This window comes from Scatophagus argus, chromosome 5 (assembly GCF_020382885.2).
Source record: "Scatophagus argus isolate fScaArg1 chromosome 5, fScaArg1.pri, whole genome shotgun sequence".
Classification (NCBI taxonomy): Eukaryota; Metazoa; Chordata; class Actinopteri; family Scatophagidae; genus Scatophagus; species Scatophagus argus.
The window spans coordinates 17,080,236-17,224,414 of NC_058497.1; the positions used below are offsets into that span (position 1 = coordinate 17,080,236).

General features: G+C 41.3%; 4 protein-coding genes, 1 long non-coding RNA gene and 1 pseudogene across 15 annotated transcripts; 5 read left to right on the forward strand and 1 right to left on the reverse strand.

Moving 5' to 3' along the window:
• Window positions 1-481: 481 nt before the first annotated feature.
• On the reverse strand, window positions 482-4,314 carry LOC124059362 (succinate receptor 1-like). The gene is made up of 3 exons (XM_046389289.1): window positions 3,823-4,314; window positions 3,072-3,146; window positions 482-2,829 (listed from the first exon to the last, which is right to left on the reverse strand). The coding sequence occupies exons 2-3, from the start codon at window positions 3,072-3,074 to the stop codon at window positions 1,879-1,881; spliced, it is 954 nt and encodes a 317-aa protein (XP_046245245.1). The 5' UTR covers window positions 3,075-3,146; window positions 3,823-4,314; the 3' UTR covers window positions 482-1,878.
• Window positions 4,315-22,806: 18,492 nt separating this feature from the next.
• On the forward strand, window positions 22,807-22,952 carry LOC124059991 (annotated as a pseudogene).
• Window positions 22,953-25,364: 2,412 nt separating this feature from the next.
• On the forward strand, window positions 25,365-90,606 carry LOC124059364 (muscleblind-like protein 1). 11 transcript variants are annotated; one of them, XM_046389294.1, is made up of 12 exons: window positions 25,481-25,516; window positions 27,607-27,692; window positions 44,801-45,839; window positions 72,451-72,621; window positions 76,939-77,163; window positions 80,172-80,411; window positions 81,885-81,938; window positions 82,771-82,921; window positions 84,291-84,326; window positions 85,165-85,256; window positions 85,624-85,697; window positions 86,823-90,606. In XM_046389294.1, the coding sequence occupies exons 3-11, from the start codon at window positions 45,666-45,668 to the stop codon at window positions 85,678-85,680; spliced, it is 1,200 nt and encodes a 399-aa protein (XP_046245250.1). In that variant the 5' UTR covers window positions 25,481-25,516; window positions 27,607-27,692; window positions 44,801-45,665; the 3' UTR covers window positions 85,681-85,697; window positions 86,823-90,606. The 11 variants fall into 11 exon arrangements, with proteins under 11 accessions (XP_046245253.1, XP_046245255.1, XP_046245248.1 ...); XM_046389292.1 differs by lacking the exon at window positions 27,607-27,692 and having other exon boundaries at window positions 25,366-25,516; XM_046389296.1 differs by lacking the exon at window positions 27,607-27,692 and having other exon boundaries at window positions 25,366-25,516; window positions 82,804-82,921.
• Window positions 90,607-105,952: 15,346 nt separating this feature from the next.
• LOC124059318 lies at window positions 105,953-107,164 on the forward strand. The gene is made up of 2 exons (XR_006843386.1): window positions 105,953-106,269; window positions 107,061-107,164. It is a non-coding gene; the product is annotated as an uncharacterized LOC124059318 (long non-coding RNA).
• A 2,025-nt stretch (window positions 107,165-109,189) lies between these two features.
• Window positions 109,190-112,364, forward strand: p2ry1 (purinergic receptor P2Y1). The gene is made up of 2 exons (XM_046390188.1): window positions 109,190-109,617; window positions 109,927-112,364. Exon 2 carries the CDS (start codon window positions 109,970-109,972, stop codon window positions 111,029-111,031), a length of 1,062 nt encoding a protein of 353 aa, XP_046246144.1. The 5' UTR covers window positions 109,190-109,617; window positions 109,927-109,969; the 3' UTR covers window positions 111,032-112,364.
• A 14,473-nt stretch (window positions 112,365-126,837) lies between these two features.
• Window positions 126,838-129,485, forward strand: LOC124059366 (ras-related protein Rap-2b). The gene is made up of 2 exons (XM_046389305.1): window positions 126,838-127,739; window positions 128,332-129,485. The coding sequence occupies exon 1, from the start codon at window positions 127,135-127,137 to the stop codon at window positions 127,684-127,686; it is 552 nt and encodes a 183-aa protein (XP_046245261.1). The 5' UTR covers window positions 126,838-127,134; the 3' UTR covers window positions 127,687-127,739; window positions 128,332-129,485.
• The last annotated feature ends 14,694 nt before the right edge of the window (window positions 129,486-144,179 follow it).

The window sequence follows — 144,179 nt, forward strand, 5'->3', positions numbered from 1 at the left end:
CCTCATATGTACTTTTGTGCTGCCTTTTTGAACAGACTCCTTCTCAGCACCACCCCACTGGCTTTTTATTATGAAACTTGAAACACACACACACACAGAACACATTTTTCATCATTGCTTCTTTTCTTTGCTCATTCCAGGAGAGATGCCAATATAAACGAAATAACGGATCAAGCAAGGTGTGATTAATCATGAGTGAAAGAAAGCACCTGATCCTTTCTGTTGTATTAAAGCCTTCTGAAGTTAAGTGTTTTTATGGGGATTTAAGGCCTAAATAAGCTCCAAAGGCTGCTGACAGGCAAATGTGAAGGAGGTGTTCATTACAGCTGAGAACTTCAGATGATTCCAACTTCAGAAATATGTACTATAATGTTTTTAGAACATATTAGGAGGGTTCAGAAAACACAGAAAACAACACTAAAAACAGGATTCGTGAAAGAAAAGAAAATAATTAATGCGTAAAATGTCTATTGAGATTATTTTGTAGTGTCAGTGTTTCAAACTTAAGTAAAAAAAAGAGGAAATTGCTGCTTTGGAGATAAGTTTGTGTTTTATTACGAACTCAAAGTAAATGTTTCTAGGCTGACACAACACGTGCATACTTTGCAAAGTAATGATCTGTATGCTACAGTGCCAGTACATACTTAGACAACAGCCAAATCCAAAACCTTCATCCTACTGATGACTTGGTTGAAAAGGTCACACTGTAAGGTGCTACATAACTCAGCAAGTTGGGAACGCTTGAATCCATGAAAAACTAAAACAACAGAGAATATCAAAACATGAAACTGTTTCCCTTGACTGATTTTCAGAAAGATCACAGAAATCTCTTTTAGTATGTGTAAATGATAGCAAATACTCCTTTTTAGTACAATATCCCCTTTCAAGAAATGCAGAGAGGAAAGATATACATGTAGAGTGCTGACGAAGAGAAAGGGAACAAAGGTTCTCAGAAATACTTAGAAAATCAGTTACAGGGAAAATTCAGAAGCCAAAGCATCGGTCAGCAGGGTTGAGTATAATTGCACTTGCACTGGAGATCAGTCAGTTACATGTAAATGAACTACAACCTGCATTTCCTTAAATAGTGACCCAGGCCTTTATTTACATTAACCGCAGGAACCCAGTCTTTATATGAGGCAGTCTTCATTATTATTATTTTTTATATGAAACTTCTGCTTGGCAAGCACCTAACAACTGGTCATCAAACAAAGACCCATTTTGTTCCTCTCCCATGTGCCCTGTTAAACTTTATGATCTTAATGCAAACTCCACTGCGGGCCTAATAAGAGGTTATCATATCCTATCTCTAACAGGGCTTTTACTGTAACAACAGCTGATCATGTTTGAACAGCAACCAAGCAAAATGGATCTGAATGAATAAAACAAAATTTCCAGCCATGCTGGGTACATTTATTTAGGAGATTGTAGTCTGACACAAAAAACAGAGGTTCCGGTAGTCTGGATATAAACGTCAAAAGCCACTGCTCTGGTATTTACAGCCAAAAATAGTCATAACTATGAAATAAACAACATTCTTCTTTAGTTGCATAGGGCATTCTGTCACTTCAACAACGATCTGTACATAAGTATCATTACAGTGAAAATAAATGGAAATAACCATTAATTCTGCAGTAAAATTTATTTTACATTATTTTACTTTGTGAGCATGAAATGTAACTTTGCATCACTTTCACTCACTGACATGTTTTTATCACTTACAATCATGTAATTTGTATGCATATGGGCACTACAGCAACCTGGCCACATCATTAATTGACAGTTCAACAGCATTCTAATGGGTGACCCTTACATCAATGAAAATATCAGACAATTTATTTCCTTTTGTGGGATGCAGGGATCGTGTATTGAATTATGTCAGGCTGGTTCTCTTTGCCGTTCTGTCTTTCTGGCCAGCTTGCTGAGCTTAGCAAATAGGAGTTCTCTGAACTTGTCACCCATGAAGAAATAGAAGACTGGGTTGATGACACTGTGGAAGAAGGCTAGTGGTCGGGTCAAGATGTATATGCCCTCTATGTACATTGATGTACATGAGTGCAGGTCTGACCAGACCTGCCAAGATGCTATTCTGATGTTTCTCAGCACATGGTAGGGAGTGTAGAAAACCAGAAACATGACTGCCGCTGACGCAACAACTCTGAGAGGTCGTTTGAATGAAGGAGTTCTGCGTTGTAGAGACCTTTCCTGGACACAGAGCAGATGTGCAATTTGGTGGGAGAACCCACAAAGTGCAAGCAGAGGGAGGATGTAACCAGTCACAGTTAGGCCCAGGCTGTAGCCTAATGTATTGATGTCTCCTCTTAGACTAGCAAAATCCTCACAGCGTGTCTGGTTCTGACTTTGCAGATCCTGGGCCATCAGTGCTATCATTGGACAAACTTCCACGTTGACAGCTAGCCAGCTCAGAATTGTTATGGTCAGGGCTGTTCGTTGCCTCAGCAGGTAGTGGTTTCGTGTTGGATGTCTTATGAGCAGAAAGCGATCCATGCTAAGCCAAACCATGAAGAGGATGGAAGAGTAAAGGTTGACATGCAGGATATAGCGGTTGACAATGCAAGCATAATGATTGGTCTCTTCTTGGTCATTTGCGTAGAGGTAGGCGAGACGTGGCAGTGTACAGAGGAAAATAAGATCAGAAACTGCCAGGCTGAAGAGGTAAATATTGCAACTTTGCCACTGTGGCAGACAAAATATGTAACCAAATACAACAAATAGGTTGCCAGGGAAACCAATGGCGAACTCTATGCCATAACATGTTGACAGGAAGTACTTCTTCAGCATGGAAGTGTTATCTGTACAGTTAAACACCTGAGAAGAGGGGAGGAGAGAAGACAGCAGAAGGTGAGGAAATAGAGGAAAAGGGAAGGGAGGGGGATAGGGGTGGGGGTGAGGAGGCAAGAAGGAACAATCTGTTGAGTAACGATCAAAACAAAATCTTGGAACTGTGAACTCCAACTTTCAATAACAGATTCAATAAAAACAAATTTAGGATTCACAGTTTAACACATTCTGCAGACTATAAATATAGTATGTGTTGGTACAAGACTTACCATGATGTGCTTGCTGTCTAGTAGCTGTTGGTAGCGTGAATAGGGAGTGCAATCAAGAGCAGGTGCAGCCACTATCTGTACAGTGGAAACAGTAAACAGTTCTGAGGGTGCTGACGCCTCCAATATGACATGACTGGAAAGCCCCTAGCAGACATAATAGGTTACTTTATAACTGTATGTCTATGTCATGTCTTGTCATCTGGCACACCCTTTTAGAAGCTCAGAGAAGCCCTCGTGTGGTATTAAATTTGATGTGACCAGCTTGTGAGTGTTTAAAAACATGTTAAGTTTTGAATCAATAACCTGTTATTGGCTGCTTTAACAGTTATCGCAAACTTTTGCATTAATCTCAGAAAAACGTTTATAACACAGTTTTCCTGACCACCAGGAAGAGTGTTTCAATTTCATGTTTAAGATTATGTGTTTTATTTGATTACAGTTCAAAAAATCCTGCATCATTGTGGGTTTGTAGGATTAAAATGCAGATCTTCATAAAAACTCCTCCACGTCCTCCTCGGCAGCGCTGGCTTTTCCAACAGCGCCTTCTTAAATGTTGATCAAAAAGAGGTCTTATGTTGCTGAAAAGCAACATTAGACTCTTAAAGCAACCAGTGGATCCTTCATCTATGCACTTGGCCTAGACACATCCTATTGTTTTTCCATCAGTAAGGACAGATATGTTGATACAAACCTTTGAATTGCTATAGAGAATACTAATAGGAATAGTTTGGCATTCTTGTGGTGTACTTACAGTCTCCTAAAAGCTGAAGAATATCGCTGGTCTCAAGCAAAAATCATAAGACGTACCCAGAACATTTTCAGGTAGAATTATTTTTTCCCAAAGTTAGCTGTCCAAACAACCATTTCAGGCTGCATTCCTCCTTTTCTTTTTTTGTTTTTTAAAAAAATATTTATTTTCTTTCCCCACTTAATAGAGAAGATCTTTTTCCCCAAAACATAAGGAAATGTGGAAAACTGTAAAACGTAAAAATGTTTTAGTCTCAGTCTTAGTGATTCGATGTCCCCAACAACAGCAGTTCATCCAAGTTTGACTACTTCTCTAAAATTGCGGGATTATATACTTCTACATGCTGTGATGGTTACAGTGACGAACAGCTTTTTCAATTGATTTCTTGTGAGCTAGCGATTTATTTCCCCTTTACTGGAACTTTGCACAATCACTTGAAAGTTTCCTTTTTATTTCAGTCAACTCACCTATGAAAATGCAAGTCTTTGCTGTTTCGATCTCATGGTTAACATGTCAAAGTGATAATGAATAATAGTTCCGATTATTTTTCTTTTTTTCAGTGTTGACCACTTCCTGTCCTGTCTTGCCTTGAAAATCTTTGTGTGAAAAAAAATGTATGTGCCATGTTAATTAGTTTATTATGCATTTGCATTATGCATTTTTGTGACTAACACACAAAAATGTGTAAAACCTTCTTGCTCCAACTGCTAATAATAATGTTTAATTTTAATTTTTTTATATAATTGCTCTATCCAAACCCCTTTTGTTGATGTTCATTATTCCACTTTATACCACTATTTGAATCCCTTCAAACTCAAAACCTATGGGTTCTATGGTTTTTAATTTTATTTTGAAACTCCTAAAAAAACTGTAGAATACGACTGGTCTCAGGCAACAATACAAAACTGAAAAAATTTAGAAGTAGTATATTTGGTCATTGCAGGTAAAATTGACTAAAACCAAGAGTCATTTCACGTTGCACCCTTTCTCTTTTCCTGCTTTCATGAGAATACCTTTCTTTCCCCAAAATAGGGAAGTTTCCCCTACAGTACCTCAAATTTTTAGGTTTATAGTTTCTTCTTCCTTATTTGGACATTCTCTGTCTGTTTCCTTGTTTGTCCATCTTAATACTTTTAACAGGTGCTTTGAAGTTCCCTTTTTTTCTACTGTGTTTACAGCTAACCCACATCCACCTCTCTTACTCTCAAACCCGATCTCTTACAGAAATGGTAGTTCTACAAATGTCACTTTCTGAATTAGTATGATGCACTCTATTGAATTTCACTGTCAGAAAAAAAACAAACAAAAAAACATTTACAATTGGATGGTGATAACTATGTAAAAACACATTAAGGCAGACCTCTTCTGTAGACTTTTTCTCAGTGATAGCTGAGGAGCCTACAATCACACACTTGGGTATTTATGGCTAGAGACTGATATTTGGCCAGACCACTTGAGCAGGTCAGGAGGATTTATTGAGCACTTATAATGCTGTCTTTCTGCAATAAATGTTGCAAAGGCAAGAAATGTCTGAATGTTTTACGACCGCTCAGCAAGGGTATTTTTTGAGCAGAATTTGCTTGTATTATGAAAGAGCTACTTTAGGCTTAAATAAATACATCTAACTTGAACTTGTTATTGTTAAGGCTATAAAGTACAGTATTGTGTCATCTGCATAAAATAATTTTTTAATGGCATTCACTTTCAGGTACACGCAACCAGTCTTAGAAGAGACTCTAGAGGTGAGTCAACAAGTCCAAGTCACAGCAGTGTGTAAGTATTATGTAGTATACTGTATCATATCAACAGAATGATATTCAGTTGAGTCCATCGTGTTCCAGGACAATGCTTGTATGCTTGTGATTTCACCAGATGTGCTGCAGTGCATTTCAGAAGTGTCCCAGAAGCAGCTCCCCACTCAAAGCACAGCTAATCTATTTTTGACAGAAGCCACATCATGTTGACAGAGCAGATCGAGCCGGGCAGGAAGTCAGACAGAAATGGTATCAAGATTATGGCCAATTTTCAAAATAAAACACCCTGTGCAGACTCTGGAATGTGTATCATGGCAGAACAAACAAAAAGGAAACTGGAAAACTCCATACTGGGGCATAATTCATCCCCTACTCACAAGTTTTTGAACTGTAGTTATAATCTGTTTTGATAAAAGTGATTTTAGACAAAGAGCTGACATACAGGAAGAGGTATTTGACAACTACACAACCTTTTATTTCTGTAAAAATGTGTCATTGTTTTCCTGGCTCATTAGAAGATTCTGTTATGTGTTGATGGCCATTGAGACTGTAGCTTTCTCAAAGCTGGAGTTGGCAAGATTGTTGAAACCAGCGAGAATAAACAAGATTTTGAAAGTATCCAACTGAAAAAGTCAGACCCACTCCCATCAGGCCTCCCTCCAAAACACAGTAACTCGCTCTCCCTGACTACACTGACTGCCTCGTAACTCCAGCTTGAAGATATGTGTGAGAGGCAAGATTGTCACATTTAACAAGCTCTCTTAGCTTTTTTAACCTAATACACACTTCATTCTGAAAAGGCTGCCTGCACTTGCTGTTCACTGCTGTGGGTGTGAGCTTTGTATTACTCTGTTAGGTGCTGTAGTGAGGCTCATTCTTTGTTCCAGGCCTGTTCGAGTACCATAGTGAAGCAGTAGGTTGAATATGTCCAAGTCATATGTATGAAAACAACCCTATCAAACAGGGCCAATGTTAGTACTCACAGCTGTCGAGCTTGCATGTTAGCAACGGGAAAGTTTGGCTGGAAGTTCTGTGACATTCTTGTATGACCACTTTGCTAATAACTCTTGCAATATGTACAACTAAATTTGTGGAACACTCACTGAATACACAGACGGAGTAGGTAGACAAGCAGAAAGGCTGTCTAATTGGTGTTTCAATTTGATGGTGTTATGTAACAGTAATGAATAATTTTTTTTTTTTTTTTTTAATGAAAAATGCATCTAAACTAACTTACCAACCATAACTTGAACTATTCTTCTGCAAATTTTAACCTATTCAATTCGCTTGTTATATATTTGTGGACATACAGAAGGAATGTTTGAGTTTAATACTTTGATATTGCACATGGTGGTTTGACATGCCGATTTAACACATCCGTGAAATGTAAGAGTGATCTCTCCACCACAGAAAACAAACATAATGGCTAGAAGGAAATATGCGTTACAATGTTCCTGTTTGGAATATGCTGAGCTTTAATGTGAAATTAATCTGAACTCCAACTGCTATTCATTCACTTTGCTTTGGATCACATGCTGATAACAAAACAATACCAGAGTGTTGACTTTAATTTTCAATCTATGGTGTCAAGCTGCTTTCCTGTGGTTGTGTAACACACCCTGATCTTGATAACACTGATAGGGAGCCTGCCTTATATTTTGTCAACAATGCTTACAATGTTTGTCAGCCTTTAGAGAGCACATGACCTACTGCTGAGAGACATGTGAGGCAAAGTCAGGGTACTACTTTATCCTGCAGAGAAAGAAATCTAGGTATATTAGAGTGGACATGTCCTGAAGAAACCCAGCCTGGGACTGACGCCGGTTTGTTTGGTTATATTACTATGGGATCAGAAATAATCTTCAGCATTCCTGTGCTTTAGTAGTGTTAGTATTTGATCTCGTGGAGGCCAACAGTGGGGCAACGATATGAGTACACGACTTGGGTCAGCTTCTGTCAGGGGATCTTTTGGTTTTATATTATAATCAAAACAAATAAACTATTCATATGTCTGATAATCCCATCCTGTTTTTTAAATACAGTATTGAGAAAGTTTTTTATTTGCCATTTTATGTAATGAGAGTGCCCTCTGGTGGCAGTTGCAAGTGTCTGCTAAAATTTTGGTGTCATTTCACACATTCCAGTTCTTTGTTGGCAATTGTTGTCTTTCTGTTGCTAACCTGTGCTCATGGAGTGCATGCATCTTTCAGGTTTGAACAATACAATGTGACTGTGGACAGTTTGTTTCACCATGAAAGTACTGATCTTCTTTGGGGTTTTAGGTCAAATTATATTACGTACTAATGCACGTTTACAGCATCAGGACTGAAAAGACAACAGTTCACCAAACAGTATTTTTCATTATTTATTTTTTAGCCATTTCCTACATTATGACCTTCATAACTTGCAGCCCTGTGGGGGTGGATGATACAGACCAACAGATCATCCCCTCTAACGCCCACTGGTGTATATATTTCTTTATATCTCAATTCAGACAAATCAGGCATGACTTCAGCAGGTGGATTAACTGGAAATAGGCTTCAAGTTGTGTGTGAGTGTGTTTGAGCCATTCTTGAGAGCATTCAGAGTTTAAAGTGGCCTTAAAGTTACACTGCCACTGTTGTGTTTTCATCCTTTCAGCTTTTTAATGTATATAATGTGATCATTTTTGGACAAAATGAACCCACAGTGCAAGACATGCACGACACTGAAGCAGATGGATAAAAGGAGTCACAGTCACAGGTCATTCCAAAATTAATCTCTTTGAGTGTATTTGATTCCATAGTTGGCAGAGAGTCCTTTCAGAGTGTACTGAAGGTTACTGAGACAGGAGTGGCCAGGAAATCCTCTTTGGTGGTGTAGCAGGTGAGTGACGGTACTCAAAGCAGGGATTCAGGGTGACCACTAACTCCAAGTCAACAGAAGTGCTGAGGAACAAACTTTAATCAAGTTGGGCACAGTAGCAGAATCAGAGGGATTGGACCTGGGACACAAGGTAGCAAAAATTAAAAATTAGCAAGGAATCAAAATTAGTGCAACGTTTACAGCCTTGAAGCATAGCATCACAATAAGCAACTGAACAATCTGGCAGAGTGTAAAGGAATGAACTGGTGCCTAAATACTGCAGTCTTCAGGTGGCATTGATTGATGAGATGAGAAACAGCTGTGCAGGTGAATTGGCGGGAGGAGAAAATAGGCCGCTGCACCGAGCTTCAAAGACATGCTCACATGCCCACGAAGATGACAAGCGGGGACAAAAACAAAAACACCAGAAAAAGGAAAAGCAGGAAGGAGCTAGCTGTCCAACCCGAACAGACTGCAGTACGTATGTGTTTTTAAATTGTCAGACAAATTCAAATATCCATTCATTTAACTACAAGCTATGACTACAGTACAGTCAATAAACCAGTTTATGGTAATTGTGCATAAGTCATACATTTATTCGTGAAGGGCATTTCCTGTAACAGCCCTGACAGACATCATGTGATATTGATTTTGCCCAGCAGAGGGCAGTATTTCCCAAAGCTTAAATAGTGGGCTAAAACTCCACAAGTTTCCAGCATTGTATTTGTAGAAAATTACATCGAGAGATTATAGCACAATCACAAATCAGACCATGAGTGCCTGTCATAATTATTATCTGTTACATGGTAGTTGGAATGGTTAGCTGGAACAAAAAGACACAATGAGACATAAAGAGGAACAGAGAGACTAAAAGGAAAAAAATAAAAGATAACTGAACTTGTGGTGAAGTAGTTAGATGTGGGTGGTGCTGTGCCAACCAGTATGTCACAGTGCCCTCATAAGTTGTGATTGTGACTGTGAGTGTGTGTGCGTGTGTGCACGCGTGTTAGCGTGTCTGTGTGAAAGCAAGAAATGAAAAGGTGATGGACTGTATCTGCTGGTTTCACTTCTGCTCATTCCTTCCTGCCCCTCTTAGATGAGCAATTTGTCCCAAATGTACCCTGACACACACACACACACACACACACACACAGGAAGATAGCAAGAAAAATGTCTGAGAGAGCTGAAAGAAACAGCAAAAAATCAAAATCTGCTGATTAAAATCTAAATAAATTGCTTGACCTGGCTGGATGTGTAAATGTCATCACGATACCATATTATGTTTATTATTTAGAAAATAACACCACAATGCATTTTTGATTTAATTCAATTCAGGGGCCTGCAATCAGTATGAGACAATATCATATGCTCATTTAACATAATCAGTTAGAAAGCTGCCATCTTTCTTTTCAGGATTTTTGCAATAGAAGAGAAAAGAAAGCACATAAATAATGAAAAATGAAATAAGGATTATTTTACACTAACCCAGCAAAGTGTAAAATATGTCTCATGAATAACTGCCAAGGTTTTTTAGTAATCTCTACCGTTAGCTTAAGCTGACAACATTTACATTGCATAAATTAGCCTAGCGGCTAGCTGGCACTTCCTCTGCTCATAGCATAACAAATAACATGTATTATTTACACTTTTTCTCATAGTGTTGATTTAAGTCTCTCAGTATTTCCCGACAGAAGGCCATGGTCGAATTTCTTTGTGCCTGTATGTTTTTTCAGCCTAACATTGTTAAAACAGAGCGGCTGATATTGCCTTAGTGAGAGCAACAAATCAGCGGACTGCTGATTTATTCCCGAGAGACGATTAAATATCCTCCTCATCTTTTCTCTTGGCTTCTTGTGGTTGCTTGCTTGGCATTATTTGAATATTTAGGAAGGATGTGCGCTTGGACCAAAGCCATAACCAAGACATGCTAAAAGGTTTGCATGTAAAACGGCTTGTGATTGGAGGGTCACCGGTTCCATTCCCGCACCAGACGGGCAGGAAAAATTTGGGTGTGGTGGAGTGATTAATGCGAAAAATGCTCCCCTCCCTCCGTTAGCCAGCTGATGTGCCCTTGAGCAAGGCACTTAACCCCCCAATATGCTCCCTGGGCGCTTGATGCTGCCCACTGCTCCTGTGTGTGTTTCACTGCATGTAATTTGCTGGGTGTTGCATGTGTGTGTTCAACTAAGGATGGGTCAAATGCAGAAGACGAATTCAGTGTGTGTATGTAAAAATACTGTCAATAAAGCTGATTCTTCTTCTTCTTCTTCTTGCTACTGGATGCAGTACAAATGAGCTGTTTTTTTCTTATTTTATTTTTTTACTTGGTGGCAATATGGTAGCAATATTTTGGTCCTAATTTAAGTAAATTGTCATGTTATCATGTTAGTGAGGTGTGACTGAGAGTGTGTCTCATGCTCTTCCATTGTCAGTGTGTTCCCATTAGCCCCTGTAGCTTAAACTGTCCCAGTTCTGGAAGGTGACACACTTAGAGCTTTATTACCACAACTCTGCGCTAATTATCAACATAGTTCACATCTGACGGTGACTTAATTGGATCAAAACTGGATGTAGCTAGGCTGAGGAGTGTTGCAGTGCGTATCACATGGCATGGAGGCAGGGAAAGTGAGAGATTTCATTTAGACATTGCATCTCTTTACTGCATAATGATAAGGACGCTGAGGCTGAGTCACATCCAGAAGTTTTAAGTGCAGCATAAAGCCTTATAGCTCTCTGCACTCTGTGCTCTTCACATGACCTATCTAACTCCTCTGCTCTGTTCAGCTCCCAGTTCTCTCCCATAGTCTCTCTCGCTCTTTATTCAGTCCTATCTCCCTTATTTTCATCCAAACTTCAGATTCCAATATGTTCTCATGGGCTTGAGTCAAAGGGTGTTTGAATAATTCATCCAGTGTTTGTTTGAGCAGCAGTCAAACTGACACACACAGGCAGGGGTGAGATTGAGGGGGTTCACCTGGCCTCATCCCTTTGTTAGGGTCACAGCCTGGGCAGGTTGTGCAGATTGATTTAAACGTGTCCTTAAAACTCCCTCAAACAGTCCTTGTTTTCCGATTTCATATGTGTGTATTCACTGTGTCCCAGTGGAACATGATCATTAGCTGTGAAAATGCACAGCTATATATTGGCTTTTTGGCCAATTTGCAGTTTCATCTCAGTGAGAGAACCAGTTAAGCTCATGCTGTTATATCTGTGTCAGAGACACTGTCAAATTAAGTTTCCTCTCCTCTTCCTCATGACTGCAGCGCAAAGTAAAAGAACTCAGCGTTAACAAGGGAATTCACTGTCAAACTCAGGCATCCAGTAACAATTTTTGGATATTTCTTTATTTGAAATATCTGAAAGACACAAATCCTCATTCAAAAGCTTCTTAAATGACAGGATTTTAGATTATTTCTACCAAAGTCGTGATGAAAGAGAATAACTAGAATTAATTATTCTATGAAATGTTCTACATATATTCACAACTTTTAAGAGAAAACAAAAAATCTACTTTGCTTGATGAATACTGACAAGATAACAAGTCAGCTGACAAGGTGATGAAACTAAGTCATGTCAAGGCATTCATTTTGACAGAAATGCACTCAAACAACTGAGACCCACATGTTCTACTATGTTAAGTCTTAAAGGTGGTCTGGGACCTGCAACCCTCATCAGTCTTTTTCGTATTCTTAGCCCTACTGTGGATTTGTTTCATTTTCAGTCACGGCCACTTCAGAGGCTTGTTTTACACACGCTGGTGGTGTATGCTGTGTCAGGCTTTCTCAGCGTTACTGATATGATTGCCTGTGGTGTCTGTTGGGACGTATAAATTCAAAACCACCGTAAGGTCAGCTAACTGTCAGCTAATCGCTACGCTAGTCACTGGACACTTTTGCAGAGCTAAGACTTCCTGGCCTCAGCAGGGGCTAATATCTAACCCTGCCATGTTTTCACTTCAGTCTCTGATAGCCAGCTCTCAGGGACAGTCAAGCAGAACTAACATCAAGTCTTGGCCTTATCCAGATGCTTTACATCTGTGTGTGAAGAAAATATCTGCTTTAATGCTAGCCTGCTGTTGCATTCTTGGCCCAAAGCAGATTTTAAGATAATGCATTAGTGTTTTTCATAAAGTCAGAAATGCAGTAAGTGGCTGACTGCTTTTAATTTTCCTAAACGGTAGCTCGAGTGAGCCTTTGTGTATTTTTCACAAGCTATGAAACTCGCTTCCCGCATTAAACTGGCAGCTGTGTGACACGCGGGGGTGTGTGCCGAACAGCAACATATGCGTGTGATTTGCCTGTTGCGTCCTTGTCTTACTCAGTGGGTGTGAATCGCTATCATTCATTTGGGCAGGTGGCAGTTGTATGGTTTCTTTTATAGGAGTTGTTTTCCAAGCGACACACACACACACACACACACACACACACATTCCCACACTACACACACCTCAGGGCCTTTTTCAAAGTCTCTTGTTTCATTACCAGCATCACCAGCTTTTACAGATGTGAACATTAGCACAGTGCACGGAAAATAATGGCCTTCCTGTTCTGTGTCTTGACTTGATGACATCATAGTCCTGCTGCGAGGGAACCTGGGAGCTGTGAAACAGGTTATATTATGTAAAACACATTGTAATGGTTTAGCAAGGTTAGTAGAGACAATGAGCGTCTTGTAAGCCTGCGTAGTGATTGTAAAACACTGTACATAGCTCCGAACAGCGAGGGGGGGGGGGAACACCCTTTATATCCCGCATTTCCAAGTGCTATAAGAACACAGCAGCTCTCTTGTCACTCCCTTTCTGTGAGACCTGAATAGGCAGCTCTGTCATCTGACAGTCAAGTGTGGGCTGTTGAAGGAAAGCTTCCTTTTGCAACACTGACATCAGCTGTTATGTAGTTTCTTTCAGCTTCAGCTCAGCTCCCTTCCTCCCCCTTTTTTTTCCCCTTCTTTTTTGTCTCCCCCTTTTTTACCTTCCTCTGTCCACCCTATTCCTCATCGTCGTAATTCTCTTGACTTGTCTCCGTTTTGCTCTCTCAGTTCTCACTGAAATGTCAGACACAACGAAGCACAGCTAAGGAGTTTTTTTTTTTTGTCAGTTACAGCATTTGGACCAGTGGCCTGTCATATCCACAGCCTCTTAATTGGTGTCACACAAAGTCAGGGGGACTGGGAAATCTCACAGCACCATGGAGGACATTGCAGAAATCTGTCTCTACACTCGAGAGCTTGCAATAAACGTGTGGCAGACAACAATGCCCTGAACAGTGACATAATTTGGATGTTTTTTACTATAAATTTGGTGAGATTTAGCACAAATGTAGGGCTAGATGAGTTGATAAAAAGGTCATCTAAATAAGCCCTTACAGCTCAAATTTTAAATATCTCTCTGGATCAGCTGTTGAATGATGAGTTTTCTCTGTCAGGTCTGTCAGGACACCAAAGAACAGGACTCATTTTGACAGCCTTTGCCAAAGTGGTCAACAGTGAATAACACACCCACAGGAATCTGTCTCAGTCTGCTTGGTTTTAAGAAAATTAAGAAAGGAAATAAGGAGAGATCATTTTTTGAGGCACTCACAGGACTACAAACAGAGCCACTCCTATGTTTCCCCATCCACGATTCCCTATCTCTGCTTTCTCTCTTTTTCTTCATTTCCTCAGTTGCTCTGCCCTCTTCTCCCCTCAGTCCTCCCCAGGTGGCGATTATGAGTGGCATGATACTAATGTCTCGACTTCAGGCTCTGCTGCGCACAGACAAGGAAAAAGAAAAACGTCAGTGTGAGGATGAGGGGAGCCGCCTCTCCCTTCTTCCATCTGCCTTTTCCACTCCCGCTTCTTCTGTCATTGCCTCTCCCGGCAGGTAGATGGGGTGGAGGTCTCGCCCTGTGACATCACGACTCTTGGCTTGCATCACGTTGGCTCAGGTTTCAGTACCATGGATTAGATTAGGCTCATATTGACTGGCTGGCTCAATGTCCTTGAGCTTTGTTACTCCACGATGGGGAGCTTCTATAGGTATGTGGCCAAGAAGAGGTGGATCTAAATTGGATTTTTGCTCAGATGGAGATAAATCTAAAATGAATCTGCACAGATTCCCAACTTTATCTCACTTTGTAATTCAAAGTGCTACCTTGTCTTTTCATAACAGTCCCACCAGCTTAAATTCTGGTGTATCCACATTTTTAATCCACCGTATCGTCCAGACTGAAATATCTTAACAACTACTGGATGGATTGTAACTATTTAATGAAGATACAGATACAGATATTACAGATATTCAGATATTTGGAGGATGAATCCTACTGATTTTTGGTGATGCCAAGACTTGTCCTCTACCACCACCAGAGGGTTTATATATTTGGATCCAGTGAAATATCTCTACAACTATTGAATGGATTGATATGAAATTTGGTTCAGATATTCATGGCCCTCTTAGGATGAACGGTAATAAGTTTGATGAATCCTTAACTTTTTTATCAGGTCAAAATAAGAAAAATAAGGGTGATATACAGTGTAAGAATTTTCTAATCAGTCACTGTCAACCCAGCAACTTGGTTGCCAATACATTTGATTGATTGCCGTCTGTTTTTTCTCTGGAGCCCCCCCCCCCACTTGTCTCTAAGAAAACCTAAGCCTCAGCTACTAGTCCCACTCACTTTGACCTTACCATACCAATAGTCTTCTGGGGTTTTTCTACTTGCTGTTGTTTCATTGTGCTTTTTGCCCCTAATGATACATTCTGGCCATGCTGTCCCGTCTTTGCTGAAACCAAAGATATTAAGATAACTTTGATACTAATGAGTTTATTTTATATTATTCAGATATATTATTTCATTCATAAAATACTGATGGTCTGACTGCAGAAAAATGGGGATGGGTGAGGTAAGCAACAAAACTGACTAAGAGCACAGGTCATAGATGCTGAGGTGTGGCTAAGTAGCCTACTATTTCATTTGTCAATTACTCTTGTGGTCTTTGGCGTCCCTTTAAGGGGGATATGGACCCCAGGTTGGGAACCTCTGGTATAGTCAGTGTTGCCTCCACAAGCATACAGTAGTCCACATTTACCTTTAGATTTCAGAGTCACTATTATTTCCCGATGACACGCAAACTAAGAAATTATTGTTCTATTAATGTGTATGATGATGATGTGGTATTGTATCAGAGTGTGTCTGGATCTGAATTATTAATATCACTCCCTCTGTAATGCATTCGTTCTTTCACTTTGCCATTAAAGAGGGACACACACGCAGACTGTAAACACACCTGGCTTGGATAGATGGGTACACAAAATGTGCTCAGTAACCATAGTTATGCATGAAACAGATGTGCTGATGGGAGGATGAATCCATTCTGCAGTGGGAATGGAAATGATGGAAACGGTGCAGTAGGGCAGAAAGGGCTTCGATACAATTCTAAAGAAAACCTCCCCAGATTTCATTAACCTGAGCCTGCATTCTTATGGAGAGTATAAAACTCCCCTCAGTGGACTACACTTCTGAGATTTCTCTTTATGGATGCCTTTCTTTTATTCCCATTCCCCTGTTTTCTTTCTTTTCTTCGTCTTTCCCATCGCTCTTTGGCAGAACTCCAGCACCTAAGCTTTTTCATTGGCCTGCTGACTCTACAAATAGCTTAACAGCATTCCCGAGCAAGAATCATGCCTCCTCCCCACCTCTGTGTACACACTACACCTTGCCCCTCAAAACTCTCTGATCCCCTTCACAAAGACCTCCCAGGAACATCCTTGCCCTTGTGTTCCTTCACTCCTGTTCTGTATTTGACCACAACGCCGCAGACTGCAGCCTTGCCTCCTGCCCTGGTCATATTTCTTTATCTGTTCTGTGTAAACACTGCACACACATACAAGTGAGCACATGGTCCGCTACGTTCTGTGTTTATATGAGCAGGGGATGGAGGCATGCTGGTGGTTTAAGGACTGTAAACACGTCTTAAACGGATGTCTGCCTGTGATGTCAGCCCATGTGCAGCTTGAGCCAAGTTCAACATTCTACACATGCAAGCGGCAAAGAGGGTCACTGTGTACAGGAAAACATATGACCAAAAAAAGGCAATCCAGCAGTGGCTGTGGCATCAGTAGTCTGGAGCAAACATCATTACGCTAAGAACTGTGACTAGCAGAGCAAAGAATTGAGTTAGCTCAGACAGTCAACTTTCATCTAGACTCATTAGTTTACAGCTCATTCTTAGGCCTGACACACAACTGCTTCTGTTTTTTTTGTCCTTTCCCCTTCATTCCTTTGTCACTTTTTCCTTTCTTCCTTCCTATTCTCTTTCTCTCTCTCTCTCACACACACACACACACACACACACACACAGAACAATGAAAAAAAAAACACACACACACAAAAAATAAGCAATACTGACTGTGCATAACAGAATGATTACTTTTAAGCTGATGCGGTGGCAGACTGCAGCCTGTTTTCAAGTCAATGACTCGCTGTGAGCGATGGGTAACTGCCAAGAGATGTAGATGGAGTCAAGAAGTGTTGTGGTTGGTAGTTCTGGCTAACAGGGGCTGGGAGGAAGGAAGACAAGTCCTCTGCTGGTTGGCTCGCATTGCTCTGCCTTAGAAGGCTGTGTTTGGGAAAAAGGTTTGCTTGAACTGTGAGACTAATGGAGCGTTCAAAGCTGCACATACATGTTCTTGTCCCGACCTTCCCTGTCTGTCCATCTGTTTTCTTTCTCTTTAGTTTAGTAATATACAACATGCGTGCATGCATAAACAAACACATTTGCATACAAATGTTGCTCTGCGTGTAAATAATTCAGAAACAGTTCAGCAGATTCCAGGATGCTGTTGTGAATATTATGTTGACATTGTTTCATGTTGTTTACTCATCGGAAACACATAAACATGTTTTGCATGTTTGTGAATATGTTTTCATAATTTTTCATAATCACTCCACCGTGAATACATATGCACAGGCGAATGACTGGCAGAAAAAATGGCTATATGGACATCACGGTTGATTCTGTTACTTTATTTACACATAAGAAAACAGGAAATAGTGTCAGTGAGGAAAAGAAGATAGTTTTAGCGAGTATTGCCAATTTGTTTTTCCGCAATTGTTTTTTGTTAGATGAACACCCAGTCAGCTTTCAGTAGTAGCTACAGCACGCTCATCTTTTAAGTTATAAATAAGTAAAACATATCAAAATAATATAAATAAATAAAACAGAAATAAATAGCTGAGTGTTACATTTCTAATACTAACATTTCACACTAAATGAGCCATTATGCAGCATTAATTAGCTAAAGTATGTAGTAATGCTGTAGGCCTATCAAAAAGAAATCAATGCAATGATCACTTTATTCCCACCAGCACATCTGACATGCGCTGGTGCTGACTGTGTATGTAGTATTAATCCCACTGAGCTTTCACTCAACTTTTCCTTACTAGTTTTTGTAATCTTTCATTTTCTCTGCAAATCTCTTCCTGTTTCACACCTGCACAGCTACCTGATAAAACATATAAAAAAACGAAAAAAAAAAAATGTTTGGCGGTTAACCTCATTTTCTGGATAAACCTCTTCATCCTGATTTTTTTCTGTCTTTTCTAACTCCAGACCAGAAACCCACCAAAAAACACACTGCTGTCACTGTGTCTTCGTGCCTCTGTGATAATATTGATGACATGCTGCATGCCTTTCTGCTTTTTATTTAGTCTTTGTTTCAGTTTGTTTTAATCAATAATGAACCGAGTGCTATGCACGGAATTTCCTAAGGCAGCATGGGTAGTGTAGTCCCCCCCCGCAGAGTGTCTGTCTCAGCTGGGCTCTGTGCTCCCTGTCAGGGTACTAAGGGGATTGGATATGCTCTGCTAATGCTATTAGTGCTGCAACTGGGGATTACTGTCTCAAAAGGAAAGGGGAAAAGGGCGTGAAAAGTGAAAAATCATTGCGTTGGGAGTATGTGCGTGACAGAGATTTGCATTTGCGTGTATGTGTTTGAGTGAAAAAAGAAAAAGATTAAAAATGGGATATTCATTCAGGCTATTGCGCACCAACAAAAATACTAAGTCCCTGGCTCTAATGCAAAGTGTTGTGTGAGCTGTTTTTTAATTCCATTTGGCTGTTACAGTCCTCCTGGGATTCGAGTTAATTAGTCTATTAAGCTGGCCGGCACCTCGTAGAAAAAGACTTATTTTTAGCTAAAGGAGAGATAGATGCCGTGATTATTATTTTTTCGAGAAGGCCAAAGTTGAAATTGGATACAAAAGCAGAGTGCTGATTTGCTCAGACTGTCCCATGTCAGAAAATACTGTTAAACTATTGTGTGACGTGTTGACAAAGGAAAATTGAGCGAAAACAGTACAGTTACAGTAAAGTCTGATTTTAAATACCAAGTGCTGCTGAGAACGTTACTTTTGGAACACATACAACATGCTCCATTTTTTTACCAGCTTAGTCTTTCTCTGGCCAGTGTAAGTAATATCACTGAGCTCAGAGGAGCTGTTTTGGGTATTGGGTGGCAGGAATGCTGTACACCGCATTGCTTGAGATCAATGCGAAAGGAAAATGAGAATCGTCCCCTCTTGAAATAAGGTACACTATCTAACAAACAGAATATCCAAGACCTGACAGCTGGATGAAGTTTCAGAAAGTTGCCATCTTGCTGTCTGACAGAAACAGTATAGCAGTGTCTTTCTCGGAAGGCTGGGATGAAGGTAGCTTTGTATATATCACCCCTGTAAAAGAACACATGAGAGACAAGCAGAGGTTTACAGTCTATGCGGTGCACAGAGTGGACATGATCTCCTCTACCGCCGGGATTTCCCCACAGCTTGCCTTCTGGGTTGATCTGCTCTGTGATTTGTACGTCTATAACCGACTGCTGAAGACAAGTCTGTGCCTTCAGGGAAAGACATTCTGACTTTGAATTAAGAAATAAGAAATGTAGAAATGTTCTAAATCATTAAATACCATGCACCTCATGTGGCCAAAAAAAACCCCCAACTCGCTTCATGAATATGTACGGTGTGTGTTGAGGACTCCCATTCACCACAGGCAGTATTATTTCACGAAGCATTTGTGTGTCCAATCAAACAGAAAATCTCAATTTTATATTGCCTGGGGGCTGCTCCAGGTGATTTTCTGAGTTTTTCCCCACTGCAATAGGAGTTGTAGTTTGATATTCTCAGTCACATTTCTGAAGAAGTACAAACTGTAGGCACTAGGAATCTGTTTCAATATGTTACTGTTGCCTGCACTTCAGATTCAGCCATATTAGCTCAGAAAGTCAGTGATTCAGTTGTGCGGCATAATGTTTCTTTAATAGTTTCATTTATGCATCTCTAATCAACTAATAATCTCCATATTAACATAATGCAGTTTAGTTTTGGTCATGCAATAAGAAGCTACCATAATTGCAAAATAGTTTCAAAAAATAATTGCATCTCTTACACCAAAGGATTTCAGTTCTGACTGTCTAACCTAATGAAACCAATAGTTATTCAACAGTAAAACCGATGTTGCGGTTGTTTTCCACTGTTATCCTTCTGCCTCCTCTGTTCTCTTCCTCCAACACTCTCTCCAAAAATCATTATCTCCTTGTGTTTTTTTTCCCCTTTTTCTCACACATTTACACGTCTTACTGCTAGCTGTGATGAGCATAGAGATTGTCCTTATGAATATTTACCAACGGTAAGTTACCAAGGGCAATCTGCTGAGATTTGATCACTCCCACCCTGCTCCATGTGTATGCATGCATACGTCTATGGGCTTCAAACTGTGCTTGTGCATGTGTCCATTCTTTTTCAGTATCCTGACTCTTCTCTAGGCAAGGTCATGCGTTTGAATCAAGCCCAAGAGCAACCCATGTTATTAGAAATGTCAACATCTCTCCCACGCACAGAGCCTGTACTAGATTCATATGCAAAGTGTTTCAACATCCAACACTCAAAACACACTTTTCTTGTGTTTTTAAAAGAAAAACTGAGTTCTTTCTATGCACAGTAGCCTGTTTCTCTGCATTGTTAGGTAACTGACTATACCTGAAAAACTCAAACAGCCGGTGCTCACTCTGTGCATTGCACTGTGTTGTAGCTGTCGGCAAAGAGTATATGTTGCATTCTGCACCACAGTAAAACACTGCGAAAAAATACAAGGTTGCAGCTATACTGCACCATTCTCTTTTGACTGACATTAACAAGGGATTTTTTTCTTTTCAACAATTCCATTATTGTCCCAACAATGGGAATGGGATTCTGATTGTATTGTTAACCTGTTATTTTACTTGCAGTCTGTTACTGTTGTTTGTTTGTCCCTCAGTCAGACTGACCTCCAGGTTGAAAGCCCACCATTTTGGAGTACACCTGGAAACACTGTGCAGACACTTACTTTTGTTTCATTTCTGAAAGAAGAAAAACACTCTAAGCATTTGTATTGTAGCACTGAAGATTGTTAGTCAATATCCAACATTCATTCATCTGGTTTCCAAGGACTTCATGCACCAGCTAGAAGAATGTAACATAATTGTCAGTTTTTAAGGCTTTTTTGTTTTGTATGATATTTTTGTTTGATATTTTTGTTATTTTCTTGTTTACAGTTTGATTAACAACTTACGAGCATGAAGTTGAAGCTGAGAAGTGACATCGATTTGACCGGATTTGCTTTCTGCCTCTTTTGCTCTCTACACAGACTGTTTACCTGCATGCAACCCCTGGACAATATAAGAAGTGGATGAAGCTTTCTGGTCTGAAAAAGCAAAGCCAATGACGCTGGTAGGAAGTCTGAAAAATATGGTTGCATTTAGAATAAAATTGACTGTAAAGCAGGGTTTGTTTTAGGGCATGACTACCCTGTTCTCTTATTCTCAGGTAGATGGTGGCGGCCACAGCGCCAGACTCAAGGCTTCAGTACTGTAGTCCACCATGATGGAAGACATCATGGTGACTCCGTCCACTTTTTATTGATGCAACTAAAACCATGTTCAAATGTAATTGGTCAGAACTGCTCTGCCTACTAAGAGACTACAAATGGACTCTTGAAGGTATGTACAGATATTTCTTAATATAGATTCATTACTTGTTGAGCAGTATGTTCTGCCTCTTGCCAAACTCTTGAGAGTTGTTTCTTGCTGATCACATGACTTACAGAATATGCATTTTTCATTTCATTCATGTTGTGGAAATCTCTCCGGCTCAGACACCAAACATTTTTAATTTAAAGATGACAACAGATTACAAGATCCTGTTTGTTCAGGTCTGTCTTTAAAAGGTTATGGCAGTCTTTTGCTTGCTGCAGATAGCAAGACAGAATTACATATTTTTTAAAATATTTTTCAATTCACCATGAGCAAAGAGGTGATGTAACGTCGTTCAGGGGAAAGCATGGCGCATTACTGGTGTTATTCTACAAAGGCCTGCTGCGATGATGCTAAGGGGACTGTCGATAATCTACATGTGAAGGAATATTAAAAAGAATCCAACACTGTCATGCTTGCCCATTCTGTTTGGTGTGAGTCTCTCTGTCAGTGGGAACAGACTGCTTATAACAGAGACAGACATGGACACCCCTCACCCATCCTCTCGCTGTCTCTCTGATAGAGATGAGGAGAAGATGTGTTTAAAAATAAATGGGTAAATATTATTTTGCTGTCAGATGCATCATTTGAAAAGCCTGTTCAAACTTCCCCCAGCAACTCTCAACTAAAGCCTTCGGTACTGTAGTTCTTCTGTTTACAGATTAAATGTCGGATCCCAGGTTTGGGATGCGTTGCTGTTTAAATGCTCATTGTAAAATATTTGTAATGTGCTCCTGTGCTCCAAATAACAAATGGAGCTTTTGGAAATATTTGTCCACAAGCCAAACAAGAAATATGCATTGCCTCAACTGAACTCTGACTTTTTAGAATAGGTATCTGCATGTGTCTACTCTATCTACTGCAACAGGACGTCCCCTCTGTTTTGACTTTCCATTAACATTTTCTAATTGTATCTGTTATTGCAGAGGATGGCTCAGATATGCCAACTGCTACTTGCTCCTACAGTCCACATCCTCTAATAGTTGAAAAAGGATCCAAAACAAAGAAAATAAAGACTGTAAACACATTTTCTAAAGAAGTGTTCAGTTTAAGCTATAAAACTTTTGTGTGGGCCTCCTTCATGGTTGTTAATGTAGTAGGTTTGTTATTGTTTTTTTCTGTGATAAGCATGCGGTAGTTTAGATGGAGTGTTAAAATTTGTTGACCTTTGACCTCAAGCTGCTCTGACCCTTGAAAGTGCAGGCAGATGCTGAAGGCTACTAGCTGTGCTGTGAATGAAGAAGCAGGATAAAGTATTAAAGAGCAGTTCTGGAATTACATATATGGTCATATTGAGACCAAACAAACAAAATAAGTTTAATGGTGGGTAATGCACGCTGCATACTTACCTGGCAGGGGAGATACCATGATCAAGAAGGTGGTTCACCCAGGGCGAGGCTCAGCCATTGCACTCCGGTTGTGCTGAGGTACCCTTGAGCAAGGTACCTAACCCCCACTGCTCCCCGGGCGCTGCATGCGGTCGCCCACTGCCCCGGGTTTGCTGTGTGTGTGTGCAGAGAACAAATTTCGTTGGAGTGAGTTCCCTCCAATGACAAAATATGTCACTTTAAAACTTCTAAAATCTAGAAGACTAAAGACTAAAATCTTAATGCCTTTGTACTGATAGCCTGGTTCATATGGTAGCATAGTGGTTATTTGAAAATCACACCTGATAGTCAGAAATTGTGATATGCTAAAAGATTTACAAAAAGCTAAGAACAAATGCCAAGAATTTGCACCGTGAGTTAGTTAGCTAGTTGCAAGTTAGTTCTTTAGTTTTTCTGCTATAGTGTGAATATGGCTTAAGGTTTTTATTCTTGTAAAATACAGTATGTAGAACTACTACTTATATACATTGTCAGATACAGGCAGAATTCCTACAGTAAAGGCGTTATATAAAAGAAATAAACTCAAGTGATCTAAACTCTGAGGGTACTAACACAAGCAGTTCAACAGCCATCATCATGCATACACCTAATCAATGGTCATTGCGCTTAAGGGGAGCTGCAGTGTTGTTAATGAATAGGTTCAATGAGCAGTGAGCTCTGTGTGTGTGTGCGCGCGCGATTGGTTAGTCTTAATGTCTCAAATGAATAGATGTGGCACACGAAGCCTGTGGACACCTGCTGTTGCCATTAGTCCCAGAGAGCGGGCTAATCACCCCAGCTTTCAAATCTGAGCTGGTTATTCAGCGTCCCTCAAGTTCGAGGACTCTTCATTACACGGAGCACAAGTGTTCAGTAATAATGCCGCCTTATCCAGATTCGTGCTTCTTGGAGAGGCAATGATACGTTCTACGGAGACCTATAGAATAAAGTAGAGCAGCGAGTACGAATTGGCAACCTTCAAGGGCAAACAGACACGTGTGTCTCGTGCATTCACACTTGCTACCATCTGTTGCCTCCCACCTTGTCTATACCTTGCTCTGCTCCCTTTCCCCTCCTTTGCCAAGCTCGCTGATTAAATTATCCTTGCAAGAATTTCAACAATCGATGCTCAGTGAATCCCACTTCCTACCTGTTCCCATGGCTACTGGAAAGACAGAACCCTGGGAGATGTAGTGAGTGTTTTTTTCTTAACTGGTCTGACTACTTTGGTTCTTTCCAGCTTCAGAGGCATGCTGGCATCACTCATCTTGACGTAAATATCAACGTGTCATGTACACGGTTTAGCGAAAGGGAATGTTCTGTTAGGGTGGGGCTGGGAGCAGAATGGGGCGGTGCAAGCTTGAGGAACAGACGGGGAAAGATGACTGTTAGATGTTGAAAGATTGAGCGTCAGGGGTCACCAGTTGCACTGCAAGACTCAGCTGTGGGCTGGTGATTTACAGGACCTGAAGGACAGCCACCCACTCTGTCACCATGGGAGAGGCTGGAGATGAGGTGTCGTCTCCTTCGCTCTCCTTTACAGCGCTTATCCCTCTGCTGTCCATCCCTCTCTCTGTCTCTCTGCTCTTTTGCTGCCTCCCTCTCTTGACCAGCCACTGAGCTCCTATTCCTGTTTTTGTTAAATCAACCCACTAAATAACAGCTAAAACCAACCTCCAGGAAGGTGAATAATGACGAGAACTGAAATATTTACACCAGTGGGAATGACCATTCTTTTATGCGTGTATATCTGCTCGCATGCACATGACCCATTCATTTCACTGGTTAGTCCGGCTGTACTTCCCTTGTTGGTAATGTGACTGAGATGTGTGTTATCAAAAGGCTGCAGGCCTCAGTGCACTGGCAGGAGCAATGGAGAAAAGGAAAGAAACCACGAACACGAACTATAGCCTGCTTCCAGGAATCACCACATCAACCCACACACACACACACACACACACACACTCTCAAACACCCACACAAACACACTCAGACACATGCGCAGACATGCATATGCATACACACACACACACAGACACTCTCTATCTGTGCGTGTCTCTATTCCCTCTTACTACACACCACCCTCTCTTTATCTCAGAAGGCAGAAGCAACAGTTAGCAATCACATGACCACAAGAGTCTTTCCTCCTAGCTCAGTTCTTAGCTGGTTAGTCCAGGCTCAAAATGAACGTTAAACAAAGGAAGCAGAGGCAAGTAGAATGAGTGTAGTTTGTGAAACATTCTTTTCCCCCACACTCTATTTCATTATTTACAGAGAATACACTGACGGAGAGCCAGAAGAGCTACAGGACTGAGAATGAGAGGGAGTTGGGGGGCAGGAGATGATGTTGCCAGGGCAACCAGAGCCGCGGCGGTTGTCATCATGAGGCTTCTTCTGCATTTTATGTGTGTGTGTGTGTGTGTGTGTGTGTGGACATAGCGCGTGTGAGTTCACCCTCCTCTCTCCAGACAGGAGGCGAGGACATCCCCCTCTAACACTGTGCCAGCAGAGAGAGGAATAGAGAGAGAGAGAGAGAGAGAGAGACTCTGAAACCCCATAATGCACTGCACGCTGCAGGGCTGAAGTCGTGCAGATTCATCAGTTCCTGTTCGGCGCGATTGTGTGTGAGCGCACACACACTCATACACCCAGACCGAGTGCAAGAGAAACCGACAACCAGGCAGGTAAGACAGCTTTTCTCTGACCGTGTGGACGGCTACCAGACTGACAAGATGATGTGTTTATCTGTCTGTCGCTGCCTCTTGAGAGCAGCTGAGGGGAGAGATGCTCCGTAGAGACAACAGGGTGTCATCAATATTTGACATGTTATGATTCCGACAACTTCCCTGCCTGTTGCTAGTGTTTGCTGCCGCTGTATGTTTTTCTTACTTGGAAAGATCTGAGTTTGGGAATTTTTCGAAAGATGATATATCTTGGAGTGAGCTGAAATAGCTCATACGCTTCTGTTAGTTTTGGTCTGCCAGTGTTTTCTTTTTCTTTTCTTTTCTTTTTTTTTTTTTCTTTACCAGCTGCTTCCACCTTGCAGATTCTGTTTAACTGTAGCTGATTTGAATATGCTGGAAATGTTTTGCAAGTGAGATGCTGGTCAAACCAGTGTAACTTTTAGGAATGGAGTGCACACAGTATCCACTTTGTCTTTAGACTGGAGACTGTTGGTAGACTGTTTACCTTTTTTGTACATTGGCTACAGTGCAGCATGTGCATGCGTTATAGAGTAGTTGTTGATTCATCTTTGCTAGTAATGTAGAAAGTTTAGTCTTAAAGATTTAATTGCTAAACATCCAGTTAATGTTGCATGATTTTGTCTGACATGCTTCATATGACACATTAGTAAGATAAATTGTGTTATTTAAAATGCAAGTCTAATGTGCCAAGTCAAAAACAACTCATGACTCAGTGATGCATAATTAAGTCGCAGTTTCATGATGACAATCATTAATGAGGCAAGTTTCCAAAGCTCTTTGGAATGAAAATTAAATGTACATATACAGAATATTGGTCCCATGATACTACGAATACTTAATTAAATTAAGCCTGTTTTTGTAATGACACTAACTCACGCTGACTGGCGGGTAAAACTGTGGCTTCTCCATTATGGGTCATTTTGTGGTTTAACGGCCACTGAGGCTTGTGATCGTATCTGTTGCGCCAGAGACACAGACAGCCTGGAGAGGACGATTGCAGCAGCTTAGGGCAGGGACGCTTAAACTTTAGGAGGACTTCTGTCCTCCACCCTGGGACCCCATTGTGAAATCATGTTTCAGTGCCATCATGACAGATTGCCAAAATGAGTGCAGAGAAAGAGCTTTTAAATTAAACTTTTTAAGTTCAACAGTTATTCCAAGAGGATATAATTTAAATTTCGGGTGCATGTAGAGAGAAGGTTATGCTGTCTCAAAATTCAGCTTCCAAATAAAACACATCTTAAGGTGATTATGTTCATATTTATAGCACACAAGTCCCGCAGGAGAGTGTTTGGCTTATCCTGCACCTTTTGGCATGGTTTATTATGTGGATGTGGCAAGATGGTAGAACAGTGTAACGTACAATGCAAAGAGCCTTTGCAGCTTGGGAAATAAAATGCAAAAAAGCTATAATGCAGATCAGCAAAAAAAAAAAAAAAAGAATATTCAGTTTATCTCTGACAGGGCACCACTTCTACTTCACCTGCAGTAATCCACCCGTCAAACCTCAAAATGGAGAAGCTCCTCGTTTTCATTATGGTTCCTTTCATTAGGAGTCGCCCACCTTCGCTGTCGCCGTTGTCGCCTGACAGAATTATCCACTTACGTGACGGTAGCATCTATATCTCTGCCTCCACTCTGTAATAATTCAGCGTTGGTGTTCAGAAGACTCGAAACTGCCTGATACACACATGAGTCTGTTTGTATGTTGTAGTCCCCTGGGTATGTAAGGTGTTCCTGAGAGTGTGTGTTTTAGATGAAGTGGAAAGACACTGTAAGCAAGAAAGTTTAGTGTTGAGTTGAACAATAACCGAGGTCTCATTGCAGCTGTTTTTGTGGAAAGTTTTGGTGTTAAAAGGTTTTTGAACAATTCTTATGCATATATATACAAATACTGGTCTGTTATACTATTGACATTTTCCTCTGAGGTCGCATCTCGGGGCCCCAAAATACTTTCAGCTGTTCAGACTAAGAAGGAAGATGCAGGAGTTCTGCAAGGTCATGCAGTTTTAACAGACTGAAATAGCTACTGTTGTTTGAAGATCATCTGTTTAATGATTTGACCTTAGATACTCAACAATAGAGCAGAGGTCTGTTCTGAATGCTGAAAACCTCTCAGACTCACCCTGGGCTGCCCTGCTGGATTTTCCATTCGGTAAGATCCTTAAGGTTCTTCAGCAGATATTCTTTTGCTCTCTGTCCAGCTCTAGCTCTGCATAGCAACATGGATCAAACATGATATATGGATCAAGCCCCCCCCCGTCCAACTTCAACTCCACCGCTCTTTGTTCTTTTTCTCTTTTTTTTTTTTCCTCTCACTCCTGTCTTTAATGATCTGGAACACAAGGGACACATGTTTCATGGATCCATGGCCTTAGTTTTGATGAGCAGAATGAGCGAAGATGTGAGGGACGCTGGCTTGTGTTAGAAAGCAGCACCTCAAAAGTCCTTTTCATTCTCTCCTGCATACACGGACATCAGCAGAACGTTGAGCAGGAACCTTAGTGTGCATTAAATTATCTGCAATTGCAGCAATTATCTGCAAGTCCAAAACCTTTCACTGTGCCTTGTCTCTCCATCTCAGGGTGTCTCCCTTTAGATTGGAAGCCTGTGGAGGGAAAGTACATATGCTCGTGCACTGTACTCACATATGATTCTGAAGTACTTGTTATTGCGTTTCGTTGTACTCTGCACTTCTACTTTACCGTGTCTCGAGGGGAACAAGTGCTTTGCACAGTTAGAGTTTCAACCCTTACAATGGGCACTGAAACTATAAGAGACTGTTATCAGTAAATTAAAACTGTATATAATCGTTTCTAAATCAGCTCAGTTTTGAGCAGCTGCAGCACTGCAATGCAACTTGCATGTTAATTTACAAAAATACACAAATCCAGACTCATAACTCAGTGTCCTTGAGTTTTGAGAAAGCCGCTTATAAATAAAATATATCATTATTATTATTATTAAAAATAAAATATAAAATAATAAACTGGAACGCTGGACACTTTTCACTTCAAGGTGCACTAAACAATATTTTTATATCAACAGTAGGTCAGATGGTTTTGTCTAATGTAAAAAATGTCTCTTGCAGGGACAAGCCCACAGAGAAGTATCACCTGACTGCAGTTCCCCCTCTATGTGTTTTAGCAACTTTTAGTTCCTTGTTTTCTGCCTGGCAACTTTAAGGTTTTGGTTCACTTCTACCACTTACATCAGTGTAATTTTCACATGCATGTGGCAGCTCGTCTTGTTAAAAAGCTGTAAAAATGAACTGTACACTCACCATCCAACACCAAATGTCAGACAGACAAAGTTAGCAACTGGTCATTGGTCTCAGTACAGTCTTTAGCAGCAAAAGAACAAGATATTTTACTCAGGAGACAAAACTGGACTTCGGTTTGGTGAGTCGCCAGAGTGAACAGTAATGTTGATCCACTGTATGTGTAAACAACTTTATAATTTGATAGTACACAATATGGACAAAATCACCATTACACCAACAGAGACTTCAATGACGTTCTAAATACATAGACATTTATATGGAGTTGGTCCCCCCTTTGCAGCTATAACAGCTTCCACCCTTCTGGGAAGGCTTTCCACAAGATTTTGGAGGTGTTCCATGGGGTTGAGGTCAGGGCTCTGTGCGGGCCAGTCAAGTTCTTCCACACCAAACTCATCTAGCTGTGTCTTTGAGGACTTTGCTTTATGCACTGGGGCACAGTCATGCTGGAATAGAAAAGGGACTTCCCTAAACTGTTGCCACAAAGTTGGAAGCATAGCATTGCTCAAAATGTCTTGGAATGCTGAAGCATTAAGATTTCCCTTCACTGGAAGTTAAGAGGTCGAGCCCCACCCCATAAATAGATGTGTCTAGATACTTTTGTCTATAAAGTGTAGTTGTAATGGAGTATTTTTATACTGTGGGACTGGATCTTCTGCTGCTACATTTCACAGTGGTAAAAGATGTCCTGTAATGTAAGTTTGAAATCAGATGATCTACTGATGTGTCCAGCCAGTCTATAACTGACATTTGTGTTATGACTGAGGCAAATAAAAATAAATATTTCCTTACAGAGCATCACTCAGACCAAACTTTCTCCAGGGAAAAGGTGACATTGTGTCTTGTGGATCACAACAGAACATGTACACACTTGGAGACACTGCATCCCATTCCCAAGTAGTTGGAAAACACCCTCACAGCCTTTTTTGGGCACAAGTCATTGACTCGCCAATACTAAAATTAAAATTCCATATCACCGGCATCTGTAGTTCGTTGCTTTGACTCTATGAACGAATTGATAAATATTTAAAGAAGCTGGAGCTAAACATTAACACTTAGAGCAGCACAGATCCATCATAGGTGCTTTTTAGGGCAGACTGCAGGCTTCTGTTCAATCAACACCTTTCCCTTACAGTCTTACATACACACACATGCATGCACGCACACACACACACACACACACACACACACACACACACACAAGCCAATACAGTGATACATTCCAAACACCCTGATATATTGCAGCCACAAGTCAGTGATGTGGCTCTGAGTCACTTGGTAACACCCACCTGACACATACACACACACCTCCGCAAACACACCCCCTAAAACACACACACACACACACACAAACAACCAGACACTCACATAGACACACAAGCACCTGACGTAGTGTTTGATGGAGTTAGACACCATGGCAACAGAGCTGTGACTCTTGCTGTCCTGTGAGTGGACTGGAGCTGTGGAGGAGGGAGGAGAAAGCTACCAGCTAGCACTGCTACTCAAGTGCAGCTATTATTATTCCCAATCTCTCTGTCTCTCTGTTCTCTCCCCTTTCGTTTTTTTCTTTGTCTTTCACCACCACTGCTATTCACAGGCTGCGTTTCTTTCTTTCTTTTTTTTCATTTTTGTGCAACATAAAGGCTCTAAGTTAAAAAAGAACTCGAGGAGGCAGAGGAGAGGTCATCAGGTATTTTTAAAGTCATCGATTGTGCAAAACCTGACACATCATCACGGGGAATTGCTCAGATTCTCTCGGGCGCAACTAGACAGCCCCTCGGCTGGCGTTTTATTTGTTGACATATTGTTTTTCATCTCGCTTTCCTTCCACTCTCACTTGCTGCATCACCCTGTTTCACTCGCACAACAAGCTGATTTAACTCCTCTTCTCTTTTCTACCTTCATTTAACCCTTTTTTAAATTCTTGCACTCTCTTTCTCTGTTTCTGTCAGTCATGTTTTATTAAGGTAGCAGCACATATAAGGGGAGCATTGAAGGTAGAGAAGGGAGAACGGGGTGCGTGCAGGTGGACGGGTCTCACAAACAGCATCTGAATGAGATTTACTGCCTGCAGATACAGATTGTAGACAGACTGCAAGAAAGGGGGAACACGAAAGAGGGAATGGCATGATTTGGACCGGTGCAGGTGAACTGCAATAGCATATTCATGTTCTGATTGTCAGCTTTTGTTAACACACACGCATGCAGACATGCACATGCTCTCTCTCACGCAGCATGAAAACCGGGAACGTGGCTGTTGACAGAAGTTTGTCTGAGTTAAGTTCCCCTGCGTCGTTCTCCTCTCCTCCCTCTTTCACATTCGATCCAAGCGCGAGCTGTGAAAGGTGAACTTGCAGCCTGCTGTGGATAAATTATGTGTGACATGTTTAGCTGTGCTGCCTTATATGGAGCCTGGTGTATCTGAATACAGTAGTCCTCTGCCAAGAGGGAAGGAGGGAGAGACAGAGAGACTGAGAGAGAGAGAGAGAGAGAGAGAGGAAGAGAGGGAGTGAAGGACAAGGAGGAAAGGAGGAAGAAAAGGAGGAGGAGGAGGAAGGAAAAGAGGCAGGGGAGGGAGGAAAGCGAAGGAAAAAGGAGAGAGGAGGGGCAGTGACGGAAGGAGTGAAAGAGAGGAGTGCCGTGAAGCAAGCATGAGGTTTTCACTTTCCATTCTCCCCTCAGCAGCAGTCAGATGAGTCCTTGCAGAGCTACAGTAAGTCTTTGCTGTTTACTTTGTGTGTGTGTGTGTGTGTGAGGTGTGTGTGAGGTGTGTGTTCATTTGCGTTTGTTTGCAAAAGACTAAGTTGTCCGTGCTTATATTTTCTTCTTTGTTCTGCCATTTTCGCTTTCGGATTTGTTTTTTTTTCTTTTATTCACCATCTGGATATTGTGTGTGATGTGTGTTAGAGTTGACTTACGTCTGTTTGCAAGCGCGCATGTGCGTATATGTGTGTGTGTGTGTGTGTGTACATATGCAGATGGCCAGCATGCTTCACTGATAATGTGTAGTAGTTTGAGGTGGGACAGCGTTTTTAACGTGGAAAAGAGCTGAGCAGACAAAAGAATTGGTAACGTTAGTGTTTAATGTTCCGCAGAGTAGCATGCACACACATGCACACACATGCACACACACACAGACAGACACACACTGACACACATTCCTGTTTCTGGCAGACTATACTCTCTCTGTCTCTCTGTTTCTCCTTTTCTGGTCTAAAGTTAAACATGCACTCACGCTTATGGATGAATGAATGAAGTCACACACACATGCACACGTACACAAACACACACTCACTCATTCACTCGGAAACACACACACATGAACAGCCCTGCACTCCTCCTGTATAATGACTGGACTACTGGTGTTTACACTAAGGCTGCCCTCAGGAAATGATTTACACTCGCGCGTTGCCCAGGTCGTCTGTACCAGCCTGATGCACAAATGCATTAACACACAGAGCACACTCAAAGTTATCACTCAAATTGGCATGTTGTAAAGAAAAAAAAAATGAACGCAGTTTGGATCCGAACCATAAGGACAAGTGGTAAATGAGTTGTAACATGTTCAAGTTGATGGATTTCAGACACTTTCAATCTATTCTAGTAAATAAGCCTTAATGCAAAAACAAACAAAAGTGCTATAAAATCCTGCTTATTGTCAATATTTAAATTGAGTCATGTGTTGTGCCCTGTTTATTCTGTTATTTTCCCCACGATGATACAAATCCATCATCCAATTACAGTGAAATTCACTCAGATTCAGAATTTTTTTTTGGGGGGGGGGGGGGGGGAATACAACATTAGTTATAAACACATCTTTATTAATTAATCTGTTTACTTTCTCAATGGATACACACATTTTACTAAAGAATATTAAGTCATTACAAGCCTGCACTTTGCTGTATTGTGATCAGAGCTGATGATGCCAGTTTTCCATACCACATGCAGGAAGTTATGATAAAATGCTTCACCTGCTTTGATGCTGGAGGCTCAACCAAACTGTAATGAAGGTCTGCAGTTTCATCTACCGAACTTCATTTTCTCTTACTATTTCCACCAACGAAGAAGAAAAAAATTACATGCTTAAAGCATAATTTAAAAAAAAAAGAAATACTTGAGTTGGCACAGTTGCTACGTCATGACTTGCCTTTCTGTGGCTACGTACTTTGCAAAAAGAAAAAGAAAGCCTTGCAGTGGTTTGTGGGTGAACGACTTTAAAAGGACCTTAAGTTGTAAACTTACATTGTAAAATGTCATGGCAAAAGCTCTGAGAACTGAAAGCAGTGAAATTAAAGCAGGAATTTAAAATTGGGAATATGATAACAACAATCTGTTGGTGGTCCAGCTACTATTATGAATAGCAGATTAAATATTATTTACATTTTCATTCATCTGTGTGGAAAAATGACTCCCCATAGTTTGAAATCTCATGTGTGATTTTATTATTTACCAAACTGATTCTGCTCTAGACACTGTGTCTGTCTGTATTTTCCTTGTTGTACATACCCACTTCTCACACTCTAATCCCCACACCTCTGTCTCTCTTTCACAATATCACCCCCCCGCCACCACTCTCTGTCTGTCTCTCTTTGCAGCTGTCTGTCTATTTATCTGTCTTTCCACTTTTTCTTTTGCACGGCTCACTTTGTGTCTTTCTCCTACGGCGTCTGACTCCCATTGGGTTGAAAAAAAAAAAAGCTCCTCCGCAGATCAGAGCAGGCAGATCTACAAGGTCATTAGAGTATAGAACAGCGAGAACGCAGAAGCACTCAGAGACATACAGAATTTCACAGTACACACGACTCTCACTCAACAACCCCGTGCGAGAGAAGAAAGAGACTGACAGAGAAAGAGCGAGAGGGAGGGTATGCATGGTTACCTGCATTTGACTGCGTTGATTAAAAAAAGAAAAAGACACAAGACATCAGGTATTTCTGTGATTTTGTCCTCTTTTTTTCTCTTCCTCCCCCACCTTCTCATTTCATCCCTCAACTAATCTGTCCTTTAGCAGTGATGTCATCTCCCCGCTGTCCTCAGCAGGCACAGGGCAGACTGTCGAATGTAGATGAGCAGTGTGTGCAAGAGAAAATGTGTGTGTGCGTGTGCATAATGACACGAGCACCCTGATGCCCGAATTAACATTATTCACTTATCAAGAAAAATGGAAAAACAGGGCGGATGCTCTGATCAAGGTGACACCAGAGGGACGTGAGTGGAGATGACTTCAAGTCACAAGCTTCAGAAACTGAACACGGAGCATCTAACTGGCAGATAGACAGTCAGTCACTCAGGCGAACGGTTGGGGGGAGTCCTGCGAGGCCATTTGGCAAGTGGCAAAATCACAGTGAGTCAGTCAATGGTGTATGATTGCTGTTTTCCCTGCAGTCTGCAAAGCTGTCACTGGACTAATGCACACTAGTGGAAGATGTAATCTATAGTAAATACAGTTGGCTCCACAGAGGAGCCCTCTGTGATTTCCACAGATTAAGGTGTCAAACTGAATCACTGGTCATAGACAGCTGAAGAGTACAGATTATCCTGCGTTTGGCCAAATGACAAGTCAGGGATTCGGCAGTTTTGATTTGGAAAACTGAATCGTAGTTATCTTCTTTTGGGGAGCATCCTCTCCTTTGGCATTTCCTGATCTGGTTTTTTTTAAAAAAAAGAGAGACCAGACTGCAGAATGTGAAAAATTCACAGAAGGGAGAATCATTAGCGTTAATCATCTTCATCAATTGAGCTCCCTAATCTTTACAACAATTCTGCTATTAAGCTTTTCAGCTCCTAATCAGCGATCATCTTCCTGTTACCTAACCGTCTCCTGTCAGGGATTTTCCACTGTCATGAATTATTCTTATCTTGCTGTACTGCTTGTATCCCTCTCCGTCTGAATCCCCTCTCTCACTCCTGCTCCCATCTCATTACACGCTGAATATCTCCACTCTGTCTTCCTCGGGCCATGCCACCTGTACGTCACCTCTGTCTACCCGTGTCCATCTGTATGTCTTCCTCGTTTTGTTTTTACCATCCTCTTATTCACTTGCCTTCCTGCATGTGGTAGTGAAAAAAAAAAAATGAAAGCCTGTGTGTGTGTTAGCCTTTTTTTTAATGTCTCATAAAGGCCCCTGTGCTTGAAGTGCCACAAACAGAGGTGGTAAATTTACACAGGGGAGCTTTTTCAAAGTTGGCAGGCTACTTTTTCACTGGCATCTGTCTGCCTCCCCTCCACCTATTACGTCTATATCTCTCAAACGTCTCCTTTCTATCACTCACTGTCTGTTTCTTGCCCGGTCCGTCTGTCTTATTTGTCTTCCTGTCTCTGTGACTTTTCCTCTCATTCTCGCCGTTTTCCAATCTTTCTTCATCTACTCTCCCACCCACACTCACTCACACACACACACACACACACACACACACACACACATATTCTCATACCCGCACCTCCTCCATTGCTATTCCTGAGAGGAGCAGACTGGTCTGGCAGTGGGTTGGTTTATGTCCATGAACTCAATGACACCCTTGCTACCGCTGCATCACACCACCCTGGCACCACCAAAGTCAGGTAGCCAACGCTGCAGTGAACATTAAAGAAACAAAGAACAAAATGTATGTGTACATTTACGCGTGACTGCCCCCTTACCTAACACGCACAGCCGCATACATCCCAATGTGTATTGTCTCACATCCATATTCATGTGGGTGTCTACTATGACTGCCACACTCCCTGTCTCTCTGTGCACGTCGGGCTGTTTAAACACTTGCACTTATATCACAGTGCAGACGACAGCTTGCACACGTGCCACTTGACTGCCCTCGTCCCCTCCCCTCCCCTCTGTTTGTCTTACAGCTGAAGGAGGGAGTCATAGATTGTGTGTGTGTGTGTGTGTGTGTGTGTGTGAGAGAGAGAGAGAGAGAGAGAGAGAGAGAGCCCACAAGAGATGGTTGATGTTGTGCATATGCATACATATTACTCAAATGGTTGTGTCCGGAATATCAATGCACTGGCTAACCTTCTGTTCATCTCTGTCATTGCTTATCCTCCGTAGATGATCCAGATCTGCTGTCTCATGGTTTGTGGTCAATATTAATGTGTGTGTGTGTATGTGTGTCTCATGCTAGGTAATGGAATGGAGTCAGATTTCCCTGACGGTACAATCTGTAGAAACATCATATAGCAAAGTTTCATTTCAGAATGACCAACACTCAATCTAAGATTGTTTAATCAGATCTCAAGCTTGCATGGGTGGCACTGAGTATTTGTTTGATGGGGTTCATGTACGTGTGAGTATTATTCATGCAGCTGTACCCTTGGCAAGGTATTTGAGCTCATTAATGTCGCCAAGATGTCCATCACTCAGTGTTCTTCGAGGAGTTTAAGCAGGAGGAATATTATTATTATTATCATTGTTTTGTACTGTGACAGGAGATACTTGGAGACTTAATGCAGTATTGTATCATGATACTAGCCTAGGATGACAGTGTAAAACCACCTGTTAAAAAGTACCAGAATATAGGAAATGACATGTCAGAAATGCTCCATTACCCCACCCACTTTTTGATGCGTCCTCCTCCCACGCTGCAAACAACACAGCAGCCTGTAGTCGTAACCAAATCCAGTGCTATGTTTTATAAAGCACTCAGTAGTCAGATGTTTCGTCTTCCTGTTGGCAAACTGTGTCACCTGGTTCACTTTGACAAAAATGGCACTAAAACCCCCTGAGGGTCCAGCTCAACTCCTGGGCTGAGTCAAGTGATCAGCCACCTGATGGTCGGCAACTTTTCGTCGATCATGCTGGTTCAAAAATAAACTCAGGGCAAATAAAAAAACAATGTCCACCAACAACTACACAGAAAGCTTACAACGTGTTTTCATATACGCAGCACATAGGCAACTGTCATGTGCTGTGTTAACAGAGAATCGAAGTCCTGCCACCTCTGCTGGCTGGACATGGTCCCCTTCACTTCTGTAACCCCGTTCATACTTTGGGTTGCAGCAAACGTGTATGTGCATGACAGCACAATTTTAACACCATGTCACTTAAAGTAAGACAAAGGTAAGACTCAGAAAGATGTGGGACTTTGGTGAACTGAGAATTCTTGTCTTTTTGTGACATTTCTTTGCATGACTCTGGTATTTCCATTTTATTTTTGCTTATTTCCATATTAATCATGCACTCACTCCTGCTGCTAGCTTAAAAAGATGAAATACACCAGACTAAAAGAGATGTTAATGCTACAGTCTCATCCACATCCCTTGATAATCCTTCATCATCAGCAGCTTTTCTTTTTATATTTGCCAGCCTGCTGGTCTGCCTTTTTGTGGTTTGTCCCAACTGTTGTGTTGCTGTCTAATTTTGTAGATTGAAGATGAATTGAGTTCATAAATTTGTTTCCTTTTTACTTCCAAATTGCTACAACTTTTGCTGAAATTATTGGCATAACTTTAAGAACAAAATTCTGCTTCTGAGCGCTACAGGTCAAATAGCTGAAACGAAAAAGTCAGGAGCAAAGCTGTTTTCCTAATTAAATTTTGGTCTTTTTCCCAGAGGAAAATTTTTGTGAATTTATCAGTGTTTTTATAGTTTCTGTTGACAAAATGAACAATATTCTGGGTTGATGGCAGGCTCAAGACACAAGTGATTTATGAAAATATGGCTCAGGAGCAAAGATGGAAAATATGGGTCAAGGAGAAAATGTTTAAGGGCCAGTAAAAATGACAGGGCCAAGTTCTATTGACAAAAGACAAGGATCTTTTTTTTTTCTAAATGTTTGGTTCTCTCAGCCTCGTTAGTGCAATAGGATACAGGTTTCATTATTGTTCAGTGCGCCTGACCTTGTCATGTTATGGTGAGAAAAAATGTTACTTTGGTTTGATTAAGGTCTCATTTACTACCAATTTTAGAATAAGTGGTAAAACCCAGTCAGTGGCATATTGTGAAACATTTGCTTGATGAGCTTTGTTTTTGAATATGTAGCCGAAGTGTTTGCTTAGCGTCTGCCTGGCTTACTGCTTTAATAGCCTCATTAGCAGACAGTATAGCTGTTCAAGTGTCATAGAGGTCATTTGAAAACTTGCCGTCTTTTATATGATTCCCACCATACTGCTATGACACCGGGCTGTACCTGACACCATTAACAACTTTGTCCTTGCTTTAAACGCGTTGACCTTGCAGCACATTACCATGGTACTGCAGCATAAGGTGCTGTGTGAACAAGGAACGGGAAGGAGAGATAGAGGGGGCTGAGACAGTGGGCGAATAAAATGAGGACAGCTACTATTAAAAGATGAGCCACGTTGACAAAGTTGTTTATATCACATGATACTGGGAGTGCAACTTAGCAGAAGGCGAGCAGATTTCTAGGAAGACGGACGGATTTGGTGAGAGAAAAAGTGGAAAACACTGCAGGGTACGCATGAAGAGTAATAGAAAAGGAGAACAGGTGGGGATCAGGGAGAGATAAATGAAGAGCGATGAGAAATGTCAAGATGGTACCACAGCAGAGTGCCAACAGTGCTTTGAAACAGAATATAATTCTGCTTTTCTTTCTTCTTCCCAGTGATTCCTCCTCCTCCTTTTGTACCTGCCAGTCCTCACCTTGTATCTCCCCCTCTCGCTACCAGACACTAACCTCTGTCTCCCACCAACGTGCACTAATTGCTCCTGTTTGCCTCCCTTCACTCTTCCTGTAGGCTCGATCCTTCACCCGCCACCACCTGTGGTCTCCTTTACTCTGTTTGTCTATCACAGCCTGTCCCCCTCCTTTCTTACTGATACTCCTATCAGTATAAAGGGCAGCTCGGGTCATTTAAAGATGATATCCTGGTCAGCCAGTGATGCAGTGTAATACGAGGCGTCCAGCATCTGCTTTTTGCTGCTGTAGTCAGCACCCTTTAACCTCTCACATTACTGAATTTCCCCTCCTTCCCTCCATCTTTGCCTCTCTCTGTTTTCTAACTCTTTTTCTTTTCAGAAGGTGCAACGAGCAACCGCATTTCTCCACATCCTCAGGGAGCAGGCATAAATTTTTTCAGATGAGCCCTTTACTGATTCTGTAACAGTTAAGGAATGTCTGAGCTGTCAAACTGCTGCCTAAACAAACAGGACCTTTTGATTACCAGACTGCAACTCCAAGGGCTCTTTAACAGATCAGAGTTTACACTGTGACTCTCTTGAGGAACGAGAGCCAATTGTTTCCTCTTACTTTGCAGCAAGTTTTGATCGTGGCTCTTTTTGTTTCTCTGTCTATTGTGTTTCAAAGGTCAGTCACAGGAAGTCAAACATGGAGGAACCTGCTTTCTGGCTTTCTTTTCTTTCTTTCCTTTTTTTTTTCCTGGAAGTCATTCAAGGTGAATAAATGGCTCCCATCTCTGGCCCCTGTTCACTTCTCATTCTTTCTCTTCCTCTATTGCTCTCAGATGCCGGGCTGAATGTGGCATGTGTTTACAGTGCGAAAGGCTTTGCAATAAAACAGTGGTCATCAACTGGCAGTCCGTGAGCCACGTCCCAATAAAGCCTCCAGTTCAGCCCACAGAATATTTATGAATTTAGAGATGCAGTCCAACAATTAGCTTGCCAATTCCTGGCACCAAGCCAAAAATGTCCATAATTCATAGGATCAGATTACCATAGGTCGGCCATCCCCTGGAGCTGACAGCAGCACACAGGCTGAAGTACAGGAGGTGACTATTGTGGGAAAATCACTGAGCTTGTCTCCTAGATGTAAGTGATGTCACTTAGGTTTATTTTTGTGGGCCAGCTGTTGTATTGGATCTCCAACACAACTTTTTGTTTGCTTCCTGAGATCCTTAAGTGCAGTCTTTTTGAAATTGAGTTAAAGATTTATGCATTATTTGAAATGGGCATTTTATACTGCCTCCTTGTAGGAGGTCTGAGGGCGTTTTCTGCTTAAGTATCTAGTTATCATCATGGATTTGTCACGGTTTTCAGGAGTCTGTTCATACTGACTTAGGCTAATAAAAACAACATTAAGCTTAATTTGAAAGAAAGTTAAAATATGAAACAGTAATGGTATAATTAGGCCTAAATAAATAAAAACTTTTAATAGGAGAGTCTGGCACATCCACATTATATGCAACACACACAAGTCTAGCCCTTGGACAAATGTAGTTGATGACCCCTGCTATAAAAGAAAGCGCAACTGTGGCTCACGCTATGAGCGTCGCATTAATATTGAGATGAGCAGCTCAGTGTTAATTTCATCAACAGTAATGAAAAACAAAATGTACGACAAAAGCAAGATACAATAAAAAGCAGGCTTTGAGAATGAGACCTGTAATATGACGATATTGTTCAGGAAGAAAAGGTACCTAATAATGTGAAAGAGTCTTATTCAAACAACCTGCGAGCATCGGTTTTTGTTGAGTAAAACTTGCTTGCTTTGCACTGTATAGAAATCCATCCACACGGACTATTTCTATTGAGAATAATGAAGGAAATCCAGTTGGTGAACACTCCTATTCATGTGGCCTAATATTAAAACACATAAACCCTGTAGTGGTGTAATTGGAGCCTCAGTTGGTGTGTTTTTCCTGGAGAGTTGTCATAGCCCTGAAATAATCCACAGTTCGGCCGAACAAGCGGCACCAATGGATTAGCAGAGGATCAGACGGCTTTCTTTAAATGAGGAGATTCGCAGACCCCGCTGACTCTCTCGACATTACACTCTGCTTTGTGCCGACCACATATTTGAATTTCAACATGAGCGAGACAAAATGTTTAGCTAAGATTTTACTGGCTATACTTTGTGTGTGTGTGTGTGTGTGTGTGTGTGTGTCTTTTGGGGAAATTGGGGCATTAGGGGGTGCGTAATATCCCCAGCCTCCTCTACCTCCCTCTTTTCTCCAATTTATTACCTTGGCTAGTTGATCTGATGGTGTAATAATATCTCCTGCCTCTGGCTACGGGAAATGGCCACATACATTATTCACACATGCTAAGATGCTTATTGATGACTCCTTTATTTATATATTTCCTCAATGCCAGAGCCATTCCTCATATTTTTAACCCCTCCGTTATAATCCCCTGTTTTGACATGAGCCTCACACACTCGAATAGGTCGTACTTGTTGATGGGAATATAGTTCAGCCTGGCTCAAGGAACATCGATGTGGAACCGCGGCTAATAATACGTGTAGGTGGAGCCTCGTTTATTAAATCTACTCTATCTGATGTGAAGGCTCATGGCAGCCCATTTTGTCACAGCTGTTTTCACTTGAGCAACATCACACAAGTGCTCCACAGAAAATCCACAGAAAACAACTTCTGTGAGAAACTAGTGTGGCACTGGCTGCGGACTCTTGGGAAGTTTGTCTAATCCAGTATGTGTGAATGGGACATCTTCTCTTTTATGCTCCTGGATGCCAGAGTTTGGTGCTGCTGGGTATTCAGTGGGTTTTCTCTCTGAGCACAAACTTACTCTGCTTAGACCTATGGCTTCTGAAACAACAATGGGACAACAACGGTGAGATACACTATACACACAAGAAGTATTTGTACTCCTGACCATTACACCAACAGGGACTTTAATGACATCACATTGTAAATACACAGACAGCTTTGCAGCTATGTCAGCTTCCACTGATCTGGGAGGGCTTTCTACAATTTTGGTTTTGAAGTGTTTCTGTGAGAATTTTTTGCTCATTCGTGCAGTAGAGCATTTGTGAGGTCAGACACTGATGTTGGACGTAAAGGCCTGGCTCACAATCTCCGTTCCAGTTCATCCCAAAGATGTTGGATGGAGTTGAGGTCAGGGCTCCGTGTGGGACAGTCAAGTTCTTCCACACCAAATGCACCCAACCATGTCTTTATGGACTTTGCTTTGTGCACTGGGGCACAGTCATGCTGAAATAGAAAAGGGCCTTCCCCAAACTGTTGCCACAAAGTTGGAGGCATAGCATTGTCCAAACTGTCTTGCTATGCTGAGGCATTAGGATTTCCCTGTTTTTGCTGTTTGACTTTTTTTTATATATATAACAAAGGTAATTTTTTGCCTCTTTGCCATATTTCTGTGTCTTTCTTTCTCAAATAGACGCACATTCAAACTACCGGCCCTGTTATACTGTGGACTTATTACATGTAGCATGCAGGTCCCATTTCTAAAATTCATTCATGATCTGCAGAAGAAAACTGTGCACCAATCCAGCTTGGTTTATGTTGCAAGTTTCATCAAAGGTAAATCCTCACACATTTAGCTACAAAAACAGTTGTTTCTGTTTACTTATGGATGGACTCAGGGAGAAGCATTTAAAAATGGATTCTGTAAAACTGAGGTTATTTGTGAAATTTTATAGGGATTTTTATACTGGATGTGAAGAGAATTTCCTGTTAAAATAAATAATCTTAATATTCTTGAGGTCATTTGCACTTCATATGTAGGTCCTTCTGCTTTTATTTGCACGTAAGAATTGCCACCTCACATCTGGGATTTAGCAGGGCAGCACACAGGGTAATTTATAGGAGAGGTCAGGAAGTGAGTAAGAATAGGCGATACTGAAAACTAATTTTTGCCACTCGATATTTAATTCACTGGTCTGTATTTTCTCTCCTTACCACAGTCTTCCTGCCAGATACAGTGGGCTGCCCTGGCCTCCAGCTCTTGTCCTCGCACACACACACACACTGCCCAAAATATCAGCTTTGGGCTGAAAAAGTAGTTCACCACAGATGTGACCGGCCCAAATAGAAGAAGAGAGCATGACACATAAGCAATCAGTGTTTTACCGAGGAAGTATTTTTACTTTAGCCTTTTTCTTCCTTCCTCTCTCACATTTCTCCTGTTTTGTGCTTTAAAAAAAATAGATTAATGGTTTTGAGAAGAATGTACCTGAATTTGTAGCAACCACTACATGTATTTAGCAAAGCCTAACTAGTATTCTGAGTCAATATGGGACTTGAGGTCTTTTCACAGCCAGAAAAACATGTTTTTTGTTCATATGCTGATGGGAAACTGGCATTCAGTGGCATCTTTTATCACTGTTGCTTTTTGTCTTCAAACAAAACCTGTTTATGAAAATGACTGGAAGCTGTCTGTACGGTCGTGTTGATCAGTAGCATTATTTTAGATCAGGTGCAGCATATGAACGTGAAAAACATTGAGCCCAGCAGACACAGAGCAGGGCGTTCAGTGTTTGACTCACATCAAAATCATGACCACTTGGCTTCTGTATACATCTGACCCTAACTATTACATACAATAGTCAGCTCTGAAGTAAACTTTTCTTATTCCTTATCCTAGATATTTATGGACAGGACTGCTGCATGAATAACAAGGCTAGTTGAGGAACAGAGGGGTTATTCTAAATAAAGTTCAGTTTAAGAGTTTGTCCACCAATTTCTGTCTGCTTTTTATGGAAATCCTGTCAGTGTTTCATGTCAGCATATTCATCAAAATGTTACATCTGAGTGTGGGGGACCACAAAGTGATGTAACCACATGTGGGATGTAGGTTTGAGGGCACTTACTGTAAGTGTAGAAACTGTGGGTGTTTTGGGGGCAGCCTGTTCTTTCAACATCCGGATGTGAACAACAAGGTCAAAAAGTGTTTGGATGAGCGGATTTTTAGAAGCACGCAGGTATGTGTGTAGTGAAAGAAAAGTGTGGAACTATGTCGCCTTCGTTCGTTCCTCTTTTCTCTTTTTCTGTCTCTAAAAGCAACCTTCTCTCGTCCATTCTAGTTTAGTCTTACTTAACCTTTGCTAGCAGTGATGCCAGAGCCATCCAGGGATGGGCGGATTGATGAATACCTCACTAATCAATACTTTGAAGAACTTGTTCATTTGTTATTGTTGCCTATAAAAAGGTTACATTGTTCCCTTTCACAACTGGGACTCACTTACTTTTAAAGATAGGATCAATTGAATTTGTTCTGTGAAATATATTTTATATTTCATACTGTGCTTATGAGAGTAAAAAGTCGGCAGTAGGCTTGTCAATACTTTTTCAAAAGCATGTGTTTAAAGCAATAATGATCCATCCATTTTTTGATAGCATAAAAAGTACCAAGTTCTAAAAATAGATAAACAAATATTAACATTATTATAAATGTGTATGCATTCAGTCACCCTTTTCTATGGCAGCACCGTGTGATTGTGTGCAGTGTTTTTTGCTGGTTGTGGTATTTAAAGAGGTAACCAGTTTGTTGAATTGTATTATTGTATTTTTTTTTCATTGTATATTCTTTAAGTATTTTTTTTTTTATTTAAGGTCATTTCGTATTTTTAAAGGCTGAGATTCTCATAAGCAACAGGCAGACTCAACATAATTAACGCTGTTGAAAACCACTTTTGAAAATTTCTAGTATCACCCATCCCTGTGGGTCACTTTTTTTTGGAGACAAACACTGATGTAGACACAGAAATCTTTTTTTTTCTCTGTCTCTTGATCTCTCTCTTCTGTCTTCCATTGAAATAAATTGTCTGCGCCTGAGTGCGTGAGCTTTACTGTTAGCTGTATGGTGTTTGATTTGATTTTCCAGCTGAGAGCCTGGCAGTCTCTGTGAGGGCTACCGCGAGAGAGGATGCGCTAGAGAATGACTGGGAAACATGTTTGAATGAAGCTGTGTGTATGAATGCAAATGTGTTCCTGAGTGTATTAAGTTTGTTTGTGTGTGTGTGTGTTTGTGTATTCCTGTGGTTGTGGGGGACAAAAGTCTGCTCACAATCACATTGTGAGGAGCTGCATTACTCCTGCCTTACCTATGGGGACAAAATGCCTAAAGTCCCCACAACACAAATCATTAAATATTAGAGTGAAGACTTGCTTTAAGGTCAGGTTGAGGTTAGGATTGGGCATGTAATGTTCATTGTTATGGTTAGGCGGTGGTTAAGCCTCCAGGAAATGAATGTAAGTCAATGTAATGTACCCAAAAGTGATGGAAACACGACTGTGTGTGTGTGTGTGTGTGTGTGTGCATGTGTGTGTGAGAAGCCCTGCTCCACTGACACTCTTCCCTCCTTCTCCACAGAGAGAAGTGCCTTCTTTTGCTGACCCCTTTGGCTGTTTGGCTCCACTGAAGCCGCCTCTGCCTCCGTGCCTGTCCATGTCTGCTGAAGTTTCCAGCCACACCAGGAGCCCCAGGAACGCCAGTACTGCCAGCCCCGTCCACTGAGCCAGTCTCCCCATCACTGACACCTCCCTCCATCTCCTGGTCTGTCTGCCAGCCAGACCTCTCTCCATCCATGCCACTCAGCCCCTCCTCTGTGGAAGTCATCCACTCCTCCCTCCACTGCAGACAGAGCTTGATACTGGAGACAGACAGCTTTTATCAGCTGCTGTGAGAGGAAGGAGATTGTCTCTTTTGCTGTCCCCTCCACTACAGCTTTCTCTTCCTCATCCTCCTCGTTCTGTTCCTCTTACTTCTCCTTCCTCCTCTCCTCCAGCCCCGCGCCTTTTCATCATGGGCCAACTCGATCGATAATGTGTTTTGCCATTCGTCTCATCTGACAGTTCAGCCAAGGAGCGAGGCGATAGAGAGGACTGGTGTGCGTGTTTGAGAGAGAGAGAACCAGAGAGGGAGATTACAAAGCAAACCTCTGTGGCCGTCACCAGCCCAGGCCCTGGGTGACAGGCGGTAAAGGATTCTTATTACAGCCACAAGCAGACTCTTAGGATGGGCTGCAGGTGGTAGTTGAGTCCCAGGCCTCACGGGCTTCACCTCAGAATCAGATCCTGGGGGAAAAAATAACCTCTTAAGACCGTCTTTTTCCCATGTCCTTTACCTCTTCTTTCTCATCGTTTGTCCCAGTGTTGTTAAAAACACACAGACACATACATAATTGCATTTGCTGGATACCTACCCCTCTCAATCGACCCCTCCTGCCTGGTTCAAAATGGCGGTGAACGTGACGCCGATCCGGGACACAAAGTGGCTGACGCTGGAGGTTTGTCGGGAATTCCAGAGAGGAACGTGTTCACGACCGGACAGTGAGTGCAAGTTCGCCCACCCTGCCAAGAGCTGCCAAGTGGAAAATGGCAGAGTCATTGCTTGTTTTGACTCACTCAAGGTGAGTATGTCAAACACCTGTGATATTCATTCATCACTGCTGTGTCCTCCCTTCCCTTTTCTATCTCACAGTGTTGATGACTTCAGGATTATTATTTTTTTGTTTTAAGTTTTACTTTGGGATGTTTCAGGGATGTCAGAACATGTTAGACCTACAGAGAAGGTGTAGTTTGTGTAGAGATCAGTGGCTTTGTTTTGAAGATCAGTTTGTTGTAGGTTGCAAGGAAACAGCAGTGATTTTTTCCGTGCTACTGTTGACGTGATGCCATGGCAAGGCCATAAATACATATCTGTATAAATCTCTTTTAGTGTTCGTGTGTAATGTGTGCATGCATGTATGTGTGTCTTGGTAAGCTCGGATGAAGCAGTAATCGCATGAACATCTGTGAATCAGACTCAGAGTTTCCTTCACTGGCACACAACTTTAGTGCAGGGCTGTTGGTTGGCAAATTGTAAAAGTTTCTGTGGGTTCATCACATCAACAGACTGAATGGGAAATATAAAAGTAGGACAGCACACTGTGTATTTCATGTTTGTATATTAGACTGTGAGTGTATGTCTGTGTGTGTTATTTTGAGGTCATGCAGCACAGTGGGGTGTTCTCAGAAGGATCTGAAATTTACTGTCTATTTTTGCCCTGGCACTGGGACAACACACTCCCACTATGCAGCTCCCCTCTCTCTCTCTCTCTCTCTCTCTCTCTCTCTCTCTCAGCAATGAGAGGAAGAAAAATCAAAGAGGAGAGAAGATGGAAAGAGGAAAATGGAATGGACTGGCTCGAGAAGTTGTGAAAGAATGGGAAAATATATATGTTAAGGGATCCACTGCAATATTCACTGTGGCAAGAAATGTTTACCTGATGCTCAATCGCACACTTCCTGGACTGCACAGCACATTGTCAGTGAACACAATCTGGGCAGTAATTAGGTTTCCTTCTAAATGCACAGAGCGAAGGTAGTCGGGGTAGATGATTAGGGCCAGCAGAGCAGGAACTTGATGCCTGGGTTTGAGTCCTGAGTCCCACATGTTCCTTGTTATAAGAAACAAAAAAACTTAGGGTTTTTTTCACACCCATGATTTAGTTCATTTGGTCCATACCAAGGGAAAAAATACTACATTTTACATGTACATCTTTGCATTTTAGTTCTTCTTTTGTGGTTTGTGTTCACACATAAATATTAAGTTGTACAGACTGACAGCTAACTAGCTGTTTGAACAGTTTCATCCTGCATCATCAGCACATCATCAGGACCCACGTGGGGAAATCAAGCTCTGTTGACTGACAGCAATTTTTACAGCACTTTTATGCTCCTTTATATATTATGTTCTGTGGTGTCATGAAAAGCTCACTAAAAATAAGTGACAATGAACATTATTAGTATTGTCAGACTGAAAATCAACCTAGACAGGAAGAAAACAAGACGTCTGTATTTAGCTCTGAACAAAAGCCATAAGTGTCATCTTTGTGGTGATGCCTGAGGGAAAAGTCAGAGGATCACCAAATCAGTAGACTTCATGCTCTGGGGCAATCCATCCAATAGCTGAGATATTTCTTCTGGACCAGTTTGGTCTGGACTTACTGACTAACAGACTGGTCAACATGCTGCTAACGTGGCTAAAACGTAAACATCCTGTCTCATGCTTCAAGTGTTTTTCAATACAAACTGTAGCCAAGCCCTTACCTTAATGTTAACTAACAAAACAAAGTAAGTAAAGTAAGCTGCCAAGAACTAATGTTGTGGATAAAACAAACGTCAATGAATATTTAGCAGATATGTTCAGTATAAACCTTTGGATAACATAATTTCTGGGGGACAAAGTCAGGTGTCAACTGAAGTTCAACTAAAACTCTGTCAGAAGAAGAGAAATGAAGACATTATAAAAAAATAAAAAAAACATTTTCATAAACAACACATTATCCCTTAAGTCAGAAACCTAACCGTATTCAGGCCTCAGTTGTGGGTGCCCGCACATCTGGTCACACTTCTAATTTGCCAGCATGAGTGAGAGTTTGTAAAGGGTCAGCTCTGTCAGCATGTGCCATGGCTGAGAGCCAAGCATTAACACTGGCCTTCTGTGATATAGTATGTTGTATATCAAGTATATGTACACGTGCATGTACATATGCACCATTCTCATACACTGCATATGGAACACAAACCTCACACTGTGGCATTTCAGCCTGCTGTGTTGTTATTCCAGATGCTGGAAACGTGTTGCAATATCAGTCAAGTCAATCTGAGTATTTTGGCCCAAATGAGCACAGTGGTTCTGGATCCTAGTGTTATATCTACCGTGTTGTGCACATGTCCTGTAATTTGTCTCCTAACTGATTGGCAAGCAGGGTGTTATTCAGTGTAACAGGAGACCAGAGCTGGAAGTCAGTCAAGCCAGTCGAGGCCACAGCTTACTGCGGTTTATAACTGGGAGGAGGGGGGGTGGGGTTCTTGTTATGCCAGGCACTGTGTTATTGCAGTTCTGGGCTGCTTGGTTAGAGCTTCGATGGCTTGGGTGGGCGGGTTGGGTCGGTACAGGTAAGACAGGAACTGGTGGAGGGTGGGGGGCATTGCCCGGGGCATTGCATGGATCATGAAAACACAGAGGGAGACTGAGGTGGAGAGAGGGCGAGAACGGGCTCAGCAGGGAATGTGTGTATGTGAGGAAGCGTAGCACTGTGCTCAGAGCCCTTCCCTGCTCTCGGTGCCAGGGCATTCCACAGTCTACCTCCCTTCCCTGCCTCCGTGACAGAATGATAGATCTGCTTTATCTACAGATGAATTCATAACACACAGCTAGGCTTGGGGTGGGGGGATAGGGAAGGACATGCAGGGGGATGTAGAGAGGAATAAAAGGGAGAATGGATGGGATGGTTCGTACATGTGGCTTCGCACTCCGGGACAATTTGGCACACAACCCAGCCTTCATTCCTTTGGAAGGAGGGCAGAACCTGTAGCTGGTAGTAATAGAAAGGCATTTGAGTGGGTTTCGCTCTTTCCATCTTTCTGTTTAAATCACAATCTCTTTCCAGTTGCCAGGCTGTCCAGTTGGTCAGTAGATGTCGATGTCTTTTCCTGTCACGAACTTCATGTGGTCATTCAGTGTTAGCTTACAGAAAAGGTGTTTGTCAGCTGTGAATGTAGTGGAAAGTTCCATTTGATGGGTGGTGTTAACAGAGGATGGAGTGATAGAGGCGAACAGGAAATGAGTCAGAGAGAGAGGATTGGCTGATATTACAGAGAGACTGACGAGATCAGTCTGGAATCACAGCAGCAGCACAGGAAAGTAACCTGAAAAAGAAGTGTGGAAGAAAGAAGTGTTATTTTACATTGTATATTTGCTTATTTAGTATTGGAAGTAGAATTGGAATTAAGAAGTGTTTTGGCTGAAATTGCTGCAGTGCTACATCAAGCCAGCCTTAAAACTGTCCTCACCAGAAAAATTACAGCATTGATCATTTATTCAAATGTTAAACATTCTCTATGGTTGCAATACATGCATATAGAGCAGGACAGAGTGCTTTAGATGATCATTTCATCTGCTGTTTAACAGCAGTGGAGACCACAGACTGACAACATCATCACCAGACTGTCAGACACCTCCCCCATTGCCCCTTTCTCTGTATACTGCGCTGTTATTGCACTATATACACCTTAGGACAGCACTACACTTGCACACACACTGTTTGTGTATGTTCTGGTTTTTTTTTTTCAGTATTTAATACATCACAGCCTACTCTATGTATGTGTGAATATTTTGTTGCTATTGTTTATTTGGCCTTCAGCACTTATTACTATACTTATTCTGTTCTGAGATGCTGCAACACTTGAATTTCCCCTTTGGAGATCAATGAAGGATTATCTCATCTTATCTTATCTTATCACGGGGGCAGCCGTGGCCTAGAGGTTTGAGAAGCAGCTTGTGACCGGAGGGTCGCTGGTTTGATCCCACCTCGGATTGGCAGGAAAAATGTGGGTGTGGTGGAATGATTGATCAGTGCTATCCCCCCTATTAGTCGGCTGATGTGCACTTGAGCAAGGCACTTAACCCCCCCCCCCAATTGCTCCCCGGGCGCCTGACATGGCAGCCCATTGCTCCTGTGTGTTTCACTGCATGTCGCATGTGTGCGTGTTTCAATCTGTGATGGGTTAAATGCAGAGAAAAAATTCCAGTGTATGTAAAAATATACTGATAAAATACTTAAAAACACTTTTAAACACCTGAAAGTGCATTGAGACAAAGCTCAAAGGCACACACAAACAACCAATTTCAGACTTGTTGGGAAACTGTCTATAATTAGAGACAAAAAAGAAATGGGGTATTTACTTGTCCTTTTGGCTCCTGTTACAAGAATTCAGCAGCTTGTTGCTATTAGCAGCTGGAGACAAAGCCGGTCACTGTAAGAGAACAAAAAGCAAATCTGGGGGTATTTAGACTGACGAAATGCAACAAACTCACCATAGGGCCGTGATGGGAAACAGGTGAGAGTGAAGATTCAGTATGATGGTCTAACTGCTGATGGTCATGCAAAAATTGTCTCAGTGGACTGAAGGTCCAAGTAATTTCTTCTCATTAAGGTTTTCATTCCCCTTTATTGGCATTTGAATACGTTTTCTCCGATGGAAAATCTTGTCATTATTGGAATCCACTGTAACGGCTGCCATTCTCAATGAGAAGAATAAATAAGAGTAACAAAATGGTCGATTGCTGAACTTTGAAGAAAGGAACTCATTTGTTAAATCATTTGCACTGCGGGGAATATATTAGGAAAAGAGAGGAAGACATTTGATTTCACTTTTAGTGAGTGGTTACTGTAATTGTGCGTTTCTTGTCTACAAATATTTTTTTATTTTTGTGCTGAATATTTTAGATAGATATTGTTACTCGCTGTAAACGTGCAGTCTAATAAGCCCGCTCAGGATTTACCACTTTGCTTATTTATTCATTTCAAAGTAAACATCATTACATGAAAAACTTCAAAGTGGCTACGGAAATAAATTTGTAGTGATTGCTTTATGCTCTTAAGGGAATTGCTTTGTGGCTATATATACTGTGGATGCAGTTTCTTCCCCTCTTTTAGTCTGTTATAGTTGGGAGGTTCGAAAAGAAAATATGTTGAGCGTGGTTTTTACTATTTGTATTTGTAACATGAAAGAATGCAAAGGTAAATATTTGAAGTTTACCACTATTCAAACTGCAGTGTCCTTCAGTCCATAAGCAAGAACCCATAATGTTCTGCTAACAATGTGATTCATCCATCCATCCATTTTCTATACCGCTTATCCGTCAGGGTCACGGGGGGAGCTGGAGCCTATCCCAGCTGACTACGGGCAAGAGGCGGGGTACACTCTGGACTGGTCGCCAGTAAATTGCAGGGCCAACACACAAAGACACACACTCTCACACTCACACCTAGAGGCAATGTAGAGTAGCCAATTAACCTAATGTGCATGTTTTTGGTATTGTGGGAGGAAGCCGGAGTACCCGGAGAAAACCGATGCAGGCACAGGGAGAACATGCAAACTCCACATAGACGGGCCCAGACCGGGATTCGAACCTGGAACCCTCTTGCTATGAGGCGACAGTGCTAACCACTGCACCACCATGCCCCCCTAAAATGTGATTATATAAGCATAATGTTTTGAAATCCAAATGCAAGTGATAACAAAGTTCCCACAACAAAATTACTCCTAGGAAACCCTGCCACAAGCAGGTACAAGAGATGTTTGACATTCAAAATCTTATAGAAATGATTTCTTAACTATTTACCAAAACCTTAACTCTAATTAATTTTAGTAGTTCTTTTGCCTACAACCGTAATGTTGAGATAACCTATCCCACAGGTCATTATACTGTAATTTAATTTGTGGTTCACAGTGTGTTCACAGTGGAAGAATGTAATCCTCCCACAGTCTCACTCCCACAGCTTATTGTGTGTTTTCACTGAATTTATGAGCTGGAGACACCACCTGATCATGTGATGTACCACACTACGAAGTCTCGTGTCACTTTCATGTTAGAATTCACAGTCACAGAAAAATATTCACACGTGTCTGAAGCGAGAGAAATGAGAAAGAGATAAACACGGCCGCAAATACATATTAAACTGCTCTAATTGATCTTTTTACCAAAGGAAGTTTACCTTCTTTAATCTGTAACCTCCTCATGCCATGTGTGACAGGCTTGTGCCTTCATGCTGAACGTTTTGGTGTAAAAGTGATTCCTTAGCATGTGACTTGAAAAGTTTAATCAGGGAGCAGGTTTATGCAGCTGTCAAGACTTGCATGTTTTTTCTGTTTGTTTCTGTCTGACTAATCTCACACTCTTTATGGTACAATGGCAGCCTGTGGCAGTCCATAAATTATTTTTGTAAAAGTAGCACATTAGTAGAGGGCTTTTTAGTAAATTAGTTTTAATACAGAAATCTGTTGAACACAAAGAGGTTCAAACTGAGTGAAGTATGCTGACTTGAAGCATCTAGTGTGGTGTTTAGAAGTTAGCAACTGCAGGAAGAGAATTGTGATGTATTGTTGACTAGTGTCTGTTTTGTGCTAATCAGAAAATCAGAGAGCAGAACAAGTTTAGATTTTATGTCTTTGTATAGAGCCAGTGAATCAAGCAGCTGCAGTAATAAAGAATGTGTTTGATAGAGAGCTATTGGTTTGATTTCATTTGATTGGCTTATTGTCAGAGTGTTTGCAGTGAATGGAACAAAAAAGTTGAACAAAGCCCAAACTCTTTATAGCTCAAGTGCTGAGATATTTTGGCCCCAGGAGTTTTCCGGCCAGTGTGGTGCTGATACAAAGGTACAGCATATAGACAAAAGTATGGGGACAGAGCTCCTTATTATTGAATTCAGGTGTGGTGTGGGGCTGTTTTTCAGGGTTTGGGATTGTCTCCTTACTTCCAGTGAAGGGAAATCTCAATTCTTCAGCATACAAGGACGTTTTTGAACAATGCTATGCTTCCATGTTTGTGGCAACAGCTTGGGGAAGGTCCTTTTCTATTTCGGCATGACTGTGCCCTCGAGCACAAAGCAAAGTCCATAAAGACATGGTTGGATGAGTTTGGTGAGGAAGAACCTGACTGGCCCACACAGAGTCCTGACCCCAATCCCATCCAACACCTTGTTTAAAATGAAGTGTCATTACAGTCCATGTTGGTGTAATGGCCAGGTGTCCAAATACTTTAGTCTGTACAGTGTATTTGATGCTCCAGGGGTCCACATTCACATTGTTTTGGTTTTTGACCATTTAGCGAAACACTCACTCACTTAGTCTTTGAAGACGGTGATCAGCTGCAGGTTGTCTGTTAGACACAACACAGCCATGTCATCATCTGAAATGCCTATAAAGGTGCTGCTTTGGTTTCATTGTGCATAACATTACCTGAAGGTTAAGATTGCATTAGTAATGGCCACATGTCCTTGAGAATCTACAGACATATTATTGCAATAAGACACTGCATGCCTTATTGTCAATATGGCGGTGCTGCTGCGTACTATGTCCTTATAATCCCTTTAAGCAGCCATTTCAAGTATATAATGACTCTTATGAGAAACTTGAGCCAGTGCCAGTATGTTTTTGAATGCTTTCATAAAGCTGAATTCTTAAGAAGCATCATCTCCCTAGGTAGCAAAAAAAAAAGCAAAGAAACTTTTTATCAGTCTGACTGGAGTGTGGCTGTGGTCCACACCAACGTCTGGTCTCCACTGAGTCCTCTTTGTGCAATGATTTGTGAAACGCACACACTCACACAGACATGTACACACAATATTTATAAAAAATACTTACACACCTGCCCATGGTGAAATTATTAACGAAGCACAGTTTAATTAAAAAAAGATAAGGTCTTTTAACATTTGTTCAGAATTCACCAAAGTACCTAAATAATTCATGTAAGATTCAAATTATTAAAATGATAGGAAAAAAAAAAATAACTCCCTGAAGCAACAGCACTGAAGCACTTTAATGTACAGTATGTGTCAAAATGTCAAGTATTTGAATCAATGCAGTATGTTCAGAATTATGAATATACATGAACGTACACATGGGTCACTGCGTGTGAGTAATGAGTCGCACTCATAGCAGCGATCAGTGCTTATAAGCGATATTTTAGGGGACACAACATACTGTAAATAATTTGGAGCAGGCTCATCTTTAAGAATTAAGTTCCCTGTTGCCTCGTACAGCACAGGATTTGTTGGTTGCTGTTTTTAAACACACTATTCAAATGTGCGGAAAGCGAGAAAGAGAACTGATTCTTGACTCTCAACAAGCACTTCTCTTTCTCCAGTGTCAGTCGCCCTTGCACACAAAGCAAAATGATAAGAAATAAGAAGGTAGAGACAGAGTGCAGGGTCTTTGTAGATACAGACACGGCCAAAAAGCGACGATTGAGAGATTTTTTTTTTTTTTTGCGTGTCTTTTTAGGAAAATTTTGCATTGCATGCCTTCAACTCTGCATGCTTTGAAGTCTGCTAATATGCTGATCATGTGTTGTAAGAAATATAAAGTGGAAACTGAACTTTCTCAGTGGCATTATTCTTGCCGCTGCTGTCACGCAGACAGTCAGATTACTTTCCGGCTTCCTAAGAGGAGCAACTATCAACAACACAGGACAAAAGTGAGTTTAGTCATTCATTTAGTGAATAATGGACACTTGAAAGCAGATAGAAATGGCGCCAGGCTTCCAGCCTCACTGGATCGGCAGGCGGTTGTGTGCAGCCTTTACTTTTCCAGAACTGAATTTTACAGTGCGATGATATGTCAAAGCAAAAGACTTTTCTATTTGACTCTCTAATGAGTTGATTGAAGTTTGTGCAGTGTTAATCCAACTCCTCATTTCAAGCCAAAGGTTGGAACTAGAACTCTGACATGGTCTGAAAATAAAAACTTGATTATTACCTAGTTTAATTTACTTATGTAAATAAATGAGTTAGTGAGAGAAGATTAATTGATTCTACCAAAGTCCCAGATGATTACATGCATCCACAACCACAATATGTTTTCGTATTGCCACTCAGACACAAACTAAGCAACACTGGGAACGTATGGTGACCTACATGTATGATATATGACATCAGAGTCCTTGAAAAGAAATACAGAGGGAGAGTGCAGCCAGGAAGAGAGAGAGGAGAGCAAAGAGAACAGATAACACAAGAATAGGTAAGGCAATATGTATTGAGATGAGAGCCCAGTAAAACACAGAGGTTGTGTGTGTGTGTGCCGTGCACAGAGGGATGCAGTATATTGAATACGAACTCTTTGAAAGGGAAAACGTACTCCAACAGTGTTAATCTGCTCTGTATCTGTATTCTGCTGCCATGCTCTTCGCTCTCATCCTCTCCTCTCATTATCTTCTGTTAATCTGTCTCTAGTCAAACCATCCTGCACCCCTCCTCCTTTCCAGGCATCCCAGACACTTTCATTTCCATTTCACACACAGTGATTTTTATCTTTGTTCTTTATCGCTTTTCACCACATTTTGAGTAGACATTTGTCTGTCTCGGTCTGCTTTTTTTTTTTTTTTTTTTGACTGTGGAGGACCATCACAAAGAAATGAATCACGCTGCCACGATGCTTACTTCTCTTCCTTGTGCGTCATCATACTTTGGTGTGTGCAGGTGGTCATAAAGATCCGTGTTTAGACTGTTTCTGCACTAAGCTGAAGCTAACTCTGAAAATAACGTTTTACACATGTGTCCACTCTAGGGGTTTCGGTTGTTGTGTCTGAGCGCTCTCAGCTTCATTGTTCTCCAAAACCACAGCTTTCTCTGTCAACACAGCAATGTGAGGTCAGTGTTTTTGAGTTCATCCACTTCAGGGACTTTTGTTGTCGGGCGTGAACAATGTGCTGACTCAGGGTTGACAGAAGGTCATGACAGTAAAAAATCTTCAAGTTCTCTCTCCTCTTAATCAATGTATCTGAAATTCTTCTCATTTTTGTCGGAAAAAAAATTTAAAAAATGCTTTTTCCAAGTTTTAAAACCATTTGTTGACCCACCTCTGGGTTTGCATTTCCCATTATGGCATTATTTTTAAGGGTGCAGGACTTTTGGTTGTGTTTATTATCATCTTTATTTTGATATCATTTACAGTTGTTGGTTTTTAGTGTCACAACAAAAACACCACTGAAATATTGAGAAAATAAATAATTGTATTTTGCCAGCTGATATTTCTTTGTTATTATCTACTTATCTAAAATCTACTATCGTTCGACCTCTAGTTTTTGTAAAGTGGTGTTATTGGTGTAAGAGATGCTCAAAAACATTAGCCTTAGCAAGTGGGTGTACTCCTTCTAGCTGTTATCACTTAGCACTCTGCAGATCCATTTATAGAATATATTTTTGGGCCAAACTAAGCAGGATATACCATATCTGATTTCTCACATAGCTCAACCTACACAGGACATTATGAAAGGAGGCTTTTATTAGCACGCTGCCATGAAGTAAGCAGGGAGCACACGACCAACAGCTATTAACTTTGTCAGGCTCTATTCATGAGCAAGTGCTCCCTTGAAACGTCTCCTCTAAATGTCTCTCTGTCCTCAGAGAGGCCACCATTTTTACATCCATCTGTGGATACGCTGCCTCAGCATAGACACACATACACGCATCCATCTTTAAACATGCTGCATCAGCATGGAGACATGACACAACAACATCAGAGCCAAAATACATACAAGGGCATTCAGGAATAGCCTCCTACCACATGCAGCCGTCTCTCTTTCACCCTTTTGGCAACCTTCATCCTTTTACTTTGATTCTTGCACTTATCAAACCGCTCATGTTGCCTGAAACTAAAACTCTGCGCATGAAAATTTCTCCCATCATACTGTATAACACCGTTCTCTCATATTATGTATGTTCACCTCTGCATGTGTTTTTTTTTTTTTTTTTTTTACAAGGCTGGAGGGCCCTGAACGTTTATGCAGTCTGAAGGTAATATCAGCATCTCTGTGTGCTGAGTCGTGATGTCCCATTGCTATTGCTGTTCCTGCTGCTACTGCTGTTGCGAACAGAATATCTAATCAGTTATGGCCTGATCCATTCCTGTTAGTCTGCCCCCACCACCCCTCCAAATCTACCCTCCTGTCTCTCTCCAAATACAGCAGTCACCTCAACTCCTCCTCCTCCTCCTCCCCACTTTTTTTTCACCTTCCCATCATCCGACTGCTTTTAAGGAACACCATGCGTAACTCTTTGAGAGTGATGCGGTAAAACAAACATTTAAATTAGGCTGCAGACAAGTACGGTGCACAGGGGTGGAGGGAGAAGTAGATGGAGAGTGGGAGCAACGGAACATTTATTCACTCCAGGACAGTGAGTCGTCTGCCAACTTGTTCTCCCACTTTTGTCGTTTGGCAGCGCCATAAGTCTGTCTAGCTTTTGCTCCATCTCCACTTCCCTCTATCTGTCACTGACCCTCTGCTCATTCTGATCTGAGGAGTTTGGGAGCTATCCGGTTGCACATCTGAAGCATAATCCGTCACTTTCAACCCTGAACACAAAAACACACACATCAACACAAACAGCAAACAAGCACTTACTCTCCTCTGCAGTCAGACACACACACACACACACAGAGTGAAACATGCAAACAGTGATCACTATAACGCAGAGAGAGCCCTGTAAAATCATGAGCATTCACCTCAGGCAGGTAATCTCGTTAGAGTGGCGTTAGTGTCTGGTTAATGATATTGTCGGCTGGAACAGGCAGGAAGTTGGAGGCTGGTCAAGTTTCTCACTGCTGCGTTACTGGGCATTTTGAATTGATTATGTATGCGTGCGCTGTCACTGATGCCATTGCACGATAGCGCTCAAATCATGGTGTGATGGAATAAAGAAATTAAAATGGGACAGGAGAGAGATTGAGTGAACTAAGTGGAAACAAAAGGCACATGCGTTATCAGAATCTCATTGTGTGTTTGGGCTGAGATGGTGGTGCAGTGGTTTGTTTACTTTACAGTGTTTGAATACAGAACTCTGTGCCTATACGTGCGTTTCCTCCCACAGTCCAAAGACATGCAGATTTGCTTAATTAGCTGTTCAAAATTACTTATGTCTTAACTGTCAGCGGTCTACATATGTTGACCCCGTAGGAAACCGATGACCAAATAGGTGTGAAACCTGACTGACCCTGTTCTGATAGGTTCCCATCCTTGCAAAGCAGGTACGGTAACAGATGGTGATATGTATGTCTATGAGCAACTCCATTTCCTAATGCTTATACTTAAGGAGACTGGGTTTGTATGTAAAGGAAAAGCCCCATTGATAATGTTCAATTAATGGACTTTAATTGCTGATAATGGACACTTCAAAGGACACTATCCTGCTTATACAATGGTCACTTCTCAATAATAATAATAATAATAATAATAATAATAATAATCTAACCAATAATTTATATTTTCATCTTTTTTGCAATCAAAATTTATTGTTCACAGGCCTTAACTCAGTTTCTCTCATAATGCCTTAGGGTTTGATTAATACCTCAGTCTTTTCCCTCAGTTATTGGCCACAAAGCTAGTGTTATGTTAGCAAGATTTAACATTTACCCAAGGCTCAAAGATTTTCACTAACAAATGATAGGCCGTGATAGGTGTTCTATCAGCAGAAGCCTAAAGTAGGGAGTTGAATTACAAATGGTGGTGAGATGATCGATTATGTGACAGCCTGCAAAGTATCACTTAGTTCAGAGGGGCAGTGTGTAAAGTTGTGATCCAGTGATAAAGATGAGACACTGTACGACTACACTTAGTGATGATATTCAGTATTTTTGTTTTCATTAACTTTTAATGTTGAGGTGTCTGCAGCCAGGACATTAATTTGCAGCAGTGAACAATCAGAGTTACCAATCAAAATAAACTTTTCACCCAGATCATGATATAAGTTTATATTGTCAGACATTGCAACCGAAACATACTACCGACATTTGTAGGTATGTTAGCAATAAAAAGGATCAGGACATTTTGTAACACACATTGGACAAATTGCTGTGATGCTGTGGTGATGCATTTCCTTCTTAGGTAACTTCAAAGCGAACGGCCTGCTCATCAAGCTCAGCTGTACTTTGTCCTACCGTGCTAACACGTTAAACCAAGATGTTGAACATTATACCTGCTTAGCAATTAGCATGTCAGAATTGTGTGCATATTAGCAAACTTAGGTCAGCATTTAGCTCAAAGCACTGCTGTGCTAAGTACAGCCTTACAGAACCTTTTGCATGGCTGTAGACTCTTAGTCTTCTTAATGTTTATGTCACTGCAGTTGGTAAGGATTTGGTAATTATCCAGGTCTTAGCTACCAATTAAAAAAGTCAAATGTTACTTGAAGAACAGTGCATGACATGTTTACTTTATTGTCACGTTAAAAACTCATAAAAACTCATCAGAAAACTCATCCTAACCATATGTGAAACGAGTATCAAAGTCCAGCACATTGCACGCTTAACAGCCATGCTGACCGCCCCTCTCTATTTGCTAAAACAAATGAAATGTGTACAAGTCGAATTATCGATGGAGCTTCATCCATTTGGTAGAACATACCAGCATCCTGCTCTGGGAAGAATAATGAAAAATATATATGCTTACAGATGCACAGTTTGTTAGCATGAAAGTCCAACTAGTAATACAAATAAAAACATTGTAATATTTTTACCAGATGTGTGCATTTCTTTTTACATTCTAATGAGAATTTGATCTTATATTTGTAATTTAAGTCCCACAAACATTTCTGTCTGTCAGACGACCCCCAGTCTCATGGGAGAGCAGTAAACAAGGCTTGACTGAGTATGATTTCTGTCTCCACGTCTGTCATTAGCATGTTTGTTGTTTTATTTCTCCCCCTGCAGTTATAAACATGCATTCATGAATTTACTCATTGCCCCCATCACTCATTCCTTTAATTAGAAAATAATCAGAGTTGGATGAGAGGTTCATTAAATCTCATCCTTGAGAGCCATCAGCCACAAACACAGGAGTGGGATATTTATCACGCTTATGAAAAGAACTCAGATACCTCCTCTCGCTTTATTTCCAGTGCTGAGAGAGAGAACATTGGTTAGGAGGACAGCATCAACAGACAGAGGAGAGAGCAAGTGATGAAGAAAGAGAGAGTTTTAATGGAAGGGAGCAATAAAGTGCGAGAGTGGGAGGGGAAGTACAGAAAGCGAGGGAGCGGAGAAAGGAGGAGGAGAAAAGAGAGAGAGAGAGAGATCATTAGAGAAGTGCTAATTAACAGAAACCACACTGTTTAGCAGCACTTTGTCTCCATGCAATATTGATCGTTCACGACCATTATGGAGCAGATGTTTTTTGCTGCTTCCTGCGTGGGTTTTCTTTATTCCCCTCTTTCTGTCTGCAAAAGTTAATACATCAAACCTGAATTGCCTTCTCACAGCGAAGTATAAAACCTACTTGATCTTCCTCTCCTCCACCCCTGAAACATGCAAGTCATGCAAATCCACAGCAAAAAATAAATATAGCTGTGAAATGACCCAAGAAGTCGATTTGGTTGCAGAAATGCCAGCTTCTGTAATTGCATCATCATGACATTAAATGTGAGGCAAAGAATGTGATCCCTGCAGAGACAGAAAGACAGACAGACGGACGGACAGAAAGACACACAGGAGGGTGGTTTCAACAAGCAGAATAAAGACGGAGAGGAAAAGAGACTGTGCAGCAATGAAATGGAGTGAAAGAGAGTGAAAGGATGATGGATGGGTACATAGACATCAAATGGTGTAACATGGACAGTGATGGACAGATGGAGAGGAAAGAACAGCAGAGATATGGTGTGTGGATGGAGAGAAAGTAATAACAGAGGAGGAGAGCGTGGATTGGTGTCACTCGCCTGTTCAGCCTGTGTGCCGAGATTGAAGGATGTCTGTAATATCCCTTTATAGTTATAGTGCATGTTGCAGGGCTTGCTGTTGGACATTGTGATTCTTCAAAAGGCTTTAACGGGATTACAGCGGTATCAGGCTCAGCCATCAGAGAGAGATACAGCAGCTGTGTTGTGTTGGGTCTGCCGACAGCATGCTGTCTGTCACGGTGCTGTCTCTCGCTGCAGCTTTCCTGCTGATTTCGGAAGTCTAAACTGGGCAACATAATGCAAAATATGTGACCTAAATGATATAGAGACTGCAGTCAGATCCTTTGTGTTCACGCAAAACAAATAATTTGAGCTTTAGTGTAAAATCTGCCTCTTCATTCAATTTTGTTTCCACCGATATTCTTTGTATGGCAGCAGCATCTTTGACAATGCGTGAGTCTATTGTGAGAGAGGCTTAGGGAAGGTGATCATCCTGCCCACTGTTACCCCGCTCTTTGCTGAAATGGTACGAGCCGACTTTGATCAATGTGGATCGATGTGGATGAGTGTGCAGCCGGAAGCCGCTACGTGGAGACGGAAGGGGTGATGGCCCTCTGCTCTGTCACACAGCGTGTGTGTATGTGTGTGTGTGTGTAGGAGGGAATTAAAACAAACGATAACATGCTTTTCTACATGATGCATAACACTACCAAAATATATCCTTAACCTGCAAATAACTCAGTCTCTGTCTCTGTTCCTCCTGTCTGTCTCTCACTTTGGCTCTCTTGTGTGTCTTTATGGGAACAGGGCACAATGGCTGCTGAATAGTCCTCAGGGAGGAAAAAAAAAAGTTATTTAAGTGTTAATTATTAATGCTGAGTATTTTTGGATGAAAAAAACTTCAGCATCAATAAATTCCATCACATTCTGAAATGTAAACCTCTTTTCATCTCCTGTTTTCTTTTGTTTCCTCTTGTCTTTGCTTTTTCCCCAACAAGAATATCTGATCATAAGGCTTCAGCATGAGGATTTCCCAGCTCTGCAGTTGTTTGGGATACAAAGGATTACATGCTGTTACTCTGTATTACTCTTATTTCACTTTGTACTTAGCTTCGACGAGTCTTTAGTCTTTAAAAAAAAAGAAGCTGTAGCTATGGAGAAAAATTCTGGCTTGCGTGCGTGTGCCTTGTGCATTGCTTTGTGTATGTGTGTGTGTGTGTGTGTGTGTGTGTGTGCTTGCGGGGGGTATCATCACTTTATGGAGTAATGAGTGCTAATCCTCTCTTATCTGCTTTAACCTCGAGGCAATGACACTAGCTGCTGATGCCAGTACAACAGCACCCTTCACTGGAGGAGAATAGCGATGTGTGTGTGTGTGTGTGTGTGTGTGCGTGTGTGTGTGCAGACAGGTATCAGATTTGCCTGTAAGTAAAGATGTCTCTACTTGACAATTTGCTCAGCTTTCTCCCCCTTTTCTCATTCTGTTAGTTGGCTTCAGGGTGTGGTCTCGTGATTATCTGCCTCATCCTCCGTGACTCATCACAAGTAGAATATAATAGAACATTCCAGGCCTCTGACTCTACTCCATCTGACCCCAGACTTGATTTGAAACTAAACCCATCCTTAAATCAACAACAGAGCACATTAACGATGTCAGAGTGCTTCTTCAGCCCGTGTTTGTTGTTTGGGTCGAGTCACGCACTTTTCACAAGCACCCTGCCTGTTGCCAGCCGTTCTTTTTGTTGTCACTTTTGGTGCCACTTTGCATAGCTGCTAAAGATCACAGCACAAACTAAAGGCAGCTGCCAGTCTTTGTCAATGAGCACCTTTTGTTTGTTCACAAGGACAACGTCATTTTTCCGTTTTTTTTTTCTTTTCACTCATCTGTTTTTTTTCTCTCTGTCTCCATTGTCAGGAGAGAAACAAGCAACCAGTTTTTCAGAAATCTCTTTTTTGCCAAACTCTTGATGAGCACCTGATGACAATGGCTGTTGAAGCAGTCGAAGCGGTGGAAACAGGGGAAGATCGAGATATGAAAAAAATGAGCGAATTTTGAAAAATGTAAAAAAAAAAAAAAGAAAGAAAAAGGTCTATTCCCAGCAGCCTGTGAGGCCCATCTATCTGCAGAATGAGCATTACGAAGATGGACAGAAAATAATTAGGCCTAAAAGCTGCTGAATCCTGTGTGTCTGTTCACCAGTCTTCCATTAAGGCTGTTTTAATGGGTCTGCTCTCTGCCTGCCTCCTCAGCACAGTGAATGGGAGATAAAACTGAATTAGACTAAACTTTAGAGATTGTGAATAGAGAAGTACGGGAGTGAAGGAGAGATGAAGGCAGAAAGAGAAAAGATGAACAGATAGAGGATGGAGGAAGAGGATTAATTGAAAGAGAAATAAAGAAGAAGGGCCAGATCTCAGGGGCTGCGGGGTGGCCTTTCCCCCCTCTCTTCATCACTTTCTTCATATGTGCATGTGTGCGTGTGTGTGCATGCATGCTGGTGAATGTGTGTTTGTCTGAGGGGAGGTAGTGTTGTAGACCTAATAAGAACAAAGCTAATTTCTAGACTTTTCCTTGCACAATTGTACAATGACGTTCCCACCGGAGCCAGGACAACACTTGCCACCTATACCTCAGCCTTCAGAGAGAGAGAGAAAGAGAGAGCAAGAGCTGTATACACTTTTTCACTTTTGACTATTTTAATCCTTCTTACAAGTGTGGGCCATACGACTGCAGCTGGGTCAGTGAAAGGAGTGTAGTGAGACAAGAAGAAAAGGAGGTTCTGCTGCTGACTCGGTGAATTTGACATCACATTTAATCCCTTTACTTACGTCCAACTCCGTCGCTCCGAAGCTATTAGTAATGCTGACACTTGGACACGTCCACTTTCAAAGCAATCAGCAGCGAGGGTTCAGAACTCAAAGGTTCAGGGTTGCCCTGCTGTGAGCAAATGCTGGAGACTGTTTGAGTCTCTTATGCAAACTTTTTGCAAACCTGAAAATCTGCAGACCTTTCTCAGGGGATTAACCCATATTTCATAGTGTGGTGATATTAAATCAGCAATGACAGTGGAAGCATAAACAAAGGATAAAGGTAGAAGGAGCTGCCTGAAATTATTTTTCTGGAAGTATAATCACACACAGATGTTCCCATGAGTGCTTGTCTTACAATAGCAAGGTGACTCCTAAATATCTTAATTTACTACAGAATTTTTTTGCTCAAAATTAGGGAGCTAACTGCATACAGTCCACTTCATTAATCTACATAGGGAATTTTATCCTCACCTTACTGGCCGCAGACATGTCACTGCCCAGGTAAAAGTACTTTATGTTACAGCTCTTGTCCCTCATATTGTGTTGGCAGACTTTAAACTTCATTCACAAAGTGTTCGTAGAATATGAAGAACAGGAAAATTAATTTGCGAGTGTTATTCCATGCATTATTCCAAGATGGCTTGTAGGAAATCATTTAAATAGCTACTAAGTTAGCTACAAAAGCTAAAATGAGCTGAAATGATATAGAGACGTAACCGTAAATAACCAGTAACGGTGGGTTTGTAGCCATGCAGTCACCTCGACAGTTCATTGTACTAAGTGGGAGATATCATCGCTGTCAAAAAATTCTCAGCATGTCTGACTCGGAAATAAGGAGGATGACATGAACATGATGATGACATGGTGATTTCTTTGGGGGTTTGTGTTGGAAATCAAAACTGGGCCTGCACACATCTGTCTGTTATCTATACCTATTAATCCTTTGCAGGATGACTTGGAGGATGGAGCAAAAAGCAAGATGAGAGAAAAAGCTGTCAGTCTGTTTCAAGGTTAGCACATAGTGACACACTATATATTCACCAGAGTCCAGGGCACTTCGAGGAAATCCACAAGGATGGTTAGACCACCTACATTGGCTGGAGCAAGGTTTGGAGCTCTGGTTGAAGCTCTGAAACAATATATAAAATATATTGATTAATCGAATGACAGAACTGACTTTTTCCTTATTACTTTGCTATATCCTGAACTCTGGACACTTGTGACTCATTCAATAATTAATCAATAGTTGAATCAATAATTTGGAGGCAGTTGTTCTTATCCTTGAGGAACAGTGTGATCCAAAAGCCAAAAATGTCTTGGGCAGCAAAACGTCTTCACCTGAATTTAGCCACACTCATAAAATAAAATATTTTGTGAATGCACGTGACTGGTCGAACTGATTATGAAAAACACTGATGTGTATTGCTAATCATAAATCAAGCAGTTAAGTATTAGTTTACCACGGATCACTTGAGCCACACTTTTTCAGCCATGTACAACAGTGGATAAGACAAAAAGAAACAGCTCAGCTTGGCAGTGGCAGAGTGCTGTCAGTAGCCCTGATGGCTAATGATTTTGCCCCATCATTAGCTTCCTGTGCTAACGATTTTGTACCCACACCCACCCAAAACATACTAGCACACTGCCAGACTAAGTAGTGCTTTTGTGGGCTGTAATTGGTGTTTTGGCTAATTGAGCACTATGGCTAAAAGCTTTCCGTGGACTCTGCGTGGTTTGTGACGTAGAGAAGCCCCACACCCTGCAGAGCAGTGTTTTTCTGAGTACTCATCAGCTGTTTTATTCCATTTATAGTTTCTGCTAGCTTTGTTGCGTCATCTCCGTCCATAATCACCTGTTATTTTGTCTGTCCACACATCTGTCCTTGTCGTTGTCTCAAAGGCTTATCCCTTTGCTCAGTTAAATGAGGTTTTAAGGCCATTAACCGATCCAGGCTATTATACTAATGCACTAGGGGTGTTCCAGATTTGATAAATAATTGGAAAGAGATAATGAGATTTATATAGACATCTAGTATTAGCAGTGGCGCTAAAAGAGGCGAAGTAAGGGACGAAAAAGAATACAGGATGTTTTCCTCTGTTGACTTGAGAGAGAAAAAAAATGTTTGTCATGAGATTTACTTTCTAATATGTAGCATAATGGGTCAGGGGTTTGCAGCTGGAGTGTATTGCCTAATAAATGTGCTGTATTTGTGTGTGTGTGTGTGTGTGCGTGCGTGTGTGTCTTATTGCCCAGTCTGGCAGCACTCTCAGTCCTCAGACAGGCTGTTTTTTGTACTGTGTCTGATGTCATAATTTGTCTGCCGTACTGTTGCCAACAGGAACCTTTGGTCAAAGCATATGCCTGTGTGTGTGTGTGTGTGTGTGTGTGTGTGTGTGTGTGTGTGTGTGTGTGTGGGCATGCGCATGTACTCATACGCTTGCGCATTCTCATCATGGCCGTCATCCAGGCGGTGCTTTCTTGATTGATGGTTGTCTTTGGGAGCTGGTGGGAGAAGTGGTGCCATTGGGAAAGAATTAATAATGCACAGGGGTTTCGGGACCGTGGCTGTCCAGAGCTCCACAGTTGTTACACTGGTCACGGTGTTTGCTGTGCACCAGCAGCCACAGTCTGAGGGGAGCTCAGACACAGCATGAGCAGAGACAGGGAATGCGGAAGAGATCAGAGGCCGCTGGATTATGTGCGGTTAAGTCGGAATGAGTCATTCTGGACGGGTAGATTAAAAGATCATTTAGAATCAATGGGTGATTATGGAAGTGAACATGTAGATGGGCCTGGTCGAAAGCGATGCACCATCCAACCCTTGGAGGATGTAGATATCAGCCAGCAAAGACACTGTTGAAATCACTCAGACAGGCTTTGATTAATATTAATAGGAAAAACACACACTCCGCACCTGTCTGTCTGTCTGTTTTCCATATTTCTCTCTTAAGTGTCTACCTTCCTTTTCTTCTGTTCTTGTTTTTGTCTCTGTTGTGAACCCGTGAGTGGAATTCTGCCACAAGTTTTATTCTCTGGAATTCCACAGACACATCATTCAGAGAGCTGCCAAACTACCACAGGCAACAAATAATACTGAGAGTTTAAGGTTTTGATCTTGCAGTTCCACGATACGCACACACACACACACACACACACACACACACAAAACAGAAAGTCATTGACTTCACAAATCTGAACCTGACCCAAAGTGCTTTGACCCTTTGTTTGTCAAAGCTCCTCGCACTTTGGATGATTATTATTTTAGACCCTCTGGTGCCCAGGTATTATGAAGGAAGAAAGAAAGAGAATAGATAAATTAATTAATTAAAAAATGAAATCCTCTGATTTTCAGCATTTAGATAAATCTTCTTTTCTTTATGATATTGGCTCATCTATATATATTTATGTAATGTACGATAGCCTGCGAGAATCTTTTTACCAAAACTGCAGTCTGTCTCTTGTAAGACATTATGGTGTACAATTTGAATGTTTGAATGTTGCGTTAATGTGAACACGTAATAAATGTATTTATAGGCCATACTCATCTTTTTGATCATTGAGATCATCTACATAGTGGAAGTACAGCGTGATAATGCACAGCAGAGTATTAACAGATTGCAAAGTTTATTGCAAGCAGCTGCTTGTAAGCCTAATATTTGGTCTTGTTTTCACTCTGTTGCAATTAACTCAAACTTCTGAGGAAAATGTCCGGCCGTTTTGTTGCTAAAGTTTTAATTGTGTTCACCAGCTAGTCACTAACGTTGACCGTCTGCTTTTGGGTGGGCTGGGCAGTTAGCATACGGTGGTTTTGTCTTTTTTGTTCCAAACAGTCACCTGCCGCAGCAGCTACATGGTGTAAGGTTGAAGGTTGATGAGAGTAAAGTTGCAGTCTATAAAATCAGAACCATCAGAACCCATGTGGGAGTTAAAAGGTTAAAAGAAAAAAAAAATCCTGTGTCCACTGTTCTAATTTTACTGTTGTTTTTGTGGATGGCTACGCTGATGTAACCTCGTCAGCGAGGATAAGGTGATGCTGATTAAAACCATGTTGTTGTTGATGTCAGAACCAGCCACATGTGCGACACCAGACGCTGTAGTGAAAATGCAGCAGTGATAATTGGGGGAACACAAGGTTAGGGCATGTCTATGTATGTGTGTGTATTTGTGTGTATGTGTACTTCTATGTATATGTAGGCATCTGGAAATTAATCTTGCTTTATTTTCCCCCACTGTGCTGATTAATAAGCATCAATAACATTCTGGCACTGCAAACTGTTTGTTATATTATCCCAAAAAAATTATAATTATGTGTGTGTGTGTGTGTGTGTGTGTGTGTGTGTGTGTGTGTGTGTGTCCAGGGGCTGAAAGATGGCGGAAAGATATCTCATGTAATGAGGCCAAGGTGATTTATAAGTCTAGAATGCTCCATCCCCTCGGCATGTACATGCACACACATACACTTCAGAGTGGGACTGTGACAGCTGGTTCACTTTCTTTTAATTGCTTGCCAGTTAAAAGCAACAGGGAAAAAAATGCTCTCTGACAGCCAAAAGCTGGCAAAAGCAAATTGGTTCAAGTTTCAGAATCCATATTTGGTTGTTGAGACTTCTTTGTGTGGAGTCTGTTTACTAAAATCTTTACCTTGTCATGTTAAAAGGTAGCTTTGAATGAAGAAAGAATGTAATGTGTTTGGGTGTGAAAGCTCGGTGTGATAGGGCACCGGACCAAACAATCATCTGAAAACTACAGGACGGGAGGGAAGCAGGCAGTGAAGAGACAAGGGGGAAAATGGAGCAGTCAAGAGACTGCGTGAGAGACAGATGCAGGTAGTCTGTTTGCATATTAGCATCACAGCGGAGGACAGACAGACAGTTGAAGGCGGATTGGAGTCAATTTGACTGAGTCTTGTAGTCATACACACTAGCCAGCGGGAGCACTGCTTTGGATCAGACAGGCTCACCATTAACCTATACTGACACTGTTTAGACAGTGGGGAAAACAGCAGAAAAATGAGTCAGGAGAGAAGCCAGAACATTTACATCACAGGCAGCGAAGGGGAGACTTCAGGCTCACAGATTTACATGTTCGAACAACAACAACAACATAGCAACAGGGCCTCTCATGGGCTCACGGTTCAGTTCATGTTCATAGAAAAAAAAACATAATTCATTATTATTTCTGAATGTAACCTATATGGCTGCAGACAAGTAAATAATCTGACAAACAAAGGCTTTATGACGTGTTCAAAAGCTGTGGATTTCCTACATTGTAGTTCTTTTTTTTTTACCAGTCTTGTCTACATGTTGGGAAATGATGGTTACAAGTCCTTTCCAAGATGCTGTGAATTTGACTTCAGTGGATGAACTTTATGGCTGCTAGAACTTTATGTCCTGGTTTTACCCTTCGTTAATTATTTCATGTGACTGTCATTTACTCACAGACAGACGCCTCAACTCCGTGTGTCATTTCAAATTCATCGCTAATGTGGCTGAGCTTTGGTCTTGCTTTTTCAGACTCGACAGGCACAATTTGCATATAAATGTGAGATTTTTTTTTTTCATTGGAATCTGTGCTCATTTGTTCATAAAACTCCGTCAAATGCTCATACGAACTGGCTTCAGCACAGCCATCAGCTCGGCTGTGTCTGAGTTGCCAGTCGCGTTAGCCATGATGGCAGCCCAAGTGCTGTAAAACACAGTACGTGACCGTTGTTTATATAACAGGAGGCTCACATGATATTCTTTACTTGCAAACAGACACGTTCAGTTCATCACTCACCAAAAACACTGGATAGCTGGTGTTGGTCTTTTTGAATGCAGTTGGTCAGATGCACAGAGGTGAATTCTCATGACTGCAGGTGTAATAATTATCATTTCGCTGTCACTGTCAATATGGCCAAGGAGCAAAGTCAGCTATAGTACTGATTTGAAAGACATATTAATGACAGTAGAGAGGTAGTTATCCAAGTCAGATTGCACTGTACTCCATTGACTCTGGAGCAACATTTTACACTGTGCTATTCTGCAACCACAACTGACTGAGCAGCCAGATAATCACACTGAAGCTGCTGGCTGTAATCTTTAGAAAAAGAGAGGACCAAAACCATCAAAATAAAAACATTCCCTAACAAAGCTTTTATTTTTATTATTCATCACAACGTTGTTCTCTACCCTCCAGCTGCAGTTCAAGGCAAGAAAATTCCCAAATTCCTGTTTTCACTCTGCCCATTCAGCTCATTAACAGCCATTCAGTAATTACAAAACACTTTTTAGTCATTGAGAAGAGGTCAAATGCTTTTCAGATTCTTTAACTTTACAACACAAAAGGTTGTTTGTTCAAACCGTATTTTATTTTCAAAATGTCATTCCATAAGACTTAAAGAGAGCAATGCACAATATGCTTTTCAACTGTAAACTATGTTATGAAAAAAAAAAAAAACTGAATCCAAAACAGAAAAATAAAAACAACGAACTGAAAGATGCTGAAATGCTTCATAGAGCTGAAGAAATCTGCAGTTTGTTGACAGCTCTCTATGGGTTCATCTTTACTTTTACTTATCACCTTACTAATGCTGTCACCATCTGAACTATTGTAAATAGTAATAAATATTGATTCAAAACTCAAAGCTTATCATTTCAAATCAATGCAGAGATTTGTATTCAAGATTCAAATTTTATTTAATACATTCTCACAGCTAATCTCTCTCTCTCTCTCTCTCTCTCTCACACACACACACACACACACACACACACACACACACACACACAGCTAGAGTTAACATGGTTAGAGTCAAGTCACCCAGAGGGAATGTGCTTTGAAAATCAAAAGACATTAACCAATTAGTGCTGATCAATAGTCACAGCCACACAGGGATGAGCCAGGCAAGGACCATTGTTAATGTGTGCCTCAAGGCCAGTCGGCAGGCTGGGATTACCATTGCTCTCAGCTTTCAGCCAATGAAAATGCTGGAACAATTCTTGACATTCTGCCTCTCTCCAATGCTAAGTACCTTTCTTGCTGTAACTAGGCAGATCAGGCTGCACGAGGAAAGAAAGGAGAGAGATCGAAAGATTGAGTCGAAAGGAAAGGAAAGGAAAGGAAAGGAAAGGAAAGGAAAGGAAGGCAAAAGAGGTGGGAGGAATGGAGGAAGAGTGAGAGAGTGTATGTGTTAGGTTGTGAAAGCAGGTGTCATAGTGGGCCGCAGTGGGCAGCAGGTAATCTCCCTGAGATAAGCAGTAGCATGACAGCCAACCTTTAATTCCCCATGGGAGGTGGTACTGTGGAGTTGCCGCAAGGTTGGTCTCCCCATCCCCTGAAAATAGATTTATATAAAGAAGTAATGGAAAGAAATGGATAGAGGATACGTTTTGATGGGGTGGGGGTGGGGGTGGTGGAAGAGACTAAGGCGGATTTTTGTTTTGCACATTCTGCGCACATATATGAACATAGGCGGATCACAGCAGCACCTCTGCGTCTCCTCTGCTCTGTATTCATGATGAGGAGAGCAAATATCAGCATGGGGCTTGGGATTATATGTGGGATCGAGGCGGAAGGAAGGGATGTAAAGGGGGAAAAGAGAGTAAAAAAAAAGAGGAGGAGATATCTAAAATATTACACCTATCAGGGGGAGTGTTCAGTGGAGCAGGCATTATGAGAGTGTAAATTACATTCCCTCCTTCTCCCCTTGGGCTGCCGGCTTGTGGATGAATATAATCACCCCCAACACCAAGCACCCAGACACACGCATACTGCACTGTCTATAGACACTAGCAGAATATTAGATAGAGTGCCATGATGTGTGTGTATGTTTGTTGTCACAGAAGTCTCCAATCATGTATTGATCCAGGACCAGTTCTACAACCAGTTCTTTTTTCTGGAATTATGTGAAGTATTGACACATGAGTAATTTGTCTCAATTGGGAAGAGATCAATAGTGATTCGCTGGGCGTCGTAAAACATCCAGCGTGAAGCCAGACAGCTTCTGAGGTGGTGGGTGGATGGAGGAGAGCATGAGACAGTATCTCTCCTTTTATTTTTACCTAAAAACTTTTATACAAACAGATATGGTTCTGACCCCTGTGAACTTGAGCTTTTTTTTTTTCTGGAGACATACACTATATAGACAAAAATATCCAGACCCACCCCTTTATGGCGCTGTTTTTCAGCCTCCCCAGAGTGGAAGCTGGCGTAGCTGTAAAGCTGTCTGTGTATTTAGAATGTGATGTTATTAAGTCCCTGTTGGTGTAAAGGCGTGCCAATACTTTTGTCTGTATAGTGTAATTTGTCTGAAGAGAAGAAAAAAAAAAGACCTTTTGAATAAAACAATTTGACGTGACGATTAATTTGCAACTATTTCAATAAGGCAGTTTTCAAGCAAGAATGTCAAGGTTTTTCTTTATTTTGCCATGTGAAGGTAAAGCAATTTAAAGACGTCATATTGAGCTTGAAGAAACTGTGATTCCAAAATGTGTGTTTTACTCAAATTTTCTGACATTTTATAGACCAAACGTCTAATCCAAAAAAAAAAAAAAAAAAAAAAGCCAGATTTAATGTATATGAAAATCATCCATATTGTCACTGAGACGGTACATCACTTTGTCTCCTCTTTATTTCCACTCTTGAAGCTAATTTGTCTCTTGATGGGACCTTGAGAAAACAAACAAAGGTAGCGAGTGCGCAGCTTAGGTCACAAAGCGGGAAAAGAAAGCAGAAATGATCTGTCTTCTTTACGACAAAAGGCGAGTGGCAGGCCCAGATGTCAGGGATGTTAGGTCAGCGCCTGCTAAATTAAGAGGGCAGCAACTCCAGTCAAGGCTCATTACTTCTTTACATTAGGCAACAATTCAGGGAAACACTATTCTAATTTGCTTCTTTCCATGTCTCTATTCCCCTGATCCATCCCACTTTTCTCTCTCACCCTCCTTGTCTTCTCCTACTTCCCCCTCCTCCTTCTCCTCCTCCTCCTCATCATCCTCCTATACCCCTTTAGGGTCGCTGTTCCAGGGAGAACTGTAAGTACCTGCATCCTCCTCCTCACCTAAAGACCCAGCTGGAGATCAATGGAAGGAACAACCTCATTCAGCAGAAAAACATGGCGATGCTGGCCCAGCAGATGCAGCTTGCCAATGCCATGATGCCAGGCACACAACTACAGCCGGTGGTGAGAGGACACATATACAAACACATTAACAATGGCTAGGCACCGCAAAGCTCATTCAGGTTCTGGTTCTGATGATCTGGCATGATCGTGGCCCTGTTAGTTTTCTAAAGCTGGCTGCATGCACCTGAATGGAGTTTTGTCAAAGCAAAAATACTCTGTCAGTTGATTAAGATGTTTTGGTGTGATTAGCACAGCTAAAGTTCATATATTAGACAGATGTTGCCCCATTCTTTTCAAGCAAAGTTGCTCACTTGGTGCATATGGAGTAAAAGTTTTTCATTGAGTTGTTTTCTGGCCAAGCTGGCTGACAACATAGCCATGCTGATAACATACAATTAGTACACTTTTAAAGGCAAAAGAACAATTATTTGTGATACTATGAACATAAGAGACAAATTTAATTAAAAGTTTCTGTTTTTAAAAGAACACAAAACCTGTAATTGATTATAACATTTTGATGGGATCTTTTCAGTCAAATTGATTACTGAACTCTTGAACACTGAAGACTTTCTTGAACTTTGTTATACAACTTAATCTAAGTGAGAGATTCTGGCTGGGTTTCATCCGACTGAACTGAATAAAAAGTTTCCTGGCTGTGAATGAGTAACTTCCTGAGTTACTCATTCCAGCCTGGAGTGACATCACATGATCAGCGCTAGGCCAGTTATAAAATGCTCTTGGTGGGTTTGATTCCATACCACTGTTGCCTTAACTTCATATTAACCTGACAAAATGATAAAAATGTCTTGCTAAATTTCCAGGGTCTGTGTAAGTGTGAAAAGTTAAAATCAAAACAAAACAGAACAAAACAAAATTAAAAAAAAACAAATAAACAAAAACAGTGAGGAACTTTGTGAGATTTGGTTGAAAAAGCTACTAAGTCTACCATGAGTTATAATTTTATTGTCTAATTATCATCTAAGTTCATTTGTTGCTGCAACCTATGATGTATTAATCTGGCAGTTACTTTCTCCAGTAATGGATCTTCAACATTTTCTCCAACCAGAGAGTGTTTGGTATTTTTGCTTGGAAATGAAATGAATAATTTGAAGATTAATTTTCTGTTGACTGATTAATCAATCAGTTGATTAATTGTTTCAACACTTAGTTCATTAATATCATATAAGCTTGGATTAAATATGAGACCTATATGTTGAAAAATGAATCCTTATCATCACTGTGAACGTTTATATAGTAATCGATAAAGTGTTTTGCTAATATCATGGAATCATTAGCACAAATCCACCCATGCAGACCTGCACACACAAGTAAATTCAATCAAAAAGTTGCTCTGTGTCTGTGCTGCTCGCTTTGAGGATCTTCAAGGTGATGGTTGGAGCCCCAGTCAGCCAGTTCAAATGAATCCCTCCTCCATCCAGTCCACAAGACCTCACAGAGTGAATGAGACCCGTCAGTCAGGCTTGGAGTAATTCCTCTGTCTTCTCCTATCTCCCGTTATGCTTAAGTGAAAGCACTGGAGTGAACTTGTCTATTTAAACGAGCTTCAGATGCTGCATGCTTGAACAGACACACGCACGTGCACACTTAGCCGATGGCTTATCACCCTCATCTGGCGGAGAGGGGCTGAGTCGAGAGGCCCATTGAGAGGAACAGAGGAAGCCATGAAAGGGTTTAAAGAAGCAATAGATCTCCCTGGGACTGCAAAGCCTTCCTTTTCTGTTTATGTCATGGGGAGGGAGAAAGTAAGGAGAGGAGAGGATGAGGAGGAAGACAGGCTGACAGAGAAGGACACAGCAGAAGAAGAAACGGGGCAGGAAGTGAGGCAGGAAGAGATAAATGGACAGGACAGCAGCACTGAGTCCTGCACTACAAAGAGAAGCCAGGAAAGCAGAGTCATGTTGTGTGCAAAGGGAACAAAGGGTAAGACCGGGTACCAGCCTTTCAAGGAATCAGACTTTCTTCCTCTGTCCTTCCCTTGTGTTTCGATCTCAGTTTCCTCCCTATCATCAGTATCTCTGCTACATTTTATCTGCTTCTCTCTCAGGATTTTTTCATCTACAGCTGTGACCCCTATGTCCATGTATGCAGGGGAGTGCTTTCATTTCACGCATGGAACTGTGCTGAGGTTGAAGTAATTAAGGCCCATTACAGCTGACTGTAATGAGTGATGGGGCCCATGATGCTTTTTTATTACAGAGCTGACGTCGGCAGACAGCCTATGTTACAATTATATCTATCTACTCTACTGTAGCAGTCAGTCAGGCAGTCAGGCACTCACTCATGTGAAAAAAAAACCAAAGTCTTCCCTCAAGGAAATTTGGTGTGCTTGTTTGGTGCAGACTTTCAAAAATAAATGAAAATAAACCAAATAAGCACCACGGGAATGGATGTGCAATGACATTATTATATATCATTATACATACTTATATATGTTTGTGACCTTTCTTGTGGTGTTGTCACTCCACATAAAGTACCTTTGTAATTTTTTTTGTTGTTTTATTTATAAGTTTTGTATAAGAAAGTTTATTACAACCCCAATTTTGCATAACATAAACAACAGCACAATGTCATAATGTGCAAATGAACTGTGTTTATTGACAACACAAAGTGTTCCTGAGCCCATGTAGTACTATCCTTTATACAATCATATGTTTACACAATCTTTTGCATCCCAACTATTTTGGAATCAAGATTAAATGAATTCTTTTGAAGACATCGTGTACATTATATGAAATTTCAGGCTCGAAAGGTTCTGCTGAATAGCACAGGGTTAATGTCCTTCATAAAAGAATCAGGAGATAAGATATTGTAAATTTTAAATGCCTGGCAGTTATGTACAGTGTGTGAATAAGCTTGATGCTAGACATGTTTAAATATTTATTGCACATTATTTTTAAATTAAACAGGATTTTCTGGCATCTTTTTTTTTTAAAAAAAAAAATAAAATAATAAAAATCATTACTTAGCATGGAAACACAGCTCTAGATCATTGCATTGCTTTTATCTTTCTACTTAATTCTTAGAAAGTCAGTAGAGTTGTTCAGTCTCACTTCTGATGTACACTTCAATGTGCACTTTGTATGAGGGTATGTAAAAGGCGAAGTCTTTGTAACTAAAAGACTGTCTGGGAAAAAAAGCTCCACAAACATCACGTCCACGCTGCAATGCGAAATGCTGACAGGAGGCATGCGGTGCGATCTTTTTTCTGCTCCTGTATGTGTATGTGCTCAGTTTAACGTAACTGTTTTCACTCTGTCAGTCTGATTTTGTAGCAAGAATCTGCAGTGCCGTAACATTTTTGGAAAAGGTTTTATACAAAGTGAAAAGATATTCCAGAGAAGGACGTTAGCAGGGTCGCAAAGTTTTTGAAGGGTGACATCACTGCACTGTTACAACATCATGGCTTTGAGTCTTTTCGGTGAAATCATGCCTATTTCATCCTAACCTTGAGCTGCAAACATCCCATTCGGAGCACCTTGAGAGAGCCACATCTACTACATTCCTACTTTTACTTCGTGATAGGTCACAATTCGTCAGACATTCCAGAGGGCAGCGCAGGAAGAATCAGACTGCGCCATTATTCCTGATTTTCTGAATCATCCCAGAGCAGTGAGGAGGTTTTGGGAGGAATGTAGCTGTCCAGCCTTGGCTGCCTCTGCTCTATTACTCACTGTGTCATGCTGGCAGAGGCTCAAGAGACAATCCTCAGACTGGGGCTGAGGTCAGGAACGTGCAGGGAAAACTTGCAGTGTGCTGTGTCAGTTTGGATACTCCTTAGCCTCCCTCTCAGAGAATGTGGACTTTGTGTCTTTCCAACTGCCATGAAACACATATAGGCAGTACATTATAGTTTCGTGCCCCCCCATCCCCCCAACACACACAGTTTGACATCCCCCATACTTATTACTCCTACATGTGTGTGTGATCCCTGATGTATGAAGCATGTGATTCCATCTGATCCACGTTGGGAGAAGTTGACACCACACGCAGACCGCAGGCCTCCTTTATGTGTTCTCTCAAAAGAAAGACAACAGCCATCAAAGAAGACATTGTTTTTCCTCAGATATAAGCCCATTAATTGTCTATTTTTGCCATCTTCTTTTCCTTCACATCCCCAAACACAGTTCCTATCCTCTGCTTGGCTGTACTTTAATTGCACACATCTCTTATTTCACCCATCTCCTGTCATATATCTTCAGTGGGTAATGTGAGTAGGAGTAAGGAAGGATGGCTTTATGATTATTGGTAGATGTAATTAAATAGTCAACATTTTTATATATAGACTTCGGGAGAAATATGAGTGAAATAGTTTTGCTCAATTTTTGACCAGCTCTCTCATTTTGTTTGTGCCCACAGCCCATGTTTTCAGTCACACCCAGCCTTGCAACCAATGTCAATGCTGCTGCGGCGGCGGCTGCTGCGTTTAACCCCTACCTTGGCCCTGTGTCGCCCGGCCTGATGCCTGCTGACATCTTGCCCAGCGCCCCTGTACTGGTCACCAGCAATCCCAGTGTCCCTGTACCAGCTGCTGCTGCTGCTGCTGCTGCTGCACAGAAACTCATGAGGACAGACAGGCTGGAGGTGAGAAACACATCCACACAGGCAGGTACAAATAGGGAAAATATGACAGCACACCGCTCAGATCACACAGAAGAGAGGATTTACATAATTATTTTCTCACTCTCATATCAGTCACAGATTAAAAGATAGATTAACAAAACTCTAATAAACATTAGACCCAGTCAGGATCTTTTTCCCAGCAATGCAAACAGAGTGGGTTGTGCCTGTTTGAATGCTAAAGGCCTCGGCTGGAAAGTCTTGCCTCAACAGTTTCTGTTTGTAGACTTTAATTATGTATCTGGTACACAGTTTCTGTTACAGTAACTACATCCCATTACCATAATACAGTCATTACCCCGACTTAAGCAAAGAGAAAGAGACGTTAATGAGAGTATCTCTCTACAAGCATTACTGTTGTCGATGCTGCATCCCATCAACAGGCAGGAGACAGCATTGTTTGGCACAGGCTTAAGTTATACTGTCCCAGTGTGTAATTTTCAGAATAATCTTTAATTCATCCATGAAAGCAATCAGTCATTTGAAACCTGATGAGTGCAGCTCCTCTAGCTGTGTGTGTTCAGATAATCATTAATTGGACAGTAAGCCAATCTCATCCATTATGCAGCCCCGCCCGGGAAACACTTGCAGCGGAATAATGGGGAAATCGTTGGAGGCAGGCAGAAGGCGTGCAAGAACGTTAGGAAGGTTACTTTTAAAATGTAATTTTGGGTAGCTGGGTAATTAATGGGGGTGAGGCTGAGGAAGTCTCTGGGTTCGACAAACGAGTGGACGACATGCAGAGCGAGGGAGTGGGTCAATGACAGGAAAAAGAGATGGAGAGGGAGATAGGAAATCAATTTGTAGACCTGTTGTGGTCATCAGGGGAGGGAACTGGGACAAGCAGAGACAAAGATAACAGAAACAAAAGAGAAAGTGGTGATTCGATTTCATAGAGGTGTGGTGACTGCTGAGAAGATGTTACAGAGGTTGTTGAGAGCTGTTGCTCGTTGAAGAAGAACATGCAGGTCGTGATTCAGACTGGGACTGAAACGATTGGCTGGCAAAGGATTGATAGCATTCTGCACTGGAGTCCAGTAAACACACAAACTCTTGTGAAATATTTATTGGCCAATGCAAAAATTGGCAGCAGAGAAAAAAATCTGCTCGTTTTCGTTGCTTTTCCCTTCGAGACATTTCAGCCCAGTGGTCAGTGCTGCCTACTGGTGAAGCTTTTCGATTGGGAGAATTCATACCCTAGCCTAATTTGTCAGGAACTGGGTTTTGCTAAAAATATCTTTGAGAAAAGAGCCAGCCATATTTTAGCTTCTAGTGTGTGTCGTTCAAAATAAACATAGCTGGAATTCTGTGGACAGCAGTCAGTAGACATGTTACAGGCTGTTTCCTTGAGGCTGAGAGAAATGCCCATTTTAGAAGACAACTTGCAGGACTGCTTTCCCTGAGAAATATACCAGCAGTTTCTCTGTCTCTCTCTCTCTTATGGAGCTATATTGCAGCCTTTCAGCATGCATAAAGTCATATGTTGCTTACCTGCAGCCATGGTGATGTAAATGGCCCAGAGGGAAAGTAACCATGGGGACAGAAATATGATTAACAGGCCCTGTATTTGTTTGTCTAACTAAGCACTTCCACTGGTTTAGCTCTCTCTAATGCATGATTAAGTGCTGTTAAGAAAAACACACTGGTCCACACCTGGTGCAGAGAACATTAAATTGCTTCCATTTAGTCTTCCCTTTCGTCTCCAATTTTTTTTTCCCCATGCCAGCCACGCTCATTCGATCCCCGGCGACCCTCACTCTGTCCCCTTGATTCTCATCTCTCTGTCCTTTACTCTTTATTCAACAGCAACCACTCTTATATTTTCCGTTCGCTCCCTTGTTTCCTCCCTCCCTCCCTCCTTCCCTTACCCGCCTCTCCAACATCTGCCTGACAACAAGGCAGTCTCTCTTTTAACAAAAAAAAAAAAAGACCAGTAGCAGCAGTGGTGATGCTGGCAGTAGTTGGGAATTAGTGTGTGTGTAGTTGTGCACGTGTAGCTGTACATTCATATGTGAATGTTTGCGTGTCTGAGGGAGATACATAAGAGAAAGAAGAGAAAGACAGAGAGAAAGAGAGAGAATCCTGCTCCATTGCTCACACAGGTCGGTGATTGTGGATGATGAGCTGTCATGACAGGAGACGTTGCAGGGTTAGCTCGTAGATAACGGTGTTGGTGGCCTTTTGCCTGGCAGCCATTTCTCCACAAATCAAATCTTTTATGCACGCAGACAGAGAGACTGGTAAACAGACATTTAGTAAATAGCTTGCTCTATTGCAGTAACTGATTGATCAATACAACATACCATGAAATTACATTTCATTTGGAGTAGGATAGGATTCTGGATGCAATTCAGACACAGCAGTGGCTGAATGTGCTCAGAGGGAGATTTTAAGTTATTGCACAGCTCTTTAAGTGTCAAAATTTAATTCTGGGAAAAATGCTGTCTCATAATTTATATGTGCTCCCACCTTGGGTGTGTGTGTGTGTGTGTGTGATTATGTGTGGGCTGGTGATTACGTCAACCACAGCCTCCCTTGAGGGTAACCAGCCTGTTATTTCCCATGAGCCTCATTGAGCACCTTCATTCAGGCTGAGGCAGTCAGTCTCCCAACTGTTCACGCAGATGCTGCCCCCTTCTGGCTCTGTGAGGGAGAACAACAACACAGCTCATCTGAATAATGGATAAACGTTGTGTGATTGATGAACCTGTAAACACTGGTTACACCCTGCTCTGCTTATCAATCAACAGTAATGGCTGAACCTGTCATTAAGATTGGTTAGCGCAGCCTGGTAAAGTGATTGTCAAGTTGTGAAATGACTGAGCATATTGATTGCTTCATCGGATGTGAAGTAAAGTGAGCAGCAGCTTCACAACAGCTTCTACTGCTTGTGGTTCACAAAAGTCTTAGTGTCATGTAAACAATATTTCAGTCGCATAATGTGAGTTTATTTGTCTGTTTTTGTGCACCAGGTATGTCGGGAATACCAGCGGGGTAACTGCACACGTGGGGAGAACGACTGTCGCTTTGCCCACCCTGCAGACAGCACTATGATTGACACCAATGACAACACAGTCACTGTGTGTATGGACTACATTAAGGGCCGCTGTTCAAGGGAGAAATGCAAGTACTTTCACCCTCCGGCTCACCTGCAGGCCAAGATCAAAGCCGCCCAGCACCAAGTCAACCAGGCTGCGGCTGCTGCAGCCATGGTAGGTGTCCGTCCACAGATTACAACAGGAAGAAGGACTCACGATAAAGAACCTTTACTGTATCGTAGCACCCCAAGTCCTGTGCAGCCAGAGAGAATTACTCTCAATTAAAACAACAAAATCTGAGCTAGAGCAGAGTTCATAAAGCTGTTCCAAGGCCATGTAAAAATCGATTTCTCATGTGATGAACTAAAACAAATCACTAAGCTCTTCTAATGACGGTGTGGGCTTATTGAACATGTCCTGGGTCTATCTGGCTTTTGAGCCAAACTACAAACGCTCTTATTTGGGGATAAGAGCGTTGGTTTTCCCCTTTGGATGGATGTAGTTGTCTGAGTCAACTTCTTCCGCTCTGTGCTTCTATTCGATCTCCCAGCACACGTTCAGTCTCCCTTCAGCTCTGACCCAATACACACTGAGAAGACACAGAGTGGATGTGGGCTTTATTAGCAGCAGGCTGTAGCAATCGTGCAGTGTAGTATGTGACTGAGCCTACTGCTCCTCTGCTCCTGCTCCTCCTTGTTTTGCTGCTTTGTTAGTTGTATATTTTGTTGTTCACAGTCACAGTTATTTTTTACTTTTTTGCTGAAAAGACAGAAGACATCCGTTAACTTCAGACTTGTTTTTCCAGTAAGGTTTTGCTCAGTCAAGTACTGCTAATGTCATTGTACAGCTGGTATTCCAGAAATGAGGGTCAGCTTGAACATTTCACCTTGAAATAATTCCATAAAGTTACATAGTAAGTTGCAAGATTATACCTCCACACATTCACTTTCTTCTTCTTCTTCTTCTCCTTCTTTTTGCAAACCAACTTTGGGTCGCAAACCAACTTTAACAGTGCACACCTTGTGAGTGTGCAGATGCTGCTCTCGTTAAGTCAATGAAAGCAACTTGTCTTTAGCATCGGCTTTAGTTATCAGCAATAATTTTATTATCGACCAATTGCTGATCGCATAAATTTCATATAATTTAGACAATAATTTATCGGAACTATACATATCGTGCATCTCTAGTAACTTTTCTTTTAACTTTTTTTTTGAGCACTGATTACATTGCGTAAAATTTTTAGCATATATTTATAACATAATCCCCAAATCCCCAAAGCCCCAAATTTGAGTTTAATAAGTCTGGTTAATTTGCTAATTCTCCTTTCTGGACCAAAACACCATTGCACTCAGTTATAGCTCATGAAACAGCAGAAGTTTTCTCCTGACAGTAAACTACGCTGAGGGCCATATTTCTTTTCAGTAACCTTACAGCCATTAATGTGCATGCCCTAGTCTTGTTATTGTTGTATATTGCATTCCAATGATTTGTTTTTGTATTTGTTTGTTTGTTTTTTTGTTTGTTTTTTTCTCACCAACCCACACTGCACTGCTGCCCCCATGATGCACCTCCGCTTGCTGGTTTATGTTAATGCGCTTGAACCCCATTGGCCCATTGCCATCATGTGCTCGCTGCCTGCTAATTAAGACTCAGTCGGCTGTCAAATCACTGAAGCGACCCCTCGACGCAACTTTTGACCTGGTACTATGACCTTTCACCTTTTAGCTTGGCATGTAGCTGTGGTGTAGTAGATATACTTATGCAGTTCTAAAATAAAATAGCTTTTGTTGATCTGAACTAAGGAAACGCTGAGGGGTGATGAACTGATTGTAGCCTTTTGTAGCATGAAATGTTGTGATAAAGCACCCTTTTGAATCTTGATCAGGGAACTCATAAAAGAAAAGGACTTCACATCCTCTACATTTTTCACATTCATTCAGTTCATCACCTTAAGTGTATCTCCCTTTCAAATATTTGGTGGCATGAAAGTGTAATATTCTAGCTTCTAATAAGTTATGGTAGTCTTTGCATGATTTAGCCATTTCCCATATTGCATGTGTAATTGTTGAAGAGGTGTCATAACAGTCTTAACATGGCTTATAGTGTACTATTATCATGGAGCTAGCAGTGCAGCTTTCTCTAACTACGTCATTTCTGTTGATGGTCCAACAATCGAGACAACAACGTTTATTATAGCTGGTATTATCGTTACAGAAAGATTAGTCTGAAAAGTAATGAATTTTTTGTACTTTATTATTCAAAATCACATTGTGACATTGTGCTCAGGTCTATTTTTTTTATCATCACGAGAGAGATAGATGTCACAGTATGTCAGCTAGCGCCACTGTGCTGTCTTTCTCTGACAGATGTAGTGTAGTCCACTGCTTGCTTGCCAGTGTTTGTAATAGCTGTTTGGAAGGGCAACTTAATCTTCTAATGAAATTCTTTCTTCTCTCTGTCCTGAATGTCACTGCTACCATCCTTTGATTTCCCTCACTCCCATTCCTTTATTTTGGTGTTGTCCCCTCATCAGGGGCTCCCCCCGGTCTTGCCTCCTTTACCAAAGAGACCTGCACTTGAAAAAGCCAACGGTGCCACCACTATGTTCAATGCTGGTGTATTCCAGTACCAACAGGCCCTGGCCAACATGCAGTTTCAGCAGCAGACTGCCTTCATACCATCAGGTAAGGCCTGAGCCCTCTTTAGCATGTTTTTTGTGGCAGTTATCCTGTTGCTGTTGGCTGTCAGATCACACGTAGTTTCTCCCTGATTATGTTTTGGCTTCAGCAGCAAAGGGCTGAGTGACTGTGTGATTTCATCGCTCGTGACATGTTCGTACAGCATGGATGTAGCTTAGGGGAACTGTTGTTTTAAAATGATATGGCTATTTTCCACACTAAAAGATTTTTAGTGCTGTATATCAACTTCATATTGTTTTAAAATCAGTCCTTGTATCTCTTCATATCAGTATTATTAATGACTTAACTCTCCTGAAACTATTAATGAATACAAGTTTCAGTTCTTGTATTCTCCTATTAGCTGTCCTTCACTGCATCGTCTCTGCTTGCTGATCTATTGTGGGCACATATAATTTCACATAATCAACTGTAAATCAAAACTGATCCCAAAAACAAAACATTGCAAAAGAAAGTGTCTGCTGAACTTCCTGTCAGGCTACATCCAGTCCCGACAAACTCCACCCGTCAGATAGGCCTGACCGGCAGCGCTCAGGGAGAGCAAAAGGCTTGGGAAGCTTATTATTGTGAGCGCAGAGTAACGAGGTGAAACAGGTGTTCAGCTGACGTTTCTATCAACTTTCCTGCTCTCTCATCTGGTTTGAGGCCGGTGGACAGTAAGCTGACACAGTTTAGAGAGATTTTATTGAGTCAATCAAACTCAAAGTGCAAAGTGTCTCCACTTCAACCGCATTGCCCTTAATATGCAGTATGTGTGTATACGCAGCACACACACACACACACACACACACACACACACAGCTTATTTGAGCTGCTCTTCTCTGGCCACTGCGTAGTCATCTTACACTGTGTCCCATATTCTCATCTGACAGCCTAAGAATAGCCTGCCATCGATTCCCCTCTGTGAGAGATTTGGATACTCAGATCCTCATATGTCCCAAACTACTGAACTGTCAGGTCACTGCAGCACACTCTGACGATTCTGAAAACAGGTCATTCGAAAACTACCAAGCAGCTGTTACGCTGCTGACAGGAAAATGAGACCACTGATAGTGTTTAATCTGCACTTCCGTTTAATGGAGCTGTGAGAGTTTTCAACAACTGAGCTTTATTTGTCAGGTGAACACTTCCTCCTCTGTGCAGAATGTGTGGTTGCAGCAAAGGAATGATTACTTGTGTAATTACTAATAATCAATAATAGCACAGAATCAGCTTGTACTGAAGCTAGCAGATTAACATTCGGTGCACAGTTTGTTAAATCCAGTATGTCTGACTTTATAACACTTGTAATGTTTTTTTTTTTTATTTCTTCTCCTCCCTAATCACTCCACTCCCTGTTGCAATGCATGATGGGCAGGCTCGATATTGTGCATGACACCTGCAACAAGTGTTGGTAGGTGCCAGCTTTCCTTACTGATTATCTTTTAGCCCATTTTAGTCACATGCGTGTCATTCAATTCACCATATAACGTGAGCACTTTCTCCATTTTGTGAATTTAGACTTTAACCCAAAACGGCGTATGTAACCTTTTTCCAACGCAGTCGACAGCGTGGCTGATTTTAAGTCAATTGCAATTTTGAATTTAGTTGTGTGTAATTTCAATTGGAAGCTGATGTGTGTTATTAAACTCTGCGGTACGTCTTTGTGGTATGGAATGAACCCCCTTTTTGCTCTGTCACAGTTCTGTCTGTCACCTAATGCTTGTTGCAGTTCAAAATCCCCCTGACCCTTGCTTCATTATACTTCCATCCCAAGCTCTCTAACCTCCAGAGCACCTCATTATACTGTCTGGTTATACATGCCATATAAACATGAGGAGTTATGATTGGTAGTGGAGTCAGGGGTCGATGTAGCTGTTGTTGAGACATATTTCTAGTAGTTATTAGTTGTGTTCCTTCATTAAGAAGGCAAAACAAAAGCCAGTTAATAAGCCAGTTCAGTATAAATGCCAAAGACTGTAAAAAAGACTTTTTAGCCATCTGAATTGCTCTCCAAATTTGCGACTTAAATACCAGTCTTAAGATTTCTGCCGATGTTCCTTTTGCTTCGTCGTCTGTCGTCTGAGTGATTGTTAGAAAGAACAGAAAATATCACCAGATAACAGATTTGATTCTTCAAGCTATTTAAACAGACAATTTTCTCATGTTTATAAGCATTTTATAGACAGACGTACAAATGAAGTGTTGATGTGAAAAGCTTTAAATCTGCCTGTGTGATCTTTCCCTCCAAGTACCCATGATGCACGGTGCTACTCCAGCCACTGTGTCTGCAGCCACCACATCTGCCACAAGTGTTCCCTTTGCAACTGCAACAGCCAATCAGGTTTGCTCTTCTCCTGCCTTCTCTCTGTCTCTCTTTTCACTTCTGGTACCAGCTTTTTGATGTTTCTGTATCTGTTAGCTTGTTTATTTATTTTTTATCTCATGATTCCCGTGTGGCTCTTAATGAAAAATGCATGAATGCTGCACAAGACTCATCTGTGATCTCTGCTAGTTTTTCAGAGCATCTGATACTGTGATTGTTTAGATAATAACAAAGCTAGTCTGTATTATCAGTGTAGACTGAAGTTCTGTTTGTCTCAACAAATGTCTCTCTCTCTCTCTCTCCTTCTTTGTCTCCTTTGTTTATTTCTTTCTCTCTCTGACTTCTTTCCTTTCCCCCCATATATCTCCATCCCCCTCTTAATCAGATTCCAATAATATCTGCAGACCATCTGACTAGTCACAAGTATGTGACCCAGATGTAGGAGTCTCAATCAGAACAGTATGTACTGCACTTTTTTTTTCTAAGATCTCACACACTTATTGGATACAGGACCAGCATTGTCTGTTATGTCTCATTCAAGATGTTCTGAAAATGTGATGTGAACTAAATGCCACAACTTACAAGGTTGAGTGATCAGGAGCTTGCAATTTTTTATTCATCTATTGGGAAGTGTGCTTATTGGCTTTCTTTCTGAGAGGCACATGAAAAAGATGATTGATAGCGCTTTCATAAGCTTTAATAAACTTAATAAACTTTGAAGCTACTGTACATGCAGCAACTGGTTAATTAAGCTTCAGGACTGGAAAGGCAGATGGCAGCTCACCTAGAGCCGACGTCTGCTCTGAGGTTTCTGCCTTCTAAAAGGCAGTTTTTCCTCACCACTGTCACCAAGTGCTTGCCCAAGGGGGAATGTTGGGTTCTTGGTATTACAAAATTTAATTAAAGAGTTTGGTCTAGACCTGCTCTAATTGGAAAGTGTCATGAGATAACTTTTGTTTGGTGCTGAATTGGCTCTACATAAACAAACTGAACTGAACTGAATTGAAATATGGTGATCCTGTCAGTCTGGCTCTGGCCAAAGGCAACAGCACCTCTAAAGCTTATTAATTATCATAATTATCATGCTTGTTTAGTTCTTGGTTAACTCTTGTTTAGGCCAGTGACTTTCTGACTTTCTGATCATACAGCCATGATTACAAAAAAGGTGCAGCACTGTGTAAAATGTAAATTCATAATATGCATATATTCATGAAAACACTGTGTTTGTACTGTTTCAAAATCAGTATAAATCAAAAAGGATTAGCAGATTAGCAGATTAGGTTTTATTTATGTTTTACACAGTGTCCCAACTTTTTCTGGAACTGTGTTTGTAAAAGGTGACCACAATCTTTCCCTACCCTTAACCATACCATTTCAATGTGCAGATATTGTAGAAGCTTAGGATTTGAATCGATATTGGACTCTTACAAAAAAAAACAAAACAAAAAACAAAACAAAACAAAAAAAACAATGCTTTTTACAGGTCTGGTTTAAAAAAAGAAGCATCTCAACTAATCTTTTTAACAGCTTCTGTTCTGTTCCTTCATATCTGAGTCGCCGTGTTTTACGCTCCCTTCTTTCCAGAGGGAACTGGAGCGTGCTGACGTGGAGTCCAAGATTAGCGATCACCCTTCATGCCTGTAACATCAAGAGCAAAACAAAGAACCAAATCTCATTGGGTTTGGAATAAATCTGCATGTTAACATAGGAGGCACAGTTTGTTAGGATTGTTTTCATGTGTACTTCATGCACACTATTACACAACATCAGAAAAGAACATAATTTGCATTAAAGACTGCCTTTCATTCCGTAGAGGCAACTTACCTTTATTCACCGGACACACTTTGAATGTTAACATGACGTAAATGTGTGGCGAAAATCAAAAAAAAAAAAAAAAACTGGCTGGATTGGTACGTCCATTGACCAAGAATCACAACTTCTGTTTGTTTATTGGTTGTTGGTCTTTGACCTAAATGTGTTGATTTGTTTACACAATAGTGCACCTTGTATTTCAGTTAAGGTAAAAGAGAATCTGACTGAATCACATATGCATGCACAATGATTTTTTTGTTTTGTTTTTTTTATGATTTTATTTTTGTTACAACCAGTGACAAGGGAAATAACACGAGTGCACTCAGAGGCAAAATAGCAACTGAATGTCTGTGAGGTGTCTTTCAAACCTTTGTAGCCTACCTTTCTATCTCTTAAGCACATGTCTTTAACCTTGCAGGCATCCCTGCAAAGTGCCATACATCTCAAAACACATGAATGGTATTTAAGCAGTGTTACAAAGTGTTAAAATCAACAATTCCCTTTAATAAATCTGTTTTGTTTTTGTTTTTTCTCTTGGACAGCAGCATGCAGCGTCCAATGTCATGCCCTGTCATTACCTGTGATTCCGATTACCTTCCCAAAATTGTCTGCTTTACTCAAATCTACTGAATAAGTAGTTTTTGTTTTTTCTTTGGCTTTGTCGTTTAGACAGGAAAAGACATCTCTCCATCATCATTAAGTTTACTGACTCTAAACATCAGATGAGTCATATGTGTGTGTGTGGGGGGGGTCTCGGCCAGCACGAGAGACCAAAGACTCTCCTCTGATGAAGATGTTGTGATTAATAGCTTCGAAACAACAGGGCGATCGGTTGCTATCCAAACTGCTGTGAGACAGACGTCAAAATCGATAGTGCAGCTGGTGATGGATATGTGATTTGTATGCCATGATTTGTTTTTATGGTTAAGTAGATTCAGTGTAGTGTACATATAGTCTAACATATTTAAGAACATTTGTTTAATACGTCTACCTGAGAACTGTTTTCAGATAGTCAGCCAAAGTCTTTTTTGTGTCACTGTTACTAGATATTGTAGGTGGACTAGTGGGACAAAATTCTTGGAAATGTGAGGATGGCATCGTGCAAGCCCAAAGAAAGATCGGGTGTAAAGAGCAGGTGTTCTAGAAGAACTCTTTGTTTTTGTTGTTGTTCTGGGTGTTCTTCAGGCATATTTGATTGGTGGATAGTACAGGGAAAGTGGCAAGAATAAATAAATAAAAAAAAAACACGATTGTATTACTCATCCAAAGCCTTAGAATGTACCATCGGGTCAGCACAATGCAACATGCCATTTTGAACCATCCAGTTGCCTAATCCACGCCATATTAACACACACACACACACACACACACACACACACACACACACACGCACACACACACGCACACACACAGAGCACTATGTAATTGTCACTTTGTTGTCAGTGTTTTCTTAACTTTCTTGTATTTTTTCCTTTAGATGAGGAGTGTTTTTCTTTGTTTTGTTTGGATGACATTTTGATATTTAGTTCCGATTTTTAGTTTTGCTTATTCTATTTATCTTTCTTATAATGAATATAAGGTAAAAGTGTGTGTTTGCGTGTTCCTCATGCACAGTTTCCTGAAATTCCATGTAATGTTAATTTTAGTATGATTATGATTGTAAACTCAATATTTTCTACGTTATGCATATTGTTGAACTGTATGCATATTGTTCATTTCTCTAGTCTTTTTTGTGTTCTTTGAACAAAGATGTTTTATATGAGTATCTAACAGTGATGAAATAATAGAACTGAGAGGCTAAGTTGTCACTGTGGCAACCATCGCCAATAACTGAGTAATATTTTAAATGATTGTAAGGTTTGTAACTAGTCATATAAGAAAAAAAAAGACTATTATAAAAATCTAGTTCTTAGATGTTTAGAGTAAAGATGTTATTTTCTACTGTATCCATTTCAAATAGTAACTATTGTTTTAATATTTTTACTCTCCCTGGAAATTGGGCCATGTTGGAAAACAAGCTGCATATTTGATCACTTTTTTGGGGGCGTTGCTGGCGGGGTCAGGTGAACGCGGTGAGTAAGGAAGTGAGTCTGCACACTCATGTCTTACTTAGCCAAACAGCAAACAGCCAGGGTGGGGTGGGGAATCTCGAGGCGACAAAGGTGATAAAGGTTGACTTTTTTGCACTTCTGTACATAGTCAAAAAAGAGAGAATCATGTATATTGAGATCTTATTTTGAATAAAAAAAAAAATAATAACGACAAGGAATTTTGCTAGGATAACAAAAAAAAATCTTATGAAAGGCTGAACAAAATTGCTTGCATCAAAAGGTCACTGAGTTCTCGCTCTCCGACCCCTTTCAGAAAAGGCCAAGTGTTGCTCTTCTTTTTTGTCAGCAGCTTGTAGTTTGCCAGGTAACCTTCCGGAGGAGGCGTCCACTACCCTCCAGCGTAAGGGCCTGACTGGGTTTGTCTGGTCCCCCAACTTGCCTGTACTGACAGGTCTGTGTGTCATGGCCACGCCCTCCCAGGCCCAACCAACCACAACACTTCCTGTCTCTTTACTTTTCTCAGAGAGGAATGCATGTTAAATTAAACACATATACCATTAAAAAAGAAAAAAAATCACAACAGTAATATTGAATAAGAAAACATGTTACACAGAAAGATGTATTTACAGTATACAATATTCTCTCAATGTAATGGAATAAAATATATATATTAAAAAATACAAAAATAGAATAGTGGTTTATTAAGAAAAAAAAAAGATTCCTGAAAATATACTCACTAAAGTTTTACCACTTGGAGAGTTAAAATACATGCAACACAAACACCATAGCTATAAGTATGTTCTTTATGTTGATGTAAGCTGTGCTTCTAGTAGATGAAACTGACCAAACAGGAATGTAGTTCAACATCAGGCAGAATTTAAGTATAATTTCAGATTGAAATACTGTTTCGTGGTTTGGTCATTAAGTCGTTAGTTTGAAATATTGTCCCGATCGTCTTCGTCATCTCTCATCTCCTACAAGCACGCATGCTTACGTTTATGATATAATGTAAACTGAATTTTTTTTTTTCATTTGTTGTTTGTTTTCTCTGCTTGTAGTGCTAAAATGATGTATTCTGTCTTCTGCAGCAGTTTGTTTCTGCTTGTTTTACTGCTCCGGGCCCCCTGAAAGGATGTGTTCTGTTTGCATGCCAGCCACCTCCTCTGGAAGGCGCCTGTAGAGAAAACCTTGGATTGTCACAGTCTAAAGCCATAAAATATAATCTCACCTGAATGAAAAGTGTGAGACGCAACCGGAAAAGAAATAGAGGTGGGGAAACCGTACCTTCTGAAACTGGCAGGAATGTGTTTGTTGGGGTTTTATTAACTACAACATCATGTAATAATTGAATGTAGTTAATATAACCTGTGGTGTGCTGTGCCAATTTTGATGGGTGTGTGTGATTAAGAAATATTGTCCCTGACACATTTTTTCATGGGGCCTGCTATATTTGATTCTTGCTGTTATGAATAAAAAATGTAATAAAAATTTACAAGCAAACTGAAGTAAGAAGAATTTGCTTAAGATGCCTTATTTCATATTGTAGCTAAAAGTTGCTCTGTCTAATTATAGTAATCACAGTTTGGAGAGGATTTGGTAAGAACACTTCTATCATGTGTTATATATGAAGGCCCAAACAACAACCAAATTGGCCTACCAGAACCTCTAAAACTAAGCATATATATCTTCTTTGTTTACTGTGTACAGAAAGAAAAGTATGAAAATGACAAGTCGTGATTTTATGTGGGGTTGTGTCTGTGTTTGTGCATCAGTATTTCTTGACCAGACTTTGACTTTTTTTATCATTACCTTGAGGTGGCCGACAACTAGTGGAGACTTCAACGTCTCCTCAAAACGATCTGAAGGTCAGCCTCATTGCAGACGTGCAGTGGGAGGTTTTTCTTACCCTCTTCAGCTCTCAGGTAAATGTTTTGGGATGACCCTTAATGAGACAACAAGGACAGTGACAGAAAGTCAAAGGGGAGCTGTAAGGGCCAGGTTCTGAAGGGCCTGAAGAAATTTCTGCCAGGCCTGGACATCACCTCACATGATCTTCAACTTTACAACAATTTTTTTTCCCCCAAATTTCAATTAACAACCAAAATTAACAGTCAAAAAAACGCCCCATAATCTTGCTATGATAAGCCATGATTGTTTTATCCTGCTACAAAGTTCATATTTATTTACCATAAAATTTACCTTAAACTAAATCTATATCTGTAACTTTAAAAATGACTCTTATTCATATTCAGTGAACACAATTACAGACACAAACACTGGTCCAACATGTTACAGATTTTTTTTTTCATTGCACTCAGTGACTCCAATCAATATTGTTATTCATTAAAATCCAATTCTGGATATCTCGGCACATTATGTTTGTTTGCCCTACCCACTGAAGCTTCTAATGAGGTGATTTTAACTGAGACCGAGATAAGTGCCTCATCTCTTTGAGAACGTGCTGATAAGCAGAATCTGAATGTGACTTAATTTAGATGCAGGTTTTAGAGAAACAAACTCTGTCCATGAGGTGAGGAATACCCTGAAATGTTGAGGTAAGACATTCAGCTAATATAGCATGTACACATTTGTGGAGGGCACAAGGTTAATGTCAGCATTTTAGTATTTAAAATGAAAAATACTAAATCAAAGCCCTGGTTTGTTAACACAGCTGTTTATGTGGCTAATTAGACCTCAAGAGATGAAGTGCAGTCTGAGCGTATCCAGTAGGCATGTGGAGAGGCCCAATAAGCCAGAATAATTGAAAACACCTGTGCAGGTACATGGGGATGTTTACAGTCTGATGTCCTTTCACAGAAACCAGTCCCATGTAAAGCAAAAATAAAAAATGTGCCGCTTGTGCCAAGATGTGATGCACAGTGCAGCCACCAGATAGCACCATCTCTTTGTCAGTGGAGGCTCACAGTTCTTGTAACGACAACACAGTGAAGGAATCTGGAGTCCATCAATGAAGTATTTAATTTTTATTTAAACTTTATTGCTCCTGATACTTTGTCAATGAAACAATATCGACAAATGCCCAGGTGGCTGGATGGAAATTAACCTCCGAAATGTGAATGCAATGATCTGTCAAAGGAGTTGCCAACAGACTCCCTGAGCTGTTGTGGAAATGTTGACTACGGCAGTAATAACAGGAAGCTGCAGGTCATTATGGCTCATGAATCGTTTCCTCACTTACCAATTCTTGCATGAGATTATGTGCCTGAAACAATCACTAAATTGAATTACAGAAAATTGTGGATGGCTGTGGTTATGTTCCAGTGTTTCATTTTCGCATTCAATCACACTCCCCTTTCTCGACACAGCTATTTTGTCTCTCTCTCTCCTCGCTCACTCCGCTCTCAGCTTCCTTCATCTTGTCTGTTTCCCTCTATCTCTTTCTTCTTCTGCACCTCTTTCCCTCCCAGCTTTTGTCTGTCCTTTTCTTCTCTCTTTCCTTTCCCTCCCTCCCTCTGTCCACAGGCGTTAGTGGCAGACTGTGTCGTGTGGAGACTTAATGAAGCAGTGCTGATCCAATAATGGCAACTTCTGTCGTTCGCCTCACAAACTATGATGTACGACCTCATGTCCACGAAGCATCATGAATCTCACTTACCGCTGCCCCCCTCAACATGCGTAGTTTTTCAATTAGGCTCTTCTTAAAAGAGGGCTGAATGATGTGTGAGTTTGTGTGCGGTTGATTCTGCGAAATAAAACAGCTGCACCCACCAGCCAAGTTGACGTGAGGGGGGAAAAAAGGAAAAAGAGTTGCACTGTGAGCACTCGGCTGTAAGTGTCCATAAATACACAATAAATGTCATATAATGAATTACATCTAGGGAGGAAAATACTGAGAAATACAATTAAAAATTTACCGCTTCCCCTTCCACAGACAAAAGCGTAATGTGCCTTATCTGTTCAACTGAGGGGTTAAATTAGCAGGGAACTGAAGGTTTTTTGACTGACCCCATGATGGACAAGTGCACTGATCTCATTATGAGAGAACTAATGAGAGAAGAGGAAGGGAAGGGAAGAGAGTGTGGAGCCAAGCGAAAGAAATACGAGCGAGAGAAAACAACAAGAGGGCGTGAAGAGAAGGCGATGGTGGCAGACATTAGTATTTAAGTTCACTGAGTACCAGATGTGGCAGGAGATGTGAGTGCATAAAGAAATAACGATGATGTGTTTCCTTGGAGAGATGAGCAACAGATCGGGGGTTTAATGTGCAAGTAAAATGAGACAGACAGGCAATTCCAGGGTTGATACATGATGATCAAAAAGATATCTAGATTATCATTTTTTTTCACTCCTTAAGACCTTTACTTTGAAGAAATCATTTCCTTATTTCTATGCATCCTCCCAAGCTCGACTTGGGGGAGATTTCTCTGCTCTCTCTCTCCCTCACTGTTATCTGTCTGCTGAGTCACCACTTGACTTTCGCTGAGTGCTACTTGGAGCACAGCTCAAACATCCAATTTTCTCTAGGGTGTATGTGGGAGTGTGTGTGTGTGTGTGTTCGTGCATCCAGGTATATGTGATTACATTAAGTGTGTTTGTGTGAGTGTATGCGTTTACAGTAAGTGTCTGTGAATGTTTTCCTCTCCTGATGGAAAAGAGAGCTGGAGGAGTAGCAGGTTAGTCTAATCACGTCCCCTCCTGGAGAGGCATCGATCGGGCTGGTTGAAGTCCATCACAGAATTTAACACCAACTGTCTGCCAAGATGCCAATAACAGGCCTGTGATTTGGCTATGTTTTGATGAAGTCTTGTAACAGAATTTCTGACAAAGCCACTTGGGCCTGAGTTTGTTCCATTAAGGCTTTGCCACCATTTTTAGTGTCCTTGCAGCATATAGCAAGACACAGTTCACTGATATTTACCACTTTCTTGACAACTTCAGGGCAACCACGTGGCAGTAAACTTTTTTAAACATTTTTCAACTTTACCTTTTTAACAGGACTGCCTGAATATACAATTAGGTATGCTTGCTGTAAGATAGATGGCCGATGTGCATCTAATGCCAACTGCACATATTTTCCAGTGTCATGGTTTTTATTATTTATAAATGTATAAGACCAAAATGATCAAATACCATCAATCATCAACTGTGTCATGGCCATATGGAGACGCTATTGCCGCTATTCATCAGTCACCCTCTACTGGGGTCCATGACTTGCACTCTACATCAATCTAACAACTTATAAAGTTGTTTTGGAGTTTGACAGTCTGAAAAAAAACTGAAGGTTAATAGGTAAAAAAACAGTGCTGCTTTGTAACAGACAAACAACTTGCCTTGTCTGTCTTGTTTTGCAGTCTAACTAGCAATTCAGTCATGAACATTGAACTACGACATTTAAAAGTACAATCAGAACACCAAATATCATTTTTTTTTCTACGGCCTTGAGCCTCCACATTCAGAGACTGAATTTGCAGTTTGCTAAATATTTTAGCTCTGAGATAGCAGGAAAAGAACAAGTCAGGGGGAGCATAACGATGGGCATTTTGCTGACAGAATATGGGTCATACAAAAAGGGTACTGAGGGCACAGCTGTACCCAGAGATGAACAGTGGCTATTCACATTGTGACAGGATGTCCCTTGGCTTTATATGTAACACACACAAAGATGGAAATAAAGGGAAGAGAGAGGAGGTCAGGGAAGGCCAGTCATAGGTCCTATTAACATACTGTGTGATATCCTTTAATATCCTTTATTGTGAGTTAATTAGTCTTCACAGAAGTCTTTGAGGACAAATGCAGCAGCAGCAGTGGGAGAGCTGGATGGAGAATGAGAGACGTACAGAGAGAGACAAAGCCTTAAGAAAGATCCCAGTGTGACACCACAGCCCACAGGAAGGAAAATGGGGGGAAAAAAAAAATCTGTTGTAACAGCTGTGGTGGAGGCTAAACTTCATCTTTCTGACAGGACTCTGTGGACAGCTTGGAGGATAAAGTGGAGTCACACGAGTGAGGAGCCAAAATGGATTCAAATCAACTCTGTCACAGCATCAGCCTGCAGCTTGCGGAGGTGGCGACGAGAAGGGAGGTGGAGATCACCCTTTCAGTCCAGACTATTTGAAGCGTTAAAACAAATCACTTCACAGTGTAAATCAGCATGTACGTATAGGTGTAATACCCTTTATTGATTCCCATCATTAATGAGTTTCCTCGTCAGCCCCTTCTCTCTTTTTCTCCTTCACTCTTCTCTTGTATCTCGTCCATCTCTGTCACCCGTGTTTAGCTCAAAGGGCAGTCTGTTCACTGATGCTATCGGCACAGTGGCAGTTGGCACCTAAATCTCTGGTTGTGTAATTAATTCACAGTGATTTAGGAAGAGTGAGAGGAGCTTCTGCTGAAACAGGCAGTTTGGCGTATAGGACCGATATATCCAGCTCTCCTCCACCATCTCACCTCGAGCGGTTGCATTATGTGCCATATTACAGAAGTTTGGAGTAATTAATTTTTCCCATGGTTGTTCTGTGGCTCCCACTTTCCTGAAAACAAAAGATCAATACGTGATCGGCTTCAGCACACATGTGCTTCTTCACAAGGTTTTCTTGGTATCTCAGGGTGTATCTTTGGACGGAGCCACACTTTGTGGTAGCACGTTTCCAATAACCGTTTGCTACTACTGGATCCTTCGGTTCCAGTGCTTCTAGCTTTGGTAATGGTGACAGTGCCAAGGAGAGAAGAGGGATGCTGTTCACACATCTAGTAAATGTGCCATGCTATTTGCTGCCATCTGAGTTGATAGTGGTTCACCTTGATAATAGCCAATAGGAGCTACTTTCATCAGTTGGTTATCTGAGTTCACTGAATTATACACCAGTCTGTAGCATAATACAGGTCTTAACTAACTGGATCTGTCACTAGCTGCTTCAAAAATACAGCGTCACAGACCAAGTGGCTGTCTGAAAGATCTTTTATATTGAACGGACAGAAATAAGAGTTGATTCTACCTTCTAAACTCTAGGCAGGAAAACAGGAAGCAGGAAATGTTTGTATCATTTATATAAAAGATAGTACAGAAGATTTGATTTCTGTGATTTGTCTCTTTTTATCTTGCCACAAAACACAAAACAAGGTCTTATCAAGTTGAAGCTATCACTAAACACTTGAAATATTTAGGGCCAGTCTCTGCTATTTCCTGCCCCTGCGCCAGCTCCCTGATGTGACCTTCGGCTTGAGCGTATTCATGTGGGCAGGCATACCAGAGGCAGGCAGTTTCTCATGAATCGGGGTGTGAATAATTCTCAATAACACCTTAACTCAGACAGACATTTCATCACATAAGAACAAACAGCTGCTCTGCTCTGAGCCACTGTTGGACTGAGGCAGCACCAAGGTCTGTTTCCAGATTCACCATGCTTCGATCTGTGTTTGCCAACCTCCTTTTAATTAGCCAATAATAATAGAGCAGTGGATGAAACTGGAGAAGCAAAAGTGTTCGAAGCACTGACTTCTTCTTAATCCTTTCTGCCTCCTTATTAGGCTTGGAAAATGGTGCTCACCAGACCATACAGCTATCTAGCATGAAGTTAAAGAAGTAGCATATCTGCTCTTGCGTTTAATGCCTCTGAGAAAGTAGGAGACATGAGGAATGTGGAATAAGAGCAGAAACAACTTAAGGGATAAAGTTGTGTGGTTCTAGCAGCAACAGGAGAAATTAGCTTGTTTAAGAACAGGAAAGTAATTACTGATTGAACTTTCAGGTTAAATTATGTTACAGTATAGAAAGCCAAAGTTATGGCTGCACCTCGAGCTAGCTGCTGATCCAGTCATTTCTGCTGCATCTCAGTGAATTTCTTTGATCAATCTGAAAATATAAAACAGTCTCAACTAGCCATATTAAGACAAATTTGCATTGTATAGAGTACTTGTTACTCCAAGCTTTCATGCTGCTTAAACAAGATGAATGACAAATAATTTGTTGGCATACAAAATAAAGCTGCCATGAACATTTGCCATACTGTAGTACAGCTTGGTTAAATTACACCTTTTCTGTCCTTTTCTTATTGCAGACATGTTGAAGCACATGTGATTCCTCCACTCTGTGTAAGACTCACCCCTTGTGTTAGTGGTGTTTAACCCACAATGGTTTAAGGCTTTTAAGGGAATTGATGTTCATTAAACGCTCATAACTGAAACCATTAGATCATATGAGTGTATAACCACCGGTTCAAACACTGTGAGGACATATTTACGCATAGCAATGCTTTGAGCTAAATGCTGAGCATGCTAACATGCTCACAATGACAATGTTGTTGTTCATGTTTAGCAGGTATAATGATTACCGGGTTCCCCATCTTGGCTTAGTGTGTTAGCTTCAATCAAAATACTGAACAAACTAGAATTTAGAACTGATGATAGTGTTATAGGAAAAAAACTTAAAGGGCGATTCCATCCACATTATCATTTAAAATGACAACTCCCACTCAGCCATTTGTGAAAAGCAGTGATGTACCTTAGAGGGCTAATGCCTTCCCTTCCCTCAACCCACACAGACACACAGTACACAATTTCAGTGACAGTGTAAACACGGAGAGTGATTAAGCGTTGTGGAAGATATGGGCTTGGAGGTGGAAGATGATTTTACTATTATCAAACCGTCATTTCAGGATTTGTCGGTTGCTGTTTGTAAAAACATAAAGTTAATCTCCAGCTCAAACAGGTAGACACAGCAGCAGTGGTCGAACGAGCAAAAGAGAGTGAATGGAGAGAGGGAGCGGTCTACAAGCGAAACCAAAGCAGTGAATCAGAGAAATCTTTTTGATTGTTTCACGGCGATTACATTCTAAAGCACAAAAACCATCCTGTGGGCAGGTGCCGCATGGGCGGATTTCAGTGAATTCAGCCGAAGCACACTCTTTATCCTCTTCACTGCGTGTGTCACCAGCCCTCTGTCTATGTGTGTAGTTCAATCACACCACCAGGCATTTTCAAACAGACACAAACCTGCAGCTCACTAAGTCACAAAGCCACAGGAGGTCTAGAGGGCATATATTTAGCTACACTCTCATTGGAAAAGGTTTGCCAGATCACAAGAGAAAAGGGTTTTAGAAGGGTTTAGGAAAATAGCATTTTGATTCTAAAGCATGTATGTCTGGGTATTTGAATGTGCACATTTGAATAAATAAGGAACATCAATGGGAATCTACAGACTGATATAAAACACAAAAATAATAAATCTGATCTTTAAGGGATCACTAAAGTTGATACAGTTCATCCTGACAGGGACATGAACATCTGAATCTGAACAATCCATCTAGCTGTTACTGAGGAATCAGTCTGGAGCAAACTGTACCAACCAAAACACTTCCAACTTCTAGAGCCATAGAATATACCACTTTAGACAAGCCATATGTTTTAAACTACATGACATCTTTCAGTGAGGATGGCCTGAGGCTGGTTTTCTGTTCATTTGTGCTGTCAGTGTGATTTTGACACAGAAACAGACCTCAAAATTTCCCATTTCATATCTCAAGTTAAGAGTGGGACATGGTTGAAAGTCCGCCTTCAACATCAAATTATTTCCTTCAGTGCACTTTGAACCTGCTACTCCTCATCTCCAATTAAATACCTCAGAACTCCCGTGGTGCACTGCTGCCTTCCTGTCCTTTTCTTTGCCTCCAATAACAAGAAAGGATGAATTGTTTCATTCTTGGCGCTCCCTTCTCTCCCAGATGTAACACACTGTTGCCTCCTTTCTCTTTTCATATCTGTCAGTTTTCCCTTCTGTTTTGAGCTCCTTCCCTCATCCTCTCCCTCTCTTTCTCTCTCTCTCTCTCTCTCTGCCTTTCTTTTATTCATTCACCCTTTGGTCCCTCTCTCTGTCACTAATGCATCCTGCTGTTACATCTCTCTTCCCTTCTATGTGTAGTCCCTTCATCTGCCTTTTAAGTCTTTCTCCCTCCTGTGTTTCATCCATCTCCCTCCTGCTCCTGTCATGGTGCAGAATATTGATAAGCAGCAGTCTCTCTCCTGACAAGGGGAGAGCCTTAACCGCATTTCCTGAAAAGCCTCCGCATAACATCTAATGTTTCCTTTTATTTATTAGGCATCGACTCGAGGCTTGTTTGAATCCGCAAGCTGATTTCTCATAAGCATGTCATATTACAGGTAAAACATCATAATTTCCTGTGTGTGTAACCACAACCATTATCTGTTTCTCTTTCTGGGTCATGGCAGCAGTTTGACCTCTTATGCTAACTGAGCGATTTAAAACAAAACAACATGGGAGTGAGTAAACGCTTCGCACCGCGGTTAATCTTCTGTGTGCATTTCTTGAGAAAAAAAAAAGGCATACGAGATTGCATCGTTGGTACACATGCACAAAAACAGGCGTGAGTGTGTGAGGGAGAGAGATTCAAAGAGATTGAGTGAGTATGCAAGGAAACTTGTTGCATCATGCTATTTCTACTTCTGTCTGTGACCCTCTCATATTTCATTTTTTCTCCTTCTTTCAGTCGCCCTCTTTCCTTTGTTCTGCTTAATATGGTTGCCAAATGTACAGTAACACTACTTAGCATGATTAGACACATTAGTTCACACATCATACAGAAAATCCCCACACTAGGTAATGATTTACTGCTCATTTTTTGTGCTTTGCTTCAAATAGACTAATTTTTCGTCCGGTCGAACCGCTCAGAAGATGCATAACCTCCTTTCAGCAATTTTACAGTGGCTTGCTCTCTTAATAGGAAAAGTTTGACAAAGTCATTTTGTCCTCTTTTTTCTCTGTTCCTCTCATTTGTCAAAGATGTCTTTCATCATCAGGTTTTATCCCAGCAAGGATTTAGTGAGTTAGATAGGACGATGCTAATGCTTTAAGATACCACACATTCAGGGGGTGACATTCATTCATCAAAGCACTTATGTCCTCATATAAATGTATACACGGCAGTAAAAACACGATTATAGCTCTTCTGCTGTTAGCGCTCCCACAAACATGTACTATGGTTGTGCTGGATAAAAACGGAAGTCAGGAAATATTTGATTAAAACCTTATGTAGCTCTGTTGGGATACTGGCAGAGTGTAGATCGATGTGCGGCACTCTTAGTAGCATAATAATGTACATCCTGTATGTCTCTCCAAGCCTCTGAGCCTCTGTGCATCAGAATTAGCCCCACTATATGGCCACACAAGGAGCATTACGCTAATGTGTGCCATTAGCCTCTGCTCTTTCACCCCTACTTTGCACTAAACATCTCAGCATCCCACCATCCTTGTTTCCAGCCTATGGCCAACAAATTATTAAGCAACAGAAAACACTCTCCATTAGACAAGCTCTCCATCCTGCAATCCTCTCCATCCCATCCCTCACATTTGACACTGAAAACTGCTCTGCTTTGAAAAATGCTTTGCCATTTAACCCAAGTTCTCTCGTAAATCAGGTCAAACATGTAATTTCAGTCTGTTTTTGCAACTTCACAGTTGTAGATTCACTCTGAAAAATGTGCTTGTTTTGTCATCTAAGTTGAAACTGTTTCTCATAGGGGTAAACAGAGTGGAGAAATTAAATTCAATAAAAATGTGGCAGCTGAAAACCACAAGGCTGTCTCAAGATCATTTCTGACTATTGTGAGATAATGACTGGATAAGTCCTGTTGTAGACTGTAAACCACTGGGCTGGCACTGTCTGTTTATTCAATAAAAAAGTGTGAACAGATGTTTATTTCATTCCTGGGATTTGTTTTTCTATTAATTTATAAATATATTTATTAAGTTATATCCCAGTAGCCACATTGAAATAGTTACAAGAACATTCATATATTATGGTGGGTGCTCTTTTGCCTGCTGATGTTTTATGTTTTAGTCTCATTAAGGTATTGTTTTTGGATTGGTCTTAGTTATTTTTATTGATTTTTGTTGTTGTTGTCTCATTTAGTTAGAAAAGTTAGAAATGGAGAACCATGAAGAAAAAGTGAGCTCACTCATCCATAAAGTACTTTCTTGCTTAAAAGCACACATGCTCTAAACACCCTTTTAACTTACAACCACATTTGTTATTTTGATCTTCTCAGAAACAGAAAATTTTCTTCCGCAACTCGCTCCACTAGAGGAGCCACTTCCTTCATTGCCACAAGACTTCCTGTTATCACAACTGTCATCACCTGCCCTCAAAATATGGATGATATGTACTTGTATAAAATTTGAAACATTTGACATATTTGACCTAAATAACAACTGCAAGCATTTAGGTTTACTGGGACACTTCTCTTCTTATCTTCTCATTTTCTTGTGCTTAAACTTGTATGTCACAGGCTAATTCTGCTGCAGGCATGTATTCTTACAGATGCTCTCCATCGTTTTTCATGATCTGTTTCACGTTGGTCAGTTGTGGGGTTAGCTGATGTGCTGGATGTGTCAGGGGTTGGTGTATAATAAATAACATGCAAATGGACAATTTTGTTACTTTCTTAGCTTATTTTATGTAAGTACACTTTCTGTTTTGTTTCACGTGTAACTTTGTAATTACATAAAATGAATGAAAATGCTGTGTGCACGCGTATGCAATGGATCATTTGTGTTTGCTATGGAATTGGAAATAGTGTAAAGAATGTGCTGACATACGCATAAACTTTGTGCTCTGGTTGTTTGAGGTCTAGAAGGATCTCGGCTGGCTTTATATGGATGGGTTGAAGGAAGAGGAATGATGCAGGAAAACAAACAAATGAATAAAAATAATACATTGAACCTCTGGAAGAGAGGAAGCAGACAGACAGCAAACCCATCAAACTGACAAGGCTGTTAGAACTCAGTGAGCATCATCAGCGTCCACTGGAAAAGCCGATTCACTGCATGATGATTTACAAACAAACTGAAACTGGATATGGGAAATGTGACAGTAAATCACTTAACAGGTGACTTTTGCCAAAAACATTTCCCTCACCATTCAGTCTACTTTGATTTCAGCTTATTTTTGTTTCTTTTCTAGGAGAATGATTGTATTCACACCATGGCTGCCTTGCAAAACTGCACAAATATCAGCCAAACTGCACTCACTCCACTGTATAAAGTCTGGCAGGACGGTGGCCTGGAGACTGCATTACTCTGGTATTTTCACAGAACAGACACACTGACCTTCTCGCTGCTTGATAGAAAGGTTCTGTGACATTCAGCTGCATTGATCAGATTATTAAAAAAGTCAGCTGCTCAATGTGGACCAGCAAAAAATAAATAATACCTTGCCATTGGATAGACAGATAATGGATATGAGAAATGCAGATGGAGTGATAGGAAGGACGGGGGAAGGAAGATTAAATTAAAAGAAGAGAAGGTGGAGCAGAGGCTGCATGTTGGGTTCGTCATAAGGCTTAGCCTGTTGATCACAGTTGCAGTCAGGGGAGCCCTGGGGAGCAGCTGACCTTTGTGTGTACGTGTGTGGGTGTGTGTGTGTGTGTGTGTGTGTGTGTGTGTGGGAAGACAACCAAGCTATTTACTAAAAACTACAGAGTCCACCTGACTTAAATGACCTTTCTTTTAAGGTCCATCCAGAGTGAATGCTGCTCTCAAGCAATCATAGAGTGTAGAACTTAAAATGAGTTACAAATGTCATTCAGAACTTACTGTGAGGGTTAAAAGGTTACTGTGACATGTTTAGGAACAACATTAGACTGTATAATCTGTCCAGTATATCTTTAATTCACTGATTTCTTTTTTGGTTGCTTGGGGCAGCAGAAACCTATTGACACATTCATCATGTACAGATGAACGCAACATCCACTCTGTTTCAAGTGCTGCTTTTGGTCTCCTGAGTGCTAAATATCTGGCTCTTTAGCTGCTAAATGTTCCACTGTGTTTGCAAGCTAGTTGTGAACTTTGCCTGTCTGCTGGGCAGGTAATAGTTTGTTTTACAAGGGTTCTTTGCTGACAGCTGTGGCTGGAAACAATGCTAACGAGAGAGGCTGTGGGTTTGTGGAACGAATGATCCCTTTCACAAACGTTTGGTCATCTGATCCATTGTTAGTGTAAAAATAAAGAGTATAGCAGCTTTAAGAGCAGAAAACTGTTCCCTTCTGTGATTACAAAGTAGTCAGTTGAAAATTAATGATGAGGGGATATCAGATCTCTTACTGAATAAATGCACTGTTCATCCCACAAAATAACAATCTTGATAGTTTTTGTTTGGTCACTGAGCTGTACACACTGAGCTGTTTATAAAATGTCTGAGCTGAAGAAGTTTATAGATTAAACAAACTGTCACTGTTAGGCCTACCCTGACTAATGTATCATTCATTCAAGTGTGTGAACTTTAACTTACAAAAAAAAGCTGAGCTTGAATGTGTCATGAATGTTATGCTTTGGCTCCAAATATGCAAAATTAAAAGAATGCCTGTGCTGTTGCATTCTGCTCCATACAACAAACAAAACATTAAAATTTTTGACCGCTGGCAAACTGTGAGCATGCTGTGGTACAAGTTTGTTAGCAAGTGAAGCATGCAGTGTCATTGCAGCAAGTCTCAGAGGGAAAGAGTCAGCCAGGCTATCAGACACATCATTACTGGAAATGTGGCTAAATGTTTGGCTCTTCCAGGCCCTGTGTTTAGGATGATAGTAGTAATGGGTGTTTATGTTGGAACCACAGAACGACACGGGGTAAAATACAGGTTACTGAGAGGTTTCCACGTTGTTACATCTCATCTCACCTTTACAGATGTTCATTCATGCAGGGCAGGGAGAGTGGATGTTCATCTGAAGGCGTGAATGCAGGGGGAGAGCGAGAGAAACAAAAATATGAAATGCAAAATGAGGCGGACTGGTGGATTGATGTAGAGTGACAGAAAAATAAGGAGGCAAAGGAAGAATTCATTATTTTCCAGCCTGGTCTGTCAGACAGCTGATAAGAGCGATCAATAGCAAAGGAGATGCTCATCAGAATAACGACTGCGTTGTGTGCGGTGGTCTTCATATGGGCGTGTGATGAGTCTGGAGCTGGATGAAGCAAAATGAAGAAAGCTCTGAATTTAATGGAGAAAAAAAAAATACATAGTACATAGACCGAGCACAAAGGCAGAAAAAGGAAACAAAAAGATGAATGAAGGGACCAAAACATACAGATGAGAAAAGGAGAACTAAGGAAGGGGAACTCAGGAGATTCACAGGATTGGGACGGCAAAGAGGAAAATCATTTTCTCACAAATCCATTTGTAAAATTGGATTTTCCTAATGAGACATACGCACGCTGGATGCTAACTTAGGGTCTAATTTTCATCATTCAGTGTTTCTGCAGACACCACCACATTCAAGCAGAAAGTCCAGAACAGGAGACACCATCTTCTATTAGCCGTTCAGACTCTGATGCTTATCGAGCTGTCAGATGAGTCAGTGAAGCGAGATGTAAAGAAATACAGGTCAGAGCATGAGACGAATAGAGCCCCTCACCACCACCGCCACTTGTCATTATGATTACGTCTGGGACATGAGGAGAAAAGTTAATACATCCAATCAGTTTAGAGACTTTTGTCAAAGAGATTAAATCCGCCAGTGCAGCTGAGAAACAACGGGCCCCACTGGGCTTGTTGAAGTTGAAAATGCGTCAATTTTTTCAGCTGTACCTTTCAAGTAATGACCTGTTTTAAAGTGCCTGCAATAATGTCACGCTTCCTGGTGCGTTATTTTCGCTTTTTTGACACACTCGAGAGCAAATGAAACATTGGTTAGGATGTTTTGGACTGGAAGGCACTGATCCGTAAGCTACACCGAGGGAGGGAATGGGAGCTGCAGAAGGTAATTTCAGCTTCGTCCTTATCTAACTTCACACCTGGAAGCATGTGCAGGGCAGCACTGCCCCCCGAGAAGTGAATTGGTTATGACCGGGAACACCTGACTCACCGAAGTCTGTGACGGTGTGAGCTGAGTGAAAATCAGACCAGGTTTAAAATGTTCAGCATGCAGTGGCGTTAAAGGGTCTTTTTCATTTCAGTGATGACAACAAAGATTACTTTATCTTAGTATTTGTAATTATCTGTAGAGTTTTGAAATACTGAATTTTCTCATCAAGCTGTTATTCTTGTAACTTTTGCTGAACAGCAGCCACTGAAGCCACAAGAGACAATTACTGGATACTGGTAAATCCTAAAATAAAATCTAAGGGCAGTACATGTATCAAAGAGATATAAAGTCAACAGTCTCACCCAGTACACAGTGATATTTATTTGAAGTTTTCCAAGATTAGTCACCATAAAGTACTGGTCATACCAGACCAAGTAAGGTTGTAGCTGAAACTCCCATGAGAGTATTTAATCAAGAAATTATACTTTTAATAATAATAATTATAATAATTATAATAACACCCATAAAATAACACACCAATATATATATAAAACACAACATTCTTTTGTAAGGAAAACACTGTTTTATTTCTTTTCTGACAACCCCAATGTGCACCACAGACTCTGCCAGTCAGCTTTTGTGTTGTCTGCTGCTGTCACTAAACCTGATTCAGCCTCTCTTTTGAACAACGTATTTAAACTCTCACCTGTTTTCAACCCGTCACAAATATATATACAGTTGAAACCAGAAGTTTACATACACTGTATTAAAAGACACATACTCTTTTTTTTTTCTCACTGTCTGACATTAAATCAGATTAAACTTTCCCTGTTTTAGATCAATTAGGAATACCAAAATTATTCCTTTTGCTAAATGCCAGAATAATGAGAAAGAGAATTTTTTAGACTATTTTTTATTGCTTTCTTCAAAGTCTGAAGTTTACATACACTAAGATTACTATGTCTTTAAACAATTTGGGAAAGCCCAAATGATGATGTCATGTCTTTGGAAGCTTCTGATAGGTTTATTGACAACATTTGAGTTAATTAGAGACATACCTGTGGATGTATTTTAAGGCACACCTGAAACACGCTGCTTCTGTGTGTAACATCATGGGAAAGTCACAAAGAAATCAGCTGAAATATCAGGAAGAGAACTGTGAACTTGCACAAGTCTGGTTCATCCTTGGGTGCAATTTCCAGATGCCTGAAGGTGCCACATTCATCTGTTCAAAAAATTACATGCAAGTCTAAACACCATGGAAATGTCCAGCCATCATACCGGTCAGGAAGGAGATGGGTTCTGTGTCCCAGAGATGAACGTGCTCTGGTCCGAAATGTGCATATCGACCCAAGAACAAAAGCAGAAGACCTTCTGAAGATGTTGGCTGAAGCTGGTAAGAATGTGTCATTATCCACAGTGAAATGAGTATTGTACCAACACGGGCTTAAAGGCCGCTCTGCCAGGAAGAAGCCATTACTCCAAAAGAAACATAACCCAGCCAGATTACGGTTTGCAAATGCACACAGGGACAAAGACCTTAATTTTTGGAGACATGTCCTGTGGTCTGACGAAGCTAAAATCAAACTGTTTGGCCATTATGACCATTGTTACGTTTGTATACATACATAAAGCATACTGCCAAACTGGTTACAAAATGGCTTAAGGACGTCAAAGTCAGTGTTTTGGAGTGGCCGTAACAAAGCCCTGATTTCAATCCTATTGAAAATTTATGGGCAGAGCTGAAAAGGCATGTGCGAGCAAGGCAGCCTACAAGGCGGCTCGGTTACACCAGTTCTGTCAGGAGGAATGGGCCAAAATTCCTGCCAACTATTGTGAGAAGCTTGTGGAAGGATATCCAAAATGTTTGACTCAAGTCATACAGTTTAAAGGAAATGGTACCAAATACTGCTAAAATGAATGTAAACTTCTGACTTTGAAGAAAGTAATAAAAAATAGTCTCTTTCTCATTATTCTGGAATTTAGCAAATAGAAATAATTTTGGTAATCTTAATTGACCTAAAACAGGAAAAGTTTAATCTGATTTAATGTCAGACAGTGAGGAAAAAAAAAAGGTTGTCTTTTTATACAGTGTATGGAAACGGTGGTTTCAACTGTATACATATATATAATATATAATGCCTTGCATATATGTTACATGTCATACTTGTTTCATGATATTTCCAGGTTTACCAGGTGTGCATATTTGCCCGAGCACATGCAAAGGTAACAGGAAGAAATGAGAGCTGAGAGAACAAATGTTTTTAATAAAAACTATCAACTGAACATGCTATTTGTGATGTCTTTTTCATTTATTATAAATTTAAAAGTACAGTTTTGAAACGCAGTGAAAATGTTAACATGACACAGCAGCTCCTCTTATAGGTTGAGGTATGCTGACCTCGTCAGTGCTGGTGCTTCATACATTCAAATGAATCTTGCAGCTCACATCCAGCCGTGTCCAGTGTACGTCTGTTCTTGTCAACCTCTGGGGCAGAAAGTGGAGGTCACAGCCAAATAGGGTAAGATCTTTGGCAGGAAATCTAATGACGGATGCAGTGAGCATTTCCTTCACTTTGCTCACCCTGCGCTGAGGCTTTGAGCATTTCATCCTAGCTTTTCATTTTACTTCTGTCATACAAGACAACACTTGGGGCAGATTAGCAAGAAAATAAGAGGGTAAGAAGATGCACTTTAAATGTCACATGTCACACTTGCTCGTCAGTTAGGTTTTAGGAATGAGTTTCCACTATCAAAATGGATCTGAGTCTTTGGCTCAGTATTTGCTGTGTTCACGCTGCACAGATAGGATAAACTACAAGGTGCATTACCCCTGAATTTTTAACTACAGTTTTGTCAAGTTTCCGATACGATGATACTCAAACGTGTTTACAAGAATGTAGATAGCCACAGCCATTGTGCAAATTAGTCTGGAAGAAGCATAATTTAGGGTAAATTGTTCGTGCTCAAATGTTCCATTTGATTTTCCCTCAGATGTTTTCACTCTCTCATGCTCCCTCTAACTGATACTCTAAATGGGATTTCCCTTGCTGTTCTAACTATGTAATAGTTTCCCATTACAGTAATATGGTTATTTCTCACATAATCATGTGAAATAATGTGACATCTGCACATTTGACTTTCTTTGAATTTCAGAATACACACTGCTGTTACCAAGCAGCTCTGTGTTGAGGGAGCCTCCATGAGCCCTCTGCCTCTGCACTCGCTCTTCTGCTCGGGAATGGAGAGGAGGAGAGGCAGGAAGGGATACAATAAGATCATATTGCTAAAAAAGTGGCACAGCACCACTCCTCGTCCCCTTCTCATTTCACCTACTGTGTGTACCTATGACGCTTCCCCGAAATGTTTCAGGGAGTTTCATAACTACAGGAAGAAGCCACCGAAACTATACCTCACCTGCTATCTCTGGTGGACCATAATGGGCATTTATCGAGTTCATATCGGACGTTTATTATCTGTCTAATTAACAACATCCATTAGCTTATTGCTACAGTCTTGGCTACTCAATTTTCTACACCTTTTCAATGTAATGTTTGGCATCACAGCACAATTAACTTAACGTTTGACTCTCTCTCTCTCTGTCTCCCCATCAAATTCCTTCACTATTCTCCACCATCCTCCTCCTGTCTGTTGCCAGTGTCTGATTTGTCCTTGTCTCTGTCACACACATAGACACACACACACACAGCCTGTCAGTCTGCCAGTCTGTCTCAGCCTTTAATGAGACACAAAATGACCATCTTGATGTAAAAAGCGAAAAAGAAAAAACCCTATAATGATTATTTTTATGCTTCTGCCCTGTCTAACCTTCTCCCATTTTTGTCTTAACAAATGGACCATGACTCTTCATGACTGACAGTTGTGGGGGAAAAAATCCTTCAAAATGAGAGCTGCAATGAAAAACCAATGAGATATCACCGTAGTGCATTCTCTCTACCTATTTCCCATTTAAATGATAATATATGATTTCCCTATCAGTACTCCACTGTGTCCACTGCCAAAGCAGTTTGAAATCATTATTGTCACTATGATTTGGGGACTGATATTTCTGTGTCCCCTTGAAATTTTTAATGGAAAGAGCAGTAATGTGATTACTAAACATTTCGGCATGACAAATCTGCACACTGACAAATATTTTTTTATTGGCTTGCACGAATATACAGTCTAAATGCCCCCCACTGGTTAAGCAGAGATGCAGAGATTTTCTTTGGTAAATCTCATTTGGTTGTGTTTAAAAGGTGAGAAACCGCATTTTCGTGCACGTCTATCCCTCCCTCCCGTGCAGGCAGGTCAGATCGGATCAGGATCCAGTGGGAGGAGGGAGGAACTGAAAGAGCGCGTTTGGACACGGGAAGCTGCTCCCTGGTTTCGTGTGGCGCGCACCTCCCCTCTCCGTAGCGTAAAGAGCCTCCTCTCGCTTTACGGAGCCTGCTTACAATTCCTGCTCTTCGTGCCAGAGCCTGCAGCTGTCTCTGGTGCGTCCCACTGCCGCTGCTGTGGGAAATCGTCGGCCACTTCGTGACGAATCGACCGCAGACTTCCTTCCCCCCCTCTTTTGAAGGACAAACCTTGAAGGAGTTCGCAACTTTTAAACAATTTTCCAACACTGTTTGGGAGGCTGAATGAAGACACCTGACGGCTCGTAACGCGCCACCCGCGTGTTGACTGCAACCTTTCCAACTGTCAAGGCTATAGGAATGTGGAATACAAGTCTTTCACAGCGGTGAGTAATGCGTTTATCATTCCTCTCTCTCTCTGTGTGTGTCTCTATCTCTCCCTGTGAGTATGTGTGTGTGCGCGCTCAAGTGTTTATTAGTCTGCACGTAGGCATTCCGCAAAATTAAGTTTGGTTCTTGAATGTCCGCTCTGTACACGACTGGTTGTGAATGCAGACGTCGTTTAAATTGGAACCAAACAACTGTATCAGATGGCAACAAATCACTGACATGTTTAACCAGTTGCTGCTTGTTTAGGACTGCACATAAATGCCAAATATAAGCTTACGCATCAATTTCCTTTGCTGGTGTGTCAGTCTCTCTCATGCAGCGTAAGGACCTGCCTCTGCCCTTGACACCATGACCACAGACCTGAACTTGACCTCCCTGCTGAATGTAACAGACCTCCATAATCACACACGAGGATGTTCTCTCACCAAGACAGGTTTCCAGTTCTACTACCTGCCCACTGTTTACATCATAGTCTTCATCACGGGGCTGGTGGGCAACAGCCTGGCCATTTGGATGTTTGTGTGCCACATGAGACCCTGGAGCAGCATCTCCGTCTACATGTTCAACCTGGCTCTGGCTGACTTCTGCTACGTCCTATCGCTGCCCTTCCTCATCTTCTACTACTTCAACAAAACAGACTGGATATTCGGGGATGTGCTTTGCAGGCTGCAACGTTTTATATTCCACGTCAATCTTTATGGGAGTATTCTGTTTCTGACCTGTATCAGTGTTCACAGGTACACTGGGGTCGTGCACCCGCTCAAGTCGCTGGGCCGGCTAAAGAAGAAAAACGCGGTTATCACCAGCGCGTTGGTGTGGGTGGTGGTTGTCATAGGCATCTCCCCCATTCTTTATTACTCGAGGACAGGCTTGAAGCGTAATTCAACCACTTGTTATGACACTACCACTGAGGATGAGTTATCCGCTTATTTTATCTACAGCATGACTTTAACTGTGTTTGGGTTCTGCATCCCATTTATTATCATATTTTGTTGCTATGGTATGATTGTCAAAGCGTTAATTTATAATGACATGAACAATGCGCCACTGCGGCAGAAATCTATCCACCTGGTTATCATCGTGCTCGCCGTCTTCGCCGTCTCCTACCTTCCTTTCCACGTGATGAAGAACCTCAACATGAGGGCCAGGCTGTACTTCCAGAGCCCCGACATGTGTGATTTTAATAACCGTGTCTACGCCACATACCAGGTGACACGGGGGCTGGCCAGCCTCAACAGCTGCGTGGATCCTATTCTTTACTTCCTGGCTGGAGATACCTTCCGGAGGAAGCTGTCACGGGCCACTAAAAAACCCTCCAGGAAGGGGGACAATGTCCTTCAGTCCAAGAGCGAAGAGACGGCTCTCAACAGCCTGGCTGAGTATGTAGAGAATGGGGACCGCAGGCTGTGACAAGGCAACTCCGTGTGCCTGGTCATGGGCGTGGATCTGTATTATCTTTAGAAACCACTGTGGACTTTGTATAGAATGAATAAATGCACTGCGTGGACTGAAGGTTGCGCGTACAAACTGAATGGGCGATGGTTCAAAGAACTGTAGGATAAATACTTTTCTATTACTATTCGCTGCCTGTCGGTGTTGATAAACTATTGTACTGTGTTGTCCTCTACTGTACTTTAAATGTTCGAGCCAGTACTCTTCATCCTCATCAAGTAGTTAGCGTTGCTTACACTTTGAACAAAATGAACATAATGACCAGGCAAGCAGTGGAAAATTGGTTTCCCTATGAGCCGTAGTGACCTGTACATCAATTTGTTACGGAAAAAAAGGCCTGAGAGCGGACAGCATCTTCTCCAGCCACCGAGCTGATGCTTAATCAATAGCTATTAAGCAGGTGAGAGCTGGTGGTTAAGGAAGTGCACCTGGGATGGCTTTTGGTGGAAAAAGTAAATGCACTCAATCTGAGATTGCTGCGTGGATGTGCTGTGCAGACATTGTAATGCACTATGACCGGGGAGTCTCTGCACAGAGGGCCACCTATCACTCCTCATTTCTTTCTCCATCTATTACTGACTGTGCGAGGAATGTGGTCGACTACTTTTTCATTTTGACAGCTCTGGGGTTGAGGTCTGTAATGGTTCTTTTACCACAATCTTTCGCTTCCTTGTTAACTAGTTCCTTACAGGAAAAAAATGCGAATACTTCCAGTATTTTTGTGTACACGATACTACAATGAATGTTATTTTTTTCTTTTCTGAGGTGTACTGTACAGGCTGTTGTAACGTTCCAGATTAGCTTGTGTTGTTAACTGTTTTTGTTCAAGTCGGCGACACTAATTTGGACGTTTAGTGCATGAGACCAGTGTCAAATAGCATCAGTTGAACTCTGACTAATAGTGGCAGGTTCTAACTACAATATAGGGAATAACTAATAGCTTTTATATGAGCAGAACATACACACACACTCATCTGCATTGTGAGTTCATCAGCTTAATGAAGACCTGTTTTTATGAGATACCTCAACGTAAGTACTGCACTGTGTCCGGTTTTTAACAGATAATCATTTCACTTTTGTATCTGTTGTGATCACTGTGGAGAATCAATTGTGGAGCTCTCTTTGAACATATTTTACCCTGGACTAGGTAGATGTTTGATGTCTGTGCTAATACCTTTGTAAATCTGTAATGTGGTCAGTTCTTTGTCGAGACAGGAGGTGACTCACCTGTATGAGAAATTTGGAGCCACGTATATCTTTGTCAATAAATTTTGATATTTAAATCATGGTAGACAACATAATGAGACTCACACAATTCTTTCAAGGTGCTGGATAATTTTTTTTAAGTCTGTGATTTATAGCATTTATGTCACCCTGTACATACTAGCTGCCCGTGCTCTCAGTTAAATGTGTGCATGCAGTCATGAGTGAACAAACAGATATTCGTGCAGAATTCTGCCCTCTCGCTGCCCCTCCTCTTTCTCCGCACTGCTGTTGACTTTATTTTTCAGTATGGCCAGGAGGAAGCGAGTGGACAAGGGAGGAATAAAGAGTGGCACCTTTTACTCCTGGCTTATCCCAAGACAGCTTTTGTGCCCATCACAATGGCGTGGTGTTATTGATGCAGACGGGGGTGTGAGGCTGTCGCTAGGACCCCGCGGCTGCATGGTGTGGTGGGCACAGGAAACCAACCAGCCCTCTTCCTCCAAACAGCACCCATGAATACAAACGGCTTTTGATTTCCTGGCTTTGAGGTGCAAACTGCAAAGCCGGTCCTTGGCAAATGTGTGTGTGTATGTGTATCTGTGTGTCTCTTTGTCAGAGAGCCTGAAGGCAACGCAGACCTTTTTTGAGTAGGTTTCTGTTTTAGCTGTTGTTTCTGTGTGTTGGTTCATTGTCAAAGGGAGCCACAGTGACATGCACATAGACCACATGAATATTAATGTCTACACGTGTATCTGTTTATTTGTGGAATATATATATATATATATATATATATATATATATATATATATATATATATATATATATATATATATATATATATATATCCTCTCGGCTGTGCATACACAGTACATGTGATCAGATGAAAGGAAAGTTAGGTTCAGCCAGTGCCAAATCTCAAGCCAACATCAGCGCTTTTGAGCCTCAGTGTCAAATCTTGACTTGCAGAAAGCTGGGATGCTTGCCAGTATCTCCTCCCTCCCTTCTCAGCCACCTTTCACCTCTTTTCTCTCTCATCCCCCTCTTTTATCCTAGAATTAGAAGAAAGCCTTTTCTTCACCACCTTCAGGGGAATTCTATTTGAATAAGTGTTGGGAAGAGATGGCTCGCTAACAGAGGAGAACAGAAGGAAGAGTCAAGTGTGAAGAGTAATGGCAGTAGTGGAGAACACAGTTTGTGTGTTTGTTCTTGCTTAGGACACTGTCGGTGGTGGTGGAGGCCCCACAGGGTAAGGACAACTAAACTAAAATACTGAGCCTGGAGATTTACAATGGGAGCTGGCACGACCACATCCATCACAGGGGCACCATCTGTTTGGGCCAAAAAATACCACCAACCAAACACACAAAAAAAACAAACCTAATCACAATGTCAGCGTGTGGTCCTTGATGAGCAACCAGTGAGGTAAACAATCACCAGACATCGTAGTCACTGCGATGCGGTTATGTTGCAAAATGTAGTAGATTTCACTGGAAACATGTGATAGTGCTGCTTAATCCACACAGGGCAACATAAGGTCTCTCACATGTTGTTGCTGCCTCATGAAGCTACCCTCATGAGTCTTTATTCACTCATTTCCCATGTAAGATTGCACAAATTTTGTAGTGCACAGAAGTACAGTGTTTATATACAACAGGATGCAGAACACAACTAAGTACACATCCTCAACTATTGCAGTTAAGTAAACACGTTAGAAAAAATATTTTGCTCAGTGTCTCTTGGATACAAAGCTGTGCTGCTGCTATCGTTTTTCTTTACCCAGTAGCCACACGTTCATCATCCAACAGTCTACTTGTGAGAGAAGATCTGGACTCAGACCAAACACTGCTGGTCAGGTAAGCCAAGCTCACACCTCACTGACAGCCAGAATGTGTGTGAAAGGATTCAGGGTGTTGATGCATGCCCAATTGCAAACATGTAGGCCTGTGTGTGCGTGTACGTATGTGTGTGTGTCATCACAGGTAAGACTCGGCTTGGCTTGGCAAGTTCGTGACTTATTGAACTTGACAACCTGCAGTCGCAATGAAAGGCAGGTGCAACCAGTGAGGGAAGTCCGTGCAGGTACACGCACACAGACACACGCTCAAACACATACACACAAATGTTGATGTGTCGATAGCTTTGCAGGTTTGATGAAAGAAGCTGACAGATATTAAACAGTCACATTACCTCAGTGTCAGTGTGTGAAGGTGGGATGACAAATCTTTTTATAGGCTACATTACATTCCTAACATCATATAAATTTGAAACCAGTGGTGGAAAGTAGCTAACTACATTTACTGAAATATAATGTTTAACACCGATTATTTTAATTGTGTTCTACTTTTTTTTTTTTACTTTTTTACATGTCAGAGACAAATAGTAATAGTATTTTTTAGTCCACTACATTTATCTGTAAGTCAATTGTTACTATTTACTTTGCAGAGTAAGATTTTAAAAAAAATAAGAGCATGTGACTGTTATACTGTGCAGTAAATCTCCCTTAGCCCTCCCTTTACCAGCAAGTAAGTGCTTCTTACACATTACTACTATAAAAATCCTATTGCATGGTTTATAATAATGTACCAAAGCAGCAATTATACCTAGTGAATATTTTGCAATAAAAGCATTTAACATTAAATAATAAACAGTCATTTAAAAAAAAAGCCATCACACCAATACACACACACACACACACACCCCCATAGCTGAATAGCATGAAAGATGAAAAAAATCTAAAATATGCTGCAGATGACCCGGGGTGCTTCTGCTTTCGACAGTGAAAGCCTTTTGAAATGAGAGTTTCTTTGGGGCGATGTGTTTGCTGTCGCCTCTGGTGTGGCCTACTTCAACTACATGAAATGACTTCACATTTATCATGTTGTCACACATAGAACACATGTTGGGGTGTTGAGGCCAAATATTGGCCTTGATCCAATGAAAGACACTCTTCTTGCTCTGTCACTGTACAGGTGGGGTAAGCATAACAACGAGCAGGAACTGTCATCATTATGAACTGTATGGACTGCTGTAAAGTAATGCTTATGTTCTGGAATGCTGCCATTTGCAATAATATTAGACTGGTTTTGTATATATAACTAGTGTGAGTATTAGATGGGACTGGAAGAACAAGTGGCAGAAGGTGTGTCACGGAGAGCAGGTGCTGTCATATTTTGGATGTCATAAGCTTTATGATCAATACCTCTGCAGCCACTCCCGTCTGGCTTCTTGTTGATTTTCTGCAGCCTCTTGGCGTTACCATCAATCAGCTTGAACGATCGGCTCGCTGGCTGACATCTACAAATCTTTGATTTCACACAAAGCGAACCACAATGATCTGATCAAGCAGTTCAACCCAGTGTGAGGCGAAGATGTTTTGAAAGTATGAAAGTGGTTTGGCTTTGGTTGGTGTTCGACCAATATTTTCACACTACATCATATATATCCAAAGTGTATTACAAATAGCATATACTTTTAGTAAATGTGAAGTTGATGCTGTTTCCCTTTGAACAGATATCAGAAACAGACTGACATGACAGGGTGACAGCAGCGCCATCAGTGCAGACGAACTGGACCATCTGATAGGAGTTATAAGATAGGGAGTGTAGCTCTGAAATTATCTGAGCTTAAGTAAAAGGACGCCTGCTGCCTAGGAGAATAGGGATAAGACAAGATAACCCAAAGTGTGAGAGCAAGGAGCTGAGAACTATACTGTGATATTGGATATGCTGTGAGCACTGAAAAAAGCTACAGGAAAAAAAAAAAAGAAGTGAAAAAGAAGTCCTGAAAATGAAACAGGAAGGCTAAAAGTAAAAGATACCTGGCCCCTTTGTAGGGTAAGTTCTATTCTTTACTTAAGAAAAAGTACTGATACCACATTGTGAAAGCACTCCATTACAAGGAAATGTCACAATAGCAAAACAGAAATGGTTGAGAAGAAAAGATGTAAATGTTCTGACTTAGTGCCGCATGTTGGGCCAATCAGATCATTAGCAGCAAGGGGCTTCTGCATGTTGCGCTGCTTCAGGCCTGATCATCGCTTTATTGTCTGATATGTATATCTGATATATGCAGCTTTTTTTTCTACACCTGATATGTAAAATATGTGTTGTAGTCTGTCCAAATACACACTGAAATCAAAGCGAAATACAGTAAATCCCAAGGCTGTCCATCATGATGACAAAGAGAAATTGTTAAAAGAATTTGATAGCTTATATACACGGTGGCTGACAAGTACGAACACGCTGCAAATACAGAAACGCGCTGCATATAGAAAAACAGATGCAAAAGGAAAACGCTGCAAATACAGAAATGCGGGGCGGCACGGTGGTGCAGTGGTTAGCACTGTCGCCTCATAGCAAGAGGGTTCCAGGTTCGAATCCCAGTCTGGGCCCTTCTATGTGGAGTTTGCATGTTCTCCCTGTACCTGCGTGGGTTTTCTCCGGGTTCTCCGGCTTCCTCCCACAATACCAAAAACATGCACGTTAGGTTAATTGGCTACTCTACATCGCCCCTAGGTGTGAGTGTGAGAGTGTGTGGTTGTCTGTCTGCGTGTTGGCCCTGCAATTGACTGGCGACCAGTCCAGGGTGAACCCCGTCAGCTGGGATAGGCTCCAGCCCCCCGCGACCCTGACGGATAAGCAGTATAGAAAATGGATGAATGGATACAGAAACGTGCTGCAAATAAGCAAAACAAATGCAAAAAGAGAACACCGCATATCCAGTCATACAACAAAAGTGCTCCAGGCGTTTTCTTATTTGGTTTCTGTATTTGCAGTATTTTCCACGGGCAGCCGTGGCCTAGCGGTTGGAGAAGCAACTTGTGATCGGAGGGTCACCGGTTCGGTTCCCCTGTCGGATGGGCAGGAAAAGTTTGGGTGTGGTGGAGTGATTAATGCGAAAAATGCCCCCCCCCCCCCCCCCCCCCCTCCATTAGCCGGCTGATGTGCCCTTGAGCAAGGTACTTAACCCCCCAATATGTTCCCCGGGCGCTTGATGCTGCCCACTGCTCCTGTGTGTGTTTCACTGCACGTAATTTGCCGGGTGTTGCATGTGTGTTCAACTAAGGATGGGTCAAATGCAGAAGACAAATTCTTCTGCTTTCTGTTTATGCAGCGCATCTCTGTATTTTCAGCGTTCTCCTTTTGCATCTGTTTTCTAAGTTTCTCTCTGCCAGCAGCTTGCCTGCGCCTTGTGAAACTACTGCAAAGGGCGATGAGCTATGCACTCCACTGATAATCCAATGCTTTTATTAGCTGGCAACCTGTCAGTCTGCCCTCTGCCCTGCTGCAGGGTGGATGATAAATCTCTGAAGACCAAAGTTTATGTACCAGCAGATTGCATCCACTGCTCCATATTCACAGTGTGCGTGAGGTTACAGAGAGTGGGAATAAGCCATGAAAGCAAAAGGAAACGAGAGCCTTGCAACAAACTGCGTGTAGGCACATCTATATATACAGCAGGTGAAAAATGGAAATGTTGAACAAACAAGACCATACATGCCATCGAAGTAAGGAAGGTCATCAATCGCCTTTGCAGGTTCAATTCTCCTCCTCACTTCTGGTTTGCTGTCACGCAGGTCTGGAGCTTTGTGTGGTAGAATAGACATAAGCTTCTGTTTCTATAAGGGATTATGAGAGGAACCTCTACACACTCTGTGCTACAGCCTCACATGAAAACTCATGACAAGCAAAAAATTTAGGCCTGTTTTGACTGGTGTTCATTAAACCACTTGTGGGTTTGTTCAGCAGATTTTATGGGTCCCTTTTTTTTCTAAAAATGGCAGAATATTTTGTGGCAACCAATAGATGTTTAGGAATGGATTGCATGCCTTACATATTTGCCACTTTATGATCCCACAGGGCATTCATTAGAATGGAATGACTCTTGTAAGATGGCCTCCAAAGAAAATCAAGTTTGGCACAAAATAGTGTGTTCATAGCAAGAAGTTGATGTTAAGAAAAATATCCAGGGCACAAGATATCGGCTTCAGGCTGGATTTTTTATGAAATGTGCCCTTCTGGATAATGATCCCTTTAAGTATATTTTGATGCTTTTACTTACATTATTTTAAACACACAAGTATTTTTACACTGTGGTATTGGTGCTTTTAGCTGAATACTTCTTCCATGACTGCTAATCTGGCACAATAGCAATATGCTGAACCGCTGAATTTGCAACTGCAGTCTGTTGAACTTTGGCTGCACCTCCAGATTGCACTGGACTGGGAAAAAAAAAACCCCAAAACATTACTTCCTGTGCAGTTTAGTATTTTAAGCCATTTTTGTGTTCATGGCCTTTCTACACCATATATCAGAAAAGGTAGTTCTGAGGGGTCTAACATTAAGCTAAATGCTTTCTTACATCCCGAAGGAGACAACTGTGGTCTCCCTTGAAACTTTAATCCAAACTTAATTTATACATTACAAAACTATTATTCAAAACATTAGCAAAGGGCTTAGAAACCCTTACAATCTAATTAACAACTGCAGCTTTAAAAACCCGCATGAAAAGCAATGATAGCAAATCTCTTTTAAAGCTGACATGCGGTGCTAATTGGTATTTAACTTTGCCTTTGAAATTGTGATTTATGTTTTTCAAAGTTCAAAGTTGTTCTTTTTAATTCTGTGCCTCCCCTGTATTGTCGCTTTCCCCTCCAGTGTGTGTACGTGCTGTGGATTCCTGCACCTGTACGCTGCCCCCTCATTTGTTCTGGCATGTGAGTGTTAATGATCAACCGCGGATAAAGCTTTGTTATCAAGAATATATCCTCTTGTGGGAGGTGTGTTGTCCTAGCTTGTTAAACAGAGATGCACCCTGTGTGCTTGACAGGTGACTCTCAGGTGTTTACTTTGTTCATACCTGCTGCACCAACGCTGTTGTTGAAAATGAAAATGCGTGAAAAGTTTATGAAATGTGAAATGCACAAAGGGATGGTCTCACCATTTGTCAGTAAATCTAACTCGAGATAAAATTTGGCACCTTCCTAGTACATAAGTTAAGTCAGCCTGAAAATTATAAAAAATGTATGTATGAAACAAAACCAAGTATATTGCCATTTTATCTCAATTCTACTGACACACACGCAAAATTCACAAATATAAACAATTCTGCACACAAACAGCATCCACACATTGCATATGCATCCATTATCCGTTAGAGGAAAGGGGCGTAAAGCAGTGGAGTGCAATTTAATCTAAAGAAATCAGCTGACTAATCAGTTTGCCCTCTAAAACTGCTGCACTAACACCTACCATGCATCCAGAAACTGAGCGTTAATCAAAGAAAGACACAAAAGCAGCCCGACAAAATGAAAGTAGTATTTTTTTGCTTCTACTTCGTCTTATCACCCTTGACCTCTCCATCTTGACCATAAATTCACCTCCTGGAGTGATTATTCGCTCTCTCTCTCTCCAGACACCTTTGCTTCCCATTTCTCTCATCCTCTTCTCTCTTCCCGTTCAGCCTTGTTGTTTAGATTCTATTATCCTGTGCTGCTTGGCTGCCTCACCCTATTAATCCTAGCAGCTCAGTCTGTGCGTGTGTGCATGTGTGTGTGTGTTTATAGATGTCTGTGCACACTATAAATGTGAGAGTGGAGTGACAAGGAATGGCCAAGAATGATTAATGTTCTGGGTTAGGAGATGCAAAAAATGGCAACACACACACACACACACACACTTTGTGCAGGTGTGGTGTTAATATCTGGTCTGGAAGGGTTTGTCCGTCTGGACAAGAACTGACTCCAGAGCAAGCTTGTGTCTCTTTCATTCAAGGGCGTGGCAGATAAATTCTGGATCCTGAACTCACATGAGGCTCCTGTATACCCTGCCCTTTGCCCACCCCCCCAAAACCCCAAGTCCTGCACCCCTGCCCTCTGTACACTGTGTCAGAGAGAGAGAAGTGAATCTGGGATGTAGTTGAAATAAAGTGGAAGTGATGGGTATTGAAATGAGCTATTTGTCATTAAAGAGGAATATACTAAGAATGTGAAAGTACTTTTGTTGTCCACAAAGCTAACAGTGAAACTACTTACACTGCTGAAAGAAATAAAACTGCACCAAACTATAGTTACCTACTGCCTGCAAAGTACTTTGTTCCCCACTGGTTGTACAGTTTTTGTCAGTAGACAATTTTTGTTTTCTCTTTTTGAATTCCCCTCTGTGTGTGTGTGTGCGTGCATGTGTGTGCATATATGTGCATATTCCTGTAGTTTGGGGGGGGGGGGGGGTCTTTTTACACAGTCACATTGTGAGGAGCACGCTTTACTTATGGGGACAGAATGCAAGTCTTCACAACGTAAATCTTTAAATATTGGGGTGAAGACTTGCGTTAAGGTCAGGTTGAGGTTAGGGTTAGGACTGGGCAAGTAATGTTTATTGTTATGGTTAGGTGGTGGTTAAGGCTCACATAGACTGTGTGTGTGTATGTGTGTGTGTGTGTAAGTGGATCCATTTGTCCTGGATTCCCTGCTAAACTTAGCCAAGTGACTGTGGTCCTGAGTGGCCATCAGCAGAGTTCACTGACTGGGCCTTGGCTGCAGCCCCGCACATCGTTTTGTGGGTACAGCAGGCCTGAGTACCTGTTGCTTCAGCCTGCTAATCTGACACCACATGAACTCACTGATCAGATGATTACTGATCCAGCTGGGGGCGTGTGTGGATGGCTGCACTGAGGCTGGATTCCAAAGTTGTATAGGTTGACAGTCACTTTAAGGTCGTGTACACATAATGCAGATTCATTTCGTCTTGTCACCTGATCCATTTACAAGACAACTGTGTAAGCTGCGTTATGCAGATGAAGATGTCATACAGTTAAAATTTCCTGAAGAGGCTACAGAGTGGACCTTTTGAAATGTCATATGTAAATTCTATTTAATGGTTTACTCATCGCCAAAGGAAAAGAAAAGTTCAACATTTTGGGTCATATACTTGTAATAAGTGAGGCTTAGAGGTGCAGACATGCACATGCTTTTACCTTTGACCAAAAGCAGCCTTTATGCTAAGCAAATTCAATTGTTTCCTGCAGGTAGCCACTATTCAGTGTATAGACATGCTAATCTTTTTGTCCATTTGTCAGAGTCAGAGGAAACAGGACATTCAGTGGTATTTTGTCACTATAGACTGAGCAGCAAAATGAACTCTCTACTGCCTCAACAATCAAATATTTTCTCACTGGTCCTATATGTCCTAAATGTCATCCAAGCACTTGCAATGGCAGTCAGCAGTCGAATATAAGGTGAGAAGTCAGTGACTTTATTTGCGTCCGTTTGAGGTCTTCCGTGAAACCTCAAGAGGACCTCAGAGCCTTTCCAATTCCAATTCCTATTTAGCACAGACTGAGTGAGTGTGGAGTGGGTTAAAGGATGAGTGCACACACGCACAGCTGAGCACACACACACACACACACACGCATGCCTCCTATTTTGTTTTAATGGATGAATTGCCCATTGTGTTAGAAACAGAAGTAATTACATTGCTGCTGGGATTCTGTCATTTCTCTTTGGCCACAACAGTGAACCGTGTATATCGCGTCTCCCAGAGCGGCATATGGGTATGACACGAATATTCACATCTGCCAGAGGACTTTACCAAGCCTACCGACACAACCTTCAAGCTCCAAACAACGACACGAACACACTCGCTTTCAGCCTGGCTCGTTATAATGAACTTCCCTCCCATCAGCTTCAGTGAGGAAGTGAGAATGTCAGACTCTCTGTCATGATGATCATGGTTACTGTGACTCTCAACCCTAAACTTTAACCCCCAGCAGCCAACTCTGCTGGATAGAACTGTATGTATTATTAATGATGGCCAAATTCCACACATGAAAGGCTGGCATTGTGAGATGGATGAAAGACTCTGTGTCTGCTCCCTCTCTTCATCACCCTGTTTCTTTCTATTTACCACTTCTTCTTTCTGCTTTTTCATCTCTGCCATTACTTACATCATTCTCTTGCTTTCTGTTTGTTAATAGATTTTGTAACCAGCTTGGTTGAAAAGTTACATGTAACAATGTGGATGATTATCAGTTTGGGTTTTGCTGCTGAATATAATTGCATTTGACAGAAGACAACAGCCTTTTGTCTTCATTCTCTCTGCAGTATGAACAATACTGAATTCTCATCCAGCAAGATCAGCAGAGAATCATCCCCCTGTTGGTTTTGTGCATTATATATGTCGCTTTCAGTATTGTGAAGCTGTGTCTATTTATCCAACAAAACATGTCTGGAAACAAATCAAAATGTAGTCACATGTTAATGTTTACTTCTTATTTACTTATTTAAGTACTTACTGGTTTTTATATATAATTATATATTTTCCATGTATTTTCCACATATACTACACATTTCACATCACTCACACCTCAGTTTGAAGTCTCTTGCTCACCTGAGCTGTCAACATCTGAGCACATGCAGGAAATATCAGCACATCCATGTGCTCTGATGCAAGTCTGCTGCCCTCCATTGGACAAAACGTCTCACTGCAGCAAAGAGAGGCCAAACTTCTGTCCCAATGGTTAAAAAACATTTTTAACTTGTAGGCATTTGAAGCAGGGTTGTTATCAGTTCAAGGGTAATGTTTCTCTCTAAGGTTGTTTCATTTGAGTAGTTTTTTAAAAAAAAAAAAAGTATTCTGGAGGAGGTGTAACTTTCTATTATTTCACAATAAAATGCAAAAATCTGAACCTCTTGACACCAGGTTAGAAACCATTGCTCTGTTCTGAAATTCAGCTGTGAAATGTTTGGCTTTATAACTCATTTCAGTCTGTGTTTTGTGTCCTAGTGACCCAGTGGTTTAAAGTTTAAGTGACTTGTCACTCTCAGTCTTCCCCTTGTTTTAACTTTAAGTGTGGACAGTGTGCAAGAAATGATGCTCCATAATGCAAAGTGCTCAAACTTTATTTCATTTCATGTTACAGAGTATGCATTTACCAATTCCTTTGTTTAAAAGGAACAACGGCCAAAATTTACAACAACAACAACAACAAAAATCATCTACAAGTGAAGACTTCGCACTTCGTCACTTCGCACCACGATTGGCCGGTAGTTCGGACATGAGAAAGGTTTGAGCTTCTCTTCTACTTCTCTTTTTTCCCATTCCTGATGCAGCTATTTCTACCATTTTTTACATCAACAGCTGAGTTCAACACTATGAATGGCTTCTAGAGGACACCAAGACTGTCACATATCCACCTTTGGAACAACTACAAACACTTTACAACATGTCAAACTATCTGAGCTAGCTGTGTTCGAGCATAACCCCACCCTAACCTCTTGTTGAAAACTAATAACACAAATTGTCAGGAGTTGGGATGAGTAGTGCTAGTGTAAAAGATTCATCAACACCAGTCACTGATACAAAGTGTATGGACACCCTAAACGAAATGAATGTCTCACTGTGTACAGTGGACATCTGAAACATTTGATTGAATTTAAAAACAGGTAAAGTCATTCAGGTTTAAACTAATTGTTTTTTTTTTAGGCTATTAAAATCACCAAACAGATCATTTGGTTTAAGGTGACCGGTTGCCACCTTTCTTTGAAAATGGACTCACAAAATGCTGAACTCAGGTAACACTGGAACAAGGAACTGCGGTGATGAACTTATGTAAGAGGAATAGATGGGGGGAAAAAAAGGAAGTGATTTAGACATAACGACTCATCACAGCCCACAACAAGTAACACTTGGAAAAGCTAATGTATAATACACAGCTGCTAAGTTCTGGCCACAGTTGTAGCGTTATGGCTGAGAGATCTAATCACAAAAAGGCTTTGGCAAATTGTTTATTTACACTGTGCTTTGGTGCCATTGAAATGATAAATTAGCTTAGCATCACCCATCATCTGAATAATTCATAAATTAAAACATGCACATTGCCAGAGAGGATGAGTGGAAAGACAAACTGTGAAATAAAGTAATTAATGGAAGGTCAGAAGGCTATAAGCCAAGTCATGATATTTTGCCACAAATCTTTTTTCTTTTGAAATTTACAGCCTGAAACTTGTTGTCTGACAGGCCTCCTAACACGCTGGAGGGGTCTTATCTCTGCCATTAATTAGCTCAGTGGCTTCAGACATTTTAATTAGACTACTGTCACTCTCACAGGACAAGGAGTGAGTATTAAAGATCTGTCGCTGTACATCTTATTCTGTTGTTGAAGATGTTCACCTTTTACTGAATGGATCACACAGGGGCTGTCCTCGAGCTATTTCAGGCTATTTCAATTAGAGCATGCTGGGGATGATATGAGATGAAAGTGGTATTAGGTGAGGGGCAATGAGCCCAGGCCCCTTGGTGGAGGTTATAAGGAGCCTTAACGAAGAAAGAAAAGATCTGTGGATTAACAACGTTTAAGCAATATGAGCAGAGCAGAATAATGTAACTTGTGTCTGTTGTGGTTTTTGCAGAGAAAAGAATAATCACCACGCATTGAAAGGTCTATAACATATGAATGTTCACTTCTTGGTGCAGCAGGCCGTTTCAGCAAAAAATCCCCAAAAATTCACAGTATGAAGCTGTCTCTACAAATCAGAATCTATTCCTTGAAAGTGTCTCACCTGTTTTTTTTTTAGATTAGATCAAATTAGATCAAATACTGTTTCTTTGTTCATGTGACTTGTGTAGATATTAGAGAGCAGACTAGCCACAGTCTAGCCATCAAAAGCCGTGTGAAAGGCCACACGTCACCATTACCTAGCTTGTGCTAGTGTGTTGGTGAAGATTCACCTGGTGTGTTTGATTGTGTGTGTGTGTGTGTGTGGGGGGGGGTAACATGTGTCCACGTCTATCTAATTATCAGTGGTGTGTGAAAATAAACTTGCTCTTCTCTGACAGGATGGCCTGGTTTTGCATTCAGGGTGATCATTCTCACAGATGTGACAGTCTACATCACAAGGCTCGAGGTCACATTACTTTCACTCCCCAGTGGGGGGAGAGCACTGATCGTCTTCATATAGGCTTTGACTTGTTGTTTCTTAATGGCACTTGGGGAGGGGCTGGCTGCAGGCCACTTTGAGAAGCCCACATGACAGGCCAATCCACATGTTTCACCTACTGCCATCTGAAGACCAAACCTGTGACAAAATCCTCTTGATGTTTATGAGTGTTTTGCATGTGCACATGCCTCCATCTGTTCCATCTGTGTGATGGAGTTATTATTCGAGCTTCGACACTCACGGGGATACAGCACATACTAACTCACAGTTGCTTCTCCTTTCACAGGTCTAACTGCACTTCATGAGTGTGTGTGTGTGTGAGATGTATTGCCGTTGGTGATTTGTGGATGAATTAAAACTCTATTGATCCAGCAGAGTTTTCCCAGCTATCCCTCAAGGTGATGAGGTCACGACTGTGGTTTAATCATCACTGCGCTGTGCTGACAGCCATTGATTGGAAACAGGGGTTATTTCACGATTTGCAAAAGGATATAATGATGAGCTTATACACACCCATATGAACAGATAATGAGAGAAATGTGATGACTTTAATAATTGACTTCATTACAAGCCTGGTTTGCTCTTGGATTAAAGATGATACCACAAACCATGAGTCATGGTAACTTCCAGATTCAGAACATGTTTGAGAAACAAACAGACAACTTCTCTTCCCGGTAAGTCTGCATGCAGTTCACTTATTGATCTGACTGACAATAGAAAAAGAAGCTCAATGGCCCATATCAGTCAACAAGGTAATAAAAATTAATCAGATACTGGGTTGCACGCAAAACAAAATAGGAACAGGCGTGCCAGAACATGATACAGAACCTTATACTGTGTCACATGTGGGGTTATGCTTAACAGGACTGCTGATATGAGTCACTTCCTATTCACTGTGTTATGTCATTCAGGTGTGCTGATATTTTTGAGCAACATGTAGACCCCTTACATTTGGAAATAATATGATGAATATGAGTTGTCTGCATTTTTTCCCCCCTTTGGTAATTCAGCTTGACTTACTCAGTATCTTTGGAGATACTGAAACTCATGTGATGAGCCCAGAGTTTAGGAGGTGAAGAACACCTCATACCCACACTGCGTTTGGGCCTGAAGCAATAAGTTGACCGCAGTTAGATAGGCATTTCCAGTAAGCTGTATGAGAATGAGTCAAGCTGTAGTAAGCTCAGGGATCAGTGATGTCGAAACTAAGGTGTGGCAGGTCTGCGTGGGTGCTGGGGGGTAAGCAGCCGCGCTGACTGTGCGATAACAGCCGCACTGCACCTTTAACTAACACCAAGAGCGTTTGAGTGACGTGAGACGCAGACTGCGTGCTGAGTGTGGGCAGGAAGCAAAGAGTTCATGGCGTCAAGTTAGCAAGAACTACACCGGATATCACATACTTCACTTTCAGGAGGATATAAGTTGTTATATATTAAATAATAATTAGCGATAGAAATACATATAAAAATATGTTATAGGAAAATTGTGTGTGAATTGTTTTATTAAACAAACAGGGAAAGGGTAATTGGATTGGCTTTGCGGGACCGATTACGCCGTTGCACTTTATTTTGGAAGCGAGCAACGGAAGTGGTAGTTTTCCGTTGCGGGTGACTTGGTTCCGCCTAAGAGAGCAACGGGCGCACCGTGGCTACTTGAACGAAAACTGGGGAAGCTTGCTCAAGAACCGGCTGGGCTGTCGTCGGGAACTCAACATGCTACAATACCAATGCTAAGCGTGGGTCCGAAACAACCGTATTTACGTCCTGAACGGCGATAGTTGACGGCCACGCCCCGTATCCACCGATCGGAGCCCGTACAAAACTGCTGGTGGAGGCGCAACGGTGAGCGGTTTGAAACCCAGCAGGGCGGCTAGCGGGTTCACAGCGGAGAGGAAGCAGGAGTGTCGGCTGTTTTGGGAACCATGAGAGAGTACAAAGTAGTGGTTCTCGGGTCTGGAGGGGTCGGTAAATCGGCACTAACCGTCCAGTTCGTGACGGGGTCCTTCATAGAGAAATACGACCCCACGATAGAGGATTTCTACAGGAAAGAGATCGAGGTGGACTCCTCTCCGTCCGTCCTGGAGATCCTGGACACGGCGGGGACCGAGCAGTTCGCCTCCATGCGAGACCTGTACATCAAAAACGGGCAGGGTTTCATCCTGGTCTACAGCCTGGTGAACCAGCAGAGCTTCCAGGATATCAAACCGATGAGGGATCAGATCATTCGGGTGAAAAGGTACGAGAGAGTGCCCATGATTCTGGTTGGAAACAAAGTGGACCTGGAGGGGGAAAGGGAGGTCTCGTCCGGTGAGGGGAAGGCACTGGCGGACGACTGGAACTGCCCGTTCATGGAAACTTCAGCCAAAAATAAAACGTCGGTGGACGAACTGTTTGCAGAGATAGTCCGACAGATGAACTATGCCTCAACACCAAATGGCGACGACCAGTGCTGTTCGTCTTGTGTCATTCTTTAAGAAAAAGGACAACAATAAAGTTTTATCCTTTGCTCGGTTTTAAGTTTGCAATGGTAAGTTGAGACACCATACACACTGAAAACGTAGACAGTGTATAACCAGCATTTCCTTAAAGACGTTAATGAAATTCTTTCTTAGCACAGCTCCATGTTAAGTATAACGTGGTGAAGAGAATACCGGATGTGTGCATAACTTGGCCTCGTTTTAAAGTTTTGCCTTTAGTTTGTTGTCAGGTCTCCTTCATATGAGCTCAGTCTTGATTTTCACTGGGGACCTGCAGTGGGACACTTGCAGTATATTGTTTTGCTAAGCAGACTGGGGATGTGTGTGACTCATTTGCAGAACTGGAGGGGCAGGATATGGCTGACTTAATGAAGTTTAGAAAGTTAGTGTTTGAATCTGTACTCCTAATGTGTGGTGTTATTAAACAACTACGCAAGTGGTATTTTCCACAGTGAGGTTAACGCGAATTGGGAAGTTCCAGAGTTTTTCTATGGCCTACATTCAGGGATCATGCAAGTTGATATTTTTTTTTTGTTGAGCTAAACACAAAACTAGCCCTCAAACAAGTGCACTTCTCTTTATCTTTTCTAAGACGTCACTGGAGTTCACCCATGATTCACTTTTGTGTCTTGTTTGTGGCAGTGTGTTGCAGCAAGTGTGTACTGTTGAGCTCTTCTTCGTGTCTCACCCTGGCCTTGGAGGAAAATTCAGGGAGGAATGCTACAGGGGGACGAGAGGAGGAGGAGGGGAGCAACAGAGACGGAGGGAGGGGTCCACTCTTCAGGAATTCTGCTCGGTTGGAGTATCTTTGCTGCACGATCAGTGTCCACCGTTGATGTCGGATCCAGAGTTTCAGCAACACTTCTCCCCCCCTCACCAGTTCCAACTGTACTCCACAACTGGAGCTAAACCCCAATGGAAAAGATATGGAGGGCAACACTTAGAGACACTCATAAATGGATATTTCTGTATAAGAAGAAGACAGAGAGAGAGAGAGTATATTTTGTTAAGTAACTGCACAGTCTGGGGCAGGTAAAGATTTGGGTGATAACCTCTGCCCAACCAGTTTTGGAGCAATGCTCCACAACACTCCAAATCATATTTTATTTTATTTTTTTTCCAAAGTCAAAAGAAAATGACACCACTTTTCTGCTGGTGGAGTAAACGTGATGAGTGCCACTTTTTTTTTTCCTTTCCTTAATCTCCTCTTCGGTGTGCAAGAGGACCTCAACTGAAGTGACATGGGGACGGTGACCCGATCGCCCCTGTGTCGAGTGCCTTTCCAAAACAAATCAGCTGTTCAGATTTAGTGCCAACCTACATGTATCACCAAAAGAACCTTTCAACATGGCAATCCACAATTCAGTGAACTGTTCTTCTGGATAATCTCGTAGGGGTGGATGCTGAAAAACAAAAAAAACTACTACAGGCTTTTTGTTAATGGAATGGCAGTTTTCTGTATGTTTTACTTTGGCCTTTTTGAAGTCTAAGGTGTTCATTTTTGCCATGTCTGCTTAGTCTGGCCAAACTTATATCTTGAAATGCACAGGTACTGGAACCCCTTAGACGTGATTACAACACAGACGCTTACCTTCCAGACCATTTAAATCAAATTCTTTTTGTTCTGTTTATTTTGTTGTTTTTAACAGGAAATGTGATGATGTACCATTGACAAATCTAACCTGATTGTAAGTTTAATGTCAGAACAGCCTTTTAACAGTGGGCTGTCTGTTTTAAAGAAAAAAGAAAAAAAAAAACAAGACTTTTAATACAAATGGCATTTTTAAAAAAAGAAACCAGGCTGTGTTTCTCTTTGTTGACGTCTCCTCGTTTCAGCGTTCACCACAATGGCTAATTACCAGTTTGCTGAGTCTAAACAAAGTTGTCATGGGCAGTTTGTACACGAGCTTGTCACTGCTTAAACAGTATGTTTGAATGCACACAAATAACTGGATCACTCGAATGCTCACAGTTACACAGTAGCTCAAAAAGTAAATATTCAGTTGTGTTTTGAAGTAATGTGACCTTCCCCAAAACCGAAACTTAAATGGGGTGTTTGATAGTAGAGGAAACAGGAAAATGAGTTTTTGACAGACTCACTGGGTGCCGTAATGGAGGCCTTATTGCATGCTGTGAAATTCATTTTTCTGTTGCCCCAAAAATCAAATTTTCCTACTGCTACCTAGCGATGTTTTTCTTTTTTTTCTCTTTTAAACACGAAACTCTCTGTGTGGTTAACACTGAGGCCACTGTGACGGTGCATGTGCAAAATCAAAAACCGAAAGCAGAACAGACTGATGTGTACGCGTGGTGTGACTAATTTTAAAAAGGGATGAGTAACTCATCTCTATCAGTCTGAGATTGAGTGTTGACATGACCTGGTAATCCAAGCATGGTTATTTTCATTCTATTGAAGTGTATGCTGGGTCCCTGAACAGCACGAATTTGTGTAAAGATTACTGTGATAAAACTTTTCGCTCCTGAATCATATCCGTCTTCACCTGCAACATGTGATCATGATGAAAGCACCTCTATCTATTCCATCATCCTCGCATGCATTAACAGACAAGGCCAGGCTATGCAGCTCCAGAGAAATGTCTCTTTTAACTGCGTGGGTGTAATAGTGTTTCAGACCAGAGCTTCAGCCTGGGTGCAGCGTGTGTGTGTGGGTGTAGTGCTGTGATGTGGAGAGGCTAGTATGAGTGAGCAGGCCCCCGCTCTTCTTCTGTTTACCTACAGGGATTACCTAGCCCCGGCTGGCTGGTGGACCGCGTTATGGCTTGAGGGGAGGGTAAACACACACACACAAGACAAACTTCACACAGAACCCAGTCTTTTTGAGAGCAGATATGTGCTGGTCTTCAGGCTGTACTCTAAATGTGCTGTGTTATGGTATGTGCTGTAGCGGTCTGGATGCCGCTGTCCTGCGCAGGATCAGACCACCATGTGTAGGCCTGATTTTCTGTGCCTGTAAGCCAGTCTAAGCAGTGGTATCGTATGTATTATTTGGCTTTGCCTGCACTACGTGACTGTGGGCCACAGGGGAGGTTGGTGTACAGGGCTGTGCGAGAGTGCAGTTCAGCGTGAATATCATATCCAACAGGTGTTATCGAACAGTGCAATATGGTTGAAATCAATATTGAGATATTAATACGACTATTTTTATATTGATTTGGACAACAATATAGTAAACGTATGCTAAAGCACACGTAAAATGACCAATCAAATCTTAAATTTAGATACCAGAATTCGCAAAAAAGATAACATATTCCATCAGCACAATAGTGTTTTACTGAACTTTGTTGAAATAATTAGATTTAATTATTCCCAGCAGCTTTCCACCTTCAGATTTGGTTTTGGTTTCAGCATTCTGTGCTTTGTGTACGTGCGACTGTTGAATGCAGGCTTCAGATCGTCCTTACATCCGCCACAAGCCGTGGGGTTCACAATCGTGCTGTCTATGCAAAGTCAAAGCTAATGGTACTTATCCTCCGGGGCCTTGATATAGATTGTGTGATTAGACACGAGCAGCGCTGAAGCTGAACTTGGCCTTAAAATAATACAGTTGAATTGGTGGTGGTGGTGGATGAGAGCGAGCGGTTATTACAACTTTGCCCCAGATAATGTAAATGTACACCCCCCACCCCCCCATCTTTGACTGCTGCACAGCTTCAGTCTCTTGCTGTGGTATAAACATCTGACAGCAGAAGAATTTGCCCTTTTGAGAGATATGGGCTTGTCAAGTTCCTGTTTCATTTTTATCTTTCTCTTTTTAAGGAGCAAGAAGGTAAAAGGTCCTGCCCTCTCCCACCACCACCACCACCAGTTTTATTTCATTGTGATTGTTAGTTTCATTAGTTTCAGCCTTTTGGTTATTATGTTTCACTGTCTTGCAGCCACATTTTTGTAAATTTGAATTGCAAAGTTGTCATTGTTTAAAGAAATTTAATTAATCTGTTACTTTCAGTTGCAGCCAACAGGAAATCCGTGGTGCTCAGGTTTACTGACGGCCCTGCTTGTCAGTGGTTGCTGGTCATGGGAGATGGTCATGTGATGTGGTTGCCATGGTTAAGGGGGGTTGGGATGTGGTATGGCTGCTCGGGGTGGCCTCGTGACCTATGGGAGTTGTGTCGCTGCTGGTATGGTGACTGTAAGAGAAGAGGGTGTCGGTCTGTTTGATCATATTTCTCTCAGTCACCACAAACATATATTTTCTTAGCTCGTGATGGGAAGTGTGATTACACCCTTAAAGCTAATTTCTGCTGCGTAAAGAGAAGTGCAGAAGCACATTTCAGATCCCTAGATAAACAACTTCCCTTCATTGGTTACAAGTATTGATTTCTAAGCGATTAAGATAAGGGTGTGTTGTTTGGTGCACGGATGCATTTTTTTTTTTTTTTTTTTTTGCTGTTGGAAGTTGTTGCTCTGACAGGAAGTGTTGCAACAGAGCCAGTGAGAGTGGGTGGTGTGTGTTTGCATTTTTTTTTTTTTTTACATGCAACTTAATCACTATATAGGCCCCTTGCTGAATTACAGACTTCTCTTTCCCTTCCAGCGTCATCATGCTATTTTTGAGGCTCTGTTGTGTTCAAGAGTGCGGTTTTTGTTTTTCTTTCTTGGCAGATGTTCTTGTTATGTACTGTATCTGTGGAGGACAGTATGCTCCCTGAAATGGTTTTGACTCTTATTAGCCTTTCTTTGTTTCCCTACAAGATTTAAACCTAAAAATGCATCTGACAGGGGCTTGCATATAGTTACGGCAGTGTTGTTAATTTTATAGTGTGTGTCACCGTCGTTTCTTTTTGAATTGCGCATTACCATAACAACACGGGAATGACCATTCACTCCTTGTTAGTCTTCCCTAGAGGCCTGACTGAGCTTTGTTTTTTCTCTTCCTTCGTTCACACATTTAAACCCGCTGCAGTTTAGATTGCTGCAGCATTCCGACACTGAGACTTTGTCCAGACACAAGCAGCAGAGCATGACACTTTCCTTATAACACAGATATTGCTTATTCCAAGCTAGCATGTCACATTGTTTGACCGCACTGATCCTTGAACTGTGATGTCTTCTCATGCAATTGGTTGTGCATTCTGGGAGATCTTCAAATATGTAAATTTTGCTTGGGAAAGTTAGATCCATTATATTTATTACAGTAGTTTTGGATCACTACTGTACCTCTCTGTGGGCTCTGGATTTCTCTTTGTGTATGTCTACTGGACTAGAGTAAACATATTGAGGGTTACTTGAGAGTAAGAGTCATGACTGATCATCCATTAGTTTCCTCACTGAGTGCTCTCTGTAAATCAGGGAGTGGCCTTCTCACTTAGAGCTGACTGTGTCGACATGGGAATGCCCCGGAATTCCTCTCATTCCTGTCATTCCGTCAGCTGTAATGCCTGGACATGTCTTTAGCCTGAACCCTAAGAGAGAAATGGAACCAGGGGGAGAAAGTTTATGATATGACGAGGGGTGCTATTTATGTGTTCTTTATGGTTATTTTCATGGCCCTTGATGTCTGATTGGAATTTTTTTTTTCCTAGTTTACCATGTCTTCTCCTTCCAGATCACAACTCTGACAGAGTGCTAAATAAGCTACAACAAAGGTGGAGAAAGAAACACAGAGTAGCTCGGATAAAAGAATGAAGAGAGAGTGCAGGGTTTGCCTAAACAGGCCTCCAGACACCGCCCCACTGTGTCACAAGATGGATCCCACTGGGCACACAGTCAAACTGCTCTTTATACCATCTTTAGATAATCATAGCACAGTTGCCTTGGTTCACACCAGAGCTCAAACTCAAAAAGGAAACTAGGCCAAATGAGCCAGTCAGACAGGGCTAGTTACTCGCCACGTCTCTTGTGTGGATTAATAGTTTTTGTTCACTGGTGTCAGTGAGGACAAGTAACGCTTAAGGACCCAATTTGTAATTTAGCTCAGTAACAATCAGTGTTTTAATTATGATGGAGGGGGAAAAAATCAGGTCATTAAGCATGTGTAGGCATGGCAGACTGCAATTTGATCTTGCTGTAGGTATAATTAAATAAATATAATTGGTATCTTGAGCTGCCTGGTTAAATTCTCAAACACGCAGGATGTTAAGATCTCCAATGAGTGACATCGTGGTGTTATCTTCTTCACCGGGTGAGCCCGGCACGGCACTCGGTGTCGGTGTCGGGCTGCTTCAGATGTAGCTCCTGAGGTTTGGGTGTGGTTTGTCACATGGATGACAAGCTGGCTTCCCCGTCGACAGACTTACAAGAAGGGAATGGCCTTGAATGTTTCCTTGTAGTTTGTTTGTTTCACCATTTGATCATAAGCCCACATCAGTTGTTAAAAAGTTGTGTGTTAGGTCACATACGGAAAGGGAGAACGACATCATTTGGACCTGACTGTGCAATTTATGCGAAGGTTTGAGAGAAACCACAAAAGAGTTAGAGGTTTTAAACTATTGGTTGTGATAATGTCCAGGGGCATTTTTCTTTTCCCCCTGATATAATAATACCCACACCCACTAACCACTGCCACCTCCACAGGGCACAGTTAGTAAGAAAACAACATCTCTGGATCTTTGTACCAGTTATTTGTAAGTCCATTATGAAGTTTGTGTTTTAAGTCCTTTCTAAGATTTCAAAAAACTACTATTTGGTTTCAAACAAGTGCTTTGCTAAATTGGGTTGCACCTCTGAAAACTTTAGACATGTCTAAACGAGTATAGACTTTAGTAATGTGCCCTAAGTTGTAAACAACTTCTTGAAATAAGAGCTTTAAGGCAGCAGTGGAGCAAATTTCTTTTTGTAAATGTAGATGTGTTTCAGCTTCAGAATGTGTTTCAGTTTAGAATCAATGCTAAACGTCTGATTATGTGAACTACTTGATTGTTTTGTTTTTTGTTTTTTTTTGCTTATTAACCGTACTGGGCTTAAAATGTTCCCAGTTAATCTTGAACAACATTTTGTGTGTAAAATCAAAGTTTATTCTTAAGTCAAAAAAAGGCAAGTTAGCAACCATATGTTAGCACTGTCAGCTGGTTCGTTGGCGCTGTGCCGTCGCCTCACAGCAAGAAAGGTCTGCCTTTGAACTTGCCGGTTGGCTGCAGCCTTTCCTTGTGGAGCGAAACATGTTCTTTCCTCTGGTTGCTCCAGCTTCCTCCCACAGTGTGCGGTGAAACAGACTTTACCATGCCAGCTTTAAAGTACATATGTGGTATTGATATCAATGCAACAACACTCATCATTACGAATTAGTCCTCCACCTCCTCCTGTATGCTGTACGCGGGGCCCACCCCTCGCCTAAACCGTAAGGAATATTCCCTGTAGTTGAGGACGCTTATGTCACGGACAGTTTTCCTGCTTTGTGCTGGATGTTTAAAAGGGCAACGCGTGTGAAAACAGCTTGCGTGTCCGTCTTGTGACAAACAGGATGTACCCCACTTGTCGCGCAGTAGGATTGCCAGATTCTGGGTGTAAATATTTGACTGAATATCTGCGTAAGAACCAGTTTCTGTGCTGCAAGCAATTTTAATTTAACGACGAGTGAATCTCCACCTAGTAAATGATATCATTATTTCAACAACAAACGGAAACAAAAGGAAACAACAAACGGGTATGGGGTGCTACAGCGGAACAGGATGCTTGATGTTAGTGAGGCATGAACCTTGGCCTTCTGGTGACAGAAATCTGTCTTCGCTCACTACATTATCCTGCTTCCATAGTCCTCCTTGATGTAAAACAAACAAAACTGATCCTACATCGATTTTTGTTCAGCATTGAACACATCTGTAAATCTTCCTGCCCTCTTTTCCTTTCCATCCCCCCATCTGGTAGATCTGTGGTCACAAGAGGGTTTGTGGCATCCTCCTCCAGGGCCTGATGCTGGGTCATGTGACTGCCTCCCACGACTCTGGTGTTGCCCTCCTGTCGCCATGGCAATTTCAGCATTCTGACTAACATGCCGTGACACCCGTGACCTTCCTCCCCCCATTTTCAATCCCATTTCTTTTTCTCATTCCATCACCCCCCCTCTGAGTTTCTGACTGTTCTCATCATTACTCTATATTCTGTGATTACCACCACCTCTGTCTTCCAACTCAGTTTGTTGCGCCTTTCTAGGGATATGCCACATTGTGGCTTTCCAGTTCCAGAGTGTTTATTTTCTTTGGTAGGGTGAGAACTGAAGAGGTTTTTTAGATAGCTGCCATGTGACCATCAGGGCAGGTTTATCTAGCTATTTACTCCTCTTCTGTCTCTGTTTGTCTGCCTCTTTCCTTCCCCCAGTTATGAGTCCAGATTCGTCATCAAACATTTCTCCCGAGGCAGGGTTATGCAACATCTCTTTTATAACCTGGAGGGGAAAGAAAAAGAAACATGTAGGAGAGAGAAACCACAAAAAGAAGAGTTGAAGTTTTTCATGTAAAGTGAGGAGTTTGTCTGACTACCTCGTATATGTGAGCTCCGAGGATATCATCATGTCCTTATGTTCCCGTCATTTGCCAGAGACAATTATTAAGGATATCTCCCACATGTTCAACCCCAACATGTGGTATTAACGGCTTCAATAATGCCAGTAAGTCATGTTCATAACTTTCATTACCAAAAGCAAATAATTAGCTCATCCACATGGCAAAAAATCCCACTGGTTCCGAAAAAGGCTCGTGTCGTTTTTAAATGAGCCAGATACAAATTATCCCGCGCTGTGTCAAGGAAATGGAAAATTGTTTTTCTTCAGAATCTGTGACCTAATTTCTAAACTCAGACAATTCTTATTTGGATTTTTGCATTCAATACGTGCAATACTATTGTAAACGTTGCCCCTAAAATAATTTAAAAAAAAAAAAACACTGATAAAGTTTGTGAAGTTTGAAAAACCATTAACCATGTGAAGAAAAATAGATTGTTTTTATATCTTTTTTATTTTTTTATGTAATCTTTTTATTATTATTTTCTACACTCACACAACTCAGGTGTCGTAGCAATTTTTATTTACTTTGCGGAAACGTTTTCCAAATATGGTCCTCGGGAAGTTTGTATGGACAAATCTGTGTGTGACACAACTGACTGTTCACTTAGTTTGCTGTAAAACTACACAGGAGCCCCACCCAGAATGCTCGAGTATCTGTCTCACACACCAACGCTCACTGCAGCAGGAAGTAAGCGTGACTGTTCCGTAGTCAGAACCAAAACATTCATACCTCTACGGCAAAATCACTGTTAACACATAACACTGCGCTATTGTGATGTGAGTCATACATGAGTTGCTTTCATTTTACGCCGAAACCATTGGGATGTTTTTGTGCTGACAAGGTACATTATGTACAAACATACCTGCGTGTACTCTTACTCATTGTTCTCACATGCAAAAGCATAATGGCCCTACATGACACTGTCCTTATGTTATCTTTAAGATTCTGTGTATACCCCAGATATGACCCTCTGTACTGAAATGATTTCTGGGAATTTTGGAGAGACTAGGCTCTGAGGAAATTGCTCATATCCTGTGGAAGAGGAAGTCTCCTGTGACACTGGGAATCTATAGCCTACTGACCCACATCACTGGGCTCTGTATCCTGCAGCACTACTGCTGGTAAGTATAAGCTTTAACAGTATTAAAGTCACAAGTTACATGTCAGTATTTGGCTAACGTCGTAATGTTATGTTGGTGTGGTTAAACCTAAATGTGCCCTCTGGAGTTTTTATGTAAACAAGTAGTTATGATTATATTCAGTGTTTCTCTACAAACCACATTATTTGGATGCTATATACCAAAATGTCTTAAATTAGCTTGTTTTGCTGTGTTATGTATTTGCAACACTTGCAACCTCAAACAAACAATAAGCTATTCTTAGATTTAAATTAGCTGAACAGATTTTATTAGTCTGATTTTAGATAACTTCCAGAAATGGTCAGGCCTACAAGTCTGGCTGACATGATGTTCACATGTAATAATGTTATGAATCATGAAAAATATGAAGGCAGAATAACTCTCAAAGTCAATTCAGATCCCTCACTGCCAAAGTCTTGGAACATATTGTGTACGATCGTGAAGAAGAAGTGAATCCAGAACGCTGTGTGCGGTATCCAGTTTTAGACCACTGTGGCCTTTTTGCTTTTTTCCTCATTAAAACAGAACCCACTCTTACTATTGTGATCTAACTGAGCCAGTGTCTGCCTGTGAAAATTACATCCAGTCCTGCTCACAAAAAAAAAAAAGTCAAAATGTTATTTGCAGTCAGTTTGCGATCATATGCAAATATTTTGCTAGGCTACAGGCACAATAAGATAACTGAAAAGCATGTTAACAGATGGGAGCTGAACATAAATCCAGAGCTCACTGCTCCTCTCTGCCTTTGGCACAGTGTGCTTGGTTACAAAGTAATTTGCTGATCAATGGGTGTGCTCAAATTCACTGTCTGGCCGCTGAGATTTCAGTATGTCTTAATCCTGCTGCCTGTGGGGTTTTACCAAAAGAAAACACAATAATAGATAAAATATACACCCCCCAGAGATCTTTTTTCATAAGCACTGAAATCAAAAGCAGAAGGTGGGAAAACCTACTGTTCCCTGAGAAGATTGCACTCTTACAGACTTCATGTGGAGCCAGAGTCTTGGAATCGATGCAGCAAGTTTTACTAAAATACATTACTGGGCAACCCATAGCCTTGAGCACAACATCCCTATAGACAGCACAAAGTACAACGCATGCTACTGTCCACCATAATACTTGTCACATGTGTCATGTGATGTGAGACTGAATGGTGTCCAGTGTTGGTGATCAGTGCACTGACAGGAAGGAAGGGTGTCTCCATGTAAGACTTCCTGTTCACTGTGACTCAGTGTCGGGCCTTGTGCTGCTCTTTTCCTTTTCCCTTCACTTCACCCCCCCCCCCCACCCCCCCCAGGGCAAGCTTAAGCCTATCTTCACCACTTCTCTGTCACTTACATTGTTCTTCATTTACTTTATGAGCTTCTGTTGGACCATGTGCTCAGGTTTTGAAAAGTCACCATGCTATCAACTAGCTGCTTGCTGCAAGGGTTTTGTTTTTTTTTTTAAATATCTTGCACCTTCATGTTTTCTGGCTTGTTGATCCTTGACAGGAGTAGTTCTGCATTTCAAAAAAGTTCTAAAACATTTTTTACTAATAGGGGAAACCATTCTCATGTGGAGGAAATGCGAAGCTCTTTTCAGCAGCTGGTTAGCTTAGCTCAAATACCAAAGTCATAAGTTTGCCTACTGGTCTATTTCTGGCAGTGCACATGGTGACAGAAAGTCACTGCACCCTCCCAAGAAATACTGCGGCACATAACACATTGGAAAAAACATAAATGATCATTTTTTACACTTGGTTTTTTGTACAGATTAAACAAACAACACTAACTGGTGAACCTTTGTTTTGTTGCATTTGGACGGATCCGCACCAAGCAAATCCATTATCCAGCTTCTTTTCAAAGCTGTGATCCATGTGCAGAAGAATTTCTTCTGTATGAAGAGAATGACAAATCAAAAACAACAAAACCCTGCAAATTCTCAGAGTAATTACTTAAACAAGCATATCTAATCTTCAGTATCTTAATTGCCTCCCTTGATCCTCTTTCAATTTGGAACAAGTTGACTCCAATCATGAAAACCCTGATTGATATCTGGGATGTTTATCACTGAGTGTGTGTGTGACTGGTCGGCTGTAATGAGATGCCATCCAATTACGAAGGTGTGTAGACCTAATCATCGCTGCAAAGTCTGTCCAAAACAATCTAAAACAAATCAATAAACAAGATGGAACAAATGAACACAAGAGGGAGAAAAGTGTGGACGACAAGCTGGGGATGACAGAGAAGAGGAAACAGAGAAGAGGAAGAGAGGGAGGGGACAATGCACAGGGATGTGGGGGACGAGAGGAGGCCACACTGCAGGTCCCTCATTCAGGCTAATACCATTAGTGTCATTGTGCACACGGATCATATGACATGGAGTCATTATTGCTCTTTATTTATTTACCCTGACACAGGCACACGCATAAATCCCACCATGTCATATATCCTGCAGAGTTAGCTTCCCCACATAGCCTTGAAGCCAGACAAATGGCTGCTGGAACCCACGCACTCACATGGATTCACGTTAGTTACGCCTTTCCTAGAGTGTGTCACACATGAGAGCACATCTCCGAATGCTCATAACATGCCTCCAGCCGACTACCCCTTTCCTTCCCTCCTTGTTCCTGTTTCTTTCTCCTCTCCCAGCCTCTGGGCTTGCCTTCTCATGTCATCTCAGGGTGTGTAAGCCTCCAGACCATATGGGCTCTGGGGGGGGGCTTAGTGAACCTCCAGCCAACCCCCTTGGAGGGCCTGCTGTTTGTGGGAAATCCAGGGGCATCTTGTCGTCTTTTCAGCTGCTTCAAACTTTCTGTCTGGAGATTAACAAAAAAAAATTGTCATTTTGCTGTCTCATTTTCCCTTCTTCTCCCTTTTCCTCCGCCTGTCTCATTTTGCATAACTGTAAGCGAATATTTTAAATTCATTGCTTGACACGATGAAGTGTTAGCTTATTTCATAATTATTATTATTTGGTTTGTGATCTGTCGATCTCAGCAGTCCGGACTGGCCAGATGGCTCTCTTTCTCGCTCACCAATTAGTCGCTGTCTCTCTCTTCGTCTTCTTCCTCTCCATCACATCTTTGTGTGTGTACATGTCTGCGTTCGTGTGTTAGATTACGTGTCTCTGTGTCTCAGTATGGGTGGTTGTGTGTTGTTTTAGGAAAATCTATTCTGTTGACCATATGGTACAACACTGCCTGCTGGGCAAAGATAAATCCCACATGCATAGACAGCAGAGACACCAGTACCCCCCCCCCCCCCCATACACACACACACGCACTCTACACAATTAGCACACCCCCAGTATCATGTACTTGTATTGTGTACTTGTAATTAGTCTGCACCTTCACGTCTGTTGTTGTATAACAGCAATACACACCAGGCCTGTCTTGTGTTCATCTGTCAGTCTCCCTCGCTGTCTCTCCCTCCTCCTCCTCTCCTCTCTTGCTGATCTGCTTTATGCCCGCCTGCCTATACTTGTCTACATCTCATGCTTTTCCATCTTGCTCCAAAGCAACTTGCCCCCAGCCTACCTGAGTCATCAAGCCCTTCCTGAGCGGTAATGCAGAAGTCAGCTCATACCTTCTTCCCACACTTCCAGCCACCCATATAGAGGTTTGTCTATATACTACTCAGTCCAAAGAGCTGTTTTCTCTTTTTCCATCTCACCACTTTAATATGTTTATAAAAATTTCAAGCCTTGTATAAACTTTACAAATAAAAGGGCCTACTTGCATGTTTTAGCATATGCAAACACACTGCAGCTGAAGAAAACGCTGCTGAGACAGAGAGACTGCAGTCTTCATTTGTTACCCTAGCATGAAAACTGTCCACTGCATGGTCGTGTACCAGCGTGGTACATGGTTGTACACAACATGGCTCAACAGTTTAACTTTCTGTATTTGCTGTGGTGTAGTTGGGGTTGTAGCAGGTTTTGCTGCCACTGTGAGTTCCCTCAGCACAAACTACGGTAAGCACAAACACTTTTTTCTCTCTCTTGCAAGCAGAAAGCCAAACCACATCTGGCCTCTACAAGTATCGTCTCATTTCACAACATATTAATGCCAGTTAAATTATCTATTTGGGTTGTCTGTCTGTTCTGTCACCCAGTCTGAAGGAATTTGTTCAAATTTGATAACAACAGCCACTTGGAGTCAGGGATGAACTGATGAGAACTGGTTGGTCAAAGGACAAAGGCCTCACTGTGACCCTAAAAAACACACTTTTAACCATAATTTCAGAATTCATACTTTAATTACAACAAAATTTCACACAAATGTCAAATAGGATTAAATGATGAAGAAGTAATGAAATTTTAGATCCAAAAGGTAAAGGTCAACTTAACTGTGACATGTTCAAATGTTCTACAAAAACACTTTTCTGTCCAATACTCAACACCATAACTCAGGGACTAGAAAGGGATGTTATGGCAGTATTTCACATTTGGTCAGATACTGAATTGGGAACATTAATCTTTCCCACCTTGAAGTTGTGCTGATTGTTTCGGCGCTCTGTGCCGCGGGGGCGTAGATGTGTGCGAAGCATTCACGTTACTGAATGTGTTAAAGTCTTCTCGACTTGTATTATGTGAGTCTAGAAAGAGATGGATGTAAACTGCAGCTGGTAATTCTAGCTCTAAATGCTGTGCTTATGTTGTCAAATTGGTCAAGCTGTTTTCTTCATTTGCTTGTGTTTTACCTATTTGTATGTGTTTTCTTAAGTTGCAGTGTGCATTTACGACAAACCGTGTATTGTTAAGATTACAGATTACAGCTAACCACTTTGAAAAGTGTGCTGTAGTTTGGATGTACTGGGGGCCATCACTGGTTTTCCATTCCATTGGCGGGCTTTAAAAACTAGCTGCGGTTGTGTAAATGATCACAATGAAAATTAAGCCTCCATTATTTTTTTGTCACTCAAGTGACAAATCATAATTTTTTAAATGTTGCAACAAGTGCCTTATTTTGGACATTTTTGGTATCATTTCTACCTGTTGTGATTGCTAAATAAGTGTAATGAACAATGAACTCACAATCTGGATGACAGTCAAAATTGCTTCAAGAATCTAAGCATGTCTGGTTGGTCTTGAGCACATCTGTGTAGACAATCAGACAGATGTTAAACAAACCCAGGTCTGCAACACGTAATTGGTGGAGGGAATGAAAAAGAAAGGTAAAATTATTACAAAAACCTTTGCAAACACCCGTCTCAATTTACAGATCGGCTTCCTGATTCAAACTACTATCCTTATTATCTACTAGCTTTTATTTTTCATTCCACAATGTGTGTTGACAGATCTCATCAATTATATTGGCAGACTGATAAATATAACCAAAACTATGAAAATAGAACCTATGCTGTAAAAAAACAGAATTATTTACTTGCAACTAATTTTAAAAGTCTGTGCTACATATGATGCACATTAATGTAACACAAATGTTTTGATGTCTAATGTGTTAGATTAATCCAAATCCCAAAAAATCTTAAACAAAGCATGAAAATGGCAGGCAGAAGAAATGATGTCATGATGCTCAAACTTGCACAGATCCCTTACCTGTTAACCTGTTTGATGTTTGCGTGTTCCTGTCTGTGTGGATGTCTGTCCGTGTGTGTTTTATACCTGGGTAGACTTGCACCAGAGCGAGACAACACACAAAGGGAAGGTCACTGTAATCAAAGTACTCCAAAGCTCCCACACTTCTCTTCTAGTCAGCTTTTCTCTCTCAGATTAGACAGATCACATAAAACCACTTACCTCGGTGTCTCTTAACGCCGGGGTAAACAATAAAACATGGTGTTTTCTTTAGAAATGTGGGGAGAGACAGATTGTAAACGCCCGTGGCACAAATCCTCCACCCCCACTGCGTCTTGTGCCACCATGTCTGCTAACTGTCGAATGAGGTAGCATGGATGAGGGCACAGCTGGGAGAGAAATAGAAAGAGATGTACAAAGAGAGAGGTGGAGAAGGAGACAAGGCAGTTTGGAAGCTGGTTAACTGGGACTGTTTGGGTTTTTTTTTTTGTTTGTTTTTTCAAGGTTTTTTTTTTTTTATTATTCAGTCGAATGGATGCGGGCATTGATGAAGTGAGAGACAGACACACGCAGAGGGAGGTGAGGGATAAAGAGACGGCCACGGGAACAAAAGCAACGGCATTTAATATGAAACAGAATTTCAGAGGTAGCCTACTAGCTTAGTCACCATGACAACAACACACTTAAACCAGCATTTAATTGGTGCTGTCTGCACTTGTCTGTTGTATCTCCATCCACTCCCTCTGTGTACAGTATATAATTACTCAGTGATTTGTGGGTATCATGTACCAGCATAAACCTGCCTACGATATGGTATATATAATTGTGTTCGCTTTGTAATGTAAGACTATAATATATTAGGCTTCTTTTTTTTCTTTTTTTTTTTTTTTTCACCAGCATGATGAGTGTCTGTATTTGCTGAAATAAATATTTCTTTTGCCAGACAGGAGATTAAGGATTTCAAAGTTCGTTTGTGGGTGAGAGACTTTCTGAGAGTCACTAGATGCGTCAGTAGATGACAGGTGATATAATTCAGCCACAGTCTTCTTGAAAAAGTCGTACTGTGTAAGAGTAGGGAGGGTCTGTTCGCACTGACTTGTACTTGCATGCATGGGAGAACGGTTGTCTTATGTTTACCTCACACTCCATTTAAGTTAAACGCTGCTGTTACTGGACATGAGAGTCACTGTCTGCTCATTTTCCAGAGAATTTCAGTGCCGTGCTGTGCTTTGTTTGATTGTTTGGCCAAGAGTCAAGCTCTTTCCAGAATTTCCTGTCTCTTCTGTCACACATATAAATTTGCATATTCTAGTGCGACAAGCAATTAAGAACCAAGCAATTGGAAAAGGTTTTGTTGTAGTTTTTCAGGCCA

What these genes read in the sequence shown, in the direction of transcription:
- LOC124059364 (XM_046389292.1), top strand. Translation starts at nt 45,666, where the DNA reads ATGGCGGTGAACGTGACGCCGATCCGGGACACAAAGTGGCTGACGCTG. An exon ending in GACTGCCTTCATACCATCAG is followed by an intron (nt 82,922 to 84,290) that starts GTAAGGCCTGAG and finishes CATGATGGGCAG; the next exon opens with GCTCGATATTGTGCATGACA. An exon ending in CAACTGCAACAGCCAATCAG is followed by an intron (nt 85,257 to 85,623) that starts GTTTGCTCTTCT and finishes CCTCTTAATCAG; the next exon opens with ATTCCAATAATATCTGCAGA.
- p2ry1 (XM_046390188.1), top strand. Translation starts at nt 109,970, where the DNA reads ATGACCACAGACCTGAACTTGACCTCCCTGCTGAATGTAACAGACCTC.
- LOC124059366 (XM_046389305.1), top strand. Translation starts at nt 127,135, where the DNA reads ATGAGAGAGTACAAAGTAGTGGTTCTCGGGTCTGGAGGGGTCGGTAAA.